We start from the raw sequence: 144,179 nt of genomic DNA, 5'->3' as shown, positions 1-144,179 counted from the left end.
AAAGACTTTGCAAAGTACTTTAGATGTTTGCTAGATTTTTCTTTTCTGAGGGTGCCTGACAAAAGAATTATCACATGGAAATATTTATGTCCCTTCCTTCTTCATGCCATGCCTCTGCAAGAACCTTAAACTGTAGGATTACCGAAACAGTCAGAAAAGTAAAAGATAATCTCATCCTATTTTGCAATGACTGACATATCCTGTTAGAGATTCGAAAGTAAAAGGCCCACTTGTTTCTGTAGTATATAAATCCACAGGTCTTAGAATTTCTATTTCGACTTTGGTTTCTGCTTTTTCTTAAGAACAGGACACACACCTTTACTCATGAAAGAGGCTCCATTCTCATGCTTTATGAACAGATTAAGAGATTTTCCTGATGCTTTTGCTATCAGTTTTATTGAAATTAGCATATTTTAGACTTTCACTGAACCTGAACTGACCCTAGAAACTAAAATGACTAAACTGAGGCTGTTGTCTTCTCATAATGTGACCAAACTACAAGAGTCACTGGAAAAGACAGTCATGCTGGGAAAAGTTGAGGGCAGCAGGAAAAGAGGAAGACCCAACAAGAGATGGATTGACTCTATAAAGGAAGCCGCAGCCCTCAGTTTGCAAGACCTGAGCAAGGCTGTTATGGATAGGATGTTTTGGAGGGCATTGATTCAAAGGGTCGCCATGAGTTGGAAGTGACTTGTTGGCACTTAGCACACACACACAGACTTGCATAGTTCCATTACCATTGGAAGAATTTTTTTCATTGAGACTTATTACTATAAAAAATACACATTGCCTTACTGAATCAGACCATTTACTGAGCATTCAGTTTCCAGCGGCAGCTAGTCTGATAGCTTGAGATTCCCAAGCAAGCCATAAAGGACAGCAAAGTGGCATTGCAGCCTTCCATTAAATTTGATCTTAAACAAACTAAGTATACTAAGCCAAGGTGCTTCTCCTTGATAAGACATCTCTGTAGCCTCTGTGCACCATCCTAAAAGCTTCGCCTAGGCTCTGCGTTTCACGCTTGCATTTGGCACCAAGAATCAGAGGTGCCTGCACTCAGGGATTTAGTCAGCAAGTTAATCTGATAATGGACTGAGTGCCAGGGGCTTGAACGTTGTGCTGAGGGAGGAGCAGCGCTGCTAAGCAGGAATCACACGGGATTCAGGCTTGGATATGGATGTGTAAAGAATCTGCCAGGCCAGCTGAGCCTCTCCAAATAAGGGAGCAATCCTAAGCAGGTCTCCTTAACAGTAAATTTCATGCTATTCAATGGGACTTATTTCCAGGAAAGTGCCCTTAGGATTGCAGTCTTAGCATCTGACTCCCCCTCTTGTTCTTGTTGCCATTTTTGTGGATGATGCACTTAGGATGATGCACATAAATGGGTGTGCATGTTCATAAGAAAGCAAGGCAGCAGTGATTGGATCTGCCAGCCGCCATCAATGGTAGATATGCAGGACTGGTGGTGACCGGTGGGCTGCTTGTAAATTGGGTGATACTGATATGGGGGGGGGAGTGATGCTGGTGATATAGGAGCCCCATGGCGCAGAGTGGTAAGCTGCAGTACTGCAGTCAAAAGCTCTGTTCAAGACATGACTTCGATCCCAATGGCAGTCGGTTTCTGGTAGCCGGCTCAAGGTTGATTCGGTCTTCCATCCTTCCGACGGCAGTAAAATGAGTACCCAGCTTGCTGGGGGCAAAGTGTAGATGACTGGGGAAGGCAATGGCAAACACCCTGTAAACATAGGTCATTTATTCATGGCTGTTTGCTGCGGTTTCCATGCTTTGTTGCTCCGGACCTTATTTTTGATTTTTCACAGCTGCCGCGAATTGGCCCATAAAATTCGCAGCATCCCAGCAGCAACTCAAACCTGTGTTGCTACGATCTTCCCTTTGCCCTGCCCTTTCTGCTGGAGGGTCCCATGAAAAACTCCCTGGAGTCAGATTTCTTCTCCCCGCCCATCCCAGCAAATGTCTCCTCCCTCTCCTACGTCTCCCCACCCACAGGGGCGGCTATTGGCCAAGGGTTCTTTTTTTGTTACTACCAGAAGCCCGCCCCTTTCTGTATGCTTTGCATGGCCACTACATCTGCGCTTGAGTGCCGTACCAAATCCAAATCTCTATGGCAAGATTATAAGAGATGAGTGGCCTCCCATGCATAAATGGCCCTGGGCGCTTTGGCTGCTGCACTAATGAAGAAAGAAAAAATAAGGGGGAAACAAAGAGTGGGGGTGAAGAAGAAAAAGGTGCTTGAGCGTAAATCACGAGGGAAGAAGTGAAAAGAACTATTCCAAAGGGGGTCGAAGCAACAAGTCAGGACACACCATCAAAAAAAGGGGGGAACTAAAAGAGAAACAAGGAAAGCAGACAGAAGCAGAAAACAGAAGTCAACGGGGAAACGAATCCAAAGCTGAAAGGGAAGGGGGGTGGGAACCATGCCGAGTCAAAGGGAAACAAGGGCCGTTTACGCAGGGGAGGTTTTGCCTTGGATTTGCCGCGCTCTCTAGATGCACGTTTCCCCCATCCAAATTCTCAAAACTCTGCATTGGGGGCTTATTGTTGAGTTTTGAGAATTCAGATGGGGAAAATGTGCATCCAGAGAGCGGCAAATCCAAGGCAGAACTCCACATGCATTCGGTTGCGTGAAAGTGGAGTTGAGCGGTTTGGAGCCCGATAGGACTTCTTCTTCCCCCTCTCCTTCGAATGCCTCCCCTCTACGGAGCTGCGATGGGCGGAGTTGTGATGGAGGTGGAGGCAGGCCTTAACAGTGAGCTTGTCAGCAGGAGGAGGGCTGAAAGGTCAGGGGCAGACACAACCGCTGTCAAATGCTGCAGCCTTTTTCTCATGAGTAATCCAAGCTACATCGGGCTTTATGAATTAGATTCGATTCCATGAAAACCTTTTAAGTTTGGGGTTTTTTTTGCTCCGCCTCAAGAGAGCAGCAATTTTTTGAGTGAATAATTGACTATAGGCTGCCTAGTATATGTTGGGATGTGATGTCACCCCATGGGTCAGTAATGACCTGGTGCTTGCACAGAGAACTACCTTTACCTGATGCTGGTGATGGATGTACGGTAAAGCAGTACCATACTGGAATTCTTCTTACTAGAAGATTGAAAGCTTTCAAGACTCCAGTTCAAAACAAACTGGGAATCATGAAGGGATACTAATTTAAAGTAGATTTTGAGTTCACAGACAGACCAAATTTGTTAAATAATGCAAATCTTACCCCATTTCAAGTAGTATCTTGATTGTAGCACAGGAATTAACTCAAAGTGCTTTTTGTAGATCGTTAATGCTTTGTGGAATTCTAAGACCATCAGTGTGGAGGTTTTTTTTTTTAAAAAAAAAGAAAATCAATAGTCTTGTGTTTGTTTGCACAGTAATGTTTTCTTCTCAAAATAAATGTTATGCTTTAAAACATGGATGTACACGTTGTGCCACCAAAGGTTGTCCAATTGGTACAATCACATTATAAGAAAAAGGACTGAACTCGGGAAGCAGAGCAGGGCAGAGTTATTTGCTTTATCAGGACTTACAAAGAGAATGCTACCTTTACTTGGAAAACATCTGTCTTTATCATTCCCTTCCAGTGGGTAGCTATGACTAGAGGAGGCAGTAATACTCTACTCCTATTTGCCTTCCCCCCTAGCAGTCTCCCTTCACAGCCCGTCTTGCCTGCCTAATGGTTACAAACAAAGCTTTCCCATTGGTTGTCTAACAGGCAGGCTCAGCACAGTTCCAAAATAGTTCATGCAAAGCAGGATATGTGCATTCAGAAAACCCTCCCAGAGTCCGAGATGGTGCAGTGGTTGGTTAGGAATGGAAGTGTTATGTGCAGAAATTATCCTGTCTGGTGGGGAAATTGGCAGACTCTTTTAGCTGAACAACATCCCTGACAGGCACATATCTGTTGTCACTCTATCCCGTCCTCTCTCTCTGCCTCATGCATTGTGGAACCAAAACAACAAGAGTCAGTGATACAGAACCAGAGAACATAGAGAGGATTGACAGCTTTCCCCCATTATTTCTGATGAAGACACTGAGATTTTCTCGTCTGATTCATTATAACTTATTCATTATCATTATAACTTATTCATTATATAATTCATTCATGCGTAGGATCTCTTCAGGTTGGATTTTGTTTAATTATTATCCAGTTCCAAATGCACAGTACTTCCTCCATATACATGTCTCAACCATCTGGTAGAATATTATCCCATCCTGCAGTCCCCTCCAGCAATAATCTAAACTGCAGGACCACTCCGAGAAACTGTAAACACCTGATCTAGCCTTGTTTTGCACCTTGCACATTCCCAAAAACAAGTCCTGCTTTTCAAAAGGAACTCCATGCCAGGTTTAAGGCAGGGATGTTACAAAGTTTAGTCAACTAATGATGCTTGTAACATAATTACAGAGCTGGGAGGCACGTTGGCTGTCCGGATTAGATAACAGCAAGTCATCTCCAGGGGCTAACCGCACGACTTACCAAATCAGTAGACATTACAAATAGATGTTGTAAGGAACATTTTTTCCTATCTTCTTGTAGTTCAGGGGTCCCCAACCTTTTAGAGCTTGCAGGCGCCTTTGGAATTCTGACACAGCATGGTTGGGCTCAGCCACAAATGGCCGCCGTAAAATGGCTGCTGCCATTTAATTTCAGTCACATAGTGAAGATCCTTGTAATGTGGTGGCAGCTGCTGCTAAAGCAATATTTTAAAAAATCTGCACAGCCAATCAATTCTCCAATGGCCAAAGTCATGCTGAGCAAAAGTCCTACCTAGCCTCACCTACTTTCTAAAAACAAGTGATGGGCACCAGGAAGAGTGTCGGGGAGGGGGGTGCCCTGGTGTCTACAGGTACCACGTTGGAGACCCCTGCTGTAGTTGGTGTCCATTTCTTCTTGTTCTGCTGTTACTGGAAAAGTCAAAGACTCTTTTAAAAGATATTTTTGAAAAGACTTGAAACTGTTATCATACCTCTCAATCTTCTTCCTCAGGCCAATGGTCTGCAATCTTTGTATTTTCAGAGAACTTTTTCCACATGATCTTATCTGCTAAGGAATCTTACATATCTGCTGTAGAACCTTTTTGTGTTAAGGAAGATTCAGAATAATATTCTTAGGGCAAAACTGCATGCAACATCCGAGATCCATGATCAGATTTCCTCATCTGAAAAACGCATCAGCAGAGAGAGGTGGAATGGGGCCACAGCACTAGGGAAGTGGGTTAACTCTCCCCTCTAATTGCCATCCCCCCAAGTGGAAACCACTGATTTAAATCACTGGAAATCCAAAAATAACCAGTGTCAAATGTAGTTTGGCCTTACGTGCTTGTGTGTAGGGTTGCCAACCCCCAGGTACTAGATGGAGATCTCCCGCTATCACAACTGATCTCTAGTCGATAGAGATCAGTTCACCTGGAGAAAATGGCTGAGTTGGACTCTATGGCATTGAAGTGTGGCTTAGAACCCACCGCTCTCGTTGGCAGGGGAAGATCAGTAATGGAGGGAAAGCGGACTTTAAGGGCATCTTTTCTTCTTTTACTGATCTCCCCAATGTAAGTTTCCAAGGAATGCAAGCTTTCATTGGAACACAATTTTAAAAAACCACTGCTCTGGGCGAAACACAGCTCATTCCATCAGCCTTTTCTCACGTGATTTATTTTCTATATTATCATCTTGGTAGCTCTGGTACTCTGCTTCGAATGACCAGAAATAAATATTTACTCAAAATGCAGGCCTTGAATCCCTTGCAGAATTTTCAGCAGAGTGCCAGAGAAATCAACAAAGCCAGCCAGCCACAGAGGCTTTTCATTCAGCTCTCTCAAGGCAATTAATTTGAACATCTCCAGAGAAAATACAGCTGGGGTAAATTTCCAAAGCATAGTGGGGCGCTGACGTCAACATTCTCCTTGACATCAACAAGCACAGTATGGCCAAAGCCCCGAATGCTGTAGATAGGAAGTCAGTTTTCGAACGCAAGCCAATCTTGAAGGCTTCAGCATTGCTGCGCAAGACATAGGGGCTTCCTTGCACTCCTCGATAAGAGGCAATGACAAGATCCATATCACTGCCACTAGAAAACCACTTGCCTAGGGTTGCCATCTCCAAACCTGGAGATTTTGGGGGCAGACCCTGAGGAGGGTGGGGTTTGGAGAGGGGAGGGACTTCAGTGCCATAGAGTCCAATTGTCAAAGCGGCCATTTTCTCCAGGGGAACTGATCTCTATCCGCTGGAGATCAGTTGTAATAGCAGGAGATTTCCAGCTACTACCTGGAGGTTGGCAACCCTACACTTGCCTCTGAGTACGAAAGGAAGCATGATCACTTGTGTGTCTGGCATTGTCTGTATTTTTTTATTTAATAATTCACATTCTGTGCCAAGAAAAGCTGGATGCTGTGACTTCTGTTAAACTGTGTAAATTAATAACTTCTACCCCACCTTTCTCCCCAGTGGAGACCCAAAGCGGCTTACATAGTTTTCCTCTCCTCCATTTTATTCTGACAACAGCCCTGTGAGCTAGGTTAGACAGTGGAAGTATGTGACTGTCCTCAGGTCACCATGCCCGAGTGGGGATTCAAACCTGGGTTTCCCCAATCCTTATCCAACACTCTAGCAGCTAGACCACACTTTTAGAAACACGTGTTAAAAGCATTATCTTTGTTGTTCCTGGGGTTAAGTGGAATCAGGCTTCAGCGGAGATGGACACAGCCTTATGAAAACCTCCTAGTCACAGCAAAACTTCTTGTCCCTCAAAACAGAGTATCTAATGAGATGCTGCACATTGTCATAAAGTGTTTTTTCAGTGCCTGAAAAGGAGACATTAACCTGATTAGCATAGTTGCAAAATAGAAGCGGGGACAGTAATGAACTACTAAAGAGATGGGCATCTTTATCCATATGTTGGAAAATTCATTGTTCACAATTTTCAATTAGAGGAGCATCTGTTTTCTGTTTGGTAATAAATGGTTTTGAGAAAAATTTTAATAAAAAATTATGCAAATGAAGCACATTTATTTTTGCTTCATTTTTCTTCTGCCTGTCTGGAAAAGGGGCAGGGAGAAGAGGCCGTTTGCAGCCTTGCCTGGTGGCTACTCAAAGCCCTTGAACACACACAAAAAACTGCTTTATATATCCTTTGTCCATCGAGGCCAGGATTGTCCACTCAGATTGGCAGCGGCTCTGCAGGGTCTCTGGCAAAGATACTTCACATCACCTACTACCTGATCCTTTTCACTGGAGATGTCAGGGGTTGAATGTGGAACCTTCTGCATGCCAAGCAGATGCTCTACCACTGAGATGCTCTCTACCCCTCCTCCTGAGCTTCAGATACAGAGAACCTTGTTCAGTATCTCACTTGTACCCTTTCTGAGATTCTTAGAGTGAAGCAGGACTCTTAATTTATTATTTTGCAAAATAAAACCCCACGGCACACAAAATTCCCCAATAAAGAACCAATAGGGTCTTTGGGTTTGTTTGTTAGCCAAGCGTGCCCCCACTCTTGTTTGTTTGTTTTCGTTTTCACTGCATCCCCCAGTATCATGGTGCTTTCATGCACTGCCCAGGGCTTCCATGTCTTCCTTTTTTTAATATAAGTTTTTGTTATTTTTATAATAAGAAAAACAAAACAAATTATACAAATCAGAAAAAAACAAAAAAGACATAAAAGATACAGAAATACAAAAAGAGCACTTAAACAACAGTCAAAATTACACCATATAATATAGATTGTAAAATACACGGTGCTCTAATACCTACCACCTACCTTAACAGTGTGTCCCACCACCAATAGACTTCCGGAGAAGTATTTTGACAGTATTTAAAATTATCTTATACTATTATTATTATTAAAAACATTACATTTTATCTATAATTCATTAACTATACTTGTAAAATTCATTTTCGCCAGTTTATCCCAAAATGCGACGGCCTTTAGCCATGTTTTTTTAAACTCTTCCATATCTTTACCGTGTAAAGAATCTGTAAGTTTGGCCATCCACATATACATCCACAGTTTCTCCAGTCCTTAATTGAAGGTTTATTTACTTGCTTCCAGTTTTTTGCTATTATAATTCTTGCTGCCGCAAAAGTGTATTGACATATAACTCTATCACATCTATCCATATTGTCTTTAGGGATCCCCAATAAACAAAAAGCAGGATCTTTTTTTACTTTTATATTAATCAAATTGTTAGTTTCCTTTAATATTAGTCTCCAAAATCTCTTAATATTTTTGCAAAACCACCATACATGCATAAACGTGCCTTTTTCAGTTCCACGCTTCCAACATAAACCCATATCGTCTTTCTTCATTTTACTTAGCAGTACCGGGGTTATGTACCATCTATAAAACATTTTATATAAGTTTTCTCTTATTTCATTAGTGATTGTTAATTTGTATTCCCTCTTCCACAAGTTTTCCCATATTTCCAAATCAATATTATAACCTAACTCCTTCATCCATTTTACCATCATTGGTTTAATCCTTTCTTATTCTAAATTCAATTAATAACATAAATTCTTCCTATCAGTCCTTTATTTCCCTTAGTTAATATAATTTCTAGTTTAGATTTTGATTAAATCCCCTCAAATTGTCTTTATTGAATATATCCCTTAATTTATAATACATAAACCAGTCTTTAATGTTAAGCTCTTCTCTACTCTTCAACATCCAAACCCCTTGTTTACATTCCGTAATTTCTCTATAAATATCGATATCCAAATTTAGTTGTACACCTCTTTTCATAAAAGCTTCTACAGGGTTAATCCAACCAGGGGTTTTACATTCCAAAAATCCTTTATATTTCTTCCAAGTTTGAAGTAGACCAACTCTAATAATATGGGAATTAAATTCTTTACTTTCTCCTTTTCATACTTTACTTTCTCCTTTTCATACCATAAATATGTATGCCACCCGAAGCGTAAGTTAAACCCTTCTAATTCTAATATTTTAGGATTCTCTAATAGAATCCATTTTTTTAGCCAGGTAAAACAAGCTGCTTGATAATACATTCTCAAATCTGGTAATCCCAGGCCTCCTGTTTCTTTTAATTCAACTAAGTTATTATATGCTATCCTGTGTCTTTCCTTACCCCATAAAAATTTTAAAATATCTTTCTTCCAACTTTTAAATATCTGTGCTCCTTTCAAAATTGGTAGGTTTTGAAATAAAAAAAGCATCTTAGGCAATACCATCATTTTAATAACTGAAATTCTACCCCATAGTGATAATGGTATTTTTTCCCAGTTTTTGAGATCTATTACTATCTGTTGCCATTGTTTAATATAATTATTCTGAAATAAATTAAGATTATTTGGTGATAACCATATACCCAAATATTTTACTTTATGTTCAATATTAAACCCTGTCTTTTTGGTTAATACTTGTTGTTGTGAGAGAGTCATATTTTTAACCAATAGCTTAGTTTTATTTTTATTTATTTTAAAACCTGCAAGCTTTCCATAAACCTCCAAAATTCTATTCCAATTATCAATTTGTTCAGTAGGATCCGTCAGAAAACATACAAGGTCATCTGCATATGCTTTAATTTTATAGTGATTTCTACCAATTCGGAATTCAATTAATTCAGTAGATTGTCTGATCTTTTTTAATAAAACTTCTAATACTAAAATAAACAACAAAGGGTAAAGAGGACAGCCTTGTCTCATTCCCTTTTGAATTTCAAATTGTGATGATAATATTCCACTTATCATCAAACTAGCCGTCTGATAAGTATATACATTTTCTATAGCTGTCTTAAAATTTACTCCAAAACCCATACATTCTAATATTTTTTTCATAAACTTCCAATTGACATTGTCAAATGCTTTTTCAGCATCCAAAAATATCATGGCTACCGGAGTTGTAGTCTGTTCAGCATATTCTAAAAGATCTATTACCACTCTTACATTTTGACTAATCAATCTTCCTGGTAAAAATCCTGCTTGATCTTCATGTATAGTTTGGTTTAATACCCTTTTTAATCTAGTTGCTAAGATTGCAACAAATAATTTATAGTCATTATTCAATAGTGAAATAGGTCTGTAGTTTTTTACTTCCAATAAATCCGAATTTGCTTTTGGTATCAATACTATATTAGCTTGTTTCCAGGTTTGAGGGATAGGTCCATTTTGCAAACAGGAATTCATCACACCTAATAAATAAGGGGCTAATTGTTCTTGAAATGTTTTATAATAAAATGCTGTGAGCCCATTTGCCCCAGGTGATTTGTTTAATTTACTTTTCCCTATTGCCTCCTTTAATTCTTCCCTAGTTATTAGAGAATCCAATGATTCCCTATTTTCTTGTGATACTTTTTCCCAGTCGAATTGACTGAGATATACATCTATTTCTTTCTCTGATAGTAAATTCTTCCTGTATAAATTTGTATAATATTCTACAAATTTTTCCATAATTTTTTGTTTATCACTTGTTGTCTTACCCTTCCTTTTAATTTTTAGTATTGGTAATTTTTTCTCTTTATGTTTAAGCTGCCATGCTAACATTTTACCCGGTTTATTAGCGTGTTCAAAGAATCTTTGTCTATTAAAAATAATTTTCTTTTCAAATTCATCAGATATTGAAAACTCATATTGATGTTGCCATTTTTCAAATTATTAAGCTGTTCCTGTTTCAGTGATTTATCTTGTAGTTTTCTAAGCTGTCTTTCTCCTTGTCTAATTTCCTCTACAATATTTTTCTTCTGTGCCTCTCTGTCTTTGAACCATCTTGTATTTTGTTGTATTAGCAATCCTCTAATTACTGCTTTACCAGCATCCCATACTACATCTTCCCGAGTGCCCTTATCTGTGTTTTCAACAAAATAATTCTGTATATCTACCTTTAATTTATCCACTATCTTTTTATTTTTTTTAATAAAAACTCATTTAATACCCAAGGCTTGTTTCTCCTATCTCCTATTTTAACTCTTATTGATATAGCATTATGATCTGACAATACCCTGGGTAAAATATCTGGATTCTCTGAGACATTTATCAACCCTTTAGAGAGCCATAACATATCTATTCTAGAATATGTAAGATGTCTTGATGAAAAAAATGTATATCCCTTTTTGTTGCCATAAACCAATCTCCAAACATCAAACATATCCCATTGATCTGTAAGAGCATTAAAAATACCCGGTAGCTTACCCTCACATTTTCCCTTTTTTTTCTTTGCAGACCTATCTATCTTGGGTTCTATTACCGCATTAAAGTCCCCCATCCAAATCATTTTTTCTAAAGCATGTTCAGCCAAAATTGTAGCTAAAGTATTATAAAACATTTTTTGATTTGTATTAGGCGCGTAAATTCCCACCAACAGAATTTTTTGAAAACCACAAGTTATTTCTACCATTAAAATTCTTCCTTCTTTATCTTGAAAAATAATTTTAGGTTCTAATATCACAGGTGGATACATAGCTATACCATTAGTTTTTTTCTTCTCGTTACAAGACATGAAAAGTTTACCTAACCTTGGTTGCTCCAATCTAAATATATCCTTCTGTGAGATATGCTTTTCCTGTAAACAAACAATGTTAGCTTTAGATTTTTGTAGGTGATAAAATACTTTCTTCCTCTTACTAGGAGAATTCAAACCATTGATGTTCCATGACAATACCTGTAACATATTAAAATTAAATTAGACCCATTTTAAATTTTACATTTTTTAATCCCAAAGATGTTATCCATATTTATTTATTTATTCATCTTCTATCCCGTACCCCCCTCCCTCCCCCTTGTTCCCATTAAGTTCAGTTCATATCTGCTCAGCCATCCTTATCATCTAACAGGGAATCCTCTGCTGACTCAGTTGGCAAAACCCCACCGCTTGCTTCTGAGGCCTTTTCCTCTTCAGTAGGTTCTTTGGCAGAAGGCTGTTTAGCTGGTTTAAAAAGCTCTGACTCATATCTTCTTAAAAATTGTTCAGCCTTGCTGGTATCTATAATTTTAAATCTTTTAGCCTTGAAAAGAAAAGAGATGCCTTGTGGGAATTCCCATCTGAATTGAATCCCATTGAGCTTCAGACACTCTACAATCTCTGAGAAATCTTTTCTTTTTCTAAGCAATTTTCCTGGAATTTCCTTCATCAGTCTCAAAGGGGTATCCTCTATTGTAAGTGGAGTTTTGTAGTGGGTACTGAGAATAAGGTCACGATTACTCCTGGGAAAAAGCTGAACTAGACAGTCTCTTGGTACTTTATTTTTGGTTGCAAAAGCAGAGTTAATCCTGTAAACCGTTATAATCATCCCTTCAACAACTTCTTCCTCTTCTTGCAAAAAATCTGCCAAAAGTACTTTTAGATATCCTTTTAAATCTCTTCCTTCTAATTTTTCCTTCAAACCACGAATGCGAATGGAATTTTCCTTGATCTTGAGTTCAATCATTGCCATTTGGTCATCTCGTTTTTCATCTCTCTCCTGGGATGCTTCCAGTGACATTTCCAAGGTGTCCACCCTCTTTTTAATATCCTTATTCTCCTGTGCATTTTTTAAAAGCTTGGTCTCCACCTTATCCTGTCGCACAGTCAAGGATGTGATTGAATCTTGCAAGGCTGATATTGCAGCTGTATTTTGTGAGATAGTCATTGAATTTTTAGAGATGGGAGCAATGTTTTGACTCAATTCTTGCTTCCTTTCTGTGCTCTCCTGATATGTTTTAGTTAAAAGTCCATGCAAGGAATTGAGTGTCACTTCTGGCTTTGGTTTAGGAGTCATCCTTGCAGCAATAGGTATGCCTGAAGAGGGTAAAATGGCTGGTGCTATCATTATGTTAGAGGCAGAAGCTCTGCGTTGCTGAGAGATTTGCTGTTCCTGGAGCTGTTTTGAGTCTTTGAGGAATTCCCTGGAATGTTTCTCTTTTTTCTCTCCCATTGATCCCAGGAGGCTGAATAACAACAAATTTATAATCCACAGATAGAGGGGGGGGGTAATGTTTCTTGCTTAAACCATCAGCTTGGGAATATTAGTGGGAGATAAAAAAAACAATTCAGTTTAAAGTCTGACCTTAGAGAGAAAACTCTCACATCAACTTCATTACTGTTAATATTTCATGCCAGTAATTTTTCCATCTTTGATTTTAAACTGATGCTTCAGTGACTGACAGAAAGATTTTTTAAACTGCGTCACAGATGGTAGAAGGCTGGCGAAAAGCCAAGTTTCGTTTCAGAGTCACGTAATGAAATTATAGTCAGCTCGAATGTTTTCTTCTATGAAGATAAGACTGTCAACCACCTCAGTTTTGGCTTTAGTGAAGATAGAAACAAATGTAAAGTAAAACTTTGTGTTTTATAACCAGAGTCTCTCCACCGCGTCTCGCAGCTGCTGTTTTTAAGATGGCGCCCGCTCCGTGGCTGAGCCAGTCAGAGCGACCGCCGCCGATTTCTCGGCAGCTACCGCTGAAATGACGAGCCGCCTGCCCGCGCCCGATCCAGCATCTCCTCTTACGCTGAGGAGCGCCGCTTGCCAGGTGGTGGGGGCCTAATTTCTTGCCCCCCGGCAGCTTCAAGCCAGAGTGCGAAACGTCGCACTTCCCGCGGTGGGTCCGCTCCGACCCGGAAGTCAGGGCTTCCATGTCTTCCCTCCAGATATTTTGGGGAAGCCTGGATGGCTGCCACATGAGAGAGGAAGTTCTGATTTTCCTGGTTCTACCCACATGGCAGCCATTTTCCCCACAGAAGCCGTTTCCTCCTGCCATTGTAGGGCTTTCTGTGTCTGTGTGTATGCTTTTATTTAATCAGCAACTAAACAGTTATACGGATATAACATTATAATAATAAGTGTGACATGTTCTCTGAATTCCCAGCTTTCGGTTTAGGTTTAATAATTAAGTCTGTAGAACCATGTGCAGCTGAGATGTAAGGGGGAAGGGGCAAAAGACTTGCTTTTAAAAAAAATAAAACCTGGAGATTCAGAGAACCTATTGATATAATGATACTGAATTGCCAGATTTTTAAAAAATGGAAATGGCCTGGAGGGGGGGGCGCGGAACGACAGGGAAACCTGTCATGTGGATGCGCCATTGCCACTGCACTGAATGGGCAACCATAGCAGCACCAGGGAAACTATGCATGCCTGTCTCCTTATGGAAAACACTACAGGAACTGTGGGCTTCCTGCCAGAGTGGACATCTGAACTCTGTATCCTTGTCTACTGCTTCAATCAAGAGGTCGCTTGTGGGGTGGGTCTCAGCAAATGTCCCAGTCCCAACCGCTGAGTTCCAGGAGCGCCAGGGTGGTCCATTGGGATGTGGTGACAGGGTTGCTGAGGCACTAGCTGCAACAATCTGTAGGTGTTAGGATAGTAGGGTTGCCAACCTCCAGGTGGTGGCTGGAGATCTCCTGCTATTACAACTGATCTCCAGGGTCAGTTCCCCTGGAGAAAATGGCCGCTTTGACAATTGGACTCTATGGCATCGAAGCCCTTCCCCTCTCCAAACCCCACCCTCCTCAGGCTTCGCTCCCAAAATCTCAAGGTATTTCCCAGCCTGTAGCTGGCAACTTTATAGGATAGTGGAAGAAAAAAAGGAGGGGAATAAAACCCAGCCTAAAAACAAAAGCTGGGTACCCAAGGTTGGGTGAAAAGAAAATATATATAAGTCTATGTATAGATACTGAAAGTATAATTTATTAGAAGTGCTATGTAAAATTTAAAATTATTTAAAAGCATTAAAATAGCACAATGGCATATCCTGAGGTTGATAACTGTAACTACATACCAAGCGAGTTTCGGCCTATGGGGCCTTCATCAGTGGTTAATTAAAACCCTTTCTTAAGCCTGCACACATTTTCAGAAATACATTAATGAATACAAATACAAACTATTCAAACCCAACCAGGCATGTGTATATGTTGTAAATTCTATTCCCAATTACTCAAACATCTGGTATAATAGGTTCTTGTTGTAATACTGGTTAGTATAAGTCTCTCCTATACTATGTGTGCAGGTATCAACCTAGTAAAGCAGGATAGCCAGTTCTGTGCCCCTACCCTCCACTGCCCACACTCACTCCTATGAGCAGCAGAAGGAAAACGGGGGGAAACAATACTGCTGTCTTCACCTGGAAGTGACGTCACTGCCCCCTGCAATGTTTGAGGAACTAGCCCAATTTCTATGGTATGTAAGTCTGTGAAAATCTTTCTGGCTTAGGAAGGAAGAGGGACAAATCCCATTTGTTGTATAGCAAAAAGATTATTGTTGTTATTCTGTAGTATCTCAATGTACTGATTTAGAAGAATGGAGGCTGTAAGGAGCTATGCAATCTAAAGTTTGTTAGTGAGGAAGATAACAGAGGTAAAGGAAAGAGAATGGGAAAGGAAGAAACAAGGCTGACAATCTGAATATATCATGTGGAATTACACACGCTAGGGCTTAACTGGATGAGCTATGTGAAATCTGTGACTGGATCCCCTGATGCCTTTAATTTCATTTAAAAGCACCTATCTTTGGAGAGGGGAGTTTGAATTGGATTGAGTTCATAACACTGGGAGAGTTAACTTCTCCATTTTCACCATGTCTCAGATAGAAATTGCCCTACCCCCAAGCAGCTATTAGCTGTGGTAGGGGAAAAAAGAGGTTGCCTGTCTTTTTTTTCTTTTCTACAGCTAATAGTGGTATGTGATTTCACTCTGGGACAAAGCATAGGAAAAAAGGTTAAATTCTCCCTCCCTCCTCTGATCCGATTCAAATATCTGCACTGTGGCTGCTTTTGAATGTCTTTAAAGATTATGGGAGATCTCTAGTGTCCTCTAGATTAGCTCTGAGATACTATTTCAGTTAAGGTTGAGGAGTAAGAGGCTAAAAGAACAGAAATGGTTGTGTCCACAAGCAACTAGTAGAAGTCCCTTTAATTATTTAGGAAACACATTTGCATGAACATTGTAGGCAGCGTTGCTGATTTCTTAGTTTTTGTCTACAGTCATTTCTTAGTTTTGTCTACAGCTCCCTTCTAGGCCTTCAGAGGGGTCACACTCTTGAGGCCTTTCTTGCTTTCCTTGCCTTTCTTGTGGTCTTCCCACACTGCAGGTTATCTTTGTGCTTACTGGGCATTAAAACTTGTCAGCAAGATGCAAAGCCATGGATTTAAATATAGAAGTCCCAAAAGGCTAATTCAGCAATTCTGAAAAGGCACTGCAGCAGTCAGAAAAGAAAAAAAGGAGGGGAGGGATCGCTCTCCAATTTCAGATCAATAGACATCAGGTCAGGAGTTTCTTAAAGGCCCCAGCCCGCACAGAAAAAGAGAAGAGCCTGGCGTACCAGTCCAAGAAGCCTTTAAAACCAGCATTTGCTTAGCATTTTGAAATAAATTATTATTTATTCACTTTGATTAATGGCCTATTGTTCAGTGCTGGTCAGTACACTTGCTTGTATACACTTTCTGTAATTTTACAGGTAGGATAACGAAGACTAAGGGAAAAGATTACTAACTGGTAACTGATGTTCTCTGAGCAGCCAACTGTGTAGTCCCAAATATGGATTCACTGCCTTTTCAAGAGGACATTCTATAACCCTAGTCATGGAGTTGACATTTAGTAGGCCCTTTCCACACCAGATAATTTTTTTTTTACTATCTCCACGATTTCTAAAAAAGCAGTCAAGAAATTTGCTGCTCTATTCCCTCCGTCACGAAACATATGCCATTCTTGAGAGATACCAGTAATGGTGGAGGAGAGCTGGTTATATGACTTACTCAACCGATCATTTCACCCTCTGAGCAGGAGCCCATGACCTAGGTTTGCCAGCTTCCAGGTGGAACCTTGGAGATCTTCGAGAATTACAACTGACCTCCAGACAACAGAGATCAGTACCCTGGAGAAATGGCTGTGTTGGAGGATGGATTCTATGGCATTTTACCCTACTGAAGTCCCTCCCCTTGCTCCACTCACAAAATCTCCAGATATTTCCCAACCCACAGTTGGCAACCTACTATGACTTGTCCCTTTGTTCACCAAGCTAGACAAGACACATTCATGGACAGGGGAAGAAGACGAAGAAGAAGAGTTGGTTTTTATATGCCGACTTTCTCTACCACTTAAGGAAGGATCAAACCGGCTTACAATCACCTTCCCTTCTCCTTCCCACAACAGACACCCTGTGAGGTAGGTGGGGCTGAGAGAGCTCTAAGAGAACTGTGACTAGCCCAAGGTCACCCAGCTGGTTTTATATGTAGGAGTGGAGAATCAAACCCAGTTCTCCAGATTAGAGTCCACCGCTCCTAGCCACCGCTCTTAACCACTTCACCACACTGGCTCCAAGGCATGGATGGGGGTGGAGGTAACCTTTTCCCCTCCCCATCCCTTTTTACATAGATTTGAATTCTGGAACTTCAGTGACTTCTCTAGTTTTGAGGTAACCCCCCCCCCCCCTTTTACATTTATTTAAATTCCAGTGTATTTTATAGTTTGGCCCTTAAGCAACACTATGATCTGAAGGTTTTCCATGGATATGTTGAAGTTGTTTCAAACTATTTATATAAGCCTGAAGGAGCTACTTGTGGTTGAGGCAGGCACTTTCAGTCGGCTCAATACAAGACCACAGTCACTCGGTGGGGTGGATAGCTGTACATTCAGATTCAAGGTCAGCATTCTGTCCACTAGACCACAACAGCTCCCAGAGGTCCTTGGGTGCTAAAGATATGGTCACAGACTCCTGCAAGCAAGCACATAAACCAGGTCTCTCACGACCGACTTTGTCTGTCAGTGTTTGCCAAGTGATTGGCTTTTTTTTGGAACAGAGTAGGATTTAGGCTCCTCCTTCTATCATAGGACATTTACAGTGTGTTCATCACAGCATCGGGAACTTCTGGATGATAAACATCTATGCTAAATTATTTTGGATGGATTCCTGGCTGGGCAGAAGCTGTCGGAAGAACTGGGAGGCTGCTCTAATTTATTGCTCAGTGGTCCTTGATATGCTGATTGTTTTGATGTGGGTTTTGTTTGTTTTCTAGGACAATGTATAACGCAGAGCTGGTTACAAAACAGAAGAGCATCATCTCTCCCTCTGACACCATCCTTCCACACCTGGCCTTCCCCCTTCAGTTCCCATTAACACCACCCACGGCAGGCAATGTTTGCTTATTTGGGAGCCAGTGGTGTCCTTAAATTGTCTGTTCAGCTTTGGCAGTAGTCCCCCAAAGCACACCCTCCATGCCAAAGACAGAAAAACCTGCAAAAAAAGCAGCCTGCAGTGGGAGAAACGAAACGCTGTTGCTTTTATTTTGTATCTAACTTGGTTCCCCACTCCGCCAAAAAATTTTTTATTGTGGGCATGTGGCAAGCCATGATGCACTTTGTTATTTAATAACTAGTTTTATTTAAAACTTGGGTTTGTTTGTAGATATTGATCTATTTTTTGCCTCCTGTATAATAGCCAATGGGTATATTGCCACTGCCAAAAATGAGAGATTGGGCTTTGCTCATCATGCTTGAGCCTATGGTTGACCAATCAGGGACAATGAAGGAGAGGCAATTGTCTCCTGAGTAATAAAACTAACAGGGGAGACAGTGGTCTAATACAATGAGGCTATACTGTAGCTTTGTATGAGGGTTTCAGTATGATGAGAAGGGACCAGTGGCAGAGTAAGGTGATTGCAATTTGGTTCTCTTTAACAGCTTTTCTTTTTAACCTGTGTGGTTTTGAAACTTGTGACTGTCATTAACATACTAGAATCAAATGCAGGGAACAGTACTTCTAAATGGGAATGAAAATATCTGCCTTCCCAGGCACTGAAGTAAGATCAGGCCATGGTTGCATGCGTGAAGCAAATTGGCAATTTAACAGCCATCACTGACAGCAAAACGTCTGTGACACAAGGCCTCTCTCAAATCAAGGGGAAGAGGAAATTGACCCAGGTCAGAGCAGATACATGAAAAATGCACAAAGTGATTTTGGCACCTGATTTCATCCTGAAGTTCTAAATAGACCAGATAGGTTTCTAACAATGATATGATACTTTGGGTCTTGTCTCATTTCTGTTGCTGGCCTGGTGTATTCTGCATGCCTTGGCAATGGACATTGTAGACTGCAAGTCAGAACTGATTTGTGGCAAGGTATTAACCCCATGCTTCAAGAGCCACTAACAATCAAGGATGCAAAAGTGCAGTGAAAGGTGTGGACATGAAAAAGCCAGTAGTAAGCATCAGTACCAAATGTTCTATACCAGTGGTCCCCAGCGTGGTGGCCGCAGGCGTCATGCCATCCACTGACACCATTTCTGGTGCCCGCCAAGTGTTTTTAGAAAGTGGGTGTGGCCAGATGGGACTACTGCCCACCAGGGCTTCTGATTAGAATTGGGGAATCTGATTGGCTGTGCAGATTACAATAACATTGTTTCAGTGCAAGCTGCCACTGTAGTGTTTGTTATATTCTCTTTTCTAGTGCATTTTTTAAAATTACTCTTCTTGTCCCCTGCGATTGGGTTTTCTCAGTATGTCTACCTCCTGTAGTGGCCATTTTGTGGCTGGCTGTGCCTCCCACAGCAGACATTTTGTGGTTGCCCCAACCATCCTGTATCAGAACTCCCAAGGTGCCCACAGGCTCAAAAAAGTCAGGGACCCCTGTTCTACACACTGTGCCTTAGCTCTCCAAAAGCACAATCCAGCCAAAGTTTCTGCCATAAGTTGGTTGTGACTTGACAGCACTTATGTATGTTAATTGCTTTCTAGTGTTTGAGCATCAGCATGCACTGCAGGCAGATTTTCTCCACAATCATAAGAACTAGAAACTTACATAACACATAAAGCTGAGACCCTCCGTTTCCCATGGCTGTTATCTTCTCACTTTGCTACAGGGGTGGACGAAAAAAAGTCTGTAGCAGACTTACGGTGTTGCCACATGGAGAACCAAGGAGGTGGGTGCTAAATAGACAACATGGAGCTATTCTATTCAATGATTACTCGGGCCTTGTTTTCTGGAGCAGGAGCCACCTTTTGTGCTGTCTTGAGGTTCCTCCTGGCTGAAGCCTAGGGCTGCCCACCTCCAGGTGGTGGCTGGAGATCTCCTGCTATTACACCTGATCTCCAGCCGATAGAGATCAGTTCACCTGGAGAAAATGGCTGCTTTGGCAATTGGACTCTATGGCATTGAAGTCCCTCCCCAAACCCCGCCCTCCTCATGTTCCACCCCAAAAACCTCCAGGTATTTCCCAACCCGGAGCTGGCAACCCTAGGTGGAAGTCATCAAACCCTTCTTTTTTCTGCCTCAGCAGTCTATCTCCTAGTTTTAATTCTTTTTAACCTTCTCCTCTTCCCTTCATTCTTCAAGATCAATCCTTCCCCCGCACCCCAGGCCTCTTAGTCTGCTCAGGCCCCTGCCCCCTCCTTTCCATAGGCCTCTGTTACTGATCCCTCCCCAGGCTTTTCTGCTAGCGCCGGCCCTTCGTAGACCCAGATCAGATTAACCAAAGGCATCCAGAAGCTTCGTTATTACAAACTTCCACAAACCTACAAACACATTATAATACCAGATGTTCTTCCTGCAAAACTGAAGAGGGAAAATTAACTTGTAATGAACTTATCACATCAGAAATTAATGAGGGCAGCCATACTATGGTCCTGGATCCACTATAGTAGATCCATTAGAATTCCCCCCAACGAATTTAAATTGTGATAATTTAGTGTTAAAGCACATGGCTACCATTTTAGGAAATTGATGCATTGAGTGCATGCTATATAGATTGTTCATGGGAAAATGCTATATTGTATTTTGATGGAACCATAGAGGAAGCTAAGTGGTGGGCCAAGTAATTGGCTAGAACACACAAATGTATGCACTGTTGAGCTAGTAAAGAATAGAAGCATAATAGTAATTCTCTTTCCCTATATGGATCACAAAGCTAATGTGTATGTGCAGAGAATTACACAAAGACCTCTGGGCAGGCTGCTCATAGTTGAAAGCCCTGCTTCTATAACAGAGTCTTTGCTTTATAAGCCTCATCTTTTCCTGCCTTTTGCCAGAATAAAGAGATATCAATGCCAGCAATCTGTCACAGCATAATTACTTGTTTTATGAGAAGACATACCTTTAATGTAAGGGAGCTCAATGTCCCTTATCTCCAGTTCTTCTTCTTCTGTTTATTTATAACATAGCTATGCACCCCCAGAGAGAGGGCAAAAGAAAGGTCCTTTTTTTTTTGCAAGGAATGTCTCTATTTCCACATCTGCCCTGTGACCTTGAAGCACCTGCTATTCTTCACTGAAGGAAGAAAGCATGTGCTGAGTATGCTTTCATGTGTGCCTAGAGATCTATTTGGCTTCCTGGCAACCAATTCCACTAGCCAAAGCAGATCTTGGCAAGAGTTAAGTGGAATACCATATTTTGGCTTTATTAAACCAATAAGCACAAATACATTTGTTTTGGTTTTCCCACTAATTCTAATGCAAAGCACCCCGTCATCCTGCAGTCTATAGAATTCATTCTCCACTCTCTTTTCAGGAGGACTTCAGATACTGGTTTAAAAAAAAAAAAAAGACAGCAAAAACTGCCATGCAATTATCATGTGCTTTATTGGAAATAATAATTTGACCTGGTAGTAGCCAATGTTGGCTTCTGTTGGAAAGATACACACAAATCCAACAACTGGTGGAAAAAATGTTTTCAGGTTTAGATGTTCTTGACCTGAAAAGGCTCAATTTCTAAAGAACAGAACATTCAGTAGTTAGTGATTACAACTAGTTATTGTTAGATGATGAACTTGAAATTATATGGTACAATTAAAAGCAAAATAAACCCAGCCTACACTTACACCCCCCCAATTGATTTTCAGTGGGACTGAAGCACACAGTTTTGCTTCAGTTCATTCTTAGTAGACAGATTTTTATTTGAATCAATTAACACTATTCTGAGTAGGATTTTCACCAGTTGCTCTTCTTCTACCATATCATTTCATAGCTGTTACACATTAAAAAGCTTGAACCACTATCTTATTTGCAAAAACTCAGAGCTATTCTCCTTTATAAAATGCTCCATTAAGTTCTGTTTAATAGTTTTAACTTACTTATGGAGGAGCAATTGCTATTCAACCATTTCTCCCTGAAGACCAAAATAACATAAATTCTAAAAATATATTATATATGGACAGAAGTGATGTTGAAAAGAACAAGCAGTGCTGTGAGACAAAACCAACTAAGTCAAATGCCCTAGTTAAGCATGTACTCTTTGGTCTTTTATGCATGGCCCTCTGAAGACTTTGGGTCTTTGTGCTGATTATGCATGTCATTTCTGACCCTCAGAGGTCACCTCCCTTCCCCCCTGCATTTCCCGAAGAGCCAAAGTCATCGGATGGGTGATGGCGAGTGAAACAGTCATGCATAAAAGACCTTTCTTCCTTACAGTCTTCCAGCAGTTTTATGCCAGTTTAACAGCAACGGTTTTCCCCAAAGCCTCCTGGTTATTGTAGTTTGCTGAGGATGTTGAGAATTCTCTGTCAAACATTCTTACTTCTTCCCCTCCCCAGTTCTCTGGGGAGAGGATATTTGTTGTGAGTTAGTTGACATCTGTAGTATATATCCATTGAGGAGTCTGAACTAACTTGGCTTACTGACTTGTGTGTGTGTGTGAGAGAGAGAGAGAGAGAGACAAACCCATAACACTGGTTATTTCTTTTCCCCAAAAAATTTCATGATATGGTTGAGAGACAACTGGAGTAGCCAAGATGTATAGGGATAATTTTTACTAAATAAATGATGCTTGAGAAAGAGAGAAAGTGTTATGTCGTTCTTTTTTTTAAACAACTTTGGGAAACTTGAGGAATTAACAATTGCTGCACTGTTAGGGTAACAGACATTTAAGATACAGTTAAAATACAGGCAGTGGGCAGTCTTCAAGATCAAGATTAATTTCTTGACATTTACTGACTTGTGTTCATTCCCACAACTGAGAACCGTGTCTGCACAGATCTTCATCCAGAACATCTTCCATTCAGCTCTTCAAAACAAAAGGAAGCTATGTCCTCTACACTTTACTACAAGCCTCAGGGCCCATGTATGTTATCCTCATAATGAGGGAACATACATATTCATATTTAAAAGGTGGGCACAGAATCATGAGAGCAGCATGACAACAACAGGGGGTGGATGCAATCCACATCTGATGGAAAAGGGAAACTCAACCAGATATTTTGCACATTTACCCAGAAGCGAACACTGTGCTCAATGGAGCTTATGCCTAAGCAAGCGGGCACCGGATTGCATCCCAAGTATGCATCTAAGAATTATCTCTGTAAATATAGGCACACAATAATTGCTGAAAGAGACAAAGGGGAAAGAGACTTCCTAAAGGGTATGTGGCTTATTTGTCAGGATTAGGGTTGCCAACCTCCAGGTAGTAGCAGGATATTTCCTGCTATTTCAACTGATCTCCAGCCGATAGAGATCAGTTCACCTGGAGAAAATGGCCGCTTTGGCAATTGGACTCTATGGCATTGAAGTCCCTTCCCTCCCCAAACCCCACCCTCCTCAGGCTCTGCCCCAAAAACCTCCCACCAGTGGCAACCCTAGTCAGGATCCAGAATTGCTGCAGGGGAGGAGATAGGAACCTGCTGGATTAGCATATTCCCACACCACATTTATTAATCACAGGTCTTAGAATTTATGCCCATGCCACTCCACCTGGCGCCTTCCTAATTCCTCTAAACATGTTCCCAGGAACCCATTTGCTTGAGAGGATACTATGGCTAGCCGGAATACTCAGGGCTGAATGCTCTACTGGAAGTTATGGAGGAGGAGGAGGAAGAGTTGGTTTTTATACTCTGATTTTCTCTATTTTAAGGAGTCTCAAACCAGCTTACAATCACCTTCCCCTCCCCTCCCCATAACAGACTCCTTAAGAGGTAGGTGGGGCTGAGAGTGTTCAGAACGAACAGTGACTAGCCCAAGGTCACCCAGCAGGCTTCATGGGGAGGAGTGGGGAATCAAACCCAGTTCTCCAGATTAGAGTCCACTGCTCTTACCCACTACACCATGCTGGCTCTCACACTGGAAAAGATGAAGCCTCCCATTGGCATACCATGGCCCGGGACACTGGTTGGCCATGGCACACAATTGCCATGCCCTGCCTCCCCCACCCCCAAAAAGCTGGCCACTTGTGCCTAGCTCCAAAACAGCCTTAAGGAAAGATGCTTTGTACAATGCATGTGCAATTTTATGCTAATGCATGCAACAAATTTGCATTTATTTTGCCATAAACTGAGCATCCAGAAAGGCATATCCAGAAAGCTGCACTTCTTAAATGGAGTAATGAAAATTTGTGGAGTCTAGGCATACACTCAAAGTCATTCTCTTACAAGGGTAGTTGTTTTCCCTCACAACGTTGGCTGGCAGCCCAGAGGCTCTTCCTCCTCTTTCTTTTAAGCTTTCTCCAAAGAAAGAAAACCAAAAGGGACTGTTTTGGATAGAGGAAACATTTGTCAGTCAGGGATCAACATAGTGAACAGAGCTGTTCCAAGCTGAGGAGATTTATTATCATCTCCAAGAACTCCATCTTGTACAAGAAATCAATATTATAGGGTGGCGAACACTAAAGTCTGGGCTCAATCTCTATCCTATAAATTACAAAATAACAGGGGAATAACAAAGAAGGATGAGGGGAAACTTCTACAAATGCAAAAAAACAAAACAAAAACCAACCACCCATTTTAAGGCATTCCAAGAGTTGAGAACATAGATGTTTATTTTTTATTTATTTTATTTACATGATTTATAGGGCACCCTTGTCACTGGGACTCAAGGCAGACTACACAGAGTGAGTCAATATAATCTACTGATAGGACATTCAATAAACAGTGCAATAGGATTGCAATAGGTTGTAGAACCAACCAGCAGTCTAAAAACAGAGCTGAAGCAAAGCATAAGTATTAACATGACACATTAAACAATGCAACTTTCCATAGTAGGATCCTAGTTTCAACAAGCTGTACACAATAGTATAGACCACAATCCCTAATCGTTTTTAAGTAACTTTGTGAATAGATTAGTACAGTAAGTCTATTGCCTGCGGGCGGAGTCTGAGGCAGGTGTGGTTTGGGGCGGAGTCTGAGGAGGGTGGGGTTTGAGGAGGGGAGGGACTTCAATGCATAGAGTCCAATTGCCATTTTATCCGAGTGACCTGATCTCTGCTGGAGATCAGTTGTAATAACAGGAGATCTCCAGGTACTACCTGGAGGTCGGCAACCCTAATAATAGCCAAACTGTGGCATTCTGCACCAGCTGGAGTTTCCAAATTGATTTTGAGGGGAGACCAATGTACAGTGCATTGCAGTAATCTAGTCTCGATGTTACTGTGCCTTGGATCCAGGTGGCGAGATCAGCCGTAGGCAGAGAATAGTTCTGTTCACACTGCTCAAAAAGATCACTTACCTTGGTTTAGTTATCCTTGCACTTTAACATCTCTTTCCCCACTTCAAATCAGTATGATTAAAGCACCAGGTTAAAGGGTAAATTTATTTCCAGTTTTTCAGTGAGGGCAGGCATTCTAAGTGATGGCAAGGACAAAGCCCTGGAGTGGAGTTTAATTAATAGCAAAGAGCTGTACTGTCTATTGAACAACTTCTTTGCACAAGTGCTTCACAACTGCAAAACCTAATGGAAAGACAGATTGCCAAAAGCAACCTGAGGTTCCAGTCAATGCTAAAGCAAGTTAAAGCTAAGCGAGTCCACGTTGGGATCAGATTCATGGTGGTGATGTGAGCCTGACTAAAAACCACATCCACTGATCCTGAAGCTCCACCCCCTAATCCCTGGTGCATCAGGAATAACAGCGGTAATAGATTCTTCATACACGCTCAGAGCTATGTGTTATTCATTCACTTCTTGGTTAATGCTGAAATGCCACCATTTACAAACAAACAAAATTTGGGGTCAGGTTCTGAGTAAACCCAGGCTTAAAGGAAGATATAATGTTAAGTAATGAATCCAGTATACAGTTAGAACTCATACGGCCAGCAAGGGCATCAATATTGCATCAATTTACTAAATACAACTGGGGGGGGGGGCGGCTGAAAAAGCCCGTTTCCTCCCTTTGCTGCTAGGCTCATTGCAAACTGTTCCTGCTGTTGCAGCATCAGCAGAAAGTACAATGTAGCACTGCTAAGGGTTGCTATATTTTATAACTGGCGTTTCAGCACAATATTTCATTGTAGCTCAGATATTAAGTTATTTTCCACACCAACTCCTCCCCAGACAAATGGAACATAATTGGTTTGCAAGCCTGAAGGAGCTCTAATGTCCTTTAATTAAAGGCACACTTCCATATTTAAATGGTGTAATATAAAGCTTAAATAAAACATTGGAATGCTATTTAAAACCTCCTACCCGGCACAATGCCTGTGGAAGGCATTGCTGTGCCCCATTTGGAATGCAGCATTCACAGAAATTGGCAGCAGTTCCCACTGACAGGTACTTCGACGTCCTAGTCCCAAAGGCGCTCAAAATTCAGCCCCAATGCTCCCTTTTCTCACTCCTTGCTGAGTACAAAAATACACCCAAGCCCTATCAAATATGAAAAATGGATGTGCCTGCTGAATTAGGTGTGCATCTCTCTCTCTCTTTTAAATGGAATATTCCAGAAAAGATCAGGCCATTGCTTCTGGGTTTTGGTAACCCTTCATACCTAATCAGGCACATGCGTTTGGGTATGTGTAAAACGTGAAAATTGACCTCCACAGTTTAGCGCTGTTCTTATGGGAATGCTAATTTGTACATTCCTTGCTGTAGTGAGGCATAACTACAAGTACTTTGTCAGGTTCTGAACAGAATTTTTACATAATAATTACAATGAAAGATAACCCTAAATATTTCCGGGGAGTTACACTACGCATTGGAATGGAAATATCTCTTAGAGCACTCCAAAGGTTCTTCTGTATAAATATGCACAGCCCCATGTCTCCAGAAGCTTAGCTTAGAGCATGTAAATTCAGCAGCACTTTTAAAACATGATGTCAGCTGATGTTGTGTCTATTGTAAAATCATAGGCAATTACAATAAAATACAATTTTTTTAAAACCAAGGAAAATATTTTGTACACCTATATGTCTATATCCAGCCATGAGAGCAAATAATATGCAAATCTAGTCAGAATATTAACATATAACATAGAATTGTTATTTTGGAGAACTGTCAACTCAAGATGTCTCCTCATATCCTCGGCTTTTTAATATGGCTGCCTTCTACTATTACAGCCACTCCAGATAAGCCTTAGTTTATGACTGATTTTTAAAAACAAAATATTTGAAAGAAAATATAATTTAAAATGTATTTGGGCTCCTGTTATGCTAATGTGCATGATGCCCACCCATAAACATTATCCCTCAAATTGATTTCTTGAGCTAAATTCACTTCCTCAATTCAGCAAGAAGTGGACTAGGTACCGGTATGTCTAAGGGCCGGTTTACATATGACTATTGCTGCAATCCTACTTACTTTCCCAGAAGGAAGCCCCCATGGAATAAAATGGAACTTCTTTCCAAGCAAACCTGCTTAGGGTTGCTTCCTATGGCTAATACAGTATGTAGGCTGCTTTCAATCACAGAAGGTGCAGTGATCATGTGGAAAGTAAGCTACTCATGTGCAATGGCTCACTAAGCAGAATGGTTGATTATTGTTGTGCTATCACAAATTATATTTTAGGGCATTTGGGGTGGTGTGTGTGGGAGGGGAACAATCACAAGATCCTCTTGGTGAGCATGCAAGCATGTCGTGAGAGCCATCATTCGGACCAACTTTCACATGGCTACCATAATACACATACTGGCCCAAAGAATATTTTCCCAAAGAGTTTCTGAACAGACAGTGAACACTTAAACATTCAGAATGCACAAAGATGCTTATATTGTGCTAGATTTCATAGTGCTCACAAAGCACAGTGATACAATTGCAGTATCCACACATCCCTGGTGAATAAAGGTACTTACATTAGAAAATGATCCATTACAGCACTACAGCTTCAAATCAAGCATAAATACACTGCCGTACAATATGCCCTGACACATCAGTTTAGGACTGGGTTCCAAAGATGCTGAGCAGTGGCAAACTTCATGAGATCTGAGAAAGATGCACCACTCAGTACCCTGTTAAACCACAGTTCATGCTGTCTACTGAAGATATTTGTAAGTGAACCATTAACTTCTAAGGAAGAAGAAGAGATGGTTTGTATACCTGCTTTTCTCTACCTTAAGGTGTCTCAAAGTGGATTACAATCACAATCCCTTCCTCTTCTCACAACAGGCACTTTGTGAGGTAGGTGGGGCTGAGAGAGTGACTGGCCCAAGGTCACCCAGCAGGCGTCATGTGGAGGAGCGGGAAATCAAACCCAGTTCTCCAGATGAGAGTCCACTGCTCTTACCCACTACACCATGCCGGCTCTTGGATATCTGCTGACACCAGCAAGTGTAGCCCGTTCTTTCACAGGTGACAGGCACACAGCCCTAAACCCACAAGTCAGAGGGGCACTATGTGGGTCCCTGTTTTGATTTTTAACAAAAGCTAAATCAGTCAGTGTGGCTGATTTAATTTTGACCTTTGGTGAACAAACAGTAAGGGATATGTAGTCGAACACTGGACAAGAGCAGTTGACTGCCTGGGCCACATTGACTCTGCAAGGTTTCTACTGATGTGAGCCACTGGGGGACTATCACAGAAGCCTAAGCACACTTTAAACACATGCACAATGATGAACAGAAACTGCAAACATATCCTATCCTCTAAATTAAGAGCTCGGTGACCATGTCCTTATAGCAGGCAGGATACGACAAGTTTTATGCATCTACTTCAGCCACTGTGTTGACCAGAAGTGTTCTTTAGTAGCTTGCATACAGAAAGCGTCAAATTTAAATGAGTCCCGAGAGGGTTTAAAAAAAAAAAGTGAGGCATTTCTGTATGATCACAATTGTTACTCTATAAATGCACTTTTGTGAACAGTCTGCAGATTTTCCTTCAAGACTGAATAGCTGTTCTGAAAATCCTGAGTTTCCCCAGTACCCAAAAATCCTCATTTTGTATCCAAGAAAGTACAATCCTTTCCCTGGATAGTATACTTCATTTATTTATTTATTTATTTATTTATTTTTATTTACTTCATTTGTACCCCACCTTTCTCCCTAAGGGGTACCAAAGGCAGTCTACATCATTCTCCTCTCCTCTATTTTCTCCTCACAACTCAGTGAGATAGAATTCTAGAATCATACCGATAGGTTAGGCTGAGAGAGTGTGACTGGCCCAAAGTCACGCAGCAAGTTTCCATGAGTGAGGATCTGAACCCGCGTCTCCCAGACACTAGTTTGACACTCTTAACTACTACACCACACTGGCTATTGTGGTTACCATGTGGAAGGTGATTGTGAAAATGTGATGGGCATTTACTGGAGCTTGTGATTTCATTATTTATAAGCAACACTCACTTTCTTGCCTAAATGTCTGTGTCGTTCTATGAAAAATTTTCATATTTTAAAGAAGATATTTAATTTGAAATGTGAATTCCCCCCACCCCGCACCATACAAGCCTAATACAGAAATGACCATTTAGCACTTTCCTAAAAAAAATGTGACAAACACAAATGCTCAACAATGCCTTGCCATTTTATGAACATTTTTATATTATTTTAAAACATTATTTGGAGACTGTTCAAAGTAAAATCTAGAACAGTACTTAGGAACATTTCAAAATTATTTGTAAACATGGATGGTTTTAATATATTTACTGAATTAATTTTTTAAAAATATGTATTAAAACGGAACTCAGATAACTCCCCATTGCAGTTTCCTCACCTTTTATGTGTGGCTCAGATTTGGCATAACTGCCAACAGAAAGGGGCTTGCGTGGATATCACACAGATGCTGAAACACAGCTGGATGATCATGTGGCAAGGCTGGCAAGCAATGAGTCACAGATGCCATCCATCCTCCTGCCTCAGACATTCATGAGCCATTAAACTTCCCCTGCAACTGTTATACCTTGTACAGTCAGCTATCTCCTAGGAAGTTACAAAATCCTGGATGTGTTAAACAAAATCCTGAATGTGTTAAACAAATTAATAAGCAGACAGGCTATTTCAGTTACATTGTTTTCACATGCCCCGGGCTCATTAAAATAGCTTGGTTCATAACAACACTGAACACTGCACATTGTTTTTAAAAAATGTATCACAGTCATAATTTCTGTATGATTTGGACTCCTTGGGGAGGAGCCTGTCTACCCAGAGTTCTTTCAGGAGGTCCAGACAACAGTGTTTGCTGGAGTCCATGGCTGTAATTGATTACGTCACCCTAAAACAGCCATAAAATATATTGAAAATATCCCCTAACTCTTCCCAGCCCTAACAGATGCTCTGTAGCTATATTTCTCTTATTTCCCCATACACATTGCAGCCATAACAGATGCTCTGTAGCTATAGTTCTCGTATAGATCTCACAGGGTTATAATCTTTTTGGTCAAGATGTACTGCTTCAGAACTTGTCGGTATTTAGACATACATGGAATATCATCTTCTCTTAAGTGACTATTCTGGTCCAGTGACCGGGAGACTGTCACAGTCAATGCAGTCTGACACAAGATATTCCAAAATTGTACATAGTTTTCCCATAGGATAATTTCAGTGCTCCTGGTTTTGATCACAATGCCTTCTCAGGAAATTCAGTAAGTTGACTTGGAATATAATCACATATGGTTAAAATGGTAACAAAGATGGAACGATGGCCCTTGCACCTGCCTGTATCAGCAGCTCAGACAAATGGAAGGAAAAGTGTCTCAGGGCAACTCGGAATGCTGACATTGCTGTCTGGGAAAAGGAACCCAGAGAAAGGATGGTCGTCACATAGATCTCCAGCTCCACAGGCAACTGTCCACATTTCCCTACCCTGGCCTTTCTCACACTATCACCATGGATAGAAAGACCCACACCAATCTGAACATACAGATAAATCTATATCAATATTACATCAGCTGTACTTCCTCTATCAAGCAATGTGGAATGATAGAAACACAGACATTTTTTTCATGAAGTCACTGTCGTGTATGTGGAATTCATCAGCCTCTGCAATATCAGAAAGTTTTCAGCTTCAGTTTGAAAAGTTTAATTGCTGGCCTGTGAGGAAGGGGCCTAGAAGATGGTCAAGTCATTTTTGTACAGCAAGCAGCCTTTCTGGAGGAAGTGCTGTGAATGTATGTGAAAAGCACCCATTCTTTTATTAAAAATACAGCTAAAAGCCAAACATATACAAAAGCATATACAAACGATTTCCAACAGCCCATGAAAAGCGCCAAATGCAGAGATTCTAGAAATGCCTACAGTCATGATAAAGTGAAAAGCACCCATTAAATGTTGCTCTTTAAATTCAATTTACTTTCCCTCTCACTGGCTTTACCCAGTAATCTTGAAAAACCTGCTATCTGTTTATTTTTAAAAATGTTTATAAGTCCTCTGTCTACGTAATACACACAGCCTGTGCTAAATTCCCAATCAGAGTGCTGTCCCTGCTTTAGCAAATTCCTTTTTTAGTTTTAAGAATGTGAAACCACTTATAAATCAGTAGAATGGCTTCCAAAGTAACCTAGGACCGTGTTGGCGAACCTATGGCACGGGTGCCACTTCCGGCACTCGTAGCCCTCTCTGCCGGCACGCGCGGCTCCTCCAAGCCGCTGGCCTTTCCGGCTCTGCCCTGCCCCGGATGGGGGAGGCTGTAGCCCAGGGTGGGGAACCTCCGACATCATTGGCGGTGGCCCCCGGACTCTCCCACAGAAGCTGCCGCCATTGCTGCCACTGGAGCGTGCGTGGCCGGCCAGGTGGGTGGGAGAGCGGGGAACAGAAGCCGAGCGCCCACACTCGGCATGGCCAGCGGCTTCTCCGGCGCCCTCTGTGCGGGTGGAGGGGCGTGGCTGGCCGGTGGGTGCGAAGGAGGCGTCCTCTGCCCTACCCTGCTCGCCTCTCACAAGCCTGCCGCCGCTGCCACACCCCACTGAGTGGCAAATCCAAGGCAAAACCTCCCATGCATAAATGGCCTCTTTCTTTTTGTCTCCCTCTGTCCTTTTCTTTCCCTACTTTTCTTTCTCTCCCTTGCTCCATTTCCTTCTCCCTTTCTCTCTCTTTTTCTTTCTTTCTCTCCCTCCCTTCCTTCCCTTTCTTTCTCCCTTCCCTTCTTTCCTTCCTTCCTTCTTTCCCTCCAGCGGCTTCTCCAGCGCCCTCTGGGTCTGTGCGGGTGGAGGGGTGTGCAGTCCTATTCCACCTTTGAAGTGCCCACAAGCCATCCTTCAAACACCTTTCCATTTGTCTTGATATGTAGAGAGAAAACACTAAGGAACCGGTTGCCAATCTCCAGGTACTAGCTGGAGATCTCCTGCTATTACAAGTGATCTCCAACCAATAGAGATCAGTTCCCCTGGAAAAAATTGCCACTTTGGCAATTGGACTCTATGGCACTGAAGTCCTTCCCCAAACCCCGCCCTCCTCAGGCGCCACCCCAAAAACCTCCCACTCATGGCGAAGAGGAACTTGGCAACCCTAGCCTCTCCCTCTGGGCCCCCTCTGGGGGTGGTATTCAGGTTAAATTGCCGCATTGGCACTCGGCGATAAATAAGTGGGTTTTTGGTTGCAGTTTGGGCACTCGGTCTCTAAAAGGTTCGCCATCACTGACCTAGGATCTTCAGAACTCCACTTTTCTCATAACAGTCTGGCTTTTAATATAGATTCCAAGAAACTGTCCAGGCACCAGAGCAGGAATCTGCTTCCTTTCACTCCTCATACCCTTCTGAGATAGAGAGCAGATGAATCCCAGATTAAGCTATCATAAACTTGCTTCTGCCAACTCAGAGCAGCAAACTGCAAGAAGGCCTAATTCCTTCTTGACACAAACAATAACAAGGGTCCCTTCACACACCTTCCGTGCACAAAACAGAGCACAATGTACATGTAAAGTCATGTGTGTTGATCTCACATCTATGAATGTCTTACTCTGAGCACACCCACTGGGAGACATGACTCAAATATAATTCCTTAATGCAAACACCTTCCTTCTAGAAATGTGTAAGAATAGTCACATCTTCAGCAATTTCCCAAGTTATGCCCCCAAAAGTAAAAAATCATGCAACAAAAGTGGAAAACCGTCTCTACGCATTTTGGTCCCAGGCCACAGAAAGTCAGTCATGCTTAAGTCCCAGTCACAAGTAATTTGACCCACTAATTTCAGTGACCTTTCACAACAATTCACTGTTTTCTGGACTGGTACCTTTTTGCCCAAGAAGCTGCTGTGTGGGCAAAGTGCTCCCTCCCAGCCCCTGGCCTCACGCAGCCCTTTCTGTAGCAACAGAAATAACTGAATTTGTCAATTATTATAGTCTGAGCAATATATTGACCCAATCACTGGCTAAAGGTTTAAAACAGTGAGCAATTTGCTCACCGCATGTCAAGTTCACAAGTTCCATTCCCATCCCGCACATGTGCAAATAGACAAAAAAAAGTCTTAGAGCATGAGTTTTAAGCAGAAATCTCTCAATGTATTTTTTTTACCTTAAAAATATTTTTTTAAAAAATATACAGAACTTCTGAATACAGACATAGCTTACATGGCTGAATTAGATATAGACAACATTACAGCATGTTTACAACTTTAATTTTTTTTTTTAAGTCTGATGTTCAGTGACCATCATTCATCAGGCTAGTGGCTTGTTAGCCCAACATGGAAACAATTTTGCCAACATTTTAATTTTGTTCTTTCCAACCGTTTGACCATTCAGAATATAATGTCTCACTAGAAGCTTTAACCATACAACATATTTTTTTAAATTACTGGAAATCTCTCTAAGGGCCTATATTTTGCTATGTAGTTGAATTAATAAAACAGAGGGTTTATGTTTATTTATGTACTTATTTAAAACATATCAGGGTTGTTCATTCCCATGTTGTGAGTGTGAGCTTTCCCCTCAAAAGCCTCTGGACTACCCCCACACCCTGCCCATTAGAGCCTGCAGTTGCAAAACATCTGGGTAGGTTTTTTTTTAGTTTGTCACTTCAGTTCCTGGATTCTGTCAGACAGAAGCAGCTGGAAGCTTACTTTTAAAAGGGGCAAGAAAAAAAGCAGCCACAGAGCATCTATTAAGACATACCAGACTATTTCTGTGGTTGGAAGGGTAGCAAGCTTCTGTCGGTGCTCACAAGGAACCAAGTTCCTATCTTAGGCTGTACAGTGGATGTAGGGCTACTTTATATATTAAAATTCCCTATCGAGAAAACAATCTCCTTGAAGGAAAAAAGCAAGCTACCTGTAGTGCTGACCCACAGTGAAAAGAGGTGTTTTTTTTCCTGCTTCAAGTTCACAGATCAGCTAGCTGATACGCAAGCATGCTTGCCTGATCCCCAAGCAGTCTGCCCAGCAGTTCAACAGTTACAGGGCATATGCTCCAGAGGGGTAGCCATGTTAGTCTGTGGCAGCAAAAACAACAGAGAATCTTGTAGCTCCTTAAATAGTAACAAACATCTTGCAGCACAAGCTTTCTCTCACACATCCAACGAGTCCGGCTCACAAAAACATATCCCGTGATATATTTGTTAGTATGCCCAGAGAATCATACTGTACATGCTTTTTTCCTACATGAAGACTGGTCTCCGGGGGAGGGGGAATTGTAATGTATGAAGCATCCCTTTCTAAAGATCCAAGACTTCACTGTGATCAAAAGGGCCAGCCTTCTCTAAACAGACCTGGACAACTAAACGGCATGACTTGCATGTCTGTGTGTGTCTGTGGGGGGGGGGGGGGGAATTAAAGAAGAAGAAAAAGAAGAAGATATTGTCGAAGAAGATGAGTTTGTTTTTATATGCCGACTTTCTCTACCACTTAAGGAAGAATCAAACCGGCTTACAATCACCTTCCCCTCCCCACAACAGACACCCTGTGAGGTAGGTGGGGCTGAGAGACCTCTAAATGAGCTGTGACTAGCCCAAGGTCACCCAGCTGGCTTCATGTGTAGGAGTGGGGAAACCAACCCAGTTCACCAGATTAGAGTCCGCCACCCCAAACCACTGCTCTTAACTACTACACCATGCTGGCAAGCCTGAATATTGCCTACCCCTAGGCAGTGGCTACTTATACCTTTATAATCATGCTCTGCTCTCATGAGATTCTTGAACGAAATCATGAACGCTAGCAATTCGTACACCAACATATTCCAATGAGAAAAAGAGCAGCTAAAAAGAAAAGACTCAGCTTCTGACAGAAATTTAAGAGAAGAAGCTTGGCGTCAATGCTATGGAAACTACAGCCCCAAGCCTTTCTTGATAAACTGTACAACTGAAGATGAATAAATGCACCACCTGTCTAAGCACTGGTCTAAAGCTGGAACTACTTCTGGAAGAACCAGGGGAAGGTCTGTCCTTGCAGTAATGGTAAGTTATTTCAGCTGAGTTCAATTCCCTTTTTTCTGGACCTCTAGCAGTAGTCCCAAGAATACATAAGGAATAAGCATGAAATGAGCAGAAGGACAGTTCTGGCGTTCCCAGACACAGACCAAAAGGCTTGCTGTTTCCATACTCTTATGAGAAAGCCATTTGCACTGGGACGGATGAAATCAATCGACTGGGGGTGGCAACAGTAAGGAGGGCATGCCTAAGCGCTGAAAACAATAGTCTTTGTGCCCAAGATTTAGGAATGGCCTGTATGAGTAATTATAACAATATGCAGTGGAAACAGAAGGGAAGCAATAAAATGAATCCAGAATCAGACCCCTTTAGCCTAGGCACGAATTCTCCAAAGCTTAACCCTCTAATGAAGCCCAGCCATAAAGCCAGAGTATACATGAGAACAGTAAAAACGCAGGAATAAAATTTCTGTGCAGAGCAGAAGATGAAGCCTAACAATTCTGCTTAAAATATAGAAATCAGTGTTGAACAAAATATATGCTAAGCAAGGAATAATAAAGCTGAGGGGCAAACCAGCCCGGCCACCTGCAGCTCCTGCAAGAGGCATTCCTTTCTGCCCCAGCTTAGCTGTGACTATCAAAGCAGGTTTCCCCCAATAGCCCTTTAAACATCATTCAGCAATCTGTGTGTCTGTGTGTGTATACAGAATATAGATTATATAGCTTCTTTCTAAGAATGAACTAAGTGCATCTGTATACAAAGAATCTATACACAAGAATACAAAGGAAATGCATCTGGGTACATTTCAGCTAGGCTGACATACCTGAGCTCCATTCCACGCGCCCGCCCCCCAATAATAATTTACTGATTAATAAAGCGCCTTTGTAGAAACTAAAAGTATTACAGTTTTTCCCCCCGTGCTCGAGTCCCATAGCCGGGGAAGTCACTGGACGCGACAAGAAGAAAAAACGTTCCAAGTCTCGTGGCGTTCCCCAGGCCGGGGCTGGGGGGCGTCTGCAGCCTCCGCGGAAGCCAGGCGGGGGGAAGGGAAGGGAAGGGAAGGGGCGGCCGGGGTCCCGGCTCGCCGCGGCGATGTCGGCCTGCTCTTCTCCTGCCTCCTCCTGCGCGGCCAGCGGCTCCGGTGCCCCCCGGGGGGCGGGCCGTGCCTCCGTCCTCCCGGGCCGCTACTGCCCGCCGGCGCTGGGCTTGCCCGTGGCCGAGGGGGGGGCGCCCCCTTCGGGCGCCGGCGTCCGGCCGGGGTGGTGGTCGGGCGCGGCGGGGGGCCCCGGGGCGGGGTGGGGCGAGCCGGGCGGCTGGGGCTGGGCGTGGGGGGGCCCGCCGCCCCGCACCGGCTGCCAGATGAGGCTGTAGTAGACGGCCAGGACGATGGCGGCCAGCGAGACGGAGAGGACGTAGGCCAGCACGGTGGCCAGGCGCACCCACTTCTTGTTGGTCTTGGCCGCCATGCGCGCCTTCTTGTCGCCCGTGTAGGTGGCCGGCTTGCCCCGCTCGCCGCCCCCCGCCGCCCCCGCCTCCTTCTCCTTCATGGGGGCGCGGCCCTTGGCCCGCTGCTCCACCGCCCGCTCCGTCTTGCTCCGGCTCCCGGCGGGGATGGGCGCCCCAGGGACGCGCCGCCGCTCACATCGCCCCAGGCCCCGCGCGCCAGGGCAGGCAGGGCAGCAGGAGGCGGGCGGCCGGCCGGGGGGTTGCTGCTGCTGCGGGGGGAAGGCGGCGGCGGCGGAGGAGGAGCCCGAGGGGAGCCCGGGGGCTGCGGCTGGCCTGGCCCGAGCGGGGCCGCGTCCCTCGCCTCCTCTGCCCCGGACCTCGCTGGCTGGCTGGCTGGCTGGCGGCGGCGGCGGCGGCGGCTCCACGACGCTGGGCTGGGCTGGGAGGAGAGGAGAGGAGGGGCGCGCAGGGCGGGCGTTAAAGGGGCAACGCGGCGCGGTCTGACGGCGGAGGAGCGGGGAGACGGGAAGCCGCCGCGCCTTAAAAAGACGATGGAGGCCGGGGACGGGAGGACCGCCGCCGGAGCCTCCCGGCCCTGGCGCAGCGCCCAGCAGCAGTGCGGGGAGTGGGTGGGGTGGGGGGCCTGTTTCTCACGCGCCTCTCCTTGCCTGCCCTCCCCCCGTACGTGTCAAAGGTGGGGTGAAGCGAATGCAAAAGGCGCACCACACTCCAATCCGACGCCCAGTATTTAGCAGTGGGGGCCCTTAACCTCGTGCGTGTGCGTAAAGGGCCGGTTGATGGCGACCAGGCGAGAGGCTAACAGAGGCCATTGCCTTCCTGGCGACCCAGGTATGCCTTGGTAGTCTCCCCTCCAAATACTAGCCGTCCCTGCTTGTGTGTGTGTGTGTGTGTGTGTGTAAAGTGCCGTCAAGTCGCAGCTGACTTATGGCGACCCCTTTTGGGGGTTTTCATGGCAAGCGACTAACCGAGGTGGTTTGCCAGTGCCTTCCTCTGCACAGCAACCCTGGTCTTCCTTGGTGGTCTCCCATCCAAAGACTAACCAGGTCCGACCCTGCTTAGCTTCTGAGATCTGACGAGATCAGGCTAGCCTAGGCCATCCAGGTCAGGGCAACTGTCCCTTCTGAGCTACTGAGATTAGGCTAGTCTGGGCCATCCAGGTCAGGGCCCCGTTAATCTTAGGGGTGCTTACTTTCTAATAAACATATAGAAGACTGAGCTGAGGGTTGCTCCCAAGTCCTAAATATTCCAGGGGAGCCTGCTTCCAACAAGACTTTCCACTACTGGAATCGTGCCCTTAAGATCTTAGAAGGCAATGGCAGGGTTCCCGTCATTTCGTGCCCACAAAGTTGCATGTATTGTAACGGGGTCAGCCGCTTCATAGGTCAACAAGCAAGATGTGCCGGCAACACAATTCTTTTCTGGATTCTTCTCTAGAATTGAATTGACGTCTTGTCTGGCATGAACTCCAGGAATTGTTTAAGGTCCCTGCAAGTCACATTTGTGAATCCCACTTCACATGAGAGTCTCACTTCTGTGTTCTCTGGTTTTGGCAAGTAGCTTTTATCAGTATTTGACCAGACGTTACAAAGATACATACATATGGCCATTTATAAAACTCTTTCCTAGCCTTAACTTTAAGATGGCTTTAAGTTTCAAAATGCGGGAAAATGGTATCCAAAATGAAAAATGAGTGAATAGATAACATGATCATATAATGAGAATTAATATTCAATATAATTTAATGACTTCAGCTGTTAATAGAAAATATTAACAGATGTATTACCTATGCATATAATGAATACAGAATGCATAGTGGAAACAGATAATCTTGTATATAGGCATGGTTAATATTCATATTCATATTCAAGAGCAAAAATCTAGAATTTGGATGCTGGAAAATTTAGAAATTGTATTGTCGAAGGCTTTCACGGTCAGAGTTCATTGGTTCTTGTAGGTTATCCGGGCTGTGTAACTGTGGTCTTGGTATTTTCTTTCCTGACATTTCGCCAGCAGCTGTGGCAGGCATCTTCAGTGTTACTCCTCTGAAGATGCCTGCCACAGCTGCTGGCAAAACGTCAGGAAAGAAAATACCAAGACCACGGTTACACAGCCCAGATAACCTACAAGAACCAATGTAGAAATTGTGTTCTGGAAAACCATCACTAATTCCACAAAGATGATAGTTTAACTGATAGTTAAACTGATAGTTAAACTAGTATGATAGAGGGCTCCATGAGTGATCATGACAAAATCACAGTCAACAGTAAATAATATAATAGTAAGAATGATAGCAAATGTATTGTCAAATATTTTCATTGCTCATTCTGCTGGAGACAGGAAACGGAGGTAGGACTTCTGCTTGGGACTTGTGTAGCAGAATCCCATTTGGCATTTAAAAAAATCAATATCATTTGTGTCATGAAAGAAAATGCCCTTAATATATTCTCTGTGTGATTTTTAACAGCTATCAATGTTTTAGTCCATATTAATTTATCCAGACATATACAAACTTTAAACTTTCCTAGTCTTAATTAAATAAAAAGTGAATATAAAATGAGAAAGACAAATGGTAACATGGATTTTATAAATTGTCCTATTATACAGGTATAGTACTTCATGAGATTAATGTATTACAATAGTCGGTATTCTACAAGATTGTATGAGGGTATTGTGAGGATTATTAAATGGCATTGTGAGAAATGAAGATATTTCCTTGATCTCTGCTAAAATAGTTATCATTAAGAGTTTGAATTGCATAGCCAAAAAGTGACCTTTTATACATATGTCAAAACTTACTGTATTGGTAATTAGAGATGGGAGCTAAAGGTCATAAATATTGGTAGAAGTGTGATAAGACACCTCTAAATCACTCAGAAGTCCTAAATGGGTTTCTAGAATCACATTTATTGACACAAACATTTCCAATTGTTTCCTAGGTTTTTACAACCGTTAACTTGTTCTCTCTGAAGTAATATTACTTTTGAAAGAAACTTGTTTTCTTTCTTGTAAAATTTAGAGGTGTTTGAGGCTGCTGCAGCTTTTGCTGATGATCTTTGCTCCATTGTGGGTCCCTAAGTACTCCCCTCATTAGACCTTGCAGTTGTTTACATTATCATTTTTTTGCAGATGTTGGAGAGCCAGGTCAAGAACTCTTGATGCTGTAGCAGGTTATTCTTTCTCTCTTATATCACTTCCACCACTGAACAACTGTGAACAAATCAAAGGCTGATTTTTTTTTTGGCCTTTTTTTGACATTTGTTGTGTCTTGGACCTTTGTGAAAGGCAGAATACAATATTTTACATCAAGTAAAAATAAAATAATGTTGGGAGTCTTACAATGCAATAAATGGAGTTACTTCTCTTCTAAGCCCATCAAAGTCAAGCAGACACTCTGCTTAAGATGGAACTGATACACTTATAAGGATCCAAAATCTACAGATTTTATTGCACATCCAGCCCCCTCAGGAGTACTTTCTGACTTGGCCGTTGCCACCCAAGAGCCAGAAGTTGCTTATGTAAAAGAAGAAGAAGAGTTGGTTTTTATATGCTGACTTTTTCTACCACTTAAGGAAGAATTTAACCATCTTACAATCTCTTTCCCTTCCCCTCCCCACAACAGACACCCTGTGAGGGAGCTGGGGCTGAGAGAGTTCTAAGAGAACTGTGACTACTCCAAGGTCACCCAGCTGGCTTCATGCGTAGGAGTGGGGAAACCAACCCGGTTCACCAGATTGGAGTCCACTGCTCCTAACCACCACTCTTAACCACTATACCATGCTGGCTCTAAAGAAGTGTTCCTGGGGCCACATGACTGGTAGCAGCCCTTTGAGGGCTGACATGGGACTGGTCCTCTTGAAAGTGGCCCTCCAGTAAAACTAGCTCTTGAAGAGGGCCCTGAGTATCCTCTATTCTACACAGCTGCTGGATACCCCTCATTTTAAGGAACTGGCCCTCATTCCAGACTTGACATGATAAGGGTCCATTTCATGCTAATGAAAGAGGGAATAAATGCTTGGTATTTCAGTGACTAAAATTCTAGAACGTCTCTTGGCTTGAAATGGTTGCGCTGATAAGTCTAATCCACACACTGATGGTCAGTGGGTGGTTTTTTTAATAAGGAAGTGAAGGAAGGGAGGAGGTAAAGGAAGGGATTCTCATCAGCGGGAGTGGATGGGCCATTTAACTTACAGGGAAGTTTCCCGGTGTGCCACTGCCCCAGATGACCACTGGTGACAATCAGCATGCAGAGGCAAGCCCCAGCAACTCTGCCAGTGCCTCCGGGGCCACTTGGCTCAGTCCTGTCAGTGTCAAATTACCCATTGCATCCCCCTGTACTACAACCAGTTTGTGTGAAAATTTTGTGGGTAAGCCAATGTTTATCGCTGGGGCTTCAGAGGAGCCTTGCAGTGCTGGCTTGCAGTGCAGCAAGAGCTCTCTGGCTTAGTTTGCCCCAGGGCCATTTTCACTTCCCAGTTCACCCCTGTTCATTAGTCTCCTGACACTGTGGTTTCGTGTAGTTTAAAATTTTCAGATACAATAATCCTCAGATTTGGAATTACAGTTGCATAATAATTTTAAAATCTAGTTGCCTAAAACAGGCATCGCTCACATTTCTAAGGTTTCAACTTTATTATTAAAAATGCCTACAGAAATAAATGCATAAGGGAAAGAGAAGTCATACTAAATGTGTGTGTGTGTGTGTGTGTGTGTGTTAGAAAAAAAACTAGAATATAACCAAATCAGAACATCAGTGAGCGGTGAGAAGGTTCCTTCTGTAAAATTTGCATACCAATCCCCTCCCAGCCAGCCTCCAATTCCTGCCTTCATTCTCTGATCAATCCTGACTTTTTATCTCTCTGTGTTCTGACTGGCTGCTGGGAAGGAAGCCTTTATTAAATCAGGGAAAATCTTCCGGTTCCCAGGAGTCCAGCAAATTTGTCTTAAGTGGGCAATGCTACTAAAGGGGGAGGAGGGAAGAGCAGCTTACTCATGAGGCACAGTCAGACAGCAAGAGAAGATTTGCTGTCAGGATCCCTAGCATTAGGCAGATGAAACATTATTGACTTCCAACGGGACCCACTCATTAAACGGCTTAGCTGTTGCTTAGCTGCTGCTCAGCTATTGCTGCAAAACCTGGAGAAATTAAGTAGACAATGCCTTTGATGTTGGGCTATAGCAGGTGTGGTAGTTGGCAGTGGAGAAGGTCTGTATGGTAGAGTCCTCTATACACATAGACTTGTTTTAGAAGCAATCATACAGAGTATGACTATCTGCCCCACTTTATACTGCAAAGCAGGCTTATGTGAGGCTAGAAGCACAATACTTTTATTTATCTGTGAGGATGCAGCCCTTGAAACCCATCTGTTGCTGTTGACCTCAGCAAATGTGGATTGCACTCCTTCAGTTGAGCAAATCCTCTTTTGTGATATGTTCACAAGATTAATTGCAGAAATGGTGATCTCAGAAACAGTGGAGGACTTGGATGGGATTGTTTATCTCCTAATTTAGGACATGTTCTGAAAACTTAAATTTTTAGGGGGTGTTGTTTTGTTTTGTGAACCAAAGGGCTTTGTGAGCCTTGGCTGGTCCCATTGTGCAGATTTGAATTCATGGCAGTAGTACAATGCAGTGAAGTTATACAGAACTCAGAACTAAATCAAGAAACTACGTGGTTATGCAGATAGATTTGAGTCCAGTAGCACCTTAGAGACCAAAAAGATTTTTGGCTTATGAGCTTTCAAGAGTCAAAGCTCACTTCATCAGGTATGAAAAAAAGTTTTGACTCTCAAAAGCTCATACCCCCCAAAATATCGTTGATCTCTAAGGTGCTACTGGACTTAAATCTAGCTGTTCTGCTGTAGACCAGCATGATTACCCTCTGAAACTACATGGTTATGTTCCCCCAACCAGGTCTGCTGTCTTGGTTCAGGGAGCTGTCCAGGGTCCCACAAGGAACCCCAATGGCAGGTCATGACAGAAAGTGTGCTAAACAAGATACAAACAACAAATTCAGAGACAAATCAGCATTCCAAGTGTGGGGGTTTTTCTGCATGGTTTGTTTGTTTTTGGGAGATCAGTTCTGGACCTTTACTACTTCAGTTTATCCCCTGATTTCTGCATGCATTTTTGTGCCTTTAGTTTTCACTTTGGTTTTTTTGTCCCCTCTCCCTGTGGGGTTTTCCAGCTCTTTTGAGACCACTTTATCCTGATGTTTTTCTGGAAATCAATTTTGAGTAGTGCATAATGTTTCTATAGGTTTTCTTTGTTCCACCCACCTGTAGCACACTTTTCAATGATTGGACTGTCCTCATCATTAAACCACTGCCTCTCCCCACAAAGACAAATAATTTCAGGTTTTTTTTTTAAAAAAACAGCCCTAAAATATCACTGTAATGCTCTAGTGTTGTAGTGATATTTAAGCAGGTTCTCTGAATTCCCAGCTTTCATTTTTTAAAAGTAAGTCTCCCTTTCCCTTGTGGGGATATAAGGAAAAAGGCCTATTTTCACAAGGGAAGGTACTAGAGACATACTTTAAAAAATAACTAATTAAAGCTAGGAATTCAGAGAACCCAATTAAACTAAAGTACATTCAGAGAACCTGATTAAACTAAAGTACATAAGCACCCTCAGAAATCAATGAACATTCTAATACAAAATTAATCTGAGTAATAACTTCTTCCCAGAAAAAATGACCAACGGGACACATCCAAAGCATGTGTTTAAGGAACTCATCCTGTGAATTACGACACCAACTGTTTGACACTTTACTACTCAATCCTTTGCTAAACAGTAACTGTGGTGTCCAGTATATCCAACACATAATTTTTTGCTGAATAAGTTGCAACTTAAGATCCATGGAGAAAGCAGGTATAAACTATAAGGCAACATCTTATTGCTTTGGCAAAATACGGGGATCTAGTGTTAGCCAAAATGCCCGGTTATGAATTATTATATGGGGGAATTAGCATCCAATAACCAGCACTGAACATAACTTAAGCAACCTTTGTATACCACAGTCCATACCATGACCAGAAAATGAGGCAGAAGCAATGGAATTAGGTTTAAAAGAATTTTACTCAAATTATATGTTCACACATGCATACAAAATTACACATATACATCACACAACATACAGAGTCTAGGAATCAAAGGTGTTAGAGTAGAGACATTTGCCAATGTGGCAGGCCCTCTGAAGATGGGGTAATACTGCACCTGGTCCAGAAGCGGATTTCCTAGGTTCCATGCGACTAAAGAAGGAGGAAGGGGTATGGATTCCCGTGGCTTACCCAGTGAGGCTGGAGAGCTGGATGGTCTGGCATTGCTACCCAGACCGACAGAGTGACAGCAAGTATGCAAGGGGAAGACCTAAGGTAAGGTATGGATTACTGGAGACCCCAGTTATACCTTTCTCCGGGGGCAGGGTGATTGGATTACCCCTTCGTGGTTCCCGTGTGAAACAAAAGGTGACAAAAAGATTAATGGTCAGCTGCCGGGGTGAGGCAATAGGACAATTGAAACAACTATACTATTCCTATTGATTTGCGCAATTCCGGGAGGGCCGGGAGTCGTCTGCAGATGAGGTTAACGAGCTGGAACAAAGACGCGTATGGATGGATCCAGTGCGCGACGTAGCCGGGGGAGCGGTCCTCGTTGCGCCTATCTCGATGCTTGTTGATGGGCTATTAATCATGCAGATGAGGCAAGGGAGGGGGGAAAGGACTGCGTGCATGCTTGGACATCTCTCACAAAATGACAGCTTGCTGGAGACTGGGTCAGAGAAAATAGATTCCCTCTGGCTCTTCCCGAGAGGCTTCTCCACTTGTGGTTCCTCCTTGTCAGTTTCACTGGCTAGCGCGGGATCCTTCCCCATTGCATTTGGGTTTGGCGCACATTTGGAACAGTGGTGGCATGCACCTGTTTGGGGTTGCCATAACCAGTCCGGGAGATTGGCAACACATTTGCTCACACTAGCTCCTTATTCTAATCATTCTTGAGAGTCTGCATATCATCTTATTAATCAATATCAAATACTTATAGACAAATATTGTAGGTTTTGTTCTCTTTATCAATTCAATTATCGTTTCTGGGATCAAAGGGGACTCTGAGACAGTTAATGCCGCAGGGCCATATTTAGATACCAACAGATGCTGCAATTGTAAATATTGCCATTCAACAAAATATGACAAGTCATATCTAGACCTCAGTTGATACAATGACAAAAACTCATGGATGCCGTTTCTGACCATCAGAGGTCGCCTTGCTCTTCCCCTGCATTTCTCTGCGTTTTGCCTGCGTCTTCAAATTTGAGATAAAACGGGTCTCTTAAAACTTGGGCAAAATGTGGGGAAACGCAGGGGGAGAGCGAGGCGACCTCTGACGATCGGAAACAGCATGCATAATCCAAACAAAGACCCAAAGTTGTCGAAGGGGTGATGGTGAGGGAAACAGCCATGCATAAAAGACCTGAATTGCTTTCCCATTAGTTTCTAAATACTGCTGTTTTATGTCACACTTGATTCCATAGTTCCTTTGCTTAGATGTCTCTTAAAAATGTGGCATAAACTGTATACTCAGCACCTAGCTGGCCACAGACAAGACAGTAAAATAAAAAAAAATCATTCTGGATATTATGGGAAGGATGACAGCAATGGAAAGAATGAGGAGAAATTAATTCTAGTAGAAACAAAATAAGTTTGTATAATGCATATGGTGGCATACTGAAAATGAGGCATTACCTGTGTGCTCAGCATTTAGTCCACACATCTGGCACCCTATCAATCACACCATGCCGGCTTTCACAGCAGCTTAGGAACAAAATGAACACCAGCACGATCATTCTCACATTGCTGTCTGTGCCTTCTCAACACGAGAATTAATCATCTCAGAAGATGGCCATGAGAATCTGTCTTATGTGATCAGTAAAAGAAAAAGCACCTCCAAAAACAAGGTTTTGCTCAAGGTTTTGTATTGCTACGGAAGTGCTGCTGTTCTACTGTTTCTGTTGGGCTTCAGCTTTTCTTTTGGCTGCCAGCAAATCCAAAAGTGTTTTTTTCTGATTCATTTTTGGTAGCCTGCTATCATGAGCTGAACAGGTGTGCTCTTAAAATGGCTTCATCAGCTTTTAAGGTAATGTGTGTGAGATGAATAGGGTTGACCTTGGGATGTTCTCCCCCCACCCCTGACTCTGAGGAGATGGATTATTTCGAAGAAAAGAGGCATAGGTAAACTGAATCTAAACTGATTTCAAATCCTGAGGTCATTTACCACCACCACTAGCTCCCTATTTTTGAAACAGTGCATGGAAAAACAACAAACTGTGGTCTCAGGAAGGGGACCAAGGAGTCTAGCAGTGCAATCCTAAGGAGAGTTACAGCCTTCCAAGCCCATTGACATCAACAGGAGGGTGGAAGCAGAAGAAGCAGAAGCAGAAGAAGCAGAAGCAGACGTTTTCTACCTTTTAAGGAAAATCAGACTGTCTTACAATCTCCTTCCCTTCCTCTCCCCACAACAGACACCTTGCGAGATAGGTGAGACTGAGAGAGCTTGAAGAGAACTGTGACTAGCCCAAGGTCACCCAGCTGGCTTCATGTGTAGGAGTGGGGAAACAAACCCAGTTCATCAGATTAGAGTTTGCTACTCATGTGGAGGAGTGGGGAATCAAACTCGGTTCTCCAGATTAGAGTCCACCACTCTTACCCACTACAACACGCTGGCTGCTTAGAATTGCATTGCTGGTTTTATTGAGTTTCTAGAGTCCTGAGATCTACAGACCTCCCTCAAACCACCATTTAAATTCTATAAAGGCAGCTAATATTATAATTCAGTATGGAAAATTTCTAATGCAGAACAAATTGAACATCTGAGACTCTTTTGCATGGTATTTTATGTTTCCTTATGCTGCTTTTCTCATGTAGTAGATACACATTTCCAACATTGTATATCAATGCATTTGGCCAGCATGGTGTAGTGGTTAAGAGTGGTGGACAACCATATTCAATTCTCCACTCCTCCACATGGAGCCTGATGGGTGACCTTGGGCTAGTCACAGTTCTCTCAGAACTCTCTCAGCCTCACCTACCTCACAAGGTGCCTGTGTGAGGAGAGGAGAGGTGAGTGGGAAGGAAGGTGATTGTAAGCTGCTTTGAGGCTCCTTATGGTAGAGAAAAGTGGGTACAAAAACCAAGTCCTTCTTCTATCTGAAACTGTGTATATTATATCCATTTTTTGAAAGGCAGCTAATCTTGTAAATAAATACATCTATAAATGATCTACATTGTACATCAGACTATAGTGTAAACTGTATCAACTGTATAAAAGAAACAATCTGAGCAATAAAAATGGGCTGAATGAAAGTGTATACAACAACTACATAAAGACACAAAAACAAACAACAAAGGAACATTTGTCTATCTCCCGTGCAGGTGAAATGCATTTTATTAAAAGATATAATGACTCCTGATGCTATAGAGACAAACTTACAGTGCAATCCTAATGGGGGGGTGGAGGGGTGAAAGGCCTTTGGAGGTGGTGTGACCCCCGTGCCAGTGTAAGTGCCACTTGCGTCATCCAAATGGGTACTAATGCTGGTGCCAGGCCACTTATGGCAGAGCCGGGGAGTGGTACATCAGCACGAGGCATGAGCACTGGAGCAGCCTCAGCGGCAGTGCTCCTCCACTGCACGGGCTTGTGCCGATGCCAAAAGGGGCGTACCCAGGGCGAGGCTGACTTTAGCCAGCTCCCTAAGCCCATCTCTGCCAAGGTGAACTTAACGCCAGCAAAAATAGTGGCATAGTCCCATGGAACTGCATACAACAGTTCCACAGGGGTTTTGAAAATCTGCCTGCGCGGCTTGCTCACCTCGGTACAGCAAACAGCTCAGAAGACCCGGTTGTGCCAGGTTACGCCATCCCCAGCCACAGCGAAACAACCCCCCCATTGGATTGCACTGCCTAATGTAGATAACTAAGGAGGACAACAGATACACACTAGCTAACCTGCTGGGTTTTGTCCCAACATTAAGAGCCAAGACATAGACTGCTGTAGTGCAAGAGTTTTCATGTCCACAGTCAAGCAGGGTTCAGCATTTCCTCTGACAGCAGAGATCACTTGCAATCCATCTAAAAGCAAACTGAAGTCGAAAATATGTTCATCTATTTTTAAAAAGAGTTCTTCCCATGCTGTGTATGGAAGACTGATTATGCAATTTCTAAGAAACGCTAAACACTTTTCTTGGGATTTCCAGAATCAACTAAGTTATGTTAAGTTACATTTCCTTTGCAAATGATATAAAATAATTTCTTCAGGAATGTATTTGTTGTCATAAGTCATTTTACCAACGTGAGAACAGGAAAGTCTATACCTAATTTAGCTAATGGAACTTAACCAATCAGACAAGTGGGTCATTAGCACGGGCTGAGTGATTGCCATGAATAACCATTTAGCAGCTGATGTACACAGAACTGACCATAGAAAGGCACTACTTATTATACTTATAATAACTAGACATCAATAGAATCATAGAATCATAGAGGTGGAAGGGACCACCAGGGCCATCAAGTCCAACCCCCTGCACAATGCAGGAAATTCACAACTACCTCCCACCCCCACACCCTTAGTGACCAGGAGATGGCCAAGATGCCCTCCCTCTCATCATCTGCCTAAGGATAAGGCAGATGATAAAGTTACTGTATTGAAGTTACTGTATTGAACCGTGAACTGTGGCCTTAGGGTTGCCAACCACCAGGTACTAGCTGGAGATCTGCTAATACAACTGATCTCCAGACGATAAAGATCAGTTCACCTGGAGAAAATGGCCACTTTGCCAACTGGACTCTATGGCATTAAAGTCCCTCCCCAAACCCCACCCTCCTCAGGACCCACTGCAAAAACCTCCCGCCAGTTGCGAAGAGGGACCTGGAAACCCTAGTTGGCCCCCATGTGGACAGTGAAATCTGAGCAGTGGGGCCAGCTATGACTATTCTCCATTAAAATCTTTTTAAAAAACCAACCCATTTTGGGGTAACACCCCCAAAATTACCTGTCTGTGCAAGTGCAGATATTCAGAGAGGGAGGAAGCAAGCCATAGCAACCAACAATGCATGCTGACATGACCTCACAAGTAGCAGTTACAACATGGTGGTGGTGTGAAAAGTCAGGCCTGGTCTAGGCATGCAATAGAATGAGGTGGAAATCAAGGTGGTAAAGTGCTGAGCTTCTAAGGTGGACTATACCTCTCTGGACTGCAGGGGATGGATCACATCTCATTCTGTAAATTAAAGTGACTTGTTGGCGGGGGGGGGGGGGGAGGAAGTGGGAAATGAATATAGCATACGTTGGCTAGGATTGTACCTTGCTCCCTGATGTGCTAATTTTTAATTTACAGGAATTTTTATGTGGGGCAGTATCAAGCATGTGATTCCCCTTGCGCACACCACACACACACACACACACACTGTCTGATGTGATGCAGCCATTTTCTAGCCCCTCATTCTGCCACATATGTAGATAGGGTTGCCAGGCCCTTCTTCGCCACCGGCGGGAGGTTTTTGGGGCAGAGCCTGAGGAGGGCAGGGTTTGAGGAGGGGAGGGACTTCAATGCCATAGAGTCCAATTGCCAAAGTGGCCATTTTTCTCCAGGTGAACTGATCTCTATTGGCTGGAGATCAGTTGTAATAGCAGGAGATCTCCAGCTAGTACCAGGAGTCTGGCAACCCTATATGTAGACCAGGGCTCATTTAATGTCTTAGCCATAACTCTAGTAGGAACTGGGCACTCATCTCATGTCATTCTTTGGAAGTAGAATGTCTCCTAAGGAATTAAACGGAGATTATGGAAATCTTTCAGCATAGTCTAAATTCTTCCTTGCCACTCACTGGTTGCTGCCAAAAATGCAGGGCTTGGTGGTGCTTCATGTACCTCAGCCCAAAGACATTTTGGCCCTGAAAGGTAAAGTGTGATGTAGTGCCTTTTGTGTGTACATAGTACATATGCAGCCTCTGTATGTTGGGGTACCTTGTCCAGTAGACTGTTGGTCTGGTCAGTATAAGGCAGCTTCATGTGTACAGTGCAGTTTGGGGAGGGGCTGTGGCTCAGTGGTAGAGCATCTGTTTGTTATGCAGAAGGTCCCAGGTTCAATCCCCGGCATCTCCAGTTAAAGGGACTAGGCAAGTAGGTGTTGTGAGACCCTGGAGAGTCACTGCCGGTCTGAGTAGACGATACTGACTTGGCTGGACCAAGGGTCTGATTCAGTATAAGGCAGCTTCATATGTTCATGCGTTCAATAGCTGTGTGGCACCGCAAAGACAGGAAAGAGTACGTGCCAAACTCTGTGCAACAGATGGGTTTGTGGGCTTGCTTTCCCTGTCCAACTATACCACAAGACTACACTATCCATGCCCCATCTTGGCCACCCATGCCTTAAATGAGCAGGGGGCCTGTCTAGGACAGAATATAGCAGGTAAGGACCACACATCCACCAAGAGCTGGTAACTGCCTGAAAAGCAAATTCCAGGCTCAATATTCTTAGCACGGACTCTCCTCCATCTCCAGTGTTCAGAACTCTTTCCAAAACCCTTCCATGTAATTAGAATGCACGCTGAGGGTTATGGAATACTGAACAGTGGAGGGCCTTTGGGGACCAAAGCAGGCAATCGGCTCGAGCCCCCTAAGGCTGAGCTTTATTTACCCTCATTAGCCTGGCTTGAAAGGCAGCAAAGGATACAGGACGCTGTAAAATTATTTAGCTCTCATAGAAACTCAGCGGCAGGATTCATCTCACTGGTCCCTTGCAGTAATGTGACTTCCAAAGCGTAATTACAGTCTTGAGTAGAGAATAATTCATTTTCACTGTACCATAAATGTTCTGCCTTTACTTTTCATAGAACTGCTTCATTTATGTACCACACAAGGACTTACAGTCTCACTGTGTGCTTCCTAATTGTAAGCCCATCATATTCCCTAAAATTCAGCTTCTTTCTTAGCTGCAGAACAGCAACCAGCTCTTGAATGCTTTATTTTGTGGAGGCTACCATTTTACTACCGATTGCTCAGTCAATAAGTGTAATTTCCCCCTTGTGGTTTCATTTTTCCCTAGAAAATATCCACATTTTGTCATCTCATTTCCCATCCATATGTTTCAACCCAGCCTGAGCAGTTTATAATTGCTTCTGGAAGCAACAAAATACTTTCTCATATCCTCAAATCCCCCAGTGTCTCACATGGGAAAATGCAGTCAAAACTTTTTTTTTTTAATCTTGGGGACAGGGTATGGAGAAGGATATTTGCCTTGTCGTGCCTCCCCACCATGACCACTAGCCAAACTATTTTCCATTGGTTTATTCATGCTACAGTCCATGTAACTTCAAGGTTAAAAACATGAGCCAGGAAGTCCCTGGTTCAAGCCTGGCCCCAGGGTTGCATGTGGGCTTCCCTGATGGGCCTCCCCAAAAGATGAGAAAATGCAACCAAAGAATAATAACATAAGAAAGGCCCTGCTGGATCAGACCAAGGCTCCTCAAGTCCAGCAGTCTGTTAACACAGTAGCCAACCAGGTGCCTGTAGGAAGCCCACAAACAAGACGACTGCAGCAGCATTATCCTGCCTGTGTTCCACAGCACCTAATATAATAGGCAGGCTCCTCTGATACTGGCGAGACTAGTTATGCACCATGACTAGTATCCATTTTTACTAGTAGCCATGGATAGCCCTCTCCTCTATGAACATGACCACTCCCCTCTTAAAGCCTTACAAGATGGCAGCCGTCACCACATCCTAAGGCAGGGAGTTCCACAATTTAACTAATTGTGTGAAGAAATACTTCCTTTTATCTGTTTTGAATCTCTCACCCTTATGCTGCTTCAGCGGTGTAGTGGTTAAGAGCTGTGGTTTGGAGCAGTGGACTCTCATCTGGAGAACCGGGTTTGATTCCCCACTCGTCCACATGAGCGGCAGAGGCTAATCTGGAGAACTGGATTTGTTTCCCCACTCCTACACATGAAGCCAGCTGGGTGACCTTGAGCTAGTCACACTGTCTCAGCCCCACTTACCTCACAGGGTGTTTGTTGTGGGGAGGGGAAGGTGTAAGCTGGTTTGAGTCTCCCTTGAGTGGTAGAGAAAGCCGACATATAAAAACCAACTCTTCTTCTTCTTCTTCTTCTTCTTGGAATAAGGATATCCGATATAAAATTGCAAAAACAGTATATACATCAATATAACATTATATATACAAAAAGTAGCCAAGCAGTGATGTGTGGTTTAGCTTGGAAGAGAACTTACGAGATTTCTCCCCCCCCCCCCAAAAAAAGGCGTGACCTTGCCCTTTGGCGCTAAAAGGAGAGGCTCTGCCTGCTGTGGCAAGGAAAAGCTCTCAGTGATCCCCTGGGCTTGCAAGACTTTTAGCTGCCATGTACTTCGCAAGCACTGGTTTATGCACAAAGTTACTCAGCACATTGATTTTGTAAAGTGCCAAAAAGGCACATGAGTGAGTGCAGCACAAAGGGATGAGCTGCCCACTCCATGGGAGATTTGCAGTCCAATCTCCTGGTGTATTTTTAATGCTAGAAGGTCACTGTAGAGTCCCCAAATTGGATTGGGATGGTGCAAGGGGAAGGGTGTTAACTCTCTTCCCCACCATTTTGCTGACAGAAATCCCACGTGCACATAATATTAGCCCCAGTAGGTAGCAAGACAGGCATGCTGCAGGTGCCTACCTTCCCCACCCCACCCACCCCGCAAAATGGGGCTAGTAGCAGCTTGTGTGAATGTGAGCAGGTGAGTGTCTGAAAAGACCCATGACCGAGGGCTGCCATTTAGATGGAAACACAGGTCCACCTGGCTGCACCCTAGCAACCCTCACCAGTGAATAGGGTTGCCAGGTCTGGGTTGGGAAATACCTGGAGATTTTGGGAGTGGAGCCTGAGAAGGGCGGGGTTTGGGGAGGGGAGGGACTTCAGTGGGGTATAATGCGATAGAGACCACCTTCCAAAGCAGCCATTTTCTCCAGGTGAACCGATCTCTGTCGCCTGGAGATCAGCTGTAATAGCGGGGGATCTCCGATGGCTACCACCTGGAGGCTAGCAACCCTACCAGTGAATGAAAATGTACAGAAATGAAGGGGTTGCCTAAATAAGTGTGCCAACAGACTTAACTTAAATGAAAGGGCCACATTTTTGACCTGCTGATGAAGCCAGGTTTGGTTACCTGATAGGATCTACAAATGGTAGTGGGTGGATATAGCACACAGAGCAGCACAAACACATAAGAAGACAAGTTTCGCACTTGTGTGATTTGTTTGCTTTTGTATTGTACTTAACCCACACAGCTAATAGACTATTAGTGGGCCTATCTCCCATGCATATGTTTCATCCCCTAAGCAGGGATTTTAACAAAGCCCAATTATGGAAGAAAGCTGGAACAATCCCAGATCATTATACTATTGCAGTAGCCCAAGTCTGGCTGCGCTCCAGTTCTGTAGCGTGCGCAGCATAATTGTGAACCCAATCCTGCTGGGCCATAGTCCTGATGGAGCCAACCAATGAGTGCGCCGCCCCACCCAGAACACTGCTTTGCTCCACCTAAGAATCTTTTTACAAAACAGGCATTTAATTTGTGACTTGATCGCTTACATTTCAAAGCATAAAAGCTTGTTTTTAGACTGGGAACATTTCTGGCAGATTTTAAGTAGCAGCCAGTATGCCCTGAAGTGGAAATTCTCTGCTTCGCTAAACCACTCAGCTCTGCACATGTAAGATTTTTCATAAGAACAAAAGAAAGGCCCTGCTGCATCAGACCAAGGCCCATCAAGTCCAGCAGTCTGTTCACACAGCAGCCAACCAGGTGCCTCTAGGAAGCCCACAAACAAGACAATTGCAGCAGCACCACCCTGCCTGTGTTCCACAGCACCTAATATAATAGGCATGGTCCTCTGATCCTGGTGAGAATAGGTACGCATCATGACTAGAATCCATTTTTACTATTAGCCATGAATAGCCCTCTCCTTCAATAAGAGACTGGAATGATAGCTTCAACAGAACAGAAGTGTGGCTCATAGGAGGCCACTGGTGTTGAACATGGTATAGTTTGTAGCATCCATACTGATGATGAATATAGCAGAGTGCTTTTAGGGGGTAAGAGAGGAGGGCTTGAAGAAGGTCTTATCTGTTTAAGAAAGATGTTTGTAACAAGTAGGGTAAAGCAACTTTAAAATCTGAACTAGGGTCATGCAAAAATAAAATTCGGTAAATTTCAGGTTCAGGTTTATTGAGCCCGGTTTTTTCGGTAAACCCGGAATAAGCCAAATACCCATACTGGTAAAGGGGTATTTTGGCTTTATTTCCAGGTTTACTGGAAAAAAAACCTGAATCCATTATAGTCTGTGGGGATTTTTTTCAAAGCTCCTGTGGGGGCATTTTTGGTGGCAGAGTCACCAAATTTGCAGCGTAGCTGCAAGGAAATCTCTTCAGATGGACACCAAAGTTTGGTGAACATTAGGACAGGGGGTCCAATTTTATGGGCCCACAAAGGGGTCACCACTGTCCAGGCATTTGTGAGCCAAGCTGTCCATCATTTTTCAGGTTCAGAAATTCAGCATTGCCAAGGACTGGTGGAAAGTGTTGATAGGCATGTTGGTGCCTCATAGTCAGTGGGCTCCCTTCATATCTGGGGTGCATAGCGTGATGTCCGTGCAAATTTGCTACCAAACTGAGGAAAATGTCTTAAATGTAAGAACAATAAGGCACAGAAAAGCATTTCTTTTGGTGGCAAATCTGACTTCAAGAGAATGTCACGGTGGAGGGAAATGAAGCATCTGAGCAAAGGTGAATAGCCGAATCATCTATTCGGCTTTGGGCAGATTCCCAGGTTTGGGGATTCGGTCCACCCGAAACCCAAATATTGCCGAAACGGCTAATTTCGGGTTTATTTTAAGTTTGGGTGTATTGATATGCACAACCCTAATCTGGACTCAGAGTAACTGCTTGTTTTGTATAGTGTATAAGTTTCTATGTTAGCAATTCATAGACATTAAAACCATATAGAATTTCATAGACGTTAAAAGCATACAGACTCTTGAGCCAGACGTTTCCAGTGGGTCATGAGACTATCATTCATTTTCTATTCCTTTGAAGTCCCACCTGGAAATGTGTCATCCCCACCTACAGGGCAAGGCTAGCTATGGCATTTAGAAACCAAAACCTTTAGAAGAAGCATGTGCATATTAGGAAGAGAGCCTTGCAAGCCTGATAAGGAGGGCTTTAAACTAAATCTTCCGGGGGAGCGAGACATAAATTTAAAGCCTCAAGTGAGGACAATAACTGCAAATATAGATATGAACGATTTGCAGAGGGTAGCACATACACAAGGAAAGACAGTTCAAAAACGTAACAATGGGAGGGAGACAATCTTAAATAAGCTGCCAAGAAGAAGGACCTGTGATCTAAGGTGTCTCTACACTAATGCACAGAGCATGGGAAATAAGCAGGATGAACTAGCACTTTTAATAGCAAAAAGCAAATATGATATAATAGGCATTACAGAAACCTGGTGAGGTGAGTCTCATGATTGGAATGTATTAATTGTAATGATTGGAATGTAATTAATTCGGAGAAATAGACCAAATCAGAAGGGGGAGGGGTAGCATTATAGGTTAGGGATGATTACACCTGCGCGGAGATCCAGGACTGCAGTGGAGATCCATAAGATCATTTTGGCTCAGCGTCTAATTGGCACATCCTGAAGCGTCTGTCATAAAGTAGTCTGGAACTACAAAAACACTTTGCTTGCCAGAAATTGAGCACAGATAAATTACAACCAGAATTGCAGGTGGTATCACAGAGAAATGAAGGGCAGGGCATGCTGACCCAGTAAGAACAGGACAATACAATGGAAGAGGTCTGGAATACTTTGCACACCAGAATATTATGGCATCTGTTTTAAGCTTTCATAGTGGTGTGTGTAGTGTCACAGATTGGCCACAAGAGGGCAACATTTCATTCAACTATTTAAATCAAATTATTAAAGGAGATGTTAGTATAGACAGCCAGGAATCCTCAGCTAGGTGTAAATAAAAAGGAGCATTTGGGGGTATGACAGAAGAGTTTGGAAGTCTTTCTGATCCTTGGCTGCACTTGGCTGCAGAACCAATTAGCAAACTAATTTAGGGGGAGGGATACATTATCAGGCTGTAATTTGGAACATAATTCTTTAACTGAACTGGCAAGAAGGTTGTGGCAATTGCTCCTTCCCATCTGTCCCCCTCTATCTCCTTCCTTCATTCCCTTCTTGACTTACTGCAGGCAGGGAAGGGAGGCAGAGAGGGTGACAGCAGCTGAGGCTAGCTGATCTCCTGCTTTACTGTCACATTTAAAGGCAAATACTCAGAGTGGTAAGCTGCAGTACTGCAGTCCAAGCTCTGCTCACGACCTGAGTTTGATCCCTACGGAGGTTGGTTTCAGGTAGCCGGCTCAAGGCTGACTCAGCCTTCCATCCTTTCAAGGTCAGTAAAACGAGTACCCAGCTTGCTGGGGGTAAAGGGAAGATGGCTGGGGAAGGCACTGGCAAAAAAAAACCGTAAACAAAGTCTGCCTAGTAAACATCAAGATGTGATGTCACCTCATGGGTCAGGAATGATCCAGTGCTTGCACAGGGGACCTTTACCTTTACTCATTCTCACAGTTGCAACCTGTTAGCCCTACCCAGAGTAGGATTGCCACCTCCAGGTGGAGTCTGGAGATCTGCTACAGGCTACAGAGATCAGTTCCTTTGGAGAAAATGGCTGTTTTGGAAAGTGTACTCTAACAACAACAACAACAACAATAATTATATTCAATTTATACCCTGCCTTCCCTAGCCGAAGTTTGGGCTCAGACTCTATGGCATTATACCCCACTGAAGTCCCTCCCCTTCCTAAACCCTGCCTTCCCCAGGCTCCATCCCCAGATCTCCAGGAATTATCCAATCTGGAGTTGGCAACCTAATCCAGAGGGTTTTTGTCAAATGCATTAAAAACAAAAGTTGGCCAGATGTATTGTTCACCCCTTATTTAGTACTGGCATGCACACTGTGGATTTCAACTTATCCCAAACTTGTAAATGGTTACAGTTTCCTCTTTCTCTATGAATTAATGTGCTCCAAAACATCCTATTGTTAACAGCCTTGCTCAGGTCTTGCAAACAGAGGGCCATGGCTTCCTTTACAAAATCAATCCATCTCATACTGGGTCTTCCTCTTTTCCTGCTGCCTTCAACTTTTCCTAGCATTATTGTCTTTTCCAGTGACTCTTGCCTTCTCATTATGTGACCAAATTACATTACCCTCAGTTTTAGCTTCTAGAGTCAGTTCAGGTTTGATTTGATCTAGAACCCACTTATTTGTCTTTTAGGTGGTCCATGGTATCCATAAAACTCTCTTCTACCACCACATTTCAAAGGAATCAATCTTCTTCCTGTCAGCTTTATTCATTGTCCAACTTTAGGATCCACAACTACATGAAAGAAATGTCCACAGGCCACCAAAAAGGTCAGCCTATCACTTTTCACTTGGTAATTTGGTAGGGCACTTTACAAAGAGGGAAAACGAAACATCATTCAACAACTGCCATTTAGCATGAAATCTTCCTGATGGGAAATTGTTCCAAGGCACTACTTGGGGGAGGGGGACTCTGGTCTTTTTAGAGGAGAATATCTCTGTTCTCTGTGGTACGATGTTTTTGCATGGCACATGGAATACAATCGTGGCCGTAAACTAACACCTGATTTTCATAGGAGGAAAGCTGTGCTGTCCCAGCTTGCGTATGGAAATCACTCAGGCGCAGATAGATTTTTTTTTAACAACCTGTGTTTTGCTTTATTCAAAAGAGGCTAAATGTTTTTGGCAAACTCCACACCAGTTTTGTTTGCTCCTCTACCCCAAATCTCCCATCTAGACCAGTGGCCCTGCTGCTCCCGCCCCCCAGTGCAGAAAACATCCCTCTGGAAATATTCTAAGCACTTGCAGAGGTGACAGGGCGACATTCTGGACAAATAGTCAACAAAGTTCACTATTTAGTTTCTGTGTTTCCTACCATGGGGCATCAAGACGCTTCTTTGACCCAAGTCCCAGAATATGTTGGGCCATCTCTGGTTCCGGCTCAGTTCAATGCAGGACACCCTTTTGTAAATTATTAGTGCCTCTGGGCACTTCTGTCTTTCATATAAGATCCAATGTAGTGGAAGCAAGCGCCATTCACAGTTGCTGCAGGCTACTGGATATCCTTTTGTATTGGCTGAGAGCACACAACTGAAATTGGAAATTCACTTTATGAAGCAGCCCTGGTAGTGTGTGTGGGGGGGTCAGTAGGGTTGCCAAGCTCCGGGTGGTGGCTGGAGATCTCCTGCTATTACAACTGATCTCCAGGCAACTGAAATCAGTTCCCCTGGAGAAAATGGCCACTTTGACACTCTACAGCATTGAGGTCCCTCCCCTCTCCAAACCCCGCCCTTCTCAGACTCCACCCCCAAAATCTCCAGGTATTTCCCAACCTGGAGTTGGCAACCCCAGTGGTCAGTGCCAAGGGACTATGGGGAAACTGTGGGGAAACCTCCCATGTGCAATTCCCGTTGTCACTGTCCCATATTAGCTATCAGAGCCTTGGAGAAACCACACAGGCCTGTCCCCATGTGGAAAAAAACTGCCTGTACAAAAAGTGAACCCCTACCACATTTTTCAAGCTGAATGACATTCTGCATGTTTTTGTAAAAAGGCTGTAATGATTTGGTCCAGGGGGCAGGCAGGATTGTGTATGCCAGTTTCAAGGGATATGTACACAGCAGTGCCAGACAGAAGACTTTACACAGCCCCCAAAGATCAAAAAACATTATAGAAAGTAAAATCAAAGGCCACATCCATGAAACAGGAGAGCATTACTCCAGGGCAACCTCATTTTTAAAGGGCTCTATGAGCACTTCTGTGCTTTAATTGTAAAGTAGGGGACTCAAAATCTCACCAAGATTAAAGATCAGAAATGAAACTTCTAAAATTGTAAAAAAGGGTGGCAAGAATAGGATGACGTAATGTTTTGTCTCTCGAAGCTTTCATTTAGTCTACAAATAGAAAATCTTTGGCTTGGATCCACTGCAGCATCTCCATAGACAGAAAGATTTCCACCTGCGGAGCATCTTCCTTGCCTCCCTCTCTCCCTGTCCCCTCATTTCAAGGAGCACTGTGCTGTAGCCCCCCCCCATGGGGGGCACTGCAGCAGGAGAGGAGCACAGATGGAAATCTTTCCAGATCCACAAAACTGTTCTAGTAGATATATCTACGCCCTTTAACTACTGTTCTTGATCCAGATGTTTTTGCTGCAAGTAAGAAGTTTTGTTGTCAAAAAGGCACCTTTAGCCACCCATCACAGTCTCAGTGGTTTGTTTATTTGTTTGTGTGTGTGAGCGCACAAATGCGCATCTACGCTGGGTGCCTGTTCTTAGCTTGCAAAGGTAGGAATCAGTATCAAAAAGACAATTCTGAAAATGAATTTTTGAAATTCCTTTAACCCTTTCGAAATACTTTATGAATCAGTTGGTGAAGCTAGGAGGAGAGAAGCGGAAGCGTTTATGGGGAAGTTGACAACAGGAAGCCCCGGCTTGTGGGTTTCTGCAGAGCTTAACTGAGCAGCCTGTTCATCCCACAATCTCTGGGCCTTTGCCGTCGCAGAGCTCACCGGTTTGTTTGGGAAGCTGGTAATTTGCCATGCAGATCAGTGTCTGCTTGTTGGTCTTTTGGAGCCAGCCCAGTGTTTTCTCGAGCTTATAAAGCATGTTGGGTTCTTGAAGAAGCAGAGAGCACCATGTGAGGAGCCCAGAGGTTTTGGGAGCAGAAAGGAGGCAGCCAAGAACGAAAGAGAGAGAGAGAGAGAGAGAGAGTCTCACGATCCAGGGGCAAGACTGGTGTGCCAAAATGTCAGTGCTCTGCCCTATCCTGACACCCCCTGAGGTGAAGGAGTACCTGACCAAGGGGGAACGCTTTATCAAGTGGGATGATGTGAGTATCATGGCTTTCACTGTCACTGCATGTGCTATAGGCCTGGGAGCAGCAACAACCTAATTTGGGGGTTCCTGGGGGAAAGAAAAGAGGTTGGACTATTCTTCTAAAGTATGTGCATGAATACACATTTACCTCAGTGTTTGTGAACAACACAGGCATGTTTGTGTGTGTGTGTGTGTGTGTATACAGTTTTGTTGTCAAAAAGGCACCTTTAGGAAAGAGGGAGCAAGGTTGAACGACTATTTGTGGTAGGGGTACAAATTAGTTCCCGCCATATTTTAATTGTGTTTATGAGCAGGAACAACTGGCCAAACAATAACAATATTTCCCAATAATTATCTTAGTGATCTACCTTACAAACATGTATAACCTGGGCCAATGTTATGATCCCCATGTGGCAGAGCAGCAAGGGGGTGTTGAGATAATGGAGTGCCTGAGCTAACCTGGCCAGCTCATGTCTGAGGTGGAATTGATGATTATATCCTTGACTGACTCCTTCTCACATTACATTTGTTCTCTTAAGTATATGTCCAAAGAACTTCCTGCATGTACAAAAATTGTTGAACCAGCTCTTAGTGTGTACAAACTCCTGTTCTGTACATAGGGAAAGATTGGGGTTACTAGGAATAATGCACCATATCCCTGCTTTGCATCCACACTAGGTAACAAGATAGGGTTGCCAGGTTCTTTTCCACTGGTGGGATGTTTTTGGGATGGAGTCTGAGGTGGGTGGGGTTTGGGGAGAGAAGGGACTTCAATGCCATAGACTCCAATTGCCAAAGCTGCCATTTTCTCCAGGGGAACCGATCTCTATTGGCTGGAGATCAGTTGTAATAGCAGAAGATCTCCAGCTAGTACCTGGAGGTTGCCAACCCTATAACAAGAGCAAATTAAATATAAGAACTTGTTGTGTGACTGTGGGGTAGGGTTGCCAGGTCCCTCTTCACCAACGGCAGGAGATTTTTGGGGTGGAGCCTGAGGATGGTGGGGTTTGGGGAGGGGAGGGACTTCAATGCCATAGAGTCCAATAGCCAAAGCGGCCATTTTCTCCAGGGGAGCTGATCTCTATCGGCTGGAGATCAGTTGTAGTAGCAGAAGATCTCCAGCTAGTACCTGGAGATTTAGCAACCCTACTGTGGGAAGCTACTGGCCTTCTGCTCCCCAAGACAAAGGAAACACGCTTTTGGTTCTGTATGAGATCCTCTGGGAAGGTGGCTGTGGGGCTGGAGCACTTGTGCAGAACCTGTGGCAAGTGGGCAAGGGGGAGAAAACAATCAGACTACGAATTGCTTCCTTTTCTTATCTACTTGGTGGAGGTTGTGGGGGTGGGGGAGGTGGCAAGCCTATTAGTGTGCAGTTTCTTATACTTAGTTTCTGCTATGAGGAAGGTAAGAGCAGATTGTAAACTCATTCAGTTCCAGCATCTTTCTGCCTGATCATGTAATACTGAACCATCTGCAGGGCACATTTAAACCCGTCTAGGTCACTTGATATACAAAAGTGCTTAGCTTTTATGAGTTATTTATGTATTTATTTTATTAAGCTTATATCCTTCCCTCCCTAGCAAAAGCTGGGCTCCGGGCAGCTCACACAATAATATAAATACATAATAAAACTTATTAAAGCCTATTACAGATCTTTTGCCATTCTTCAGTCATTTTCTTTGGCATATCTACAAATAAGTTATTGAAAATAAAATTTATTTTTGGTAGGATTATCATTTTAATTAAGTTGGCAGAATAAAAAAAACAGATTCAGAAATAGCAATCAATATGAACCTAAAGGAAAAGTTGGGATAGGGATGCCAAATTTATCAGTATATTATCAGGTAGCCAGGGTAAAGTGGTTAAAATCATGGGTAGCAAATGATGAGAAGGAACCTTATATTAAAATTGAACAAGATTTTGTTAAATTTCCACTAAATAGATGGCCATGGGTAAAAAAAATTGATAGGAATTTTTTTTATATAATAAAGACAATAACTGCATTAATACCATTCTAAAACAATGGGATGTATTAAAGAGAGAAATTAGCCCCAGATATTTCTCCACTGTCTTCCTTCTTTTGGAACATCTTAGCCGAGAATCCAGAATTCCAACTCCCTCATAGAATAAAGATAGATAAACAGCATGATTAGGGATAATCATCCCTATTGGAATAATAATAATAATAATAATAATAATAATAATAATAATAATAATAATAATAATAATAATAATTAGAACCTCTAGAATTTTTTGGGATAAAAAAGAAGTTAATATTACATTTACAGAATATTTACAAATGAAAAAGATTTGGAATAATTTAAAAGAAAAAGAATTAATTGAAATTAGAGAAAAGTCAGAGTTTGAGAAATTAATAAAGATAAACTTCAAGATAAAGTTTAAACTTCAAAAATATATGCAATTTTAGCAAAAGAAAATCTAAATTCAACATTAGGCTATAGGGACAAATGGAACATTTACTTAGATAAACCATTGAGTGATCAAGAATGGGAATATTTTTTTTCAAAGGGATTAGATTTCTCAGTTAGCTTGCAAATAAGAGAAAATCTAATTAAGGTGGTATATATGTGGTATTTAACTGCAATTAGAACTAGGGCTGTTGAATTAAAAAAAATTCGGTATAGTTTGGATTCGACTGAATTCGGCCCGTTTAGATTCAGGATATGCCAAAGTCCGAACTCCCCCACTTCGGGTCCGTGCAATTTGGCGGGAATTCAAAGTTCGGGAAAAAAATTCGGCCGAATAAAGCCATTAAAAACACAACCGTGCATTTCCGCGGCGCTGGGGGGGCATTTTGGGGGTTAGAGGTCCCAAACATTCAGAGGAGCTTCAAAGGACCCTTCTTGCCAGACCCCCCAAGTTTTGTAAAGATTGGGTCAGGGGGGGCTGAGATATGGGCCCCGAAAGGGGTCCCCCCACCCTTAATGTGCATCTCTGAGCAGAGCTTGCCGCCCACGCACAAAGCTCCCAGCCCCGACAAACAGCTGAGAAGTTTGCAAAGCAACCCAGCTGCAAAGCAACACAAACAAGTAAAGCAACACCTTTGCAACTGTGCAAAGCATGGAAAGGGACAGAGGCAGCTAGCTATGCATAAGGAGCAGGAGGGAGTGGAATTTCCCCTTTTGCATCGGACTCAGGACCAGGCAAATGCATTCTTTAAGTCACCATTTGAAAATCAGTTTTGAGCAAGGATCAAAATAGACCTAACCAATCTTATGAATGAGGGAAAACCTGAGGATACACAACTGAAGCCCCCCCTCAAACCAGAGAGAGAGAGACTCGAGGGGGCACACACACCCCCAGGCAGAACAGGCTAAAGCCCCCTTTGGCTCCCCCCCCACAGAAACTGCTCCCTCCCCACACACACAGACTCTGCTTTCCCCCCCCACACACACACACACAGGAGAAAAAGTATAGATTAAAGCCCCCAAAGGGGGCTGTCTTCTGTTCCATTAGGAGGGGCTGGGAGGAGGACTGGGTAATCCAAGACGATTCCATTTAAGCACGGGACGTTTTGCTCTGGAGATGCATACAGGGTGATCCATTCATCCCAATAGGGGAAAGGAGAAAGCCCATATCTCGGGGGGCCCTAACCCAATGTTTACAAAACTTGGGGGGTCTCTTAAGAAGCCTTGTCTGAAGCTCCACTGAAAGTTTGGGATCTGCACCCCCAAAAATGTGCCCCCTGCAGCCACAGAAAGAGAAAAGGGGGGAGCCGATATTTCTGCCCCCACTGAACCCATCTTTACAAAACTTGGGTGGTATCTTAAGAAGGATTGTCTGAAGCTATGCTGAAAGTTTGGGGGCTGTATCCCCAAAAAAGCGCCCCCTGCAGCCACATAAATGGAAAAGGGGAGGGAGGGAAAAGGAATGGAGCCCATATCTCGAGACCCCCTGACCCAATGTTTACAAAACTTGGGGGGTATCTTAAGAAGCTTCATCTGAAGCTCCACTGAAAGTTTGGGGTCTGTACCCCCAAAACTGCGCCCCCTGCAGCCATAGAAAGAAAAAAGGGGGGAGCCCATATCTCGGGACCCCCTGACCCAATGTTTACAAAACTTGGGTGGTCTCTTAAGAAGGCTTGTCTGAATCGCTGCTGAAAGTTTGGGGTCTGTACCCCAAAAAATACACCCCCTGCAGCCACAGAAAGGAGCGAATGTGCACAAGCACCCCCACACACACACACAAACGAGGATTTCCCTCTCTCTCTCTCTCTCCCCGGCCGGGCCACACATCAGCTGATTCCTCCAGTACTCAATCCTGACTGATTGGCCAGAAGAAGACCCAGCTCGGCCACCAATTGGCCGGGGGAGGAGAATGCTGCTTACTGATGGTTATGCTGCTTACTGACGGCCCGAATTTGCCAGATTTATTCGTGAACTCCCGAACTCGCTGAATTCGGCCCCTCCTTTTCCTGCCATTTTTGAGCTCAGTTCGTCCCAAACTAAAAACCGCCGAATCAGGGGAAATTCGGCTGTGTTTCAGTTCTGGCCGAATCGACAGCCCTAATTAGAACAAGTAAAATCTATAAATCAGTGAACGATAGTTGTTGGTACTGCGATAAAAAACAAGCAGACTTCATACATATGTGGTGGAAATGTGAGAGAGCTATAACATTCTGGACTGAAATAGTGAAATATCTGTCTGTTGGAATGGAGATTGATATCCCATGTAAACCTGAGATACTTTTGTTAAATTTAGCCCCTAACCTAAGATAAACAATGTATGGGGTTACACATGATAACTGCTGCTAGAATGACTTTTGCCAGACATTGGAAACAAAAAACGACTCCAAAGATAGAGGAATGGTTGGTTAAAGTAAAATAAATATATGTATTAATTAAGCTAACAACACATCAGAAAAATGGTGATACAATGAGCCTAGATGAGCTATGGTTACGAACTGAAAATAAAATGGAAAATCTTATAATCAAGGGTGAGAAAGGACAATGTGCTGCGATGACAGTCTAGCTATTTTATAGAGGACTAAATCATGTATTTGGTGTGGTAGTATGAATGGGGATATTGAAATAAGCTGTAATATAGAAATTCGGTTAAATATTTTTTTAAGTTTACATATATATATATATTGTATTTTAAATTATGAAGATTGCTGTATGGTTTTTTATTATTTTTTATTTTGCTGTTGTTTATTTTATTGAATAAATAATTTAGAATACTTATTTAAACCTGCCCCATAAAATCAATAAATGAAAACCACAGACGTCCGATGACGCACTTGGTTGTGATCAGGGTTGCCAACCTCTAGGTACTAGCTGGAGATCTCCTGCTATTATAACTGATCTCCAGCCAATAGAGATCAGTTCACCTGGAGAAAATGGCTGGTTTGGCAATTGGACTCTATGGTATTGAAGTCCCTCCCCTCCCCAAACCCCACCCTTTTCAGGCTCCTCCCCAAAAACCTCCCACCGGTGGCTAAGAGGGATCTGGCAACCCTAGTTGTGATATATAGGTCACAGCAGGGCCTGCAGGTAGTCCAATCCCCCATAATGTGGAATACATTCAAGGAGGTAGGGTAGTGTAGAGTAGGGTAGGGAGGCCAGCACTCATGGAAAGAAACTAGCTGGCCTCAACCGTAGGCCTGGTGGAATAGCTCTGTCTTGCAGACCCTGCAGAACTGGCCATGCAGGGCCCTGGTCTCATTGGAGAGGCTATTCCACCAGACAGGGGCCAGGGCAGACTCTGCAGAGAAGGCCGTGGCCCTGGTCGAGGCCAGCCGGACACTCTTTGGGCCGGGGACCACTAGCTAATTAGTATTTGATGATTGTAATGTTCTCTGGGGAGCATACCAGGAGATCTACACAGGGATCTTTAAAAATACAGAATCCAAAGTCTGAATCTGTAGATGCCACACATATTCTGGCATTCTTGAAAGATGTAAAGCTGATGTAGATACCTTTAATATTACATTTTGAATTAAAGTACTTGAAGGGCTGTCATATAGAGGATGGTGCCAAGCTGTTTTCTGTTGTCCCAGAAGGTCAGACCAGAACCAACAGACTGAAATTAAATTGAAAGAGTTTCCATTAGACTGTTTCTAACAGTCAGAGCTGTCCCTCAGTGGAATAGGCTTCCTCGGGAGATGGTGAGCTCTCCTTCCCTGGAGATTTTTAAGCAGAGGCTAGATGGCCATCTATCAGCAATGCTGATTCTATGACCTTAAGCAGATGATGAGAGGGAGGGAATCTTGGCCATCTTCTGGGCATGGAGTAGGGGTGTGGGGGGGGGGAGGTAGTTGTGAATTTCCTGTTTAGTGCAGGGGGTTGGACTAGATGACCCTGGTGGTCCCTTTCAACTCTATGATTCTAATTTAAAGTAATACACCTTGCAGCCTAAATTGATGTTAGCACAGAATATTGGCAAACACATCATGTCCTTACCATTCCTTACTGGAACAAAATGTATGTGAGTTCTCATGACATGATGACCGCTCCCTTCATGTAGAACTGTGACTGACTTCTGCTCTGCAGGGAATCAGTATTGACACCGATGAAACAAATGAGACATTTACAGAGCCCACCATGGCTGCAGACGCTAAAGGCTACATGAAGACCCACTGGGTATATAGGAAGGCACAATGCCATCGTTCGGTGTCATGTTATGGGGGTGTCATCATGCCACATCAGCACAAAGAGCTATTATACATGCACCATCAAACCTTGTGTGATATGTGGATTTTGCTAGACTGCAAGCTCTCCTTCATATGTCCAGAGACCTCAAGTATGGTGCACAAGTCAATTATATTGTTATCCTGGGTTACCATGTGATGCCTTGGAGCCTTCGGTGCATGTGCGGCAAGGTCTCGCACGGCCTGGGACATCAGAAGCTGTTCTATTCCTCACTGCACATGTGCAGAGACTTCCAAATAATCACGTGACAATGTGGGTCACTGCTAACTCACCTACTATGCCAAAGCCCTAGCAAGAACTCCATAAAGTGAGATTTCCAGATCAAACCTTGATGCTTTAGTGGTATCCAGATGTGAAAAGCAAGTTCTGATTATTAAACTTTTAAGGGTTCGAGAGTGATATCTTTCAGTTCCATCATCTTCACTTTCATGCTGCTGACGTGCTCACTGTTGCCTGGGGATTTGTTGCAGTTAGAAACAATTGACTTTCTATAGCAATGTCAGTGCACTAATTGTATTGAGTTCTCTCTGTCCATCTCATTGCAATTAGACCTGGATTTTAGCATTCTCTGAAAATAGTTAAAGTAGAATTCTAATAAAAGACAACCTTTTGTTTACAGCATTACTGCCATTTTGATTTCACTTTGCACAATAGAACACAGCCTTTCAAATCCCTCTGCATCTTTGCTATAATTCTGTCTGACAGAAGAGCATACGTGTCTCGGTTGCAGTTGAAAACAGAACTAATTCTGATCTTCCAAGCAGTTTTGGAAAAGTTGCCAGAACTGCTGAAGTCACATGAGCATGTAAGCAAGCACTCCTGACTAAGAAAGTCAGTCTAAATTAAACCAATACAGATTTATGTAAAATATTTATATATTGTAACCTGCATGGCGATACAAGAAAAATGACCAGATGGAACATGGGTCCCGGCTCATTGCCTGGTGTTGGATGGGGTCATAGCGCAGTCAATATTTGAGTAGGGTTGCCAACCTCCAGGTACTTGGAGAGAATGAAGGCTCAGTGCTGTATAGATGATGGAAAAGATCCAAACAGCCCTACAAGGTAATATAAACACAAGATAAATTTATAAAGGTGCAGGTAAGTGCAAGGAGTGAACATATGTACAAAAATTAAGGGAAACACAATCAGGTTTTTTTTAAACAATTAGCATAAATAGTCCAGCAAGATATGCAATATGACAAAAGAAATTGTCCAATGGATCACATAAAAACAATATAGCTGTCCATGAAAGACTTTCCTGTACTTTTCGGTAGCTGGACACAAAATGTCAAAAATGAGGACCACAGCGAGGAGGTGCCAGAAGAGGTGCCCGGACGTGTCGTCTAGATCATGCACACGTTTCGCACATGGCTTCATCAGCTACACATATCTGCATAACATGATCAAAAAAGTATACCATGCTAATACAAAGATATCATGTCAATAAATAATTGTTTAAAAATATTAAGAGTTAAACCTTTATTTCACATTATATCAAAAATATTAATATTAAGAAACTATGCAACTACCATCATAAATATATATTAAAAAACTTACCAGAAAGGTTTATAACAATCATATCAATTTCAAAGAGGGACCGAGAGGATTTCTATATAGGTCTCCAAAGCATATAATGAAACTGACAAGATGCGAGTTCAAATAGAAAGCAATGCAGGTTTACCAATATGGCTCATAAACTTGATATGTTCACCTTTAGTGTAACTGAAAAAGAAAATATTCTTAAAACTATGCCATCATTATGTGATGTAACTTCTTATTCCAATGATACTGACTTTACTGTCTTATGGAATCTCATTAAGAAAAAGACTAGACTTGACCTTCATGCTTCCTCTCTCGCTGATTACTGTAAAGCTGAACTCATCCCTCGGGGTCTTAGAATCCAAAAAGGCCCCGCACTTTTTTTAGAAAGTTCCTCCTTTAAAGAAAGATGGTCTGCCATTTTAAATCGATGCTCAATGGATTTAATGTTATTAATTATCCAACAAGCCACCATTGAAGCCAATAGTACTGAGGATGAGATAAAGAAAACTAAGGATGACTTACGTAGAAAGGTTCCGGTTGCTGATTACAAAAAACATCTTGATAATATTGAGAAAGAACTTAATGATTATACACAAAATATTAAGTCCCTGAAAATACGCAAGTTTTCTAGGGACAAAAATGATTATGAACAAAAAAAGGTATATTACTGGCAATATAAACAATCCGGTCCTTCTTTTCCTTCCTCCCGAGGAACCTCATACCAACAATCCCACTCAAACTTTGAAAGGGATTTTGACTCCTATAGCTCATCGAGTGCTGGCTCCAGCTTTTCCAATTCCTCCTACAATAACAAAAAACCTTATTTTTTGAGAACAGGAGGACGTCCAAAAAACTATCGACCTCCAGGCTCCCACCAACGAGGCGGGATGAACCAGAACGGGAGAACTTAGTTCTAAATCTCTCTAACAGGTCTTTTTCTAAAGCTGAGCTTGATGTGCTTAATTTGGGGCTCGGTTTCGCCGCCACGCCTAAGTATTCAGCTTTTCATACCCGTGTGGATTTGTTCAAACTATTTCGCCAAATTAGATTAAAAGATTTCTTTAAGAATTCAACCAGTGATCCTGTACCTTTTAGACGACCCTCATCTTTCATTCCAGCTAATCTGCACCACCTAATACAAACCTTCCAACATCTAGTTCTTCAGGATGTTGCCAATATGGAAAGGAGACACATACCTTCTCATAATAACTTTTCACCTGAACAAAAAGCTATACTTGAGCAAATCAATAAGGATGACTCTATTATTATCAAGGAAGACGATAAAGGCGGAGCCATAGTTATTCTTAATTATTGTGATTACGATAAGGAGAACTTGAGACAGCTATCAGACCGGAACTTCTATCGCCCCATTCAATCAAACCCTTGCAAAGCGGTGGATTTAATTATCAGAACCTCTGTATATGAAGCATCTTCTGCCGGTTACATCAATCAGCAAACTGCTGAGTTTCTTATCAAGAAATACCCTAGAACCCCCGTCTTCTACACCCTACCAAAGGTCCATAAATCTATTCGTCCTCCCATAGGACGACCTATAATTTCTGGTTCTGGCTCTCTTCTCGAACCCATTGCACAATACCTAGATTTTTATTTAAAGCCCTTTGCTTCCAACACTCCCTCATTCGTTCTTGATTCCAGGGATTTTATATCCCAACTAGAAGGCTATAAGGCTCCATCTGCTAGTGTTCTGGCAACACTGGATGTGGTATCCCTATATACACACATCCCTCTAGATGAGGTACCGAACATTATACAAGATCTGTTGGATACCAGGGTTGATTTATTTTCCCCCACTGAATTTCTTTTGCAGCTTCTTGATATTTTGTTTGAACATAATTTTTTCCGGTACAAAAACCAATTTTTCTTACAAGTTAATGGAGTTTCCATGGGTGCTGCATGCGCCCCTTCCATAGCCAATATTTTCATGATTTATTTTGAAAACAGATTTTTATTTCAACATAACCCTTTTTCTCAGGATATTTTATTTTACAAACGTTTTGTGGATGACCTAATATTCAATTTCCAGTCCATTACAACCTACACCTTGTTCCTAGAATGGATTAATACTCTTCATCCCCAATTATCATTCACAGGGACCGTCAGTGATTCCTCCATTTTTTATTTAGATCTTGAAGTTTCTTTAGCTCAGGACTCCACTTTATTTTTCAAACCATATACGAAGCCGTCCTCCAAGCCTGCTGGTCTAGATTTTTCTTCCTGTCATCCACCCCACCTTCTCAAGAATCTCCCCTATAGCCATTTCTTACGTCTAAAACGTAATTCTACTCTGGACAGTGATTTTCAACTATCTGCCCGTGAGCTGCAAAATGCCTTGCGGAACAAGGGTTATCCGGACCACGTTTTACATTCAGCCAAGGCAAGAGCCGATTCTTTAGACAGAGGGGCACTATTTACTTCCCAGCAACCTCGCAACTCCCGATCTGGGGTCACTTGGTCCTTACAATTCAGCTCCAAGTCTAATATGATCAATAAAATAGTTAAGAAACATTGGCACCTTATACAATGCATACCAGGCTGCCAAACCCCGCCTTTGTGTGGACTTCGCCGTCCCCGGACCATTCGAGACCAATTAGTGCACACAGACACTCCTTTGCAGGAGCCTTCTCCAACGTCCCATTTTTTACCACCCGCTTTGGGACATTATCCATGTGGCTCCTGTTCAGTTTGTAATTTATGTCTTACCCTCAAAGAGGTTATCTCCCCGGTTACTGGTTTCAGGTTTACTTTGAGACAGTTCTTTAACTGTTCTTCCAAACAGGTCGTTTATTATATCTTATGTAAATGTGGATTTTCCTATATTGGCAGCACAATTAGACCTATTAGAACAAGAATTTCAGAGCATCGGTCTAGGATCCGCTCCGGAAATCTTGAGGCTCCGCTCACTCCGCACTTTATTGATAAAGGACACCGAGATAATGACATGTCTTTCTGCGTCTTGTGGCAGTATCAAGGTCGTCCCTATGATCCCCAAAATATACAAAAAATACTACATCAAATGGAAACCAAACTTATATTTCTCATGGGATCCTTGTCCCCCAATGGTTTAAATAATGAATTGGATTACTCTTGTTTTTTATAAGGAGTTTTCTCCTTTAAGCATTTTTCTTCACTGCTCCACCAGCTGCTGTTCATTTCCTTGCATTGCTTTCTATTTGAACTCGCATCTTGTCAGTTTCATTATATGCTTTGGAGACCTATATAGAAATCCTCTCGGTCCCTCTTTGAAATTGATATGATTGTTATAAACCTTTCTGGTAAGTTTTTTAATATATATTTATGATGGTAGTTGCATAGTTTCTTAATATTAATATTTTTGATATAATGTGAAATAAAGGTTTAACTCTTAATATTTTTAAACAATTATTTATTGACATGATATCTTTGTATTAGCATGGTATACTTTTTTGATCATGTTATGCAGATATGTGTAGCTGATGAAGCCATGTGCGAAACGTGTGCATGATCTAGACGACACGTCCGGGCACCTCTTCTGGCACCTCCTCGCTGTGGTCCTCATTTTTGACATTTTGTGTCCAGCTACCGAAAAGTACAGGAAAGTCTTTCATGGACAGCTATATTGTTTTTATGTGATCCATTGGACAATTTCTTTTGTCATATTGCATATCTTGCTGGACTATTTATGCTAATTGTTTAAAAAAACCCTGATTGTGTTTCCCTTAATTTTTGTACATATGTTCACTCCTTGCACTTACCTGCACCTTTATAAATTTATCTTGTGTTTATATTACCTTGTAGGGCTGTTTGGATCTTTTCCAACCTCCAGGTACTAGCTGGAGATTTCCTGCTATTACAACTGATCTCCAGCTGATAGAGATCAGTTCACCTGGAGAAAATGGCCGCTTTGGCAATTGGACTCTATGGCATTTAGTCCCTCCCCAAACCCCGCCCTCCTCAGACTCCGCCCCCAAAAGTTCCTGCGGGTGGAGAAGAGAGACCTGGTAACCCTATTTAGAAGTGGCTTAAGAGAAATATTGACAGCATATGAAAGCCCCTTGCCTATTCTCTACTGTTGCTGCTGTACGTATAGATGGAAGGCTACCGTGAGTAAATAGTCCTTCCAGGAAGTGTTCCGCCAAGTAGAATCAGTTTTGCCTCTAGTGAGTGGAGCTTTTCATAAGGAAAGCAAAGGGATATATTCAGAAGATGTTAACTATAATCTTTCTTTTCCTGCTCCTTGGGTTCTTTCTGAAATTATCATTGTCTCTGAATTCTCAGGTTGAAGAGTTTTGTTTGTTGACTTTAGGATGCACTACAATCCTCTTGGGAGTAAGCTGATGTTGTCAGTTTTAGGACTGTGAAGTAGTCCAGTCTCTTTTCTTCTAAAATAAATTAGTGGGTGGTATGTGGGAAGGTGTCAGGGTGAATAAATTCATGGTCAGAATGGCAGAAATCGAACAGATCTTTTGTTTTTCAAGAAGAATGCCCTGCTAATGAAAGAGATGGAGAAGGAAAATTGACAGGATCAGATTCCTGCCCACCCCTGACCAACTGCAGGAAAGTTTGTACCTTTTAAATGAGGGTTGATTAGTTTGAAATTGTTTTATTTTATGTAACTCTGAAGATGACAATATTGAAATTGTATGTGACTTAATAAGAATTTTTTTTAAAAAAATTGCTCTTCATAAATGTCTATGGACAGAAGTAGGGTCATAGATTTATAGGATGGGAAGAAATCTTAAAGGCCATCCAATCCAACTTCTGTATTAAAGACTGAAGTTCCTCTTCTCCTGACTTGCATTGATAAATGAAAGTTTCTGATTCGTTTTCCTTTCAGGACACCACAAATGCTTCCCCTGTGATTTTGCGTGTAGATCCAAAGGGTTTTTATATGTACTGGACCTTCCAGAGTAAGGTAAGTCCTAATCCTTAGTGTCTAACTGAAGATGCCGACATCAGACTCCTGCCTCACAAGATAGTTGAACCTACTTTGGGAGCAAATCTAAACAGGTCTACTCAGAAGTAAGTTCAATGTTATTCACTGGGCCTTATTCCCAGAAAAGTGTTTAGGATTGCAGCCATAAAATTACCATATACTGAATTAGGCCATTTATGCATGGCTGTTTCCTCACAGTCACTCCGCCAACTACTTTGGGGCTTTGCTTTGATGATGCTTGCATTTTCCAACCGTCAGAGGTCGCCTCGCTATCCCCGCACATTTCCACACATTTTGCCCATGTTTTCTGGATTCGTATTTAGCCAGCATCCCAAAAACATGGGGAAGACACGCGGGGAGAGTGAGGCGACCTCGAACAGTCAGAAAATGCACGCACAATCAAAGCAAAGCCCTCAAGTAGTCAGTGGGGTGACCGCGAGGAAACAGCTGTGCATAAATGGGGAGGGACTTCAGTGCCATAGAGTCCAATTGCTAAAGTGGCCATTTTCTCCAGGTGAATGGATCCCCAAGCCCCACCCTTTTCATGCTCCGCCCCAAAAACCTCCAGCCAGTGGCGAAGAGGGACCTGGCAACCCTACAAGACACTGCCTAGAGGTCTGCAATAGGGAGATCTTAGTTCTGCAGATTTGTTCAGGGTGGAATCTGGGTGAATCAAAGTAGCAGTGGTGTACAGGCAAGAAAAGTCTTCCCTCCCTGCCTACAGAGCTGAAAAAGAAAAAAGAGCCACAGTGAGAAAGAGCTGCCAGGCTTGCAGTGGGAGGATTCGCTTGTTTAGTTCTGCTTTCCAGTTCACTAAAAGATTGTGGTTGAGGCTTGCTTCCTCCTCTATACCCAAACACTAACTGAAGCCAGAGAATAAATTAAGGAATTTATATTAGTAACTATATCCATTTGGGGCCTGGAAATTTGTTCAGGTTTTACTTGATTCCAAGCTAGATTAGAATCATGTTCTTGAGTTCCAGTTGGAACAAAAAATGACATGTGAGGCTCATCTGGGATAACCACTTCATGTGTAGAATTGCCAGGTCCTTCTTCACTACTGGTGGGATGTTTTAGGGGCAAAGCCTGAGGAGGGCGGGGATTGGGGAGGGGAGGGACTTCAATGCCATAGAGTCCAATTGCCAAAGCGGCCATTTTCTCCAGGTGAACTGATCTCTATTGGCTGGAGATCAGTTGTAATAGCGGGAGATCTCCAGCTAGTACCTGGAGGTTGGCAACCCTATTCATGTGCTTCCCTGGCAAAATAACCTAGTACTGAGTGACAATATACCAGCTGCCTGTGTAGCAGATGGCTTGTGTTTCTTCGCTAAGCCAATGTAATGGTTTCACTAAACATACCTGTCTGAGATATGTCTATTTTCTAGCAGTAGGGCTTATGGCACTTTACAGCTGTTCTGGCAGCACTGGAGTCAGCTGCCAGTTTTTGTTTTCAACTAAAAGTAACCAGGAGCAGAACAAGTAAGTCTTCTAAACAGTTTCTATAAATAAATAGTCCCTAGTTAGACATCAGTTTGGAAACACCAGCTGGTTCAAAATGCAGCAGCCATAGTGCTAGCAGGTATAACTTATAAGGGTTCACATTTTGCTAGTCTTAAAAGCTTTATGTTACCTCTCTGTTTGCTCCAAGGCACAGGTCTTGGCCTAGAAAGCTCTATACAGTCTCTAATGAAGATACGTCTCCTGCCCAACAAATGAAGTCTTCATTAGAGGCCTCAACATCACCACTTCTTTTATATGGAATCATGGTTTCCCCAGCAACTAGGCCAAGCCCATTTTATGAAATTGTCATCTCAGTTGTCTGTCCAAATAAAAAAAAACTTAGCTTGGCCTATTTTTATCAACGTACAAAGAGAAGATGGGAAACCTCCTGCCTCAAGCTGATTTAGTCTATCAAGCCATATTCCCAAGACTTGCCTTTGTGTCCAAAGTAATTGGGAATAGGAGGCCACAATAGGGTTGCCAGGTCCCTCTTCGCCACCAGCAGGAGGTTTTTTGGGCGGAGCCTAAGTAGGGTGGGATTTGGGGATGGGAGGGACCAATGCCATAGAGGCCAATTGCCAATGTGGCCATTTTCTCCAGGTGAATTGATCTCTATAGACTAGAGAACAGTTGTAATAGCAGGAGATCTCCAGCTAGTACCTGGAGGTTGGCAACCCTAGGCCACAAAAAGCCTAGAGTATTTATTTGAAAGAAGAATATTTGAAGAGACAAAATATAGAGTTCAACTGGCATATCTCTAAAATATTCTGTTGGTAGAAGTGGTAATAGAAATGTTATTTGGCTTTAGTATGGTAGAATAAGGCTACAGTGGGAACGCTGCATTAGAATCTAGCAGTTAGGAAATCCAGTCAGCCAGGTAAATTTCTCATATCCTAAAGTAAAGGTGGCTGTTTTGCCATACAGACATGGTACTAGGGCTGTTGAAAAAAAATTCAGTAAAGTTCAGATTCGGCAAAATTCGGCAAAAAACAAAATGTTTTCCAGAGGGATGTGGGAGGGATAAGCGAGAACAGGCATGGGGAGAGAAACCTGAAGTTAGGGATGTGCACAAAATTGCATCTGTTTGAACCGAGTTTAGCTCAGAGCAGACTTTATATTCATGGTAAAACAGCAGCGGGAAGATGTGGGGAAAACATAAGGTAGGGCTGTTGAAATTTTTTTGGTAAAAATCAGATTCGGCAAAATTCGGCCCATTTTGATTTGGGAAATGCTGAAGTCTGAACTCCCCTGATTCGGATCCGTGGAATTCGGTGCGAGATTCGGAGTTCGGGGGGAAATTCAGCCGAATAAAGCCATTTAAAGCACATTCGCGCCTTTCCGCGGCTCCGGGGGGCATGTTTGGAGGTAGAGGTCCCAAACTTTCAGTGAAGCTTGAGGGGACTATTTCTTGCAAGAATCCCCAAGTTTTGTGAAGATTGGGTCAGGGCCCCCCGAGTTATGGGGCCCGTAAGGGGGTCCCTCCATCTGCCCATTGGAATAAAGCCATTAAAAACACATTCGTGGCTTTCCATGGCTCCGGGGGGGGGCATGTTTGGAGGTAGAGGTCCCAAACCTTCAGTGTAGCTTGAGGGGATCCTTCTTGCAAGAACCCCCAATTTTTGTGAAGATTGGGTCAGAGCCCCCAGAGATATGGGGCCCAGAAGGTGTCCCCCCAATCTGCCCACTGCAATAAAGCAATTACAAACACATTTGCAGCTTTCTGCGGCTCCGGGGGGCATTTTTGGAGGTAGAGGTACAACACTTTCAATGTAGCTTGAGGGGACCCTTTTTACAAGAACCCCCAAGTTTTGTTAAGATTGGGTCAGGGCCCCCCGAGTTATGGGGCCCGGAAGGTAAAGCCATTAAAAGGGATGTACTAAAAAGAATGACAAGTCAGCCCATTGGAAGCAATGGGAGAGGCTGCCCAGCCCATTGAAGATAATTGGAGAGGGGAATGTCGGTTGACTTGCAACCAGACCCCCAGGCTGGGGTAATGGTACAGGCCAACGCGAATGTGTTTTTAAAGGCTGTAATGGGCAGATGGGCGGGGGGACCCCTTCCAGGCCCCATAACTTGAGACCCCCTGCCCCAATCATCACCAAACTTGAGGGTTCTTGCAAGAAGGGTCACCTCAACCTACGCTGAAAGATTGGTGCCTCTACCTCCAAAAATGCCCCCCGGAGCTGTGGAAAGGTCCAAATGTGTTTTTAATGCCATTATTCCAATTGTTGATTTTGGGGGGGACGCCTTCCGGGCCCCATATCTTGAGACCCCCTGACCCAATCTTTACAAAACTTGGGGGTTCTTGCAAGAAGGGTCCCCTCAAGCTACACTGAAATTTTGGGACCTCTACCTCCAAACATGCCCCCCCAGAGCCGCGGAAAGGCGCAAATATGTTTTTAATGCCTTTATTTCAATTGGCGATTTTGGGTGGGGACCCCTTCCGGGCCCCATATCTCAGGACCCCCTGACCCAATCTTTACAAAACATGGGGGTTCTTGCAAGAAGAATCCCCTCAAGCTACGCAGAAATTCTGGGACCTCTACCTCCAAAAATGCCCCCCCAGAGCTGCAGAAAGTTGCTAATGTGTTTTTAATGGCTTTAAACGGCCAAATGCTTACTAACTGACGGTTATGCTGATGATTTGGAGCCCCCGAATTTGCTGAATTTATTCGGCGATCTCCCTGAACTCTCCAAATTTGGCTCGCTGTTTTCCCGCCTTTTTAAAATTTGGTTCCATCTGAACTAGAGACTGCCAAATCGGGGAAAATGCGGCTGTTTTTCGGTTCAGGATGAACTGAATCGACAGCCCTACATGGTACTAGATGCAAGACAGATTTCAAAAGGCCCCAGTAGGATAAAGAAGCAAAAACAGAGTCTCTCCTTTTGAAAATATAAAAGCCCACTGTTCATCAGAACTCTCTTCAAGGCCATACAGAGAAGATGGGTTACCATAAGGCTGAGAGCAGGAGAAAAACATGGTAGACTTTCCATTCAGAAAGCTGGAGATAATGCACTGCATATTGTCAAAGGAAATTATAGGTATTTGTGAGAAGAGCTAGAAGTCAGGTGCCTCGTTTGCCTGGGAAATGCAGTAATGTTGGATTAGAATATTAAGCAAAATAAGCAAATGTGAAGGCAGAATAATGGCTTGTTTACCACCATTTACTTAAATTCCTAGGAAAGGAAATATTTCTATTCACAGAGAGTATGTGAGCAGATTGAGAGTTTATATGCAAGCTAACAAAAATGCCAGTTCTCACATAAATTTGTTGATGATGGGATGACTTTTCAAGGCTATGCCCAGAATAACATGTATAAAAATTACACAAGAAGGGGGTATCCAGGTAGCTGATCTAAAGATTATATCTTGAGCAGGATCCTAGTTGGATTCTCTGAACAGGATCCTTATTTGACCCTTTTGAGAATAAACAGGAAAGTTAAATGAATAAGGCTCTCAAAGTGAAAATGTGTCCATGTACTGTATATGTCCCATAAGATCTTTTGAAAAGTCATATTTTGAGATGCCACACCCATGTCAAAATCAGCCCATTGATATGCCTCTTTTCTGAAAACAGCTTTGGGCGTGGGGGCATCCTGAGCGGAGAAGAGGGGGAGGGGAGGCTTGCCAGTTTTTAACCCCTTCCTGTAGGCCTCTTGTTAACAGCAGTTTTATCTGCAGAAATCATCCAATTATAGTGTTGAGATCCACGCTACGAAAACTTTGCCTGTTGAATTGGGTATATCCGATTACTGTTAAAGGTCTATTAGCAGGGCAGGCACTTTTCCCTGAACAATTGGCAATACTAGGGGAGGAGTATGCAAAAATAGTGGTTACTTTTTTCCATGCCAGGTGTTGATTTGCTCTAAATTGTTCTCTCAGAGGGTTCCAGATGCGTTCTTGCAAGGATGAGCCATGCGTTGGGTGATTTGGAGGGAGGAAATGGCCAATGAGGAAGGGGTTAAGTGTGTATAGTTAAATTGTGGAACTCCTTGCCTCAGGATGTGGTGATGGCTGCCAACTTGGAAGGCTTTAAGAGGGGAGTGGACATGTTCAGGGAGGAGAGGGCTATCCTTGGCTACTAGTCAAAATGAATACTAGTCATGATGCATACCTATTCTCTCCAGGATCAGAGGAGCATGCCTACACTGTTAGGCGCTGTGGAAGACAGGCAGGACAGTGCTGCTGCAGTTGTCTTGTTTGGGGGCTTCCTAGAGGCACCTGGTTGGCCACAGTGTGAACAGACTGCTGGACTTGATGGCCCTTGGTCTGATCCAGCATGGCTTTTCTTATGTACTTATGTGTATGATCACTGCTGCTCTCTGCTTTGCTCCAGACTGCTTCCTGCCCGTGATGATATTGACCAGTGAAAGCACCTCCTGTCTTAGAGAAACGACACTGGCTGCAGTACCATATCTGAGCCCAATTCAAAAGTGCTGTTTCTTAACCTTTCAAAACTTTCCTTTGGTGTGGCCAAAACTGTCCAGAGCTTCCAAGGGAGGGCTGTGGAGACAAAATTCAGGGGGCTTAAGTTAGCTGGAGGACCTGTGAATATGGTTGCCAATTCTGCATTGCAAAACTCCTGGAGATTTGAGGGTGGAGCCTGGAGAGAGACCTCAGTGAGGTATAATGGCATAGAGTCCACCCTCCAAAGCAAGCATATTCTCCAGGAGAACTTATCTTTAGGGCTGTCGATTTGGTTCTATCCGAACTGAAAAACAGCCGAATTTTCCCCGATTCGGTGGTTTCCAGTTTGGATGGAACCAAAGTCAAAAAAGGCGGGAAATCGACAAGCCAAAATCGGCAAGTTCGGGCAGACACCGAATAAATTCAGGCAAATTCGGTGTGGCCAAGCTGGGTCTTCTTCTGGCCAATCAGAGCAGGGATTCTCCCTTTTGAATTGGCCAGGAGAAGAGTATAAAAACTACCGTCCCATCCTGTCCTGTGTCTGTATTCATTTCCTTCCATTTTGGTGGTGCTCCTGAGAGATCCTGCTTACTGGAATAGGATTGGATTGGATTTACTTCTTGTCCCTGCTCCTGCTGGAAGACATCCACACAATTTGATTTTGGGGGGTTTTCTCTATACCTTTTCTTCTGTGTGTGTGTGGGGGGGGGAAAGCAGATTTTGTGTGTGTGGGGGGAGCAGATTCTGTGGTTGGGGGGGAAGCCAAAGGGAAGCTGTTGCCTGTTCTGCCGGGGGTGCCCGCTCGCCTTTGCGGGAGTGTGTGTTCTGCTTTTTCTGCCTGTTGCCACCCTTGCCTGGAGTTGAGTGCGGCGGTGCGCGAGTCTCCCTCCACTCGGCACCCGCTCCTCCTCCCTGGTTGGTTGGTTTGTTTGGGGTTGAGCCAAGCCGTACTGGTTTGGGGGGATTGCCTGTCCTGCTGGGGGGGCCCGCTCGACTCTGCGGGAGTGTGCGTTCTGCCTTTTTTTGCCCGTTGCCACCCTCGCCTGGAGTTGAGTGCGGCGGTGCGCGAGTCTCCCTCCACTTGACACCTGCTCCTCCTCCCTGGCTTGTTTGTTTGGGGTTGAGCCAAGCCGTACTGGTTTGAGGGGGGGTTGCCTGTCCTGTCGGAGGGGCCTGCTCGCCTCTGTGGGAGTGTGCGTTCTGCCTTTTTTTGCCCGTTGCCACCCTCACCTGGAGTTGAGTGCGACGGTGTGTGAGTCTCTCTCTGCCTGGTTTGAGGGGAGGGCTTCAGGTGTGTGTCTTCAGGTTACATCGGCTCTTAGAAGCTAAGGACTGGCTTCTACTGTGTGTGTGTTGAAGCCAAAGGGGGGGTGACCTGTCCTGGTGTGGGGGGGCTTTGCAAGTGTGATTGTTGCTGTGGAAGATTTGAATCTAGCAGCATGAAGTCTATCAATACTCAAGTTACGCAATTTGCGCAGGTTGCACTTATGCTAGTAGCCTTATAAGATGCACTTTAGCTGTGTTGAAATGAAAAGATACATTACCCATGCTAGTTACGCTGTTTACTTATGCTTTGAACATTGTTGGATGCACTTTCGACGTAGTTACATCGGGTCTTAGAAGCCACGAACTGGCTTCTACTGTGTGTGTGTGTGGGGGGGAAGCCAAAGGGGGGGGTGACCTGTCCTGGTGGGGGGGAGCTTGATCTTCTCTTTGCGAGTGTGATTGTTGCTTTGGATTTGCCGCTCTCTAGATGCACATTTCCCCCATCCAAATTTCCAAATCTCAACAATAAGCCCCCCTGCAGAGTTTTGAGAATTCAGATGGGGGAAATGTGCATCTAGAGAGCAGCAAATCCAAGGCAAAACCTCCCATGCATAAATAGCCAACAAGAAACAATGGGAGGTTTTGCCTTGGATTTGCTGCTCTCTAGGTGCACATTAAGGATTGCTGGCTCCTCTTCATTCCAATGGGCGGATGGGGGGACCCCTTCTAGACCCCATAACTCGGGACCCCCTGACCCAATTTGCACCAAACATGGGGGTTCTTGCAAGGAGGGTCCCCTCAAGCTATACTGAAAGTTTGGGACCTCTACCTCAAAAAATGCTTCCCGATGCTGCGGAAAGCTGTGAATGTGTTTTAAATGGCTTTATTCGGCAGAATTTATTTGGGAACACCGAATTTCAATCCGAATTCCACAAATCCAAATAGGAAGAGTTCAGACTTCAGTATTTCCCGAATAAAAATGGGCCAAATTTTGCCGAATCCGAATTTTACAGAATTTATTTTTCAACAGCTATACTTATCTTTGTAGTTTTGAAATCAGTTGTATCTCTGGGAGATCTTCAGGCCTCATCTGGAGGTTGGCTGTGTGACATCATTTCTAATCACATTTTGAACACTTCCATCAATGGGTTATTATTAGGCTTGTGCCAAAAAAAAATTCTTGGTCAATTTCGGGTTTATTGGGCCTGAATTTTTTTGGGAAACCCGAAAAAAGCTGAATTCCCATTTTGGTAAATATGGAAATTCGGCTTATTTTCGAGAAACCTGAAAAAAATCAGGCATTTGTGCCTATGGGAAGTTTATGCAAAGTTCCTGGGGGGGCATTTTTTGAGGTAGAGCTCCCAAATTTGCAGCATAGCTGCTAGGGCCTCTCCTTGCCTGAACCTCCAAGTTTAGTGAAGTTTGGATCTGGGAATCCGGTTTTATGGGGTCTGGAAGGGGTCACCCTATCCTCCTCCATAGAGAAGAAATAGAGAAGTGGCCACGGTCTATAAACTTCGCTATGCATCTCTATGGAGCCCAGCAAACTTTCCCACCATTGAAAGGAATGGGATATTCAAGTCTAGTAGCACCTTAGAGAACAACCAGATTTTCGGGGTATAAGCTTTCAAAAGCCAATGCTCCCTTCATCAGATATGAGTCAGAATACAGAGATCTCCATTCCAACTCATATCTGATGAAGGGAGCTTTGACTCTTGAAAGCTTATACCCCGAAAATCTTGTTGGTCTGTAAGATGCTACTGGACTCAAATCTAGCTAATATCCCTTTATAAATATTGCTTTGCGAGTGTAGTTATTAAGCTTCATGTTATATGACAAATGATATGATCTTATTAACAATACGTTATCAAAATCAATCACAGTGATCCCAGTATTTTTAATCCTGCACCACCATTATATAACAATTTTGCTCCTGCATTTTTGCTAGATAAAGATACAAAGATAAACTGAAATAGATTTCTTACAGCTTTACTTGGTAAAGTTTTATTGTGACATGAATTTTTTTGTGAACTAGTGCCCACTTCATCAGATGTAAATGGTAGACATTTATATGTGTGTGCAAACATAAAATTACAAAATTAGACACATGGTTATAGAGAGAAGTATCGAGAGGTACAGGCTGAGGTAACCAAGTAGATAAGAAGGGCATTTTGGCAGGAATAGTATGAAGGCCTATATAGATATTGAGTTATGCTCATGATATTTAGCAGCAGTTTGAGTCATTCTGCCTCCTCCCCAAAGAGTTGCAGCAATACATGATGAAGCAACAGCAAGAGTATTCATCTTTTTTTATTTTTGTTTTTTGGCAAACTGTAGGCAAAATTTGAGTTATAACAAATGTCATACCTAGCTTTTCTTCCCAAAGCGGTTTCAATTAGGGTTGCCAAGTAACCAGTTTTGAACTGGACAGTCCAGCATTTTCCCTTTCTGTCCAGTAAATAAACTGAGAAAATACCAGACATATAAATGTCAGGTATTTTCTAATTAAGTAACCTGCATCCACTGCAGCCAAGCTTCATGCATGCACTCTTTCTTTCCCCTGTGGCTTTTCCCTGTGGCTTGCTAAAGTGGTGACACCCCCATATTCTCTCTCTTTTTAACCTCCACGCACACATTATGTACATATTGGTCAACAAAGTGAGTCCAGAAATTGTGCTGAAACCATCAGGCAACCTAATATCCATTGTTCCCCTATCCTCCATTTTATCCTCACATACTGTATGTAAGCAAGTCAATAAAATAAATATGTTTTATTGAATTGCTTACATATTTTATATGCACTTATATTTTAAATGCTGTTGTAATGCTGAATCGTTTTAATGTTCAGATGTTCACCATTTGGGGTACACTGTTTAGGTGGAAAGGCAGCATAGAAATGTTTTAAATAAGATAATTGATAGTTATTTTTTGCTTGTTTGCAGGAAATGGATTTTTTGGATATAACAAGTGTTCGAGATACTAGAGTAGGGAAATTTGCCAAGATTCCTAAGGTTAGTCTGGGGCACATTGTATAGCATTTATTGTTTTACATTCAAATGGCTCAGTCCCCTTTGAAGCCACCACCAAGGAATAGCCCAAATAGCCACTCCCAATACTTCCAAAGAGAGGTTTTGCAAGACAAATCGCTCTGTCAGCCACAAGGGCTTTGGAGAACACAGGTCGACCGGATGCAGTCCTTTCCTCTTCCCTCTCCTGAACCACCATAAATAAAGCCCTTCCAGAACTGGGACATGTCACCAAGCCAATGATGTCTAGGAATCTTATTTCTCCGGCATGATCTGAACTGTTTACCCAGCCACTGTGAGATAGTTGACACCCAGTAGGACAACATTATCTCCTTTAGTCACCTCCTTTGTTTCGTTCTCCATCTCGGGATCATCCTGAAGAGCTGTCCTGAATGAGAGGCTCCCGTGCTCCTGGGATTAGTTTACAAGCTGTGGTGCCACCTTTTTGATATTAAGTGCCAGCAGTGTGATTCCCTTTTGGTTTAAGTGAAGCCTGCCTTTTTTGTACAGACTTCTTAATTTGCTAATGTTTGCTTTCTTTTACAGAGCCAGAAGCTCCGGGAGGTTTTCAACCTGGATTTTCCAGACAACAACTTCTTGCTTAAGACTTTGACAGTGGTTGCTGGTCCTGATATGGTGGATCTTACCTTTCATAATTTCGTTTCCTATAAAGAAAATGTTGGAAAGGTACTGGGAAACTGTGCAGGGTGGATATCCATGAACCAACACAAAATGAATCAAGGGGACTGTGTGTTGCTCCTGTTCAAACTGCGATCACAAGTTGTTCACAAGAGCTGTAGAGAGTATTTGGCTATGTACCTTGAGTACTCCAACAGTGCAAGCAAAAGGAGAATGGAGTACCCATGCAGAGTCCCTGTCCCATGTGAAACTAAGGGCACCTTCACACATGCTGAATAATGCACTTTCAATGCACTTTAATTATTATTTGCAAGTGAATTTGCCATTTCACACAGTAAAATCCAGCTGCAAAGTAGATTGAAAGTGGATTGAAAGTGCATTATTCTGCATTTGTGAAAGCGCCCTAAAGTCATGGCACAATAGCGCAATGGCTTTAATGTATAGATGCTGCATAGTACAGTTTTGTAGATGTTCAGCTTGTATGTGTGTCTTTTACAGAATTGGGCAGATGATATCTTAGCCATTGCTAGGAACCCATTTACATATAATGCTTGCCGTTACACCTTCCTGGAAAAAATGTAAGTAGCTTTCAATTAATTTTGTATTTCACACCTCCAAGCCATTCCAAGTTTTCCCCCTTTTTTATTCTGTTGTGTAAGATGATAACGCAAGACCAACTCCTTAGAAGCATTTGATTCTAAAGTCAACAACATGGGAGCTTCATTCCATCTGCCCAGTTTTATTGGAGTATTTCTCATATTAGGTCACCTAATGACAATAGCTGAACCGCAAATCACGATGAGGCCCAATGAGTAGGGATGCCAACGCCCTCTGTCTGGAATGGCTCCTGTGCCTTTGTGAGCCCCTCCCAGGGACCATAGAGAGACAAGCTGGGTTCCTCTCAGCACAGTATGAGTGGGGTGGACATGCCAGCCAGAAGGCTGCCCAAGGCAGGATACTCCAGGAGCCAGGCTACAACCGGTGACTGAGCAAAGCGGCAGCAACTGCACTGGCCATGCTCTCAGGTCTCCCTGTTGAATTGCCACTTGCCCTGATGCCAAACAACCACATGTGCAGTCATAACAAACAGCACAGTCACCATGCTAGCCACAGGCATGCCTGTGGGGCCCAGCATAGTCCTTCTGCATGGGGTGGGGGAGCTCTAGTTTCCAGGGGACCCCCCTGAGGAGCATGAGGCAACCATCCAAATGATCCTATGAGGAAGTGTTCTGCAACTGCAATGGCTCTATCTCCTGCTACTGCAAAGGGCCCCGATCCTTCAAGGCAATGGGTCCAATGATTGCTTCACCAGCTGATCCACCAATCACTGTGGGGCAGCTGCCAGGCACCCCCAACCCACTGTTGTGCCTTGTTCCTTGCCTAGGGGAGAGGGAGCATTGGGCAAGGGAGTATGCTAACTGCCCAGTAAGAGGCTGCCAGTGTCCATGCCCCACAGCAAAGGCAGCACTTCCTTGGGAATATACCCCATAGCATGATCTGGGGGGAGGCTGGCTTTTGTTGCCCCCATATGCACACACCACTAGCCTTGAATGTGAGAGTTACCATTGTCAAGGCAGCACCCAGGCTCATGCGAGGGGGATGAGGGGTGGGGGGGCTCCTGGTTCAGGACAGCTAGATTGCCAGCGCTGTTGGAGCATGGTTACCCCTTCAGATTGTGTCCCCAGAGACGGAGTAAACTCTTAGGGTTCTGATATGAGACATGTTAGCCACACATCATGGATTTTGCTCTCTTTCTTGGGTAGGTTGCCATCCTCCAGGTACTAGCTGGAGATCTCCTGCTATTACGACTGATCTCCAGCCGATAGAGATCAGTTCACCTGGAGAAAATGGCCGCTTTGGCAATTGGACTCTATGACATTGAAGTCCCTCCCCTCCCCTCCCCTCCCCAAACCCTGCCCTCCTCAGGCTCCACCCAAAATATCTCCTGCTGGTGGCAACCAGGGACCTGGCAACCCTATCCTTGGGTGTTAGTGTTAAGTGCTCCCTCAGTGTATCTAAGTGCCTTCTCTGTGCCTCTCCTGCCAACAAAATGCGCTGCTTAGCACTCTAAGCATCAAACTAAGCATGACGGTGCCATTCTGTGGCTGCCAGAGCCATTTTAGTAGCAGTTGTAGTTCTGTAAAAATTGCTGCAAGGCCTTGATTCAAGTTGGGGGAGGGGCACAGCAGCCCCAGGTACTCTTGCTCTCCTCCCCACTCACCTTTTCAGGTGCAGCAATCAGCTCCTATGGCTGTTTTATGGGCACCTAAGGGTTTTTTGCTGGCATAAATTTCTGCTGGCTTGGTGGGGCATTCCTGGGCTGGGGCAGCTTAGGAAGCTGAGGAACTCCTGCCACACCCCTGGGTCCCCTGCCTTTCACTGCTGGTGCAGCAATTTACACTGGTGTTGCTCCACAATGTTACCGCGCTGGTGCCCAGCTGGGACACAGCACCACCGAGGCACTCAGATGGCATATCTTGGAGATAGGCCAGCCCAGCATCTCATTGGCTCCCTGTGTGCTTCCCCCCCCCCCCCGATTGTGCTGTGAATCTCATAAGTCAGAATCAGTTTCCTTCACAATTTGCAGTGCTAGCATGTGCTGTGAGTCCAGGGAATTTAATGATTTTTCCAATCAGTGTGAAATTTCATTTTAGCACTTCATCTAACAATAACAGTTCGTTGCAGACTTTTCAAAAGTACCTTTTCGCTGGGCTATGAAAGAACATGCACATCTTTCAATGGTTATCTCCCATTTTCTCTATTGTGACAAAATCATACTTCCTTCGTTCCTCCCCCTCCCCAGCTATGCGGGTAGCAAGGCAGATGAAAGATCGTCTGTTCTGATCTTTTTTACAGACTGGTGAGGTTGAAGTTGCAGTTGAATGCAGATGGGAAAATTCCTGTCAGGAAGTGAGTTTGCCATTCACATTACCTCTGACATGTTTTGACCAATGGAAGCAGGAGCAGACAAACTTAAAGAAATGCTGTAGTAAATGGTCCCTTGATGAAGAGCTGCCCAGCCAGTTCTTACCCTCAGAGCTTATTTTTACAGGGAATGTATAGAGTGGTCCAGTCTGATATGTGGCTTTCCATGCAAATAATATATGAAATTTATTCGATTTCAAACCATAAAAGGTGCAACAAGTTTTCTCAAGAGAGGGTCTGATAGTACATTTTTCCTGGGTATGTCCCTGGGTCGGGTCTAGGTAACTATGCTTCCCAGATGTGTAGGGACCTGGTCTGGATTGGGGCTTAGACCTTGCTCTGCCCTGCTCTGTTTTTCCAAATGGTTTGTGGGGAACCCCCATTTGCTCTGCTAGAGGCTACAAGTGTCCTGATGTGGCTAAAAGTCATTTTACTCCACAGGGCAAATAGAGGCTCCCTAAGGCCTTGTCAGGGAGAGAAGGTATAAGTCCCTTCTCCCTGTTCACTGCAGCCCCCAACTGAATCAGGCCCCATGCACCTGGGAAGGATGAAACTTCCACAACATTTCTGTCACTAAACCTGAGTGCATATCTGGGTGAAACATGATATGAACTTGGTTTCCTTAATCCTGCTAAAGAGTAAAAGGATATTCCCCAGTGTTTTGGCAGGGCAAGGGAAACTCATCATAGCATTCTGGTGACAAAAAAAAAAACAAAAAACTAAAGGAGAATACTCTAACTACTACTGGATTACTGGGTATTGGTGCTTGGTAGAAAGGAAAGTCCACCATAGAAGGGAAGTGGCTCTATAATTCCTACTGAGAGACATAATCTTGGTCCCCATTCAGCCTTGGTTTGCTAGTGATGGCAAGGCAGATGAGGAAAACAAGACAGAACTTTGAGTGAAGACATACTAATAACATCACTAAAATAAATGATTTTGTCATGCATGTCCTCAATATCTACTAATAAAGAACTGCTGAAACATGTGAAGTGGTTTTATATTGTATCTTAGTGGGGCAGGGCTTCAGTATTACTCCACTACAAATTTTTTCAGCAAGAAAGAGGCAGCATTGGCTACTTGTTCTTTTACATTTGGTTTTCAAGAAAATGGAAATGAAAATCAGACGATTACTAATTCTAGTCTGGTTCCACACTGGATCGATTCTCTGGAGAGCCTAACAGTGCATTCCTAAACAGAATTACACCATTCCAAGCCCACTGATTTAAATAAATTTAGAAGGGTGTAATTCTGATTAGGATTGCTCTGTTAATAGTATTCTTGGTAGACAGTCAACCACTATTCTCTAAAATGATTTTTGCACAAACCTTTTATGGGCTTATTTTAAATTGTACAGTGGCATTTTTATTTGACATACAATGATTTTGAAATGTGACAGGTTGAAACAATTTTTATTTTACATATGACAAAATCCAGTTGGTCAAGTGATGCTAAGAATCTAACAAAGTTGCCGACAAAATACTTGAATGCTGAGAGGGAATATTGCATCCATGTTGTACAGCTCTAGTTTACTCTAGTATTACAAATAAAAGTGTAAATTAACAATAATGTCACAGTTCCATACAATCTGATCAATGTCCTTCATTTTTACAATTTGCCCTTCTCCAAAACACTATGGACAGTTCTTATTTCAGAAATTCCATATCTTTCAAGTTTTGATCGGGCAAATTGAACAATGTTCCACTATTTTGTATGTGTTATCACACTATCAACATTAGATCCTCTTTCTGAGGACGCTGCTGTGATGTAAAGGAGGGGAGGGACATGGGGGTGGGAAGAGAATTTTTAGGCCTGTTCCCCTGAGGTTATTTCTCTACTGAAAAATCATCCTCCCTCCAGCTGCTTTTACCCCATTAGAGAAAAGTTCCTCTCCTCTACAGCTGTCTCCCTTTCCCTTTCAATAGCAGATTGGGCAACTGCATTTTGCCATGGGGAAAAAAAGAAGCAGTTTACAAAAAAAAAAAAAAAAATCACAGCATGGCAATGAACATGTCAGTCTGTCGTTAACTGTCTGTCCTTCTCTCTCTTTTTAACAACCTTTGATACTGAAAATTCTACCAGATTGTCCTTCCCTAATCAAATTTTGCTTTATCTCTGACTTGCCTTTTTCTTTCTCTCTCAGTATATTTCAAATGTTTCCTGCAGACAGAAAAAGGGTAGAAGCTGCATTAAGCGCCTGTCATCTTCCAAAGGGAAAGGTCAGTATATTCTTAATTTTCCACATCTCCAAAAGAATTGCTTTCCTTAACATCATATGAATTGAGCATATCTGTACCGAAAACTTGCACTGGGGGTTGTGTCAGTGTAATGGCATGACTTCCTCCAAAGAACTGTAGCTTGCTACAGATATCTTACTCTACTTACCCTGCATACAGCAGCCCAGGGAAAGAGAATGTCCTTAAACCAGTTTAAGTAGGATTTCTCAAACTAATAAACACAGTCTATTGTAATAGCACAACACTGATCGATTAATATTTATTTATTTGCTTTATTCATACCCCATCTTCGTCCCCAATGAGGACCAAAAATACCTTACATCATTCCCCTCTCCTCCATTTTATCCTCACAACAACCATGTGAGGTAGGCTAGGCTGAGAGTGTGTGACTGGCTCATGGTCATCCAGCCCTGTGCCCTGCTGAGATCCCTCCCTCCCCTCCCCAAGCCCTGCCCTCCCCAAGCTCCACCCTCAAAATGCCCAGGTATTTCCTAACCCAGAGCTTGGAACCCGAATTAGTTTCCCTGAGAACAGCAATCTAGGTTAGCGAAGGGACAGCAGCAGAGCAGACAGCAGGAAGGATACACATACTGTAGCCCTTAACTGATTTATCTTTATAGCTCTATTGTCCCCTCTGAAGTATTGGTGGGTGTGCTAGTACTCAGAGACATTGCATAGTCCATTCTCTCCAACAGTCCACACCAATCCTAGCTCCCCAGATTTTAGCTACCATTTTCAGAATATCACAACTCAGTACTGGCTGGATACAAATACAGAACACATCAACAACAGGTCACACAGTGAGATAACGGATACATATTCTAACTAAAACAAATATACATGGACAGTTGTATGCAGTCAGCATGGTGGACATAATATATGAAGGAATAAAATGGGAAAGTAATATAGTAATCTCTAAAATTCACACCAAAATTGTTTCTGTTGCTCCTATCTCATGTACTAGGAGAGCGCACTATGCGCTATTATTGTGGTGGGCATAATTATCATTCTGTGTGAAAAGAGCAATGAACACATTTTGCAACTTTCAGTATGTGCAAATGTGTACTCTTGAAAATTTGGGTTTTGGTTAGTGTGTATTATGGCTGAAAAATATCTGCAGTGACCACTTCATACTAAATGGCAATCACACGTACTAAAGAATACATGTAGTGCATTCTCTTGGTATATGAGTTAGGAATGCCAGAAACACACAACACTTGTAAAGGACTAATGTCTCAACCCTGGAAAATGAGTTAAGCCTCAGGAGGAACCTGTCTTCAATATGAGGGCTCCGTTCTAGAACACATGAAGTAATCATAAAATGAATTATGAACATGTGCATACAGACACAGAATGTCATTTAATATATTTAATACCATTTAATATATTTAAATTCCCTGTGCATATCTGGACTTTGGAGGAAGGAATTCCAGGTGAGAGTTCAGGGCCTCCATGGCAGTCTTGAGCTCTGGTCTTCCACGTTTTAGAAATGGAGCCAGTCAAAAATCTTTAATGATACCTGTTGCTCTTGTGCTTTCAGAATGATGGTATCAATCCAGAGGACTTCCCTGAGACTGTGTACAAATCATTTCTGATGAATCTGTGTCCTCGACCAGAGATTGATGAGATATTTACCTCACAGTAAGTCTCCATAAAGAATCGGGGGCAAAGAGATGATATACAGATGAGGCAAGTCTGTGAAATACAGCTGGATCTTGCAGAGTTCTTACCTCTGTTTTACCTCAGCATAATTTGCAGTGCCTGTAAGTCTGGCTTCACATTAGCACCTTTGAAGGTTGTATGCTCCCTTGATCTGCAATTCTAGTGTGGATGTGCCTGCCATTCTGTTAAGTTTGGCCACAATCCAGAACAGAGTTGGGTGCAGTTAATATGGTAAATGTGCATTTGTAGCATTAAATTCCCCATCCTCTTACTGTCACATCTGGGTTGTTTCTACATAGAATTTTTGCTCCATGTTCCTCTCCACGTGGGGTTTGATTCCCCACTCCTCCACATGAGCGGCAGACTCTAATCTGGTGATCCAAGTTGGTTTCCCCACTTCTATACATGAAGCCAGCTGGATGATCTTGGGTCAGTAACAGTTCTCTCAGAACTCTCTCAGCCAGAAAATGGAACATGGAATAAAGATACTTTATGACCCAAGTCATTTTGTTAGAATTGTGGCAGGAAGCATGTTTGGTGGCCATCAAGTAGATATACAAAGAACACATCACCAAGATTTTCAAAAATTAAAGAGTTGGTTGATGTATCTTAGTTTTTATAATAACTATTCACTTCCCCACCACCACCGAATTGTCAGTGGTTGACTTTATTTAATTTAGGGTTGCCAGCTCTGGGTTGGGAAATACCTGGAGATTTTTGGGGTGGAGCCTGAGGAGGGCAGGGTTTGGGGAGGGGAGGGACTTCAGTGCCACAGAGTCCAATTACCAAAGCAGCCATTTTCTCCAGGGGAACGGATCTCTATTGGCTGGAGATCAGTTGTAATAGCAGGAGATCTCCAGCTAGTTCTTGGAGGTTGGCAACCCTAATTTAATCCCTATTCAGAATATTTCTGAAATGATCTCTTTTTCTCTCTCCCTTTGTCTGTTCCTAGCCATTCAAAAGCGAAGCCCTACATGACCAAAGATCACCTTACCAAATTTATCAACAAGAAACAGCGAGATTCCCACCTAAATGATGTGCTTTTCCCCCCTGCTAAGCCAGAACAGGTGCAGGGCCTCATAGAGAAATATGAGCCTAGTGGGATGAATGTTCAGAGAGGTGAGTCCTTATCCATCACACCTGGCCTTCATCATCATTCCCAATCTGGGGCAATGACATAGGCCTTGAAGACTAGTTTGTGCTATTCATTTTCTAACTTTACCAGGCGGATGAGCACAACAAATGTGGTTATGGCAAAAGCTGGAGATGCCTCAATGTTTTGTGAACATGGTAGGATTGGGCTGTAGGAAGCTATGGACCTGCTTGGAAGGCAGCAATTTGAGGAGGCCAAGTGCATATCTAAAAAATGCCTGGTTCAGAAGCAGCTGGGGCAGACTTTTATAGGCTGAAGCATGCTGCAGATTGTGCCTATTCTTGCCCACTTGCACTAGCTGCCAATTCCATACCTAATTCAAGGTACCTGTCCGTACATACTGTTTTATATAAGCCCAGTTGATCTTCTGCCATATGTGCCCTCCTGTTCTCCAACATCAACTAAGGCTGTTTTTCCAGGGAAGAGCCTTCTCAATGGGGTATGCAATTATGGATTCAGTAGTGCAATTATGGAATAGCTTTCTCAAGCGTTGTGGGGAGGAATGCCTATATAGCTTGAAAGACGCAAATAAAGACTTTTAAAACTCTCACATACTATTAAATGAGGTAAATTCAGCTATTTTACTTGGCTGATGGCTGCTCCTGTCTTTATACTGTCCTGGATTGTTCTTTTTTTGTTTCAAATTTTGCCTACCATTGGGAATTTTAATATGATTTTATAAATAAACACATTTTCCTTCACTCCTATTTTCATGGAAGTGTTGGAGCCAGATGCAAGAATTTGGGTTCTTGTGACTGTCGGTCATGCTTATAATAGAGGTGCATTGGTAGCAATGGTGATGAGTATACTGCGGAGAGTGCCATGAACCCTGACAAGTGTTGGCAAGAGCTGTGGGTAGGCTCTAAAGGGAGGGATTAATGCTGGACTCCTGAATCATTTTGGGACAGAACAAAATATTCATGAACGGGGTTGAGAAAGGTTTTGGATCCAATAAAATACAAGAGCAGAAACAACCAAGCTTAGTTCCTTCAGGCCATTGTAGACCACTACTAATAATAGCTGTTTATTTGTCTTTTAGGGCAGCTATCTCCAGAGGGGATGGTTTGGTTCCTGTGTGGTCCTGAAAACAGTGTGATAACACAGGAAAAACTATTGCTGTACCAGGATATGAGCCAGCCCCTCTCTCACTATTTCATCAACTCATCCCATAACACATATCTAACAGGTATGCCCTGATACAGAAACAGGTCGGATTCTACCAGGTTTTCTACTGCAAGAGGACAACTGTTGTTACGCTGCATGCTCCCCAACAATGTTGCTGTGAAGAACGGAAAGGCTTCTTAAATTAGTATTGCAGAGTTCTGGATGTTGTGTAAGGAAGGCCCTGTGATACTCCTTCCTGCCTCCTGCCATCTCCAGTAGTTCTAGCACCCCCAGTACAGTGTTCCCAGGATATTATCAAGGAGAGACAGGGAAATTGCCAAGGACAACTATCAGATCCAATCTAATGGCTGAGAACCAGCTTCAAGGAACTTAATTCCATGCTGGTGTAACAGCTCTGCCCAAGAGCTAGTGGATACCCCAGATAAAATAATGTGGCTGTTGCATCTATGAGAAAAAACTATGTAGGTGCCCTCCATGTTCTGTTTCACTGAAAGCAATCACACCAGTTGTAGGGCCAAAACCACTGTCATTATCAGTCACATTTTTACCATGTCCTTCCTTCATGGAGTTCAGGGTAGTGTACCCTGATAGTATATGAACAGTTAGTATATAACCTATTTACCTAAGCAATTTCTGCCCACACAGGAATCAGTATGCCCTCTCATCTCGAGCATTCAAAAAAAGAAGGTTACGTTATGATTTTGACTTGTAAGACAGATGACAAACTTCTTATTTCTCTTATTGCACTTTGTTCTGTAGCTGGGCAATTTTCCGGAATCTCATCTCCAGAGATGTATCGCCAGACCCTTTTGGCTGGTTGCCGCTGTGTGGAACTCGATTGCTGGAAAGGGAAGCCTCCAGATGAGGAGCCCATTATCACCCACGGGTTCACGATGACCACTGAAATACTGTTCAAGGTATAGAACTCACTGGAAGTTATATTATTTTTATCTATCTATTTGTTAGATACATTATTGCATCCTACCCTTCCTCCAAAGATCTCCGAGCAGCCTTTTAGCTCCTTGACAATCCCCTGAGATTGGTTTGGCTGAGTGATAGTAACTTGCCCAAAGCTAATCAATGAATGGCACAGCTGCCAGAATGTGTATACCATAATAATGTATGTATTTGAACCTGCGTTTCCTCCATCCAAGGCACTATGGATAAGTCAAGTCAGTATGGGAAATTTGTGAGGCACAGAAAGACAGGCGGGTGGATAGACTTGTATGTAGGATTATAAGGGTAAATGGATGTGGGTGACCATCACCACCATCCTAACTGGAGTTACAGCCTTGTAAGCCTATTGACATTAGTGGACTTAGAAGGGTACAATGGTACTTAGGATGAGTGGATTAGGGCCTTCGGCAATAGTTGCAGGGCCTGAAGTAGAACAGAGGTCCATGTTTCCCTTTAATGATCAAGTTCTCTGATATGCTTGTAGTTTTTGGTGACAAAAATGTTACAACCTAGACATCAAGGTTACCTTTACACAGCCCCACTGAGCTGATAGGGCAAATAGAGGCTGTTGTTGTGCATTACCAGGGCTATAATTGTACAGCAGGATTTGGCCACATCACAACAATGAACCTTGGAAAGGAATTACAAAGTCATTAACACAGCAAGCTGCTTTCATTATAGCTTAAGTAATATATAGAGATCCTCCCCTCTCCAGTTTCTGCCTTTGGCTGGATTTCAGCCCAAAATAGGTGGGAGTGGGGAGGTGATCCGCTCCTGCTTTGAACCTCGAGCAGTTTCCTTTGAGATGCAGTTCAAATGGTTCCATGAAGCAATGCGGCGGCTGCCTCCCACTGACAATCAGTTGCTTGTTCAATCAGGATTACTCTGCAAGGGGTGATATGAAGTCCTGGGCCACATTAATCCCTGGTAAAATTCAATTGACTTTTGAACCGAGGTTTGGTTTGCTGCAGAACAGTTGCATGCTGCTATAAAATAACAAGGTATACGATTGCATGACATCACTGAATAAATGGAGCAGGAGCAGGAGAAGGCAGATAATTATAGAGAAAGCAGTGTTACCATCAGCTACCAATTAGCAGGGCAGGGAGGGCGAAAAATAAAGAAAAATGAAGGGCACCAGCTTAATAAAACTTTAGGAACAATATTATTTATAAAATCAATAAATTAAGCAAAAAGTAATAAGTAATGAGGAAGGAGTTGTGGTTCAGTGGTAGAGCATCTGCTTGGCATGCAGAAGGTCCCAGGTTCAATCCCCCGGCATCTCCACTTAAAAGGACTAGGCAGGTAGGTGATGGGAAAGAGCCCTGCCTGTCTGAGACCCTGGAGAACTGCTGCCGGTCTGAGTAGACAATACTGACTTTGATGGACCGAGGATCTGATTCAGTATAAGGCAGCTTCATGTGTGTTCATGTGAACTATCTACCGGATTTACTTTGAGAATGTTAGAGCCTTATAGTTTTTTAATTATTAAAAGGTTCCTCTCTGAGGACCCTTTTCATACATTATGCTTCCCCAGGATGTTTTAAGGTCTTCCCTGAGATATGAATTGAGGCTGGTGGGGGCAAACAGCCTTGGGTGGCATTTGGCAGGGCTGCCTGTCAGAATCAGGGCTGCCAAGAGCCATGATGGGTGTCACTCCAAGAAAGATTACCTCTGTCTTCTTGCCCAGCTCCTGGGTCTTCAGGGTGTTCTGGGCCTCCTGGAATTTTGTGCATTTACTCAACCCCCCTTGGTGGCTCTGGGGAGGATTAGCAGATATGGAGCCCCCTTGCCTGCTGATGTTGCTGTAAGTGCTTCCTTGTGTTGATAAATGCAGGCTCGAGATGGTAGCGGAATTGAGATAACACCAAATTTTGCACTTAGTACCAAAGCAAACTTGGTTTTACTTCTGTGTAATGTGTGATGACTGGGGAAGGCAATGGCAAACCACCCCGTAAACATAGTCTGCTTAGTAAACATCGGGATGCGACATCACCCCATGGGTCAGTAATGACCCGGTGCTTGCACAGAGGACTACCTTTACCCATTGTGTGAAATTCCTTGTACAATGGCAATTGAGGATGACCCAGTCCAACTGTTTGGCTTTGCTTGTTTTGTTGCAGGATATGCAAGTGATAATGTGATGCAGAACACACCAGCATTTCACTTCCTGATTCTGATCTAACTAGTTAAAGAAGTCCAACCTTCTCACCATTCGTATGGACATACGGTTGCCAGGCACTCCCTTGCCACCAGCGGGTGTTTTGTAGAGGCAGGGCTGGGGATGGTGATCCGTAAGGGCGGTGCAATGACATCACTTCTGGGTTTACCCCGAAAGCACCGGCATCACATGGGATGCTCTAGCACTGTCCTCCAAAAACTCTATGCAAACCATAGAGATTTGGGGGGGAGAATGCCAAAGCAACCCCATCACGATGCTGGCACTTCCAGGATAAACCCAGAAGTGACATCATTGTGTCACCCATGCGCTATGCATGCAGATCGCTTCCCCCCTTTCAGCTGCCCTGCTTCTGCCTGTCAACCAGCTGAGGAGTGGTGGGCAGCCCGGTTAATTGGCAGACAATTGCTTGCCATAACCGGGCAAATGGGAAGCTTGTGTGGACATTAGATTCCTCACTGTCTCCTTGTGTTTCTATAGTCTTGCTCTCTTCCGTCATTGGGCTGGATACAGTGCAAGGCTCAGACAAGGATCACAGATCTTCCCAACTTCCCTCTCCCCACAGCACTCCTTTCCAAACTCAGGAAACATTATTCTTGGGGTTTTAGGAGTCACATGGGTACTTTTCCACAAGCTGAATAAAGCACTTTCAATCCACTTTGCAACTGTGTGAAACAGCAAAATCCACTTGCAAATGATTGCTAAAGTGCATGGAAAGTGGACTGAAAGTGAATAATTCAGTGTGTATGAAAGCACCCAGAGTAATAATCTTGAGGTCCGGAGGCTGCAGTTGGAAAGGGGGAAAGGGACAAAATCACTCTGTCCTGATAGAAGAGGAAGAAGGGAGTGATTTTGTCCTCTTCCTCCTTCCCCCCCCCCCCACAGCCTCTTGGCTTGCATGGCTGTCAACCCGGATCCCATAACCCCAGAAATAAACTTTCCTGGAGTCAGAAAGGACTGCTGGCAAGAGAGAAAGTCAGAAAGATCACTGATGATAAACAGAAGATGTAGGATTCAACATATTATCACAGCCTTTTTGAAAAGTATGTGCTGTATTTGAGTCTTGGCATCTGTGGCAAATTTCATGGAACAACGTTAAAAGTTAGCTACTTTTCAACCTTGACATGGGCTGATGGAAAACCCAATTTCAAATTTTCTCCTTCTATTACTTTTTATAAAAATACTGCATCAAGAATATTGGATGCTGGATGGGAATCCATTGCACAAGTTCACTATTATACAAGAACTGAGAGATTGCTCTATGCTTCTGAGTGTTTCTGTATACACTTGTTGTCAGCTAGAGTGCTAACATTAAAAGGAGCACAAAACCAAAACAAACCTGTAACAGCCCATTCCTGAGCTGTCAGCGGCCAGGGATGGCGGGGAGGAGGTGCTGCTGCGGCGCCTCCTAACCCGTTTCCCAGCCGCCGAAAGCTTGAAAAAAGCCTTTTGAAGGCTTTTAAAATTTTAAATGGGGCTTTTTAACCCATAGAGAACAGGCTGCACCTGCTAAAAAGCAGCACCACAGTTCTTGCCACTGGTGGCTGGGCTGAAAGGGGACAGGGAGCTGCCTAAAAGCAGCTCCTCCCCGCTGGCATGCCCTGGGAATGCCCTTGGGGATGCTGGAATGCCCCCCGGAATGCCAGCACAGGACTTTACACTGGTGGGACGTTGGTGGAAGGCCCTGTTGGCATCCTGGAGTGGTGCAGCCACAGCAGTGCCAGGAGACTGGTGTCTGGGCCTTCCCACCAGCGTTGGGGCCACTTACGGCAATGCAAGTAGCCCGGACACTGGTGGGGAGGGCCCCAATGTCAGTACAGCCCTTTCCTGGCCTCCTGAAGACTTTTGTCCTCAGAAGTCAGGAATGTGCTGTAATATAAAAACAGGATAATCCAGATGCTTGGGTTATCAAGGAAATCATATAGAATTAGCTGCTGAGCAGACCTGAAATCTAGGAAGAGGTGCACCTTGGTTCACTGTTTTCATAGGCTCTTTGTGCCTCTTGCCTCATACAGGATGCAATTGAGGCTATTGCAGAAAGTGCCTTCAAAACATCCCCCTACCCTGTGATCTTGTCCTTTGAGAACCATGTGGACTCGTGAGTATGAGGAGTTTGTTGACTGAGGAAAACTTTCTTTCAGGGATGGGAAACTGCGGGGTGGGAAGGGAGAGGAATGCATTCATGGAAGTTGAATGCAAGTATTATGGATGCATTGTTAGCACCTTTTTTGAGGTATAAATAAATAATAATGTATGTCCAAATTAACTAGTGTGGAGCCCAATAGAATAACAGATGAATTAAAGAAATTTACGATGAAAAAATATCATCCCGGGATAGCTCTTGATCACTTAAATGGTTAACCAAGAGCCCATTCCTGAGGGGGGGGGCAAGCTCCTTAGGAGCCAGCATGTCCCCGCACTGGCATAGGTGCCACCACCTACACTGGCATGGGGGAAAACACACCGGTGCCCGGGTGCCACCGCCCTCCCTGGCGGCGCAGCCACACCAGCAGGGCTTTCCAAGAAGGGCTTGCACTCCAGCATGGGGGGGAATGCTTTCCTAGGGTGGGGCTGCCTTTAGACAGCTTCCACAGCCCTTTCACCCCAGGAATGCTCTTGTGAGTGGCAGGGCTGCGCCACTGTTTTGGTGGCACAGCCTTGGTGCTCACTATGGGGCATTTCTCCCGTTTTTAATTTTAAATTTAACTAAAAGTCTTTTTATGCCTCTGTGATGGCCAGGAAGCTTCAGAGGAGGCTGTGTGGTTGCGCTGCTCCCAGCCACCGCAGATCATCCCCCACTTCAGGATTGGGCTGTGTCATAACATGAATGTGGCTTATAACAGAACAGGAAGAGGAACTTATGCTGGTTATATATAAGTGATATTTGTAATTCAAGATGTATCTAAGGTGGTTCACAGACAAGTCTTGATATTTTTATTATGTACTGAGACTGATTCATCTTGGCAGTCACTGCTTTGTTTCATAAGCAGGAGTTCTTAAGTTGGAGGAGTTAGGAACATATACACAATTTCCCACTTTCTTCTTTAAACTGGCCTGAGATCACTCTTTTCACTAGAGCTATTTCCTGTTAAATGCTTATGGATCACTCTCTCAACACTAGAGCTATTTCCCTGTATAATTGGTTATGGATCCTCTTGATCCTAAACCAACGTGTGTTCCTCTCACTCCAGCAAAGAATCCTCTACAGTTTGCAGCTCACTCCGCTGTCTCTCACTCTGTCCATTAACAGCTTTTTTTTCAACTGTCAGTTCTAACTGCCATCCTTATAATTCCATTCAAACCCCCTGTCAATCAAGTGGTTTGATGACTGGGACAACTCAGAATGTATGCAACTGTCCATCACACCAGCATTAAAAACCCACCGAAAGCATAAAAACAACACAACATTTTGCTGCTTAAAACCAGGGTTGTGAAACAGGAGCAGACTGTAAAAGCCATTTTAAAAGGTCAACCCCTGAATTAAAAGCCTGGATAAAAAGATTTTTTTTTTGCCTGTCACCTAAAAGAGAGCAGGGTAGTCACCAGGCAAGCTTCAAGGGGAAACACATTCCCTTGGCGAGGTTCTACCACAGAAAAAGTCCTGTCTCTGGTCACCCCCCTGCATCACTTCTGTAGGCCCAGAGAGCAGGGCTTGTGAGGAGGATTTTAACTAGTGGGCTGGACAGTATGGGATTCAGCAGTCATTCAGGTACCCTGGCCGAAGCCGTTTAGGGCCTTAAAGCACTTTGAACTGTGGCAAGCAGACGCAGACAAATTTGCAGCAAGCTGGGGCCAGGGGTGTTCAGAGGTGCGATTGTTTGTGCCTTAGTCTTGGATTTCTTATTTGTTAGGCCCAAGCAACAGGCTAAGATGGCTGAATACTGCAGAACCATATTTGGGGATATGCTGCTGACGGAGCCACTGGAAAAATTCCCAGTAAGTAAACAAAGGATGCTGAATTGTTACAAGGGAGGAAGGCTTCATGCCTTCAGACAAGGCTTTTCTGCCACTATCTTCTTGGCAGTTTGCATTGCATCTTTGTGAGATTCTTCTGTAGAAAAAACAAAAAAACAAATTATTCTTATGAAAGCATGAACTTTGCATCAACATGAATGATGCTTTTTTATTTTTGCAGCTTAAACCAGGGATTCCACTACCAAGCCCCCAAGATCTCTTGGAGAAAATCTTGATTAAGAATAAGAAGAACCAGTTTACACCTGGAGAGAACCAAGACACTTTGAAGAAAGGGAGGGGTCCAGAGGATGAAGCTGCTGAGCAGCCCATACTGACAGAGAAAGATAGCACAGGTATTAAACTAAGGTTATTAAACTAACCTTATCTTGGAGGGGGGATTACGATCACCAGGATTTGGTTTAGAAGAGCTCCTTCAATGCCAGATAAGTACAAAATAGCTTTGCATGGAAACAAAGGACATCATCATTTTAGAACACTACTGCAATTAATAGTTTCATTAGTGGCTAGAAAGGCCTCTCCAAACGAGTGCCTGTTTGTTTCCCTAACTAGAGATAGTACAGCCTAGTTCACGTACAGCCTAGCATTCTTATGGGGTTATTGTACATTTTTATTGACAAGTCCTGTTTCTTTGGAGCGCTATCCATCCATTTGCTCCTTCCAGTATGCCAAATGGCCATACTCAGTCATCCCAGCAAACCTCTGTTTGTGATGGGCATGAATACGGCTTGTTGTGACATCTGAATGCATCCTTTTACTTGAAGTTAAAGGCAATAATATTGTGTAGCTTTGCCATGGCCATAAGAATTTGGGAACATCTAGGGAGGCAGCATTGAAAATGCCAGGGTTTCACTGCAAAAGGTTGAGTTGGCTATGGTAAGGAACATTCCCCCATCCAATGACAAGATCCAATCTGTGATCTTCTTCACATCTGTATGTGCCCTGAATGATAGACATGCCTGTGTGAATTAGCTCTTAGAGGTCCACATTGGCTAGAGGGTTGGATATGGAAGGAAATGTCCTCTATGGAGGAATTTCAGACAAACTGCTGATAGGTCTGCATGTGCTTTCTGAATAATTAGCCAGGGCAGGCGAGGCAACTGAAGAGGCGCCGGAAGCGGAGGAGGACCTGGAGAACCTGAATGAAGAAGAAATCAAAAAGATGCAGTCTGATGAGGTATGGATACTGGTCTCATGCGTCTGTTCCCTTGAAAGAGCCTTGTGGTGCCTTGGCCTGAACAATTTTTTGTGAGGTCACACCTATGCATGTGGATTTTCCCCTCTTTAAATGATAAAGGATGAAAGTAGTCGAGGTAGAAATGACCTGAATTTTTTCGCCCTTTATCAGGGCTGGAGGTTTCAGCTTAAATCCAAAGCCACAGACTGGGTCATGCTAATGGGCATTATGGAAATATGGTTCCATTATGAAACAGTTACTTAACACATTTTTTTTCTGCTAAGTGGAATGTGTGATGTTAACTTGACCTGGAGGCAAGATTCAAACGTTGCTTTTACTGACTCTGAAACAGATATCCCTTGGAGCACACTTATTTCAAGAGGCTGTGCCTTTTATTTTCTTTACTTAGTGAATGTTAATCATTTTCATCTTCATCGTCTTGATGAAGCTGCTGGGAAATTTAAGATCCTAACTAAATCACACTGTCACTATGAAAGCCCAGCCGAAATGAATGGGATGTCTTTCTTCAGGCTGGCTGCGGGCCTGTGTGCCAAAAATTGCAGGCCTGTGAGCGCCTATTTGATTTTACATCTAGAACTGTTGGCTTTTAAACCAGTATTTAATTTGTTTATTTTTGTATATTTTTACTGTATTTTTTGATAGCTTGATGGTTGTGAGCAGCCCTGAGCCCAGCTTTGGCTGGGATAGAGGGCAGGATATAAGTCCAGTTTATAAATAATTAATAAATAACATCTGGAAGTTCACAGCATAGCTGTAATTATTTTTATTGGCCTCCGTTCAATTCTGTGTGATCATGCCAATTAACTCTTTGATTGGGAGGGTGTCAAAGATGGGGACTACATCCATTCTCCTAAACTCAACGCTTTCATTGTTTCCTGAAAGTTTTACCCAAGGGGCAAATTGCCACTTTATGTATGTGTCTGGAGACGGGGAAAGGAATTTGTGGGAATACAATCCAAATGGAAAGGGTTAACCCACCTCTTCCCCTAGCTTTATTGTGGATGTTTTGGAAAGAAGTCTTATCATGGATCTCCAGCATCTCATCCAGTTTGGCCCATGCAATGTTACCATGGCAGCTGGACCAGAGGAGGAGCTACACATAGTCCTATCTGTGTACACTGATCTTCATACAGCTCAGGACATATGCCCAAATGATGTATTTTTCTGCACATGTGTGCACCCCCTCCCTTAGCTAGCTCATCACTTATTTAATGTTCTTTGAGATCTTTTTATTGAGAGTTGTTATACAATCACAGGGCAACCACTGTGAAGAGAAAAACTCTGTGGTCACAACTCTGAATTCTATCCAATGATTGTTCATCACAACTTGGCCTACCACCGCACAAAACTGGGTTTCACATAGACGGTGCTGTGTGTCTGGGTTTCTAAGTCCAGTAGGGTAGGTGCGCTAATCTCTTGCAGCAAAAACAAATGGGAATCTTATGGCGCCTTAAAGACTATTAAATGTTTACTGTAGTGTATACTTTCATGGAGCCTTATGCTCTAATAAAAAATGTGTTACTCTTTAATGTGTCAGAAGACTCCCGTCTGTGTTTCTTTTTCACCTCTAACTGTTCTTGTTTTGCTTAGGGTACTGCGGGTTTGGAAGTGACAGCTTATGAAGAAATGTCCAGCCTGGTTAATTACATTCAACCCATCAAATTTGACACATTTGAAACCTCTGCACGTAAGGAAGTTCCCCCCCCCCTAATTAAATAAACTGTTGCCAAATAGTTAGAGCAAGGTACACTAGCAGTCATTTGGATTGTTTTCCTCTTAGGGCTTAACTATACGTTACAGTCTCTGTAAGAGGAAAATCAGTGTAGAGAAACAATATGGAGCAGGTGGGGAAAGCGTTTAGTACCCTCCCTTGCTTTTCTGCTCCAGTTGCCCACTCCAGAGGCTGCTTTTCCCTGAACAAGAAATAACCATCATGGTTTTGTAATAATGTTTGCCTCCAAGCTTAGGGCCACTTCCAACATGATGTCTCTTCTGCACTGAAATTGATTCTGGGAATTACCTGTGTGTGAACCTATCTAGAAATGGACAAGCAACAAAATGATGTATTTGGGTACCTTTTTGTAGAAGGCAGCATAAAAGTCAACTAAGACTGTAATCCTTAGCAGAGTTTTATGCTTCTAAATCCTTTGAAGTCAATGAGCTTAGAAGAAGGTTTCTATACTTAAAATTGCGCTGCAAATAATGATTCATATGATGGTGAATAGTAAGCTTGTCAGAGTAATTCTTTCTCATGCTTTGTATGCAGGAATTCTGACATGTTTGAATGTTGACATCTTTGTTGGGGGTGGGGTTCTCTGATCCAAGTATGTGATCATAAAAAAAGACACAAATTAACTCAGGTCTCTTTTAAACTGCCCTTATAATCTGTTTTAGCAGCCAGTTGCTAACAGGTTTTTTGTGTGTAATTTCAGACACAACCATTTTGGCTCCTGGTTGCTACTGGTTTTTTTAAAAAACCATTTCAAACAAAGCCGCTTGTGTCCTGTTAGCATCCCGGGGCTCAGCCGGTTTTTATGAAAACTGCATTCTCCTGTTTTCAGTTTTTCCTTGTGCTTCTGAAATGTTGCAGCATGCTGTGTAAAATGTCTGGAGTGCTTCCAAAAGGACCGCTTCCCCCCCACACCTTTTCCCACAGCATGCTTTTTTGGCTTTTAAAAAACATTTTGAGATTTGTGCTATAGCACTATAGCACCATAACAATCCAGTACATCCCAGTGCTGGTGATATAGCAATTCAGTGCTATATCACCAGCACTGGGATGCAATGGATTGCTATGGAGCTATAGCAATATAGCATGAATCCCAAATCATGTTTTTAAGCAAAAAAAAGAACATTCCATGGAAAAAGGCTGGGGGGAAAGCAGCACTGTTTGAAATGGCCAGAGCACTTCTGAGCTCTTTAGAGACAGCTCGTGGATGGATTGAAATGAGCTGTATGAAACACTCATCTCTGTATCACTTTACTCGGAAATTGGCCAACAATGGATGACAACCGGTTTAGAACAATAATCTGAAAGGGGCCTCAGTGTCTAATCCAAGCTGGGATGTGAGTGGCATAACTGGATATGGGTGATAGGCCACTGACTAGGTTGGATACAGAAGCAGCCCAGTTACAGGTAGGGACTGAGGAGAGCGCAATAAGGAGCAGCACAAATTACAACATGCTTGGGTCAAAGCCAAGAAGCGCCAGGCAATTGAACAGCCCACCAGAAGCCTTTTCCTGTTTCCTTTCATAAGGTTCTGCTGGGAGACTAAAGTCTCACAAGCTTTGATTCATGATCAAAACTCGTGGCTTCTTATATTATATTTAATGGTTGCAGGGCTCCTCAGACTGGATTGAACACATGGCACAGGAGGAAAATGATATTTTCTTTCCCTCCCATGCCATTTTTCTGATCTAAGTCACTTCACCTCCCAAAACTGCTATTTGTCCTATGGAGAAAATATACGTTGCCTCCGTGGGGCAAAATGTGGTTTGGAGGTTTGGTTTAGATCAGAAAAATGACATGAGAGAAAGGATTACATTTCCCCCCTTCCTGCACTATGTCCCCTATCCAGTTTGGGATCCCTGCCCTGCTGGTTTTAAATAAAATTAAATCCAGTCACAGATTTACCATGCTTCATCTAGTTTTACCTCAGTAGGCATTTACATTCAGTCGGTCAGAGGTGTACAAAGCCAGAGAAACTTTGCTGCTGATGGAGTTTCTGTGCCATCTGCGCTGGTGTGATTGAGAGCTGAATTGTGTCCCTCCGTGCCCTGCCTCCTCCATAGCCGCCATCATCATGGAGAGGGAGAAGATTGTGTACTTGAACCCATGGATCATGTTCCATGCTTTCATTACATCTGCCAAAGTTAATCAAAAGATTCATGAACTTGGGCCAAGTACTGAGGGACCGACCTTGGGAAGATTTATGGAACTGATGTAAAAGCCTGATGAAATGCAGAACTTCTCCCTCCAGGTTTTAGCTCCAAGTGAATCACTGCCAGACAAAAAGTTACTGGCATTATAAGCCATTTTGCACGCTTTCACTAAATATATATTTGGACAAATCCCTGCTCCATAAATCCCTCAACAAGAAGAAAGAATAATTCAGATGGCCTGGAAAGTGAACAAAGGGCTAATTAGAATCATGCTTTACAAAAAATAAATGGCTGTGGTAAAAACATGAGCGATGGGCAAAATTCACCTTATCCTGTTCCAGAGAAGACTCAGCCAGTCCAGATACATCATCCCAGTGGCTGCCAAGCTCCTGTCCCCTTTTTGAATTCTCAAAGCCACCTTTGAACTTAGGCTCCAGCAGCAGCAGTCACCTTTAGCAAAGGCCAGTTGTCACATTAGATTAGAGGCCTTTAGAGTTATATGTAACAAGCTCTGCTGAACTTCAGATGCCTTCAGAGCCAAGACAGATGGGGAACAGGGTAAGTACATGGTGTTTGAAGAAATAAGGGATAAAAGGAAGGACCTCAACAGGTGATGAAGGGATGTTGTGAAGTACCTCCCAGTAACATCATGATGTTCCCATGGCAGTAGCACAACAGCCGCACAGAAAAATACATGCAACCATCATTCTTGAGAGGGCAAGTAACTCCATTTACTCTGTTGGTAAGCAGTTGAATTCCTCTCAGAACTAAAGCACTTGCTAGGATGACATTGTCTGGGTGCTTCAGTGGTAACAGTGAAACTCCCCTGGATAAACTGATCCTGTCTGGAAGTCGCCTCCAAAGCCCAAATCTACTTTCATATGTCCTGTTTAAGCTCTGTGCCAGAGAAATATACACTAGTCATATTTTGATTTGTGAGGGATAGTTTGGGGAGAGGGGGTGGATGTTGGAGAGCAAATGGGGTAGAAGAGAAGAGTTTGGAGCCTTAATACTAGGAATGAGGCATGTTTTGTATTTACTTTGTTTGTTTTTCTAGAGAAGAATCGAAGTTATGTCGTTTCCTCTTTCACTGAGATGAAGGCTTACGAGCTGTTGACCAAATCTCCCATCCAGTTTGTTGAGTATCCTTACTTCAATGGCCCTGCTTCCAAAATCATACCTTGATGATGGTGGTCCTAAATAAGGGTGTGTGCATTTTTTGGCTTTGGTTAATTTTGAGTTTTAAACAACAGGATTCTGTTTGCTGAATTTCAGACAGAAAAAGGCTTCCCTCTTTGATAGAAAACTGCAGAGCAGCCAAACTTATTTGTTACACTCATCAAATACCAAAAACTATTTCACTTATTTTTAAAAAAAATAATGATCCGCTACTCCCAGGATGTGTATACCATAATAATGTGCTGAGATTGATTTCTTATAAAATATATTCAGTTATAACAAGAGGCAGATGAGCCGAATTTATCCCAAGGGCACCCGTATGGATTCTTCAAACTACATGCCTCAGATGTTCTGGAATGTTGGCAGCCAAATGGTGGCCTTAAACTTCCAGACCACAGGTGAGTGAGTGGGCCCCTCTTACAGGCCCTTCCCATCTGAGTCTACGCTCGCGCTTCCAGTCCTTTCCTCACTTTTGCGAACTTTTCCCAAAGCTGACTTGATTCCTGTTTTTCTTCTCCCTTGCATCTTTTCCAGTACTTATTCATTTGTATTCTTTCCTTTGTTTATTTCTTATTGGAACTTTTTTGTAGCAGAGTATCTTTGGAAAATAGTTGTGCTTTGAAATTTAAGGCTACAATCCTGAAAGGGGAGTGAATCTCCTTAGGAGCTGGCGTGACCCCACACCGGCGTAGGTGCCACTGTATCATGGAATAAAGTGGCACCTATGCCAGTGTGTAGTGCAAACACGCCAACATCCGGGAGCCATGGTGCTCCGCCGGCCACCACCACCAGCGCAGCCACTCCAGGAACTAAATCTCAGAATGCCCACACTGGCATAGGGGAGGAATGGTAGTGCAGCCTCACTTTGTTCAATGGGGCATTTCCCCCTTTAAAAAATTATTTTAAACTGCTCTTTTTCCCTCCATGGCGGCCAGGAAGCCTTGGAGGAGCGCCTCTAGCAGCCACTGCTTAACTGCCCCCCCTAAGGGGGCCTAAGGAATCTAAGCAGAAAGATATTACAGGGTTAACACCAGCACTTTAAAATGTTTCTGAATCAGGACAGGAATTGCAGGGAGACAAGTGAACCTATGAGCTCATTTTGGGGCGGGGGGAACATTTCACCTGCTGGTAGCTTTGCCCTCTGTTATTCAGTCAGTCTGAATTGGTTTTATGAGTGTGCACACTTGTGGTGAGGTATGTTAAATCACTATGAAGAAGATTGGTGTTTATCCTTATTCAAAACATGGTTAAATATATATCTAATAGAATATAAGAATGACAAAATAATAAATAACGTTGTAAGTGCCGCCATAATATAAATATCTGTAACTAGGACTTGGAATTTCTTAGGACTGGTGATATAGGGAAAGCAGGTAGATATGGGAGATGAGGAATTGGGAAAGTAGATAACACATTGAGACCTTCAGGATGGAGAAGGAGGACCAGCGTTTGAGGATGAGCTGCACCAAGGCCTGATGCAGGAAGAAAAGGAAAACAGTATAGGAATATAACAGGTAGTGCCCCCTAAGTACCAACTTTCCAAATCTGAGTCTTTCTCTGTTGACCACATTGCTGCAGTGATGGAAGGTGACTTTCCTACTCAAAAGTAGTAACCTGTGTAGGAAAATAATCATTTTAAAGCATACCTAAACCCATATATATGATACAGTAAGCTAGCCTGTTGTCTGAAAATGGAAGGGGGACACTTTTACCAGTTCTGCCTTCCACTGGAGACCTCCAGCTCTCCTCATGCTGGTTTTTTGGAATCCCCTATCCCCTAGGAGCACCATCCCAGGGTGTTTTGGGCTACAGCAGGAGGGGAGAGGTGAAGGAGTTCTAGTGCAGTAACAGCACTCCCTTCTGCCAATGGGGAGTTACCACAGGATCCAAGCCAAGAAATTAATTCATGTAAAGGGTACCAGGGTACTTTTAAAAAAATCTTTTGCTACAAGACCATTCTGAAACCTGTCTCCACTGCACAAAACAACTTTACAGTGTAAAGAAGGCTAATCCTAGGAGAAGCATGGGAAGATACTGTTGACATGTAACTTCATCCATTCTCCATACACATACTAACAGGCACACCTGTCTTTGTCCGTGGATGCGTAAATAATGAGAGCCGACACCAGAGCTGGGGTAATAAAAGGGCCAACTTTATTTAATCATTCAATAGGGATCTGCAGCGCACAAAACCAAAACATCCCCAATAACTGACTGCAGTGCGGGCCATTGTGGGGATGCTGAAGAGTCAGGCCTCCTCTTGCTTTTGCATCCCCGCTCTAAGGGCGAGACCCACCCTGGCTCTGAGCTCCGAGCCGTCACATGTGGTACGGCTCCCGCTCTTCCTTGCCAAGCCTTTTTAGTGCTCGAGGGAGGTGTGCCGCGTCCAATCCACCCTAGCCGCGAGGTCTATAGGTAAAGGATAGCGGCACCCCTCAAGGAGTTCCTGTCCCAGGTCCCTGCCAGTCCTTCCTTTCATCTTCCTCTTACAGATGTCCCCATGCAACAGAACATGGCTCTGTTTGAATTCAACGGGCAGAGTGGATACCTCCTCAAACATATCTTCATGCGCCGGCCAGATAAGCAATTCGACCCTTTCTCTGTGGACCGCATTGATGTAGTGGTGGCAAGCACATTGTCAATAACGGCAAGTACAAACCACTGGATTATTCCTGCACTTGTGGCCCTTTCGCCATGGGTCTAAGACTAAGCCCTCCTGTGCATTTACCACTCAGCAAGGCTCCTCATAGGAAAAAGTATTTCTTGTGCTGTCCAAGAGGGTGATGTTATTATGACAACGTATTTTTCCCCAGTGTTAATAAATGGCAAGGTAGTAAAAGTATTCCTGAAAAGCACTCCTCCTTTCTGTTCAGTATTTGCAAAACACATCCTGTATGTAGAAATGTACAGGCATACTTCATTTTATTGTGCCTCAGTTTATTGTGCATTGCTGATATTGTGTTTTTGAGCAAATCTATTGGCGCCATTTTTATTTCCAACAATTTCCCCAACACTTCATGGTTCTGTGTTACATTTTGGTAATTCTCGCAACCCGCACTATCTCCAAGGTATGTTTGTAGAAGACTAGATTACCTGACATGACTGGTTTGCATGGAGAGGGAGTCCTTGATATATTCATTCATGCTGTCATCCAGCCACTTTCTGAAGTGACCTGGTCCCAGGAACCACTGTTCCAGGGGTTTGTCTGAACATATAGATCAGCCCCATAAAGAAAGAAATTAGGCAGACATGCCTCTAAAGTAAAGAGAACACCAGACACTAACTTGGCCAGAACTGGGTTTAAAAGGAGGTACTGTGCTGATGTTGTTTCTGTTCACTGGTAGATCATTTCTGGCCAGTTCCTCTCAGAGCGCAGTGTGAAGTCCTATGTAGAAGTGGAGTTGTTCGGCCTGCCTGGTGATCCCAAACGCCGATACAGAACTAAACTGACACCAACTGCCAACTCAATCAATCCTGTATGGAAGGAGGATGCTTTTGTATTTGAAAAGGTAACAACACTCTGAATCTGCGATGTCTCTTCCAGTGATAAGCTTGGTTTCCAGGAATCAAGATTAGTTTTTTCTACAGGCCAGCAGTTGCATAACACCAATCCATAAGTGAGCTGTGACTCATGAAAGCTCATATCCTGTCAGAATTTTTGTTAGCTTTACGGTGCTACTGGACTCTTGCCCTTTTCTTCTACTACAAACAGACTAACATGGTTACCCATCGTGATCTATCACTAAGCCATAATGTATACTTTAAACACCCAGAAAATACCTGGTTGTTTAGCAAGAATCATCTGAGACCCTGGCAAAGACTTTTTGGACCAGAGGTTGATATACAAATCATAGTTCCTATGGCACATTTAGGGCAAGGGATGCTTCATAAGCCTGATTTCCTTCACCTTCTCAGTATCCTTCTGAAGTAGGTCATTCAAGGGAGATATAGGGATCTATGCCCACTGCGTTGCACTGTACATTTTTTTAGAGTCTGGTTACAGTTAAAAGTATTAACAGTACCTACTATGTAAACTGGGGTTACCCAACATGGAGCCTGTGGGTGCCATGGTGCCCACCAATACTTCCTTGGGTGTCTTCCAAGCTTTTCAGGAGGTGGGGAGGGCCATTGTATGGCATTGCTTGTTACTGGCTGCCCTCTTTCAAATGAAAGCTTTTCCCACTGGAGGACTGGGCTTTACTTAGCCAGTGTGTGGTTCTACTCCTCCTTCACGATTTCCTCCTTCCTAGGAGGTGTCAGGAGGGAGGTATTTAGTTTGGCTCTGGCTCCTGTGGCAGCCATTTTGAGGTGGTGCTTACCACCCTCTCTCAAAATTTCAAAGCTGCCCACAGGATCAAAAAAGGTTGGGGACCTCTGAAGTACACAGTAGAAGTGATGGGCAAAGAGCTGCCCAGAATAAACACATTCAATTGGTTGTTGCTTGAGCAACAACCATTCTTAAGGATAATCAATCAAAAATCAGATGTCCTTGGCTCCTCAGACAAGCTAAAGGTATGTCTTGCTTGACAGCCATTTTCCTAGGCCCAGCTGTTCCCACTATGAAAAAATTTGCTCAGCTCCCATCCAAACAACAAAAATCTCCCCAACATCCCCTCATTTTTTTGCTGCCCCAGTAATTTAAGGGTGATGCTGGTCATATAACCAGCATATAACCCAAAAGCACTGACCTATAGGGTTGCCAAGCTCCAGGTGGTGGCTGGAGATCTCCTGCAATTACAACTGATCTCCAGGTGACAGAGATCAGTTCCCTTGGAGAACATGGCTGCTTTGGCAATTGGACTCTATGGCACTGAAGTCCCTCCCCTCCCCAAACCCCATCCTACTCAGGCTCCTCCCCCAAATATCTCCAGGTATTTCCCAACCCGGAGTTGGCAACCCTACTTACCCATGGCATCCTATTGCCAACCCTTTTGCATGCAGCAGTATACTATGGCCCGCTTGCACGTTATGCTGGAATTCCAGTGCTGCAAATGTAGTTCCAGTGACTCAATTTGTGACTCCATCCATCTGGAGCCTTGCACAAGCAAGGGTTTTACATTCCCAGCATCACTGTTCAATTATAATTTCTTTATATTCATTTATATTCTGCATTGATGTGCATTGTAATGAAGCCAGGAAGGTATGAGAGAGGTGTTCAGAAGCAGTGCTGCTTTGTATTCTCTGACACGTACCAGACTCAATCAGGTCCCTTGATTAGATTTGGTTTTCAGAAGCGATTGTACTGCATACAGATCAGCACCATGGAATTGGGTTTGTAAGCTTCTTTTGGTGGGCCAGATGTAATCCTCAAGATTCTAGGTCAGATGAGAAAATCTTTTGCTACTTTGCAGCAGGTAATAGGCAGCTGGCCGATGAGTCTGAAAAAAAATGTGAAAAATAATTTCCTTCCACAGAATGAGCTAGTTAGATGCTTGGTGGCTCCTGTTTTTTTTTTTTTTTTAATAATGCTGCCTCAGGCCCAGAGTAGATGTGATGCTGGCAGCTGCATTTGTTGGTTCATACACCATGTGCCCCATTCACACATCAAGTGGGGTGGGTAAGTGTTCAGCTTTAAGAACTAAAAAAAAGGTGTGTGGTTCTGGGGAGCTGATCATTCCCTCACTTGCCTTACCCCACCCACCACTCACCCCGTGATTACTTCTGGCACCTTTCTCCTTGGTCTGGCTCACTATTGTTGTTGGATGGAAGGTGAGGGAGCAGGAGAGTCACCCCCACCCATGTGCCCTTTTTGTTGTTGTTTTTTAAAAAGAAGACCCAACTCCCATGCAGAAGAACAGTAAACACCAAACGTATAGGGGCACTTTCACACATACTGAATAATATACTTTCAGTACACTTTCAATGCACTTTAACAATCATTTGGAAGAGGATTTTGCCATTTCACACAGTAAAATCCAGCTGCAAAGTGCATCGAAAGTGGATTGAAAGTACATTATTCAGCATGTGTGATAGTGCCCCTTGTGTGGCTCTGAAAGTAGCTGCTCAGCATGCCAGAAGCTTGTGAGGGTTTAAGAGAAGCCTCCTAATTGCTTCATCTTTTTTTGGGCCAGATTATGATGCCCGAGTTGGCTTCTCTCAGAGTTGTGGCTTTGGAGGAAGGAGGAAAGTTCATTGGTCAACGCATCATTCCCATCACTGCTGTATGTTCAGGTAAGAGTTGGGCTTGGACTGATTTTCTTCAAGTGTGAAAAAGCACATTAGATAGTCATGGCTTGGGTAATAGCAGTTGACCTTAAGGAGGACATCCAGTAATTTAGTTTGTTCTCTACAAATATTACATACCACTACCAAAGACCACAAGTTTTATGGTCAACTGTGCATAATATTTTTTAAAAATCCTCATCTTGATATTAAACCAGATGCTTGTTAGTTTTACAAATACCATCTGGTTTTACCATGTCGAGCCATCTCTTTTTAAAGCTGAAAATCTAGCATTTTATATGACAGCCTTTCAGTCATGATGTTTCTGCCCACCATTATATTATACCATCTCTTTCTCGCAAAGAGAAGCAAAGTTTTTATTTCTCAAGGTGGCTTACAGCTAAAACAATAAAACAAAGCCTTTAAAATACAGGCATTAAAAACAAAACTAAGCTTTTAGAGACAAGCTGAAACCATTGAAACAAACTATTCAAAATCAAGGCAGGGTGTAAAAACAGAGTAAAACAAACAATGAGCAGCACAGAAAAATATGGACAGAACAGTCTTTAGGCCAGAAGCAGACCATAAAACAGCTAAAAGATTTTTTTTAAAAAACCTAGCTAAAAGCCTGCATAAAAAAGAATGTTTTAGTCTGTTCCCTAGGAAGGTAAGGTAGGTGCTGGGTGAGCCTCGAGGGCATTCCAAAGGCAAGATGCTACCACTGAAAATGCCCTGTTTATCGTTGCCACCTGCCTCACCTCTGCAATTAGGGACTCAGAAAGCAGGGCTTCAGAAGACCGTCTTGAGGGCTGTACAATACAGGTAGAGATGATCCTTCAAGCACTCTGGCCCCAACCCATTGAGGGCCTTAAAGGTAAATTTATGCACTAAATTCACAGACAAAGACACGCCATTGGTTTATGTAAGGGAATTATGGCATTTTCTGCTCAGGACAGTTTGGTACTGGCAATACAACAGAATATAGTAGGAGTGCTCCTCTGCAAACCCCAGGCAATGAGAAGGACTTGTTCATTTTGATGGGGATTTTGCAGGAGAACGTCCTGGTGGTTTGCCACCCATGGGTTAGCTCTGCAACTTCCTATTCTGCTGTCCTTACTGATATGCAAAAACTGCCTTTTGAAGTGACCTCCTCAGCTTGTTGCCCTCATCATTGTCTTAAAAGAGTTTCGTACGCTATCTGACAAAGTGAGCTCTGACTCATGAAGCTTATATCCTGCAAAATTTTGTTTCTCTTTAAGGTACACTGGACTTGAATTTTGTTCCTTACTAGTATTCTGTTTGCCGCTTGTTTGTAGCAAATCTCCCTGTTGGGACATCTGCTTTCTGTTTTAGGCTATCACCACATCTGCCTTCGTAGCGAGTGCAACATGCCACTTAATCTGCCTTCTCTCTTCGTCTATGTGGAAATGAAAGACTATGTTCCTGACTCATGGGCAGGTATTGCTTTTGAAATTCTTTGAAATGGGAGATACATTCCTCTGTTGCGGAAACGGGAGCCAGCTTGGTGTAGTGGTTAAGAGCGGTGGTTTGGAGCAGTGGACTCTTATCTGGAGAACCGGGTTTGATTCCCCGCTTCTCAACATGAGCGGCGGATGCTAATTTGGTGAAGTGGATTTGTTTCCCCACTCCTACACATGAAGCCAGCTGGGTGACCTTGGGCTAGTCACAGCTCTCTAAGAGCTCTCTCAGCCCCACCTACCTCACAGGGTGTCTGTTGTGGGGAGGGGAAGGGAAGGTGATTGTAAGCTGGTTTGATTCTGCCTTTAAGTGGTAAAGAAAGTCGGCATATAAAAAACACCTCTTCTTCTTCTTCTTTGAGATATGGGCATCGCTCTGTTGCTGTTGGGGATGTGTTCTGTTAGATGCAGTTGGCATGTAATGGTGGCAGGTCTTTGATGCACAAAGGACAGGCAGTGTGGTTTAATGGTTACAGGCTTGGACCTTCACTCAAAGGGTCTAACTTCCCATTATGTTTTTCAACAGGATGTATCTGGTCAGGTCACACATGCGCTCTGAGCGCACCATCCATGTGGGGGCCCGATTCAGATTGGGACTGTAGCAAGAAGGGAGAGGAGGCTTAGACACCCTGCCCCCGGCCAATACACACACCATTTTCCTGACCTGAATTGGATGTAGGGAGCCTTTATTATCCCTGCTGGGGGACTGCATGTGTACTGATGCAGCTATACAGTTGGTTCCCCAGTGGGGCAAATAATGGCTCTCCAGGACCATTTCAGGTTGGAAAATTTGTGTAGGGGAGAATGTCTAAACCTCTCTTCCTACAGTTTCAATCTGAATTGGTCTCCTGGGAAGCAATGAACTCCCTGAAAAGGTGTGTGATCTGACCCTGACTTAGATCCCTGTTAAAAATGTAATGTGTAGTTGGCCCTCAGGCTATGAATCTCTCTGAGTAAACTTGGGCCACTTATTTTCTTAGCCTAACCAATCTCAGTAGGGTTTTGTGAGGAAAAACGGGATTATTCCACCCATACTTACCACCCTGAGTTCCTTGTAGGAAGACTAGGATGGAATGTGAGGAAGGGGGAAAAAAAGGAAAGGAGGTTGTTTTTTTGGTAAGCATTATTTTCTAAGACGTAGCTTTGTTTGGTCAATTAACATCCACAGTATTCTAAGTGAAATATTTATGGTATGGAGAAGGTATCTGACACAAGGGGTTGAAGTTTCCTCAGGCAAATATGGCATTGTGGAACAGCAGTCTTTCAGAGTAGATTAGAGAGATGAAAGTAGAGTACTAAGTGTACAGGAAGGTCTACAATTACCTCAACCTCCATGAGGGATGTGGTTAAAATCAGCCATAGAGGTCCCCAAACTGGATTGAGATAGAGGTGCTAGTGGAGCAGATGTAATCCTTTCCCTCCATATTATTTCCCCACCCTCATCCTCAGTCCGTGCCCTGCAGGAGCTGCTATTTTCCCTACTGAGTTGCGGCCTTTTACTTTAAAAAACCCTCCAAAAGGAAATCTAATCATAGCTCTCTCTGCATCTTGTTTGATTAGCTCTAATAACATTAATGCTATTATTCATATTTTTGAAAATACCTAACGAACAAAACTTTCTGGGTACATGTAAATAATAATAAATAATCGTAAATAATATGCAGAGGAAGGCAATGGCAAACCACTTCTACTCATCTCTTGCCTTGAACACCCTGTGCTTGGGGTCACATTGAATTGGTTGTGACTTTACAGCACATTTTATTCTATATGTATTATTTATCTATTAAAACATTTATTCCCTGCTTATCCTCATGGCTCAAAGTGCTTTAATTAAAACATCATACAATGATAAACCCTTAAATTCAACTGTAAAATTCCTGTATCCCTTCAACCTGATAAATAATATTTATATTAATAATGTAACTCAGATCCAGATTGCTGTAGGTGCAGCAGCCGTGGCTGTGCACACTTTTCTTTTTCAGAAATGGAATCAAACAGTTGTTTGACAGAGGACACACACAGGGAAAGGGGAGCTGAATAGGGTTGCTCTGTGAGTTACCTATTGTTCTAATGTGCCTACTTAGAGATTTGCATACATGCACATTTTTCTGTAGTAGCCTAAGCAAAACAAAGACAGTTAGAGGGGAAAAGAAACGTGTGTGTGTGTCTTCTGGCACCTTAAAGATTAACATGTTTTTATTGGAGTATAAGACTCCATGAAAGTTTACACTACAATAAACATTTATTTGTCTCTAAGGACAGCCTGTGTGGTGTAGTGGTTAGAAATGGACTAGGACTTGTAAGACCCAGGGTCAAATACCCACTCAGCCATGAAGCTTACTAGGTGACCTTGGACCAGTCAGTCTTTCTCAGCTTAACCTACCTCAGGTTTGTTGTGAGGATAAATGGAGGAAGATCAAGATAAAAAACAACATATAAGTTCAGAAGTGTTATAATGGCAAAAATCTAGGGCATAACTAAGCAAGTCTGGAAAATTACATATGAATTTGGGCAACTCAAGAGAATCAAAATGCAGGCTGTATGAATTCTGTTGTGTAACTAAGCACTGTGAAATAGGAAACAGGAAATGGACGGTTGCATTGAAAGTCTTGGATTTTTCTCCTAGATATGACCATGGCCCTCTGCAACCCAATCAAGTTTTTTAGCGCACAGGACAAAAAGTCAAGCAAAAGTCAAGAGGCTGATATGGAGGTGAGTCCTGCAGCTGCTGAAACAAATGTTCTGCCCATCCAGTCTGATATTGTGGGTGAGAACTGGATGTTTTTGGAGGTTGCTTTGTTAGCATTCAGGAATAACTGGAAGGAATTGATGTTACTTCAGGAGATAGCTTGTATACACCATTAAGGGTTGGGGAAAGGACCCAGTCTCCCTCTTTCTCTTTTTAGGAAGAGCTGAGAAGCAGAAGTTGGCTGTCACTCCAGATATTTAAGATTAATCCTACATTAAGATCTAGAGTTCCTTTGCAGTTGAGGGTGGGCTGCAGATATCCCCTCCCAGCCTTTCCCTGTTCTCTTCGAGAGCCCGTAGACCAGGGGTTCTACCCAGATGTCCTTGGTTTGGCAGTCCTGTGGCAGAGCGCCCACTTAGCATGTGGAAGGTCCCTGTTTCGACCTTAAAGTCTCCCCTGGGGCGGCTGCTAGGCAAAGGGGAGGGGCCGTGGCTCAGTGGTAGAGCCTCTGCTTGGCATGCAGAAGGTCCCAGGTTCAATCCCTGGCATCTCCAGTTAAAGGGACTAGGCAAGTAGGTGACGTGAAAGACCTTTCTCTGCCTGGGACCCTGGAGAACAGCTGCCGGTTTGAGTAGACAATACTGACTTTGATGGACTGACGGTCTGATTCAGTATAAGGCAGCTTCATGTGTTCAGAGTTCCACCTGGTCACTAATGAACACCTGCTTTAGCTTAAATCATTTATTTTATTTTTCATATCTGTTCAGTGACTTTACAATGACATTGCCCCAGTTTTCTCTGCAGGAAAGGTGGCTAGAGCAGTTAAAAATGCACATTTATATGATCACAGAATTGCAAAACCTATATCAATGAAAACCTTTGCATTCAGATGGCACATTCTCAGGGAATACCATTCACATTTGTTTTGTTTTTTAAAACCCAGCTGCTTAGAGCTACATTAGCCACATCCATAGGCTCCCTTTAAATGTACACATGAATTTCCCCAGTGGACCAAACAGGGCCTCCCAGGACCATTTCAGATCAAGAAATGATGTGGAGTGCGGGGGCAGGCTGAAACCATTTCTCCATATGTGCCAAAGTTACAATCTGACTCAGGCAGCATGCATGCCAGAACTGAGGGCAACCCATAATTCATTTCTGACTGTTACACAGGACACGAGATGGGGGCCTTGGATACAGTGTGTGTACTCCATAATATGTAAAGAGGCCTTTTATTCACACAAAACGGCAACCACATGTATCAGAAGGAACATGGGCAGTGCGCTTTCCCCTTGTGCAGTTAGAGTGCCAAAGCTATAACAACTGAAAAAGGCTTCTCACCTGTTCTGTTCACCTTTCCAACTACATATACCAGGCTATCTGCTCATTCAATAGTTGGGGCTACAAGAACTAAACAGAATTATTGGACCAACCCATCCAAAACAAAAAATGAAACATCCCAAGTGATACAGGAATAACTGGGAAAAAACTAAAGATGCACCTCATGGCCTCAATGCCTCTTTGGACCATTGTTTCAGTGAAGCAGCCACTGAAAATGCTGATGTACAATCAAAGAGCCAAACTAGAAAAGGAGGCCATTGCTCCCAGAGTCCAAATTGTACTGACGTACCCTTGATCTTTGTTTTAGAGGCACAGCTTGCAAAAAGGCCTTTCCACTACTCAGCTCAATACCAACGGGCTACCAAGTACCACTGGCACCACTAGTATCCCTCCTTCAAATGGACCTGCAGGTAATTCTGCGAGTGCTGTTGGGACTTGTGGACTTACGGGCATATGGGAATATAAACCTTGTTCACAATGGGTATTGCTTTGAGTCAGGAAGCGAGTTTGGAAGGGGGCACTGTTCAGTGGCAGAGTATCTGCTTTGCATGCTGAAGGTCCCAGGTTTATTCCCTAGCATCTCCAGGTAAAAGGATCAGGTAGCAGGTGGTGGGAATAACCTAAAACTGAGACCCCGTAGAGCTACTGCCAATCTGCGTAGACAATACTGACCTTGACGGGCCAATGGTCTGATTCAGTAGAAGGTAGCTTCAGGTGTTCATGTTCCATTTCATTGTGACTAATTACAAATCTGGAGAAATAAAAGGGCTGCACCAGACATAGAAGATTAAAAAAAATGCCAAGGCCAATGGTGCAAAATAAGGTAAAATATATTTTATTACTCAGTTAAAATTCCCTACGCAAGAGGCTTCTTCAGGGGAATCTCTCTTTGCAAATTGCGTAGGGAATTTTGGGAATTTTAACTGAGTAATAAAATATATTTTACCTTATTTTGCACCATTGGCCTTGGCCTTATTTTTTTTTAATCTTCTATGACTGGTGCAGCCCTTTTATTTCTCCAGATTTGTAATTAGTCACAATGAAATGGAACATGAACACCTGAAGCTACCTTCTACTGAATCAGACCATTGGCCCGTCAAGGTCAGTATTGCTCCATCACCCTTGGCCTTATTTTTCTCTCTCCTAACTACAGATCTGCCCATGTCACTATCAACTGTTATGCTCTTTCATTAGGCAAAATAGATATAGTAATCTGTCAGATGGATTTCCCCTCTAGGAACTCCAGCAAGAGGGAAAGAAGAAACCACAAAAGAACCTGAAAAACAAACAACAGGTAATTCTAACAATATTCATGCTCAGTATCTGACACAATGTCAATACTGCGAAAGCATTAACTTCCATACTGATACTGCTGCTCAGTGCCAGGGCTGAACTCACCACAGAATGTGATGTGAGTGAACAACATTGGCTGTAGTTATGTTTTACCATGTGTGGGGGAGAATGTGCTAAATGCAGTCCTCCCAATAGATAGGGTTGCCAGGTCTCTCTTCGCCACTGTCTTTTGGGATGGAGCGTGAGGAGGGTGGGGTTTTGGGAGGGGAGGGACTTCAATGCCATAGAGTCCAATTGCCAAAGTGGCCATTTTCTCCAGGTGAACTGATTTCTATCGGCTGGAGATCAGTTGAAATAGCAGGAAATCTCCAGCCACTACCTGGAAGTTGGCAACCATACCAACAGATGTGATTATCTTTTTGTATGAAAGGGGAAACAAGTGTATTTTCAACCTCTGTACAGAATCCCATACGTCCAATAATATGTAACGACTGAAAAGAATTTTGTTACAGTATATTTACCTTTTTTGAAGGTATAGTTAGATTAATGGCCTTGTACTGGAGATACTGCCTCTCGTATGTTCACATTGTTAAAAAAACATTAAGAAGTTCTACAGTGGTACAGGGGAAAATTTGTGTTGCTCATCAATAATAGCGGGGGTTGATCTTTTAATGCCATTTTTAGCCTGAAATTGTAAAACTCATTTAAAGCTCTTGTTTTTTAATGTCCTGGCTGGCTTTCTAATGCTGGGTTTTAATTAACAACTTCTAATGAGTTCTATGTTTTTATCATGTTTTATTTTGTAAGCCATCGTGGGCATGTTCCCTGGAGAGGTGGTACAGAAATTTTCTAAATAAATAATGTACAGTGCCCCCCCCCCAAAACAACAACTGTGTGTGTGAAGGGAAAACATTCCCAGCCCTTAAGATTGACTTTTCAAAAGGATATGGATGTGAAAGAAGGAAGAAAATGCCCTGGTGCATTCACAACAAAATGCCACATGGCCTTTTGCATCCCAGCCGCTCACAAATAACATCCCAAAGGCCTCCATGACATTTGCATAACCACATTCCACAGCACGATTTACAGCAGTGATGAATGCAACCTTTGGTGTTGGGAACTGTGTTTTCCCAAGCATAAAATATTATGCTTTGAACATCAAGATCTGTGCAACAAGTGGGCAGCCCTGAGGTGCAAAAGGGTACTTCAAGTGGAGTAAGAGGCACTTCAGTGGCTTTTAACTGAATGGAAGGGTCTCTTTGCCTGTTGTGTTTCAGTGCCCCAGACAACCAGCGTTGAGGAACTGCAACAGATGAAGATGTTTGGGAAGCTGGTAAAGAAGCAAGAGAAGGAACTGAAGGAGCTGGAGCGTAAGGCAAGCAAGCGGAAAGAAGAGCTCTTGCAAAAATACACCTTCCTTTTCACTGAACTGGCTGCCCAGGCTGGCAAGAAGAAAACACCCTGCCCGACAAAATCTCAAAAAAAGAAAAGGTAAAAAGTCTTGAGGGAAAGAGAAAAGGCTGTTAAGATCATTACTGGCAATCAAGCCTTGCCTTTTCGTATTCATTGATGAACTATTGTAATGGATGTCAAGATGGGATTCAGTCAGGGGCCACGGCAGGTGTGCATGCTTTGAACTTACCTTCCCTCTTGGTCCATCTACCTGAACCTGGCCAAGAAACCGAGGGGGAAGGGAATCCCTGGGGCAGGGGAAGTGTATGGCAGGGGTGTCGATGGACACAGTTGTCAGGTCTGGAACCACTGAAAATGCAAGTTGGAGTGGCCTAGGATCCCCTGAGCTTGTTCCTGAGCATTAGGGCTGCCAGGTTCCTCTTTGCCACCGACGGGAGGTTTTTGGGGTGGAGCCTGAGGAGGGGAGGGTTTGGTGAGGGGAGGGACTTCAGTGCCATAGAGTCCAATGGCCAAAGCAGCCATTTTCTCCAGGTTAACTGATCTTTATCGGCTGGAGATCAGTTGTAATAGCAGGAGATCTCCAGCAAGTACCTGGAGGTTGGCGACCCTACTGAGCATGCTGTTCCCCCATGTGGCCCTTAACCTAAGTTGCAGCTGCAATTGCTGCCGAATGGGGAGGAGTCCTGCATCAGCTCCATCCACTGCTTGCATTACATCTGCAACCTACATAGCAGGCTGAAAGCAGGGAGGTGGGAGAGAAGTCAAGTTGCTCCCCTCACCAAGAATCTGCTTGCTGTTTTATACACATACAAGCATACACACACATATGATTGCATATTCTCCTAAGTGAAACCTGAAACTATTCTCTCTTTCAGCTCTCACTGCATCTTTAAATTGCAACTATTTCTGTTTTCTAAAAACAGGCTCTTCCAAAGGCCTTAAGGTGGCCCACCTGGGAACATGCTTCTGAAAGCCCTGCAGCTGATTCCTGAGTAGGGTTGCCAACCTCCAGTTACTAGATCTCCAGATGATAGATATCAGTTCACCTGGAGATAATAACCGCTTTGGCAATTGGACTCTATGGCATTAAAGCCCCTCCCCTCCCCAAACCCCACCCTCCTTAAGCTCCACCCCAAAAACCTCCCGCTGGTGGCAAAGAGGGACCTGGCAACCCTGTTCCTGAGGCATATTCCCAGGTGCAAAAGGAACAGACATAATCTGGCATGCACTATGGAGATTAGGGAAGAAATGTTAAGGTTTTGGGATTTTGTTACTTACTTGTGTTAAATTTGTGTTACTGTGTTAGAGAGCCAGTGCGGTGTAATAGTTAGAGGTTTGGACTGGGATCTTGGAAACCCAGGTTCAAGTCTCTCTTTCTCTTTAGGCCAGTCTCTCCCTCTGTCTTTCAGCCTGTCCTACCTCACAGGGCTATCGTCACGATAAAATAGAGGAGAGGAGAACAATGTATGCTGCCCTGAGCTCTTTGGAGAAAGGGCAGGAGACAAATGTTCTGAATAAATTATTATAGATCAATATCACTGCTAACTGAGTGTGTCAGCCCTAGAGACTGAAAGAGCTGCAACTGGCTGATTAATTCCCAAGGGTAAAATATATTTGCCACACAAGGATGCAATGAAACAGAAGGACAGTACCACATGGTCAACAGAAAAAACCCCAGCAAAAGTAAAGGTGTAAGTCCAATGCACTGAAAAACATACAATGATAACCATGTTTTGAAATCTCAGTGGATTTTGAGGAGGCAGGGGAAGACGTTAAAGGGAAGTTTAATCTGCAAAAACTCAGGTTAAACTGAGTGCTTTAGAGTTCTCATTCTATTCTGTAGCACCTTTCCATACAGGCAGAGTACTAGGGAAGCCAGGCAAAGGCAGAAGGTGGAAAAGGGCTTCATCATTCATCATACTGCTTTTGGGACATGTAAGAAGACGTTGGGATGTGACGTCACCCCATGGGTCAGGAATGACCGTGCTTGCACAGGGGACCTTTACCTTTACCTTTAAGGAACAACAGAGTGACAAATATGCCTTGAAAACTGGCTCCTTCATGGCACGTACCAAGCACGTCGGTCACCTCTGCTATATGGTGAGAATTTGTTTCCGTTTCTGATCTTGCAGGAGCTTAACCTTAGATGAGACAGGTGCAGAGAGGGCCGAGAGCCCTGGCCCCAGAGCCTTGGAGATGAAGGAGAAGCTGGAGGAAGAGCTGCTTCAGCTGGGAGAAGAGCACTACGATGGGATTCGGAAGAAGAAAGAGCAGCATGCTGCAGAGGTAGAGATCAAAATCTGCTGTCTGTGCCCTCCCTGAGGGTGGCACACATGACCAGTACCTGCTCATGCACCTCTCTGTCACAAATGCGGTGCTGTGAAGTGAGCATTCCCTGTGCGCAGGCCTTTCGAATGGCAGCCTCTGTGTCAGAGGGAGTTTCTGTGACATCCTTTAGCCTCTTTATTATATAGGCTGCTTTTTAGGTGTTTTAGCCACCATGGGCTCTTAGGTGGACTATAAAAGTTTTAAAATAAAAACAGCACATTGCTATATATTACAATTTTTGAGAGCCATGGCGTGAACCTCAGGTACTGTTGCCAACCTCCAGGTGGGGCCTGTAGTTCTCCTGGAATTACTACTGATCTCCAGACTACAGAGATAAGTTTTCCCGTAGAACGTGGCAGGCTTTAGAGGGTGGACTTTATGGCATCACATCCCTGCTGAGCTCCTCTCCAAAATCCACCCTCCCCAGATGTCACCCCCAAATTTCCAGGAATTTTCCTACCTGGAGTTGGGAATCCTACCTTAGAGGCTTTGCCTGGTAGTGGGTTACACAAAGAGACCAAGAGCCTCTTTACACATTAGAATAAAGCAGGAAAAAGTGGGTGCATGAGTGATTCATGCTTCCAGTGCAACACACAACCTGCACGTCTGCCCCTCAGTCAGGTGGGCAGGTGACAAGGCCTCCTTGGAGGCCCATGCTGGGGCTGAAGAACACATTAAAGATATTAAAACTTTTTAAAGGAGAACAAAAGAAAAGCCTAACACTGTATTCTTACTTTAACCTTTTCAAATAGCAAATTGCTAAAATGATAGAACTTGCAAGAGAAAAGCAAGCATGTGAGCTGAAGGCACTGAAAGATTCCTCAGAAAGGTAGATATACAAAACAATTACCATTAGTTTGGCATTTCATCATCTAGCTTTGTGAGGGTTGATTTTGCATTTTTTAAAGATACATATCCGCCCAACATTTCTATTGAAAATTCCTGTTCAACAATCTCACTTTTCAGATTCCTTTTTAAATGGTATAATAGCATATACTTATATTGTTCTGCTTTTGTTTCTCTCCACTTCCTCATTCTGTGATTGATCCATTCTAAAGCCACAGTTGTTCCACATGCACAGATCTGTGCTGCTGGGAGGAAGAGGGTGTGCTACTGCATAATGGGGAGGAGGCATTAAACTGAACTGCCTTTCATGTGTTCAGCTTGATGCATGAACCCTTTGCATGCAGAAAATTAAAGGATACTGTACATGCATTTTTGCATGTGCAAGACAAGGAAGGTTGCTTCTGTGCATATATACATCCATCTGAATGGGGAACATCTGCAAATGGCTCCTACATGTGCAGACTTTTCAGATTCAACTGCTAGTCCTGCAGGTGTGGAGCTCTTTTTGGAACTAAAAAAACCAGCTGTTTGGGAGGAGTAGGGAGCACATTGGAATTGATTAGAGGGATTGTGTGTAATTTTGAAAGGAATTCACATAAGCGGTCTCGGGTGCCCCATGGGTGATCTTTTGGTTCAGGATACTGCCAACCTGAACTGGGGAAAGGGGATCTGTCCTTTTTTGGTGGGCTAGCATAGCCTCCATACTCTGGCCGGTCACTGTACAGAGGAAGCCCCAAATATGAAAGGTTAGAGAACTGTCATAAGGGATTTGCATGATGTAACCTGTGTATAATAGGTGCAAATTTTCTCTCCTCCCACTGGGATCTCACACACCTCAGGCAAGGAACACTTTCAGTCCAGTAAACAAAGGGCTTTATGTCATGTTTCCTTTGCCAACAAATCTCTGCTTCATGACCAAAAAGCTTCAAAACATCAGGGTGGGGGAATGGCACTTTATATTGATAGAATACATTGTTCTTGCAATGCCTAAAGTCTACCTGATGATCTTTTCCTCTGCAGTGACAATAAAGAGTTGAAAAAGAAACTGGAGGCCAAGAGGCTAGACCGAATCCAAGCTGTAGCCAAGAACACCAGTGACAAGAGCGCTCAGGAAAGGTACATCAATCGCCAAACTGGCCAGCATTTCTCTCAGTGACTCTGTGTGGATCTTCATTTCCTGTCAGTGGATAGCATGGCGTAGTGATTAGAGTGCTGGACTAGGATCTGAGCAACCCAGGCTCAGATGCCCACTCTGCCATGGAAGCTTGCTGGGTAACCTTGAGCCAGTCACACCCTCACTGCCTAACCTACTTAAGAAGGTGTTTGTTGTGAGGATAAAATGGATGTGGCAAGCCACTTTGGGTCTCCATCGGGGAGAAAAATGAAGTATTGGTATATTTAATACTCAACCTGGCCAAAGCTGTGGATACTTAAATCTGTGGATCAGGGCCATGTTGCCATAAGGGAGATTTTTCTTGAGACACATCCCATGCATGCAGAAAAATCTGAAGCCTTTTTAAAAGACCCCAAAAAATTAAAAAGAGACAACTGTATCCTGGGATCTTCCTTCTCCCTACCTGATGCTGAGGTGGCCTGGCTGGAAACGTGAGAGCCAGCCAGGTGAAGTTCTGATGCCCCCAATGCCACCTCAGCAGCCACCTCAGCAGCAGTACTGGAGATGGGTGGGTGGGGGAGCAGGAAGGGGAGCCTCTGCTGCCCCCCGTTCTCCCACCACCACTGAAGCTGCCACTGAGGCAGCAATGCTACTGGTGAGTAGGTGAGGAGGAGGAAAGACTCTGCTGCCCCCTACCCTGGCTACCAAAACTGCCACTGAGGTGGGCAGCCACATTGGATGGGGGATGCCTGGACAGACAAGCCAAACCTCCTTTCCTTGCTGCCTCAGAGGGTGGCCAAGGAGGGTGGCCGAGGAGGGTGCCAGAGCAGAGGGTGGGGGATGGCCAGGCACACAGCAGCAGGGATGGAGCATGCGAGCGAGCCAAAACCCCCCCCCACACACACACACACAAATCTTGTAAGGAGGGGGAGAGAGAGGGGATGTGATGAGGGGAGAAGAGAGGAAGAATGACAGAAGAGGTTGGGGGAAGACAGAGAGGGGTCATGAGTGACAGAAGGGGTGGGGGAGAGGGGAAGAAGGAAAGGCGGGGGGGATGGGATACCCCCTGGCTGCACATTCCTTGGAGGCCATTTGTAAATATCTAAATTAAATAAAATAAGTCTATCAAATGTACAGTAAGAATGGAGAAAGTAATATAGAATGCATTCACAGAAGTCATAAAACAGCAACATATGGTAAAAAAAATAAAGCCTAAAATTGCCCGTCATATGCTGAATAGCATTAGTTTGAACAAGAATAGCTCTCAGCTTTGCTATGATGGTAGCAAATAAAGAAGACTTGTTAAGGCTACAAGTTATTTCTCATTGAAAAACATCTCAAGTTCCTGAAATGTATGTCTAGGTCTAGCTTGAACCAGGGGAAGGATTTCATTCCTAACATCTTTGTAACTAGGACAGCTCAAGGCGAGTCCTCAACTGATCAGTCTTTGCAAAAGCAGTTTAATGGCCTGCCTTTCACCTCTGTCGTTCTTATGGGCTCTCTGGTGCAAGGGTTGTCAGTCACTAGCTGGTCTTCAAGTGTGATGAAAGCTTTCCCTTTTTCCCCGAGTTACTGGAAGCATCTCCTCAGGGTAGGTTTCCTTATTATGAGGTTTCCTCATTATCTTGGCAAGATATTGGCAAAGGCCATTGTTTAGGTGATGCATTTTATATACATTTTCAGTATATGCCTGTGTGATGACAAACTTGTCTTCTCTATATTAAAGCCTTCCCTCAAGATAACAGATAAAACAGTTTAATTCCTGTTTCTTTTCTAAAGGTTAAAGAGAGAAATAAATAGCACACACATTCAAGAAGTGGTACAGATGATTAAGCAGGTAAGAATCTCTCAGGTGGCCTCACCCATCCCCCACCTCTGGATCACTTGCCCCACTGAGTTGAACAAAGGTTGGGTTCCGTGAGTTGCAAGGGAGACATCTTGCTCCTTTACACTGATCTCTAGTCCCAAATTCCACAGGGACCTCCCTAAGGCTTAGTCACATGGTTCAAAGACAGCCTGGGACCTGGCAGAATGTCTATCAGGCCAAGAGCCCAGCCCTGCCGTCTTTTGGCAGGGTGCCTTAAGAAGCACTAGAAGCCGTTTCAAGGTCCAAGACAAATGGCTGTTCAAGGAAAAGGCCGTTTCAAGTGGGCTGACAGTACAGTGGGCATCTGTGGGGTTTTAAGATGGCCCCAGCTATCACGTGGCTGTTGTCGAAGCAGCTGTTGGCATCCTAGCCTGCATTTTATCATTCCCTACTTCTGTCTCCTCTGCTGCATCTGCATGTCCCTTTCCTTTTGTTACCTTTTCAGGAGAAGCCCCTAATTTACATGGTCACAATTTCCTGGCTGAATAATTCTGGAGGGCATGTATAGAAAGAACCCTTTGCATCTAGTAGGCATGACCCGGAAGCAGCCGATTGCTTACCCAGTGATAGGTCACCAAGCAATTATATAAAGGCTCGCACAGCCTTAGAACTTACCAGCCAGTTAGCTGGAGATCACAAAAAGGTTTGTGGCAGATGAGGCAATAAATTCTAAGGAGTTTAGTACCTGAAACAAGCCTCTCCTTGGGCTGACAGTGCTTCAGCACGCGCTTTTAGAAAAGGAAGAAAGATGGGAGAAAATTAGAGCCGCAGCCCTATTTAATTGCCAGTATGGCCTTTTATGCATGGCTGTTTCCCTCGCGGTCACCCTCCAAAGACTTTGGGTCTTTTTTTTATTATGCATGCCGCTTCTGACCATCAGAAGTAGCCTCGCTCTTCCCCTGCATTTCCCCACGTTTTGCCGGCAGTTTCAAATTTGAGATAAAACAAGTCTCTGAAAACGTGGCAAAACACGGGAAAACGCAGGGGGAGAGTGAGGTGACCTCTGACGGTCGGAAACGCATGAATAAAATAAAAGACCCAAAGTTGTCGGAGCGGTGACTACAAGGGAAATAGTCATGCATAAAACAGCCATGCATAAAAGGCCTATGTCATATGCAGCTTAAACCTTTTAAAGGGTTAAGAACAGAGGACACAATGCAATTGTCATCTTCCGGTCCTTTGCCTCAGACAATGAGCGTGCCGCAGGCCTATGGCATGCTAGGCTTGATTCTTCTTTCTGACCTGTCAGTTTTCTTGCTCTGTCACACTTGTCAGCTGCCTTCTGAGCGTACGAGCAGGTCCCGCTGTAATTAACTACCTGCTCTGTGAAGACAGCTATAGTTCCCCCCCACACACAAATAAGGGTGAAGAGAGACATGTGTAATCTCTGCAGCAAGGCCACATGGAAGCACAACCATTGCCACTTAGGCAGGCATATAGCCCTTCTGAGGATCAGTATTAGGGAGAGCCTGGCCTTCTTGCTTTGAGAAAAAGGAGCATTTTCAAGCAGTGAGTGGGCAGCCCTGGTGTTTCAGTCACAAAGCAGCGACTTCCCCTTTTTTAAGCCAAACTGCACACGGGGCTGATTGGTTGACCCCCGGGAAGGTCAGGAAGCCACTTTCTTTCCCCTAATGATTATTTCAAAATTTAGAAAGAATACGCAGATAAACATGCTGGGAATTTGGAACCACACTCACACACAAAAGCCTTAAGCCTGAAGGATTCCAGTTTTTGATCCAGTCTGTAGTGTGTCAGTTGAGGAGTGATGCTGAGGGGGTACAGCTCCCCCCACAGCTGGAAAAAAAATCTATGCCTGCACTTCTTTGATGGTATGTCTGTATTGACTCTGAATTTCTGCAGTTCTGTCAGGGTACTCCATGTACTTCAGACTTGTGCCAGGGTATTTCCCAAAAACAAGCCTGTTCTGCACGTCTTACTTTGTACAGCACTGTAAGGGCTTTTTTTTTTTAAAAGAAGGCCTGTTCCAAACTTAGTGACAACACACTTTCAATGGCACAATCAAGAAAGGGGCTAACAGTGTAATTCATTCAACCTCATTGCCATTAGTGGACTTAGAGGGGTATAATTCTGCTTCAGACTGCCCAGTGGAGTTTCCTGGCACTGTAGGTAGTCTATGGGACTGTTTCTAGCAACTGATGATGATGGCTGGGATTCTTGTAAAGAATGCTGGTCTAGGCGAACCTTGGTCTGACCCCACAAGGATGTTACTCTCCTAAGCCAAAGTGCATTCTTGGTTATCTGGAACAAATCTTGTTTTGCAAATGTAAAATGCACAAAGAGAGTCTAGCTTTCAAAACGTAGGCAGCACAAGACCAAAGTGCCCAGCCCACTCTAGTTGTCGAATGTAGCTCTTAATGTGCTCATCACCAACCTTTAATGATCATACAGCAGTCTACATCTCATGAGAGCAACCCAACTTTGATAGGTGCCAGAGTTTGACTTCAGAGCATCTACACAAGTGTGAGAGTAACGAGTGTGCAACATTGCTTTTGGGATGGTATGGGGTTGGTTGATTGGTTATATTATTATTTGTATGCAACTAGATCAAGGAACATGATTTTTAATTTTTTTTCCCCCAAGCTGACCGAAAAGCAGGCCAGGTATCAACAAGTCCTGGAAACAAAGCAGACAGACTGCCTGGAGAAGATCAAGGAAAAAGAAGTCCAGGTATCTCACTGTGGACAATACACATCCAATGTCTTGCATGGTTATTTAACGGATCATTAATGTGTGTGAAAAGTGCCATCAAGCCGCAGCCGACTTACGATGACCCCTTATGGAGTTTTCAAGGCAAGAGACTAACAGAGGTGGTTTGCCAGTGCCTTCCTCTGCACAGTATTCCTTGGTGGTCTCCCATCCAAATACTAACCAGGGCTGACCCTGCTTAACTTCTGAGATCTGATGAGATCAGGCTAGCCTGAGCCATCCAGGTCAGGGCAGACCATTAATACAAGAAGAGAATCACAGATATAGTGTGAGGTGGGAGTCGGGTGTCGAAGCCTTACCCCTCTGTCAACCCGGCCCTGGTGCATGCAAGACCTCACAATGAAGAGGGGTTGGGGTGCTCAGGCATCTTTCCTCCTCTTCCTGGTTCTCTCCTGTGGAAAACTGCACAATTCCTCCTCGACCTGCTTCCTGGCTGTCTCTGAAGGCAGTGGAACAAGCCTCATAGGCCCCTGGCTGATCCAAACCTCTTGCAAGGGCCTCCCCTGGGAACGGCTTCAGCCAAGTCCTGCCTCCGCCTGCGTTTGAGCCATCCCAGGATGCCTCTGATCAGCTGTTGAGGTGACGGCGGCAGCTCTTGAAAGGGGAGCAGCTCTGTGGAGACCCTGAAGAGGCTCCCAGGTATGTCTGGGGGTTTCCCCACTCCCCGATATCTAGAATTAACCCCAGCATTCCAACCCCCCTCCCGCACCCAGAAAGCAGCACTTGCACCACACACCGCCTTCCTTCCTGCAAGTGAAATCAAGACAGTCCCATCCCAGTTACTCACCTTGGGGATTTACAAAATCAAAAGGCAGGATATAAACGTTTGAATAATCAACATATGCCACTAGCTGAAAGCAATAGTAAAGGACTCTGAGAAAACAAGAAAGGGTTGCTTAAATAAATGAGACTATGTTTACCAGCTTCCCTTCTATCTGCCCGTTTAGCTATCTACCCATTTTTAGCTCACTTGTCTTCCATGGAGCTTGAATTATAAGTGGGAGGCTTGCACCTTACTTTTCCTGATGGTTACCAAAGGGCATGATTTCTCTCCCTCCCCCCTCCCGCCCCATTTTTTATCATTTGGGCATTGCCCATTGTCACTAGTCAGCTTCAAAAACATCCACTAGCAAATGCCTCTTGAAAAAACAACAACACAGGTCTGTACTTGGGATGAAAAAGCTATGAAGGGATGAACTGAGCCATAATGGAGATTGTGACCCACAGTACCACCCGAGAGACAGACTCTGCTTAAAATACAGTCGTCTTTTAAGGATGTCCTTTCAGCACCAGAATCATTCATCAGCCCCATAAGCCTGCAGCACTTGCTGAGTTTTGCCAAGTTTCTTCTGGGTGCAGCAGCAGGGTGCGTGCCCCAGATTTTGACAGGTGTCTTTTTTTGCAGCTCCAGCAGGAAGCACTTGCCGAGTTCGAGGAGAAGATGAAAGTTCTCAGTGCAGAGGTGCAGGACTTAGCGAAGAACTGTGTGAAAGTCTGTTTCCCTCTAGAAGCTGAAACGGCAAAAGAAGAGACCCTAAATGCTGCCAATGAGGAAAATGAGAAGCCGAAGACACAGCTGCCAGAAAACAACCAGATGCTTGAGTCTGCAAAGCTTGAAACTCAGATGGCTGAGAAGGACTTAGAACTTGAGGAATCCGCTGATACTCAGTACAGCAGATTGTAAGACTTTGCCTAATTGTTATTAGATCTTCAATTGACACTTATGTTAAGGATGCCTCATTTTAAAATGATGATTTGTTGCAGAAAGCAGTGCCTTAATGGGATATCTCTTCTTGCAACTTCAAAGTATCTGCTTGAAAGTCTGATCTGGCATTCTAAAGCACTTAGTGTCTGCAAGGAGGTTTCTACTTTCTACAGTTAACAGGTTCTGTAGGGAAGATACAGCATTGAAAGAAACTAGTCAGAAATAGGATTTATGGTAGAAAATGGTGGTAGTTTTTCCAAATCCCCCAGAAAAAGTGATCCCCATCCCAATTGTTTCAGCTACCAGTAAATCAAAAGTATGTAAGAGGCTGGAAAGGCAGAAAAGAGCAGGCTGGAAGGAAGTTGAGAGAGGGGGGTTTCCCCACTCCAAAATATGAGCCCAAAGGCTTATGAGTGGCTTATGACCTAGAAAAATCACAGGTACCTGGTCATCTGAACACCTAGAAATTAGCACTCAGTTGTCTTTTTAGCTTGGATTACTGGTTCCATAAAATTGTTATGAAAGATGAACACTCAAATGAAAACCTGCCTGGAGCAGTAACGTGTTTAACACGTGCATGAACACAGTCCACATCTCCAGAAATATACACAGCCTGTCACTTCAGAAAAGTTGGGGGGGGGGCGTTAAAGAAAGCAAGATTTCTCCTAGTGTACACATGTATTTCCTGGACCATCACATTTCTGTCTCTGGCTCAAACTACAAATGAATATGGCAGACCCCTTTAAATTTGGACCTACCCAATCATGCATAACATTGGGTGGGGATAGGGGCTAGTGTAAAGAGCAAAAGGGGCACAAGTAATGTGTGCAGGACATCGCTCCCCTCCCCGCCCCAGCCAGCCTCCTCACAGCCTTCCCACCCCACCCCATCCAGACTCCAGTATTTGAAGTGGGTACAGTACAAATAATAGTGCCTGATAGGGACAGGAGGGCTGTGAGGAGGTAAGCCAGGAAGTAAGGAGGGGAGGTTCTGCTTCTCTCATCAGTATACCCTGTTTGCTCTTAAAATTCTCCTTCTTTTGATTGATCTATACCTAAACCACTTCTGAACATCTCTTGTCTTGAAAACCCTATGGGATCGCCATAAGTCAGCTGTGACTTAACAGCAAAAAAACAAAACCTAAACAGGTCTGATGCTGTTAAGCATCACTTGACCCAATGTCCCTGGTTCAGAGATCATCCACAGTAAAAGGAACTGTCTCAATCAGTTGGCTTATTCAAGTTTGTAATTTTTCAAAGGAAGAGGAGAGGCCTCGAAGGGCCAGTCACCAACAGACTTCAGAAAATGGATGTATCTGATGTAGTCGTTTCCAAACTTTAAAGTAGCTTTGTGGCTTCAGAGCAATGGGAATGCACAGAAAACTGTATTAATCATCTCTCTAGAAGCTCTTTCCTTAACACTTCCTTGAAAAAGACTCATCTCCAGTAACTTGAAAGCTCTTTTCCTAGCAGAAAGATGGCCAAGTACAAACCTGAGATGAACTGCAAATCAGCTTACTTAAAATATTAAAAGAGAATACAAAAAGGAGCACGGGTTTCAAAAACTGAATCAATGTAGCCAGCACTGCCAAAACTCTTCTTCTTACATTCCATCTTCAGCTTTTTTCCAAGTAAGCTGTAAATTCAGCCGCAAGAGCCCTTTATACTGAAATCCTAGCTAAAATCTGAGCGCTGCTCACAATTACACATACTTGAGCATCCACCAGTTCAGTTCTCATCCTAATCACCAGTCATAAACGAGCTGATTGTTCAGTGAGATGCTCAGATGAGTCTGAATGAATTGGGGTGTGTCTATTTGCATGACTATGCTTTCTCCCCTGATTACTATGGTTTTTTGCTGCAGCAGCCAGCCCTCACAACTCCTCTGCTGCTGACTCCAATTTTTAAAAAGTTGCAAGACATTTCTTTTAATTTTAAAGACTTTTCTTAATTTAAGATTTCTAATTGAGACTTACTATTAGTGTATGCGTGTGCTTTCCATGAATCCAGCTAATACAATAAGGTCAGTTTACTGATCCAGCTGTGATACAGGGAGATATGTGCCTCAGTCATCCATTGAGAAAATGTAGTCCTCAGTCTGGGCAAAAGCATTAACATGGTGCTGGCCCTATAGAATGATGCAGGCAAGAGCTTTGGCAACAACCATCAAGGCAAGCCAATCAGCAATCTGCCTTGTAGATAACTGAGGGAGTTGAGCAAGGTAAGCTTACGATATGGTGTTCATCACCCAGTCACTTATGGTGTTGCCCTTAACTGTATAGCCAATTACAGGAACTTTTGGAAGGTGACCTGAACTGGTACCTATATTTACTTCTGCCCAGCCATACGCTCACATCACTCAAGTGCCCTCTTCTGGTTTGTTTCTGAATGCAACAACATGGCTGTGTTCATTTTGCTGGTCTCATAATAAAAAAATGTTATTATTTTATTCACATGTAAGCAAGCCCATCCTAGAACTGGACTAGTAGAAAAAAGCAAGAGTCCTGTAGCACCTTAAAGACTAACAAAATTTCTGGCAGGGTATGAGCTTTTATGAGTCACAGCTCACCTCTTCAGAAGTGACTTATGAAAGTTTATACCCTGCCAGAAATTTTGTTAGTCTTTTAAGTTGTTACTGGACACTTGCTCTTTTCTGCTGCTACAGACAAACTAACATGGCTACCCATCGTGATCTAGAACTGGACTGTATTCTAACAGAAATCAAAGCTGATCTCATTTTTATAAAACGTGTATCTTTGTGTGGAAGCCAGACGCTAGTGGAGCACACAAAATAAAATCTGGTGACAGCAACCACGACTCCAGTAGATGTATTAAATTTGGTCATCTTTGTTCCATTTCAGATCATGGAGCTTCTTGTACCAGTAACATATGCCAGGGGGGAAATGCACGCTCATTGTACAGATTAGTATTTGAAGATTACTGCTATTATTTAACATTTAACTAACACAACTTGTAAAAGTGCATCTCTGTGTTGTCTTCTTTTTACCCTTCCTTTGAGTAGCTGGGCAGGAACCTCTAACAGCTTCTGACAAAAGAGAGACATTCTCATAACTTCCTGGCATGGATTGGCTTTGCTGGCATCCCTCCTATGTAGTTTCCTAAAGTCTGCTGTTTGAAGGTTCATAAACGCTATCAGCAAAAAAGAGTACAAATAATCCGTACTTCCACAGAGTATTACATGCTTTAAATTGCATACAGGTTAATTAATTCTTTGCATTTGGTACCTGGGGACAGTTATGGAGATGCTGGTCCACATGGAAATTCACCAGAGGGAGACCATCGTCACCCAAAGGGGCCTAACAATAACAACCATGACTAGAGGTACAATAATCACAACAAGAGAAGGAAAGAAGGCTTTGTGATTTGGGCTAAATCAACTAGCAGTGCATTCTCAAAAAGGCATCAGCATTTCATATCATAGCAAGTGCTGGTTAGTATGCAAACTCTGCTAGTTTGCATATTCTCCTCAACAGCAAATGGAGAGAACACACTGGATTGTGTTACGCAGATTCAGTGCAAACTAGCAGTGGCAGATGGATTATTAAATTGACATTGGTGTCAGTTTGCAATTCCAGCACTTCATTTGGGCATATTCCCAGATTTACAATGGCCTGTATAAGATGGCCTGTATAAGATCCATCCTCCTGTATCCCCTTCCCCTCACTCTCTCTCCTCCTGGTGATTCCCATATTCTCAGGTTTCTCTGATTCCCTTTCTCCTTTCCACCCACCAACAAGCCAACCTTTTATCTACCCCACATCTTAAACTATATTTACTATTTATTTGCTTCATTTATATCCCACCTTTCTCCTCAATGGGGATCAAAGCAGTTTACATTATTTTCCTCTGCTCCATTTTACCCTCACAACAGCCCTGCTGCCCAAGGTCACCCAGTGAGCTTCCACTGCAGAGTGGGGATTCAAATCTGGGTCTTCCATCTCCTAGTCTGAAACTCTAACCACTACATCACATTGATTTTTATGGGGTAGCAAGCAGCTAGTTCTGGGTCATGCAAGTCTCATGTTATTAAGTTGGCTTGTGGTTGCTGCCACACTTGGCCCCAATGAGTCCTCATTCAAAAAACCAAAACTGCCTGGAAAGGGTCCTGCCCCCTCCCCTAGCTTTCACAGAATCCAAGGCTTGAAGGCTGAAAATATTGTTGTGTTTGACTAGCAATGGCCATAATGGCTACCAAGAAGCATTCATTTCTTAAGAGCTATGGGCACTGCTGCTATTATTTGGATGTGGGGGGTTAACCCCCAATGTATTTTTTAAATTCAGATTTTTCTCCAAACCTAGAGATTTACCTGTTTGCCATCCAACAATCTGGAAAGAAGCAGAAGGTTGTTTCACAATCCCCTGGCAATACCTGGTTGTTACATTCTGATTAGTGTCATAACAAAAGCAGAAACCTTTAAGCAGTGACTACCACCCTGGTGGCTTCAAGCGTTTTGAGCAGCCAGCCAACTAAAAGTTAAAAGCAAAAAATGTCTGAAATTGAAGTGAAATGGCCAGGGGGTCTCTGTTTGTATGCTCTAAGCCAAGAATCCTCAAAGTAGCACCTGTTAGTGCCATGGCACCTGCCCAAACCTTTCCTGGTGCCTACCAAGTGTTTTTAGAAAGTGGGTGGGGTGAGGTGGGGCTTTTCTCCACCAAGGCTTTTAATTGGTTGTGTGGATTTTTAAAAAATGTTGTTTTGGCAGCAGTTGCCACCATAGCATAAGGATCTTCACTGTATGACTAAAAGTAAACTGCAGCACCTATTTTGTGGCTGATTCCATCTCCTGCGGCAGCCATTTTGTGGCTGCACCCACCTCACTGTGTCAGAATTCCAAGGTACCTACAGGCTCAAAAGGTTGGGGACCCTTTCTCTAAGCAAACAGGTCCATCAGTGCATACAGAGGGAACCATGACTATCATTGATGCCCACGGGTTTTTTGAACACGACAAGCACCAGTTACATACTATTGTAATCTGATGCACACAGAGCATCAAAAAATTTGACCATAATGTGGTGCACACCCTGACCTGGATGGCCCAGGCTATCCTGATCTCGTCAGATCTCAGAATCTAAGCAGGGTTGGCCCTGGTTAGTACTTGGATGGGAGACCACCAAGGAAGTCCAGGGTTGCTGTGCAGAGGAAGGCAGTGGCAGACCACCTCTGTTAGTCTCTTGCCATGAAAACCCCAAAAAGGGGTCGCCATAAATTGGCTGCGACTTGACGGCACTTTACACACACATAATGTGATGCACACAGAACATGCACTAATGGAATTCACAAAATCTTAGTGCTTGCATGGTCTCCCATAAACAATTCTATATCTCTGGAGTTTTTCCTCAGACTTTGGCAGGAAAGAGAAAATATTTAGCTGTTTTCGCTTAAAAGTAGATTTTAACCTTTCAAAGATTAGTTTGCCAACATAATTGAGTTTTCATAAAAGGCTCTGCTGTTCAAAGGAGGCACCTCTATGCATTACATGGCATGTTCCCCTCTCTCATAGCCACAACTCATCTTCTGGCCATACACTTCAATGCCTGTTACTTACTCATAAATCCCTTCCTAAAGCTGCACTACTTCTTACAAAAAAAATAAAAATAGAGCCTGCTATACCGAGTAGAGGACGGATCTCAGGGCCCACAGGGTCCCGCCCCCTTGTTCTGACACCTAGTGGGCCCCACCTTTGCAGGGCAAAGGGGAGCTTGGACACAACAGGAATGCTGTACAAATAGAATTTGCACAGAAGAAGTAGAGGGAAGACAAGGTCACTATTACCTCCACTGAAATGAACAGAACTCCAGGCTGGTCCTCATAATCATTCATGTCAGTTGATTAATGATCACGCCTCACATGGAATGTGTGCTGACACCAAAGAAAAGCATTCCATTTGAAGTCACCAAAAGGGATATGAAAACCCCATAAGGGGTCGCCATAAATCAGTGGCGACTTGGTGGCACTTTACACACACAACTCAAAGGGATAGGAAAGCTTGAGCTGCGAGGGTTGCTTCACAAGTGCAAGCCACCACTTGGTACAACTATGCACTTGATCCAGTCCCTGCTAATGTGTGAAGATGCATCCACACCTTGGTCTGCTTGCATGCCAGGAAGCTTATCACTACTAGAAAGGTACAAGCAGCCAGGGCAACCTTCACAGCGACACAAGCATTCGGATTGTGAGAACCGCACACCTGGCATGGGTCCTACTATCATCACCATCTTCCCTGTATAAAAGAAGGGCGAAAAAGACCCTCGGGTGTGGGATTGCTGTATAGAGCTGGTCTTCAACCAAACCCACGCAGACACTGTGGGTGAATTGGTTCCTTTAGGTTAACCGGGTTGTGTGACCGTGGTCTTGGTATTTTCTTTCCTGATGTTTCGCCCACAGCTGTGGCAGTATGCAAGAACCAATGAGCTCTGACCGTGAAAGCCTTCGACAATACTGTGGGTGAATCCCTACCTTCATTGGTCGATGATTGTTAAGATCAAGCAACTACCTGTGTGTAGCCACCACCAGGGCTCAGACTGTGGCCTCACATTGATTCAAAACAGTTCTCTGAAGAAGAGAGCTGTGAGTCACGGAAGCTCATACCCTGCTAGAACTTTTGTTAGTCTGTAAAGTGCTACTGGGCTCTTGCTCTTTTCTATCAAAACACAGTATCATTCAGTCAACACGTTTCGGATGTCACCTGCAAGTTACTCCGGTGATATCAAGTGATGCCTACGCGCATTTTATCCTGTCTACTGGACCACACTGCCTTTCCGCAAGACGTCTAAACAGAAAATCAAATCTAGAGCCACAAAGGGAGGCATTTCTTTGGAGGCCACGGAACCTCATTCGTTGGAGGACAATACAGGAACCGCTCAGTCAGAAATCTTCAGCTATTCATGTGTGGTCACATCTCTTCCCAATAAGTCTTCGCCACACTTTGGAGAACACGATGAATGCCCTATCTATTAATTCCTGATTTGTTAAAAAATTGTCATTGCTGAGGCTATACTAACCAGAACATCCTACTCAGCGTTACCCCCTCCTGATATTTAGAAAGGTGTTACTCTGATGAGGATTGCACCGTGGGAGCAGAAACAGCCAATCTCTGCTTCTTGGCGAACGGACCTGCCTGCCCTAGACGCTCGCCTCGGCCCCTGGGCCCGTAACGTGTGAAGCCAGCCGGGGACGTGGGCGGGGAGTTCCGGGCGCCGGCTGGAGAGCAGCAGCCCCCTCCCACGACCCGGTTGGCGGGCCCCCATCGCCAGGGCGACTGGAGGCGAGGCTATAAAGCGGCTGCGGGGAGCGGCGGCCGGCCGGGCGGGCGGAGCCATGCTGAAGCCGCGGGACCTGGGCCCGGGGGCGGCCACGCGCACCTTCGTGGAGGCGATGCGGGCGGGCCGGCTGCACCTGGGCCGCTTCGTGCTGGACGCGCTGGACGGGCGCATCGTGGACTGCCGGGCGGAGCGGGGCCGCACGCCGCTCATGCTGGCCGTGGCGCTGCCCGAGCCGGCCTGCCGCCTGGCCTTCGCGCGCCTGCTGCTCGAGCGCGGCGCCGCCGTCCACCTGCGCGACGACGCCGGCCGCAGCGCCCTCAGCCTGGCCTGCGAGCGCGGCCACCTCGACGCCGCCCAGCTCCTCGTGCAGCACGGCGCCGACCCCGACGCCGCCGACGCGCGCGGCTGGAGCCCGCTCATGCACGCCGCCGCCGCCGGCCGCGCGCCCCTGCTCGAGTGGCTCCTGCGCGCCTTCCGCCGCCTCGGCCAGCTGCGCCTCGACCGCGCCGACCGCGCCGGACGCACCGCCCTGCAGCTCGCCGCCGACGGGGGACACGGCCAGTGCGTGCGGGCCCTGCAGGCCGCCGCCGCCCGCGCCCTCCCCGAGCCGCCGCCCGCCTGGGCCCACGGGGAGGACGAGGCGGCGGCGGAGGCGGCGGCGACGCACCGGCGGCCGCCCCAGGACCCGGCGCCCGGCACACCGCCCTCGCGAGGGGGCCAGGGGGCCTCGTCCCTCCGAGGCCGCCCGCTGGTCCGCAGGGCCACGGCGCCGGACTGCCAGAGCCTCCTGGGCTGCTAAGCGCCGGCCAGCCAGCCAGCCAGCCACGCGGCGCCTCCCCGGCTCCTGCCTGCCTTGCAGCTACCCGCGCCCGCCCGCCCGCCCGCCCGCCCTGAAGACGCGCTCTTCCCTCCCCGCGTCTTGCAGGACGGGGGTCCCGTTCTCGTCGCCCGCTCGAGGGCTGTAGGGAAAGCGAAGGTTTGGGATTCGTCTTGACCCTGGGCGAATAGCCGGCTTGGGTGCACTTTCGTGTCATCGTTAGAGAAGACGTGCAGATATGTCGCGAGGCTTTCACATATTCTGGGTTTTGGCTTTCCTGCGTTAAGCAGGGGGTTGGAGTAGCTGGCCCCTTCCCGCTCCGCCGGGCCGCCTCCCGTCCTTGGGCCTGGTCCGGCCAAACGAGCGTGCGCTCGCGGTTCCCCTGGATTTCGGTGAAAGAGACCAAAATGCTCTCACCGCAGGCAGTGGGACCTCTGATTGGCTCGTGCTCACCCTCGCTTGAATTAAGCCTTGGTTGGCCCCAGTTTTGTTCATACACCATCTTTGCCTACCTGCCTTCTCCTTAGTGATGACGATGAGATTCTGGTAACTCACTTTGTTCCATCTCTACCAGCATTTGTTGGCTGGCCAAAACCGTGATCTTTGGGAGGGCTTTTGAGGTTGGACTTACTGGCTACTTATTGTTTTGCTAATTTTTCCACTGTGGAATATTTTATAGTATGCATTAATTTATTTGAAATATTTATGCTCTGGGTCTATGTACTATAGGTGAACTGTTAATAACTGTTCCACGATCAACAGTCATTCTAGTTAGAGCAAGAATATTTAGATTGCAGAAGAGTAGTTCTTACAGTGTGTTGCACCAAAACCCAAAAGGTGTTTTATAGCACTTGGAAGACTAGCCAGTTTATTGTGACATGAGCTTTTGGGTCCCCTTCATGCAGCTGGCAAAATGGGCGCTACTCCACAATAACTTGGTGCCACAATAAACCCTTTAAAGTGCTACAAGATGCCTTTCTGGTATTAGTGTCAAGACAGATACATTTTCACATAAGACTGGTTAAGAGTTTGCCTTGTTCTGATACACTGGGGCTGTGTTTGTTTGATTCTTAAGATCATCAGTGCTTCCAACACCTATGCAGGTGACCTCAATGAAATTTCCCCATTAGTCTTTGAATTGCGCACAAAGACCAGGGTTAAGAAGGATCTAAACAGAAATGAGGCTGGGAAGATCTCTGATTGGATCTTCATAGCATTTAAAAACAATACATTTCAGATGTGCACAGAATTAGATTGTGCAGAGGGAGCGCGATGGTTCTAATCCTTGAACTCCTGTGCCATTTTGCTCATCAAAATTGCCCCTTCGCCTTGGAAAAGAAAGAAAGAAGGGGAGAGGGCCATGGCTCAGTGGTAGAGCATCTGCTTTGCATGCAGAAAATCCCCAATTCAGCCCACGGCATCTCCATTTAAAAGAAAACGAAGAAGAAGAGTTGGTTTTTATATGCCAACTTTCTCTACCACCTAAGGAAGCATCAAACCAGCTTATAATCACCTTCCCTTCCCCTCCCCAGAACAGACACCCTGTGAGGTAGATGGGGCTGAGAGAGCTCTAAGAGAGCTGTGACCAGCCCAAGGTCACCCAGCTGGCTTCATGTGTAGGAGTTCACCTGATTCACCAGATTAGAGTCCACAGCTCATGTTGAGCAGTGGGTAATCAAACCAGGGTCTCCAGATTAGAGTCCACCGCTCCTAACCTTCACTCTTAACCACTAACCCATGCTGGCTAGTAAGTAGTGTGAAAGACCTCCACCTGAGACCCTAGAAAACTGCTGCCAGTCAGAGTAGACAAGCTGATCTTGAGTGACCAATGGTCTGATTTGGTGTCCATCTGTTTTTTTCTTACAAGGTTCATAGAAGTATGAGAAGGGAGGCATTTTGATAGATTCTAGCAGGGGTGAAACAATTACACTTTAGCAAATGTTGCAGCGCAAGACCAGTTTTGGACAGAGATCTGTGTTTTCGACTGGTGATACCAAACATGGCACTCATAGGCACTGTGGCACTGGCCACTGTGTTTCCTGGCAGCCACTCCCTTCTTTGCTTTGTAGGCGAGATGTTTTGGCAAAGAGCCAATCCTGGTTTTCCACCACTTTGTTGGAGGAGGTGCTTCAGAAGTGCCCAGCCGGCGTTGCCTCTCTGTCTGCAGAGAACACCAGCTAAAATACAGACGCCTCCATTACAGAACCAAGTCTTTTCCAGTGCCAAAACAGCTTTGTACCCTCACACAGCTGTTTTGGCACTTGAAAAGTCGTTGGGAGGGAACAAAAGCACCTGAGCCTGTTGTGCAACGGCCCCCATGAGGATAAGGCCCTCACAGCATTTTAAAATCACTTTAAATGGCTGCGGCATCCGTGGGTCAGACCATGCTGTCATATCTAGTTCACTCCTGAGGCATCCATTTTGTGGTTGGCTGTACTCCCACCCCCCAGGAGGCCATTTTGTGGTGTCACCTGTTCTCAAAATTCCAGTAATGTGTACAAGCTCAGAAAATTTGGGGATCCCTACTTTAATCTCTTGCAAAGACAACCATGTACCTCCTGCAACCCATGCTGGTGCGTATAAATTTTGGTTTCTCAGGAATATGGGTTCTCATATATTGTTGTCCCCCATTCTTTCAATTTTATGCAATTAATTTTTTCATTATACATATGAAACTAGAAACTTAAAATTATGGCAAGCTAAAATGGACTGTGGTGATATGTTTCCTGTACAAGTGAACACAGACAAACATATCAAAGATCTCGTATCTTCATTTGTCAAAGGCAATTTGTGTGCACCACTCTGAATTGAATTGTGGGGGTTGGGAAGATTAAGCCCCCTTGTAAATCACTTTCTCCCTCCACATCCAACCTCTATTCAAATGAGTGGTGTGCATGCACAGTTCACTATTAGATGAACAGAAATTTTTGATCTTCATCCCAGTTGTTTGTGTCCCTAAGCAACCTGGCTCCTGTCATTATTATTTTTTTTAGAATCTCAAATTGTATTTTTTTTAAAAAAAGTTAAACTTCAAAACGTGGGGTAGGTATTTGAAAAGCACAGTAAAAACAATATCCACTTCAGTCATTTACAGAGCACTCTCACAGTGCACTACTAAGCAGAGGATTCTATGACTCACTTGTAAATTAGATCAGTATTGCCATTGGGAGCTTAGTGAATTCATATCTGATCAGGACTACAGATTGCACATCTCCTAGATCTGTCAGCTTAGCTTTGGGGAGGAAATTGTCAATGGGATCTTGAGACAACATTTTCTGGTGCTCTAGTCAAAGCCAAAAAGAGTTAGATGCCCTAAAATACTTGGTAAGCAATAATGTCATGTCAAATCTTTGTCCATCTGTCCACCATAGTAGTCTCACTTCTCCTCCTTTCTTTGTATACTTTGTTGTCATTTTTGCTGTTTCATATTTCGATGTGCATGATCCACAAAGTAAAGAGTTCCTAAATCATGAGAGACGTGACTTGTTCTGTTCTTGCTGGGAATGCACATTGTTGTTCTATCAGGAAACTGTAAACATTGTTTTTGGGAAACTTTGTTTTGTCAGTTGACTATATGGTTTACAAACTTAACCCTCTACAGAACACAATAAAGAAGTTATCTCTTTCTGAATGACTTTTCCTTTAAAACAAAACACAAATGGAAGCCGATTTGTAATGAAACCACAATTGAATTGTTGGATTTCCTTGTGCATTTCTGTGGGAATTAAGAGCAGCTGATATGTCCCTGGAGACAAATGACTATTCCCCTTTCCTGCTGCAGCAATACAGTAGGATTTCAGCATAATCAAGTGGCTTGAGAATGTTTTTCATATGTCCCTTGGGGCTTTTGTATATGCAGTCTCCTTCCGGTGAGGTGAATGGGATGTCCCAACTGTACACTGGAAGGAGTTCCCACCTCCATAAGAAATCAGTATGGAACATTAGGGCATAAGAGTTCATCTCTGCCACTATCTTCTTAATATCATTGTTAAAAATGTATTCTGCCCAAGTTGACTTCTGGCCTTTCTGCTGAGGTTCTCCTCTATGGGCCTCAAATGATTTATTTATCCATGTAGCCCTGTATAACTACGAATGCATTTTTAAAATACCTCAGCATTGCAACAGAGTTACGAATCAGCAAAATCCATTTTAATTTAAAACAACGAATGCCAACAACTCACAGTTTGAGTAAATATTTGAGATTATTATGTTTTTTAAAAAAAAACTGCCTTTTTTTTGTACAGAATCTTGGAACATGGAAATATTTAACGTTTCCCCCAATTCTCAGGACTTGCTCCCCCTCCAGTTGTCATTTCTGCAACTGAGTTGATGCTTACCTTACTATATGTGAAGTCAAATTTTGAGGCAGTTGAAGTGAAGCTTGACCCCACCAGACCCTCTTGCATTTGGATTACAAGAGTTATGGAAAGGACAAACATTTATTTCACAAGACTAGATTGCAGATATGTTGTAATTACTCTCCACACAGTAATGCACATAGTACAATCTAAACTAAGTGTCAAGAGATTTTGACTTTACGCTAAGACTCGCCTTACAAAATTTCTGCATTGATTTTAGAAAAGAATATTAAAAGTGGTCCATCTACATCCAGGAGCGTATAGAACCATGAGCATACAGTACACTCTGTTCCGTGCATTCCCCTGCTCTTAAAAACATGGGAGGTAGAGACTAAACATTCTCACCAGCAAAACAAACGTCTTTCAATGGACTAACCCTTGCTACAGAACTCAAACGCTGGTATAAAACACCATCCAATAGCTGCCTTGGAGCCGTGTCCCTTGACATATCCAGTGTACTTAGAAAGATCCCTGATACTAACAAACTGAAGTTCTTATTTGGACAA

The 144,179-nt window shown here is 43.7% G+C and overlaps 3 protein-coding genes and 1 non-coding gene across 4 annotated transcripts; 3 read left to right on the top strand and 1 right to left on the bottom strand.

Annotated features, from left to right (window-relative positions):
• Window positions 1–36,518: 36,518 nt before the first annotated feature.
• Window positions 36,519–36,972, bottom strand: INAFM2 (InaF motif containing 2). The gene has a single exon (XM_056851871.1). The coding sequence runs from the start codon at window positions 36,879–36,881 to the stop codon at window positions 36,519–36,521; it is 363 nt and encodes a 120-aa protein (XP_056707849.1). The 5' UTR covers window positions 36,882–36,972.
• A 12,906-nt stretch (window positions 36,973–49,878) lies between these two features.
• On the top strand, window positions 49,879–49,950 carry TRNAN-GUU (transfer RNA asparagine (anticodon GUU)). Its single transcript has one exon. It is a non-coding gene; the product is annotated as a tRNA-Asn (tRNA).
• A 9,774-nt stretch (window positions 49,951–59,724) lies between these two features.
• On the top strand, window positions 59,725–131,193 carry PLCB2 (phospholipase C beta 2). The gene is made up of 32 exons (XM_056851085.1): window positions 59,725–59,808; window positions 72,845–72,922; window positions 83,060–83,128; window positions 83,690–83,830; window positions 84,281–84,360; window positions 86,639–86,692; window positions 88,851–88,926; window positions 90,485–90,585; window positions 91,559–91,725; window positions 92,799–92,945; window positions 93,644–93,801; window positions 98,036–98,118; window positions 99,872–99,956; window positions 100,156–100,327; window positions 101,075–101,169; window positions 102,781–102,877; window positions 106,130–106,214; window positions 106,525–106,649; window positions 108,744–108,898; window positions 109,596–109,760; window positions 112,323–112,422; window positions 113,767–113,871; window positions 116,518–116,603; window positions 118,229–118,331; window positions 119,159–119,215; window positions 120,492–120,705; window positions 122,760–122,913; window positions 123,708–123,784; window positions 124,822–124,917; window positions 126,695–126,752; window positions 129,384–129,470; window positions 130,915–131,193. Exons 1-32 carry the CDS (start codon window positions 59,725–59,727, stop codon window positions 131,191–131,193), a joined length of 3,633 nt encoding a protein of 1,210 aa, XP_056707063.1.
• A 7,360-nt stretch (window positions 131,194–138,553) lies between these two features.
• ANKRD63 (ankyrin repeat domain 63) lies at window positions 138,554–139,297 on the top strand. The gene has a single exon (XM_056851870.1). It carries the CDS (start codon window positions 138,554–138,556, stop codon window positions 139,295–139,297), a length of 744 nt encoding a protein of 247 aa, XP_056707848.1.
• Window positions 139,298–144,179: the final 4,882 nt, after the last annotated feature.

Source organism: Euleptes europaea, chromosome 6, assembly GCF_029931775.1.
Source record: "Euleptes europaea isolate rEulEur1 chromosome 6, rEulEur1.hap1, whole genome shotgun sequence".
NCBI classification, from domain to species: Eukaryota; Metazoa; Chordata; class Lepidosauria; order Squamata; family Sphaerodactylidae; genus Euleptes; species Euleptes europaea.
The sequence above is the reverse complement of the archived record's forward strand: the minus strand, read 5'-3'. Positions and strand labels throughout refer to the sequence as shown.

What these genes read in the sequence shown, in the direction of transcription:
- INAFM2 (XM_056851871.1), bottom strand. Translation starts at nt 36,881, where the DNA reads ATGAAGGAGAAGGAGGCGGGGGCGGCGGGGGGCGGCGAGCGGGGCAAG.
- PLCB2 (XM_056851085.1), top strand. Translation starts at nt 59,725, where the DNA reads ATGTCAGTGCTCTGCCCTATCCTGACACCCCCTGAGGTGAAGGAGTAC. An exon ending in ATAAAGAAAATGTTGGAAAG is followed by an intron (nt 83,831 to 84,280) that starts GTACTGGGAAAC and finishes TGTCTTTTACAG; the next exon opens with AATTGGGCAGATGATATCTT. An exon ending in CAAGCACATTGTCAATAACG is followed by an intron (nt 108,899 to 109,595) that starts GCAAGTACAAAC and finishes GTTCACTGGTAG; the next exon opens with ATCATTTCTGGCCAGTTCCT.
- ANKRD63 (XM_056851870.1), top strand. Translation starts at nt 138,554, where the DNA reads ATGCTGAAGCCGCGGGACCTGGGCCCGGGGGCGGCCACGCGCACCTTC.